The sequence below is a fragment of the Doryrhamphus excisus genome, chromosome 1, assembly GCF_030265055.1.
Source record: "Doryrhamphus excisus isolate RoL2022-K1 chromosome 1, RoL_Dexc_1.0, whole genome shotgun sequence".
Classification (NCBI taxonomy): Eukaryota; Metazoa; Chordata; class Actinopteri; order Syngnathiformes; family Syngnathidae; genus Doryrhamphus; species Doryrhamphus excisus.
Window position 1 is genome coordinate 14,030,808 of NC_080466.1, and position 144,179 is coordinate 14,174,986.

The 144,179-nt window shown below is 45.2% G+C and overlaps 2 protein-coding genes across 2 annotated transcripts; both read left to right on the forward strand.

Moving 5' to 3' along the window:
• The first annotated feature begins 15,346 nt into the window (after positions 1–15,346).
• Positions 15,347–74,241, forward strand: fat1a (FAT atypical cadherin 1a). The gene is given in 32 exon segments (XM_058063442.1): positions 15,347–15,527; positions 16,672–19,956; positions 28,512–28,826; positions 38,069–38,130; positions 42,004–42,333; positions 44,228–44,444; positions 44,663–44,731; positions 46,876–47,015; positions 51,190–51,465; positions 52,609–52,819; positions 54,179–58,252; positions 58,337–58,533; positions 58,614–58,767; positions 59,999–60,232; positions 61,804–62,190; positions 62,936–63,150; positions 63,631–63,768; positions 63,847–63,990; positions 64,228–64,425; positions 64,996–65,580; positions 65,677–65,899; positions 66,064–66,198; positions 66,328–66,485; positions 66,656–67,124; positions 67,187–67,340; positions 68,708–68,818; positions 68,930–69,579; positions 69,661–69,795; positions 71,349–71,375; positions 71,378–71,407; positions 71,649–71,684; positions 73,081–74,241. Coding segments are annotated over 31 exon segments (13,953 nt in total). The 5' UTR covers positions 15,347–15,527; positions 16,672–16,700; the 3' UTR covers positions 73,704–74,241.
• Positions 74,242–77,302: 3,061 nt separating this feature from the next.
• Positions 77,303–115,571, forward strand: mtnr1aa (melatonin receptor 1A a). Its single transcript, XM_058072202.1, has 2 exons — positions 77,303–77,822; positions 113,360–115,571. The coding sequence occupies exons 1-2, from the start codon at positions 77,627–77,629 to the stop codon at positions 114,226–114,228; spliced, it is 1,065 nt and encodes a 354-aa protein (XP_057928185.1). The 5' UTR covers positions 77,303–77,626; the 3' UTR covers positions 114,229–115,571.
• Positions 115,572–144,179: the final 28,608 nt, after the last annotated feature.

Genomic DNA, 144,179 nt, shown 5'->3' on the forward strand with positions numbered 1-144,179 from the left:
ACAATGTACTACTACGATGTAGTATGCTAGCACTATGTACAGTACAATGTACTACTACTATGTCGTATGCTAGCACTATGTACAGTACAATGTGCTAGCAGTATGTAGTGTGCTAGCACTGTGTACAGTACAATGTACTACTACTATGTGGTATGCTAGCACTATGTACAGTACAATGTGCGAGTACTATGTAGTATGCTAGCACTATGTACAGTACAATGTACTACTACTATGTAGTATGCTAGCACTATGTACAACACAATGTGTTAGTACTATGTAGTATGTTAGCACTATGTACAGTACAATGTACTACTACTATGTAGTATGTAGCACTATATACAGTGCAATGTGCTTGTACTATGTAGTATGCTAGCACTCTGTACAGTACAATGTGCTCGTACTATGTTGTATGCTAGCACTATGTACAGTATAATGTACTACTACTATGTGGTATGCTAGCACTATGTACAGTACAATGTACTACTACTATGTAGTATGCTAGCACTATGTACAGTACAATGTGCTACTAACAGTCTGCTACTACTATCTAGTATGCGAGCACTAGGTACAGTACAATGTACTACTAACAATGTGCCACTACTATGTAGTATGCTAGCACTGTGTACAATACAATGTGCTAGTACTATGTAGTATGCTAGCACTGTGTACAATACAATGTGCTAGTACTATGTAGTATGCTAGCACTGTGTACAGTACAATGTACTACTAACAATGTGCTAGTACTATGTAGTATGCTAGCACTGTGTACAATACAATGTGCTAGTACTATGTAGTATGCTAGCACTGCGTACAGTACAATGTACTGCTAACAATGTGCTAGTACTATGTAGTATGCTAGCACTATGTACAGTACAATGTACTACTACTATGTAGTGTGCTAGCACTATGTACAGTACAGTGTGTTAGTACTATGTGGTATGCTAGCACTATGTACAGTACAATGTACTACTACTATGTAGTATGCTAGCACTATGTACAGTACATTGTACTACTACTATGTAGTATGCTAGCACTGTCTACAGTACAGTGTGTTAGTACTATGTGGTATGCTAGCACTGTGTACAGTACAATGTACTACTAAGAATGTGCTACTACTGTGTAGTATGCTAACACTATGTAAGGCTCCTAAGCTCAACAGACACATTGGTATGGATTCTCCAATTCCCTTGGAATCCTTTACTGAAGAGATGCTATGCTATTCCTCTTAAACACCATCCCTAAAGAGTCTACTAAAATAGTCCCCCCCCCCCCTTCTTGCATGTTCTGCATCCACCTGAAATATACCGGCTGGAGGAGAGGAAGATGACATTCGCTTAGATTCCTTCCATGACTTTTTCCTGATGCTATTCGTCGTCAGTTGGGAATTCCGTCTCCTTCTGCGTCAGGATATTTGATTTGTTGCAATGCCAACCTTGGGATGGCCTTTCTCCGAGGACAAACGTTAATCATGAACTGCAGGCTCCACGGAACAATATGTCGGGATGCTTCCTTTTCTCCATTTCCCAGGGGAGCATACTCGGACATGATGGATTCTCTTCCCATCAGGAGAGAATATTGTCATGAAGTTTGTGGTCGGAATGGCAATAACAATGCAAACGTTATGTCATCTTCCATTTTGGGGGTGTCCAAACCTTCTCCACCGAGGGACCACCCAGGGACCAAGGAAAGATGCCACTTTGATATTTGCTAATTCCAACATGTTTTATATATTCCGAGGAAACCTGCATCTAATTCTGAGGAACAGAATGATTAGATAGAGTCTACAAAGTATTGCAGTAGACATGAATCTTTCGTTGTAGAATAAAGTAAACAATTATATAAAAGTATCATTCTAACGGTATTCCCAAATGGGTCAAAGAGCATCTTGTATCTCCAAGGATGCTGGAAGACCGAGGGCCATAAGCGCCGGGTCGCAGACCCAGATCAGCCATTTGTTGACGCCCGGTCTAAGGATTTATGGCTGACTCTAATCCTTCCAGGAAGCTGCTACCTAAGCAACCTCATCTCTCCGGATATCTGATCGCATGAGTTGATCCTCCACAAACCGAATTTCAACATTTTGCAGCTTTTTAGTAAGAACTTTCCAAAAAGCGTTGCACCAAACCAAACCCTAACCCAAAGGACTGAGTAAAAAGTGTCCAGGAACACTTGGTCCGATTTCAAATCCAGTACTCCATTGCAAAAGAACGCCATCCATCACAGCCCTGTCACCCCGATAGCGGCGTTCCCAGCGTCAGCACGGAACAGCCTGTTCCCACGTGACGCTCCTATCAGGGCTCGCACAGGACGGCAATGTTTGAACACGCTAATCCTCAACCTCGGTTTCAGCCGCACTTCAAACGGCGGCCGCTTCAACAAGCACCTCTGAAATGTTTTGCACACAAACCCGGCAGAGGCTCCGTCAGCGAGACGCGACTCGCCAGACCTTCAAAGGCCGCCCGACCCGCTTGATGATAAGAAAAACCTCCTGTTTTGACACACAAAGCGGCGGAAAGCAGGAGCGCACCAAGGTCGCCGTTTCAACGGGCATGCCGGGACGTGCGGAAAATCAGCCGGAAAGACGCATTGCACGAGTGAGCCGAGTCCATTTTGCCGTGACCTTCCAATCAATCCCAAAAGGACCGGCCTGACTTTCCAGCTTATCAGTGGAACTGAGTCTGTTGACCTTTCCGAACGGGTGAAAGATACGCTCAAGTAAAGTCAACCGTGCCGTGTTTGCCGCATTAAGGCGAGCCGTATCGATCCCTCTCCTCAGAGAAGGTCACGCACCTGCCAGGGCCATTGCAGTCAAATCGGCCAGCGGCGAGCACTTTGGTCACATGACATTTCATGAAAAGGGGCCCTGACACCATTTAGCAACTTTTCCGAGGAATTATTTTCGCCGTTGTTATATATTTGCAAAGACGCCATTTTTGATGATAATTGATGGCCATGAGGAGCTAGCTCAGCCTCATTCAGGAAGTTTTTTGTAAAAAAAAAAAAAAAAAAATCTATAAATTTTTTTTTTAAAATTTATAAAAAAAATGTAAAAATCTATAAAAAATATTAAATCATTTAGGGGGACTTAAGAACATTTTAGGGGGGCTAAAATATGCCTAATGACGCCATTGCAATTGCTATAATCTGCAGATACAGTAAATACTGCTGGGGAGGAGAAAGTATCAAACTAGAAATTTCAAATTGTAATTTTTGGAGGATTAGCGACCCCAGAGTGATTGACGTTTACTTTTCTGTGATTTGACAGCAACTAATAATCTCTGTGAAGTTCTCTAGTTCATTTTTCCTCGAAAACGGACTCAAATCCGGGCTATAGTTGCTGAGATGAGACTAAACAGCTAGCGCTAGCTCATCATCGTTTACCCTTTGCTGTCCAGAACCGAACAACGTAGAAGATAATTCCAAACAATATGGAACATACTAAAGCTGATGGATCGTCAGGAGCTCAGCTTGGACACCCTCGCTGAATCAGCAGTGAGCTAGGGTCATTAGCTAACGAGCGCCGGCGATGTTTGCTAAACGGCTAATTCGTACAATATAGACCCGATACTGCCAATACAGTCTTGGCAAACTTTTACGGCAACGTTAGAAGCAGAGGCCACCAGTTGGGGACCGTTAGCACTTGGATGAGGCTGAGCGGGGGCGGTGGGGGGGCGGCTTTGTTCAGTCCCAAAATGCCGCTGTCAGCAGATTGTGTGGAAATGTTGACATTTCTGTGTTACCGTGTTTGTCTCTTGGCTCGGCATGTCCTCGCGCTGAGAAAAAAAAAAGAAGCCAATCAAACATTGATGAATGCCAGTCTTCACCCGCCGCTCCTCATCTCTGTCCTGATTTTTGGTTCCCCAGCTCGGAGCCCCCCCCCCCCCCCCCCCCGAGACAAACAGACATGGCATTTAAATTGCGTATCTTAAAGCCAAATCGTTTGCATGAAGCGTTGGGTATTTTCGACAACACGACACAGCAAGAGACTTAGTGGCTTATTACGATGACAAAGATGGTGGAGGCTCCGGCGCCGCCCATCGTGGATTCACGGATCATATCCCGAGGGCAGATTATTTGCTGCTGATGCACTTTATTCCCCTCCGGAGACTGGGTAAAAGGAGGCGAGTCGATGCTGTGCCAACAAAAGCGGCTTCCCGACACACATCAGTTTGGAGTAAACATTGATTAAACTAACTGACGAGGCGCTGATTCAAAAACGTCTTTGGCTTTCATTGACGACGCCGTAGTTTACGGCCGCTGGAAGGGGCCATTTAGCGCCGCGCTTTATTCATTTCCCAATCGATAGGCAATTACCTAAACAACGGATCACTGATTTTTCCCAGCTGGAGCTGGTTACCGTCCGTGCAAAAAGACGTCTGCCGCCTGCAGATTCGGTTACGTCGGTGGGTTGGCGGACTTACAGTATTGGGGGCGACAGAGGGGGTGTCCAATTTCTTCAGGGAACAAATCCAGTTGCGGAATTTTTGGACCCATTTGTCATGAAATTTTTGTTTTTAATCAAGAAAAAAAAACAAAGAAATGTCCTGTTGGCTGTTTTCCCACAGAAAGAAGGAACTCAAATTGACTGATTTTTGGAATTGACCATTCCCCCTGACGATGGTGATTCCCAAAGAAGGTAAAACTGGTTGGCTAATTCCTGGTTGATGTTAAGATTATATGAAGGGATGGGCCGTACCACTGGAGGAACAGATTGTACCATTTATGTCTTAGGGACTGAAAGTACAATTCATGAAAATAGAGTTTTGGATTCTTCCTTGGCCTGTGCAACAATATTTTGGTAGACAATGTAGAGCTACTTGGGCGCTAGCCACGGAAAATCCAAACTCTTCACTTGGAATTGTTACTATCGGGGCGGGTAAGGAGGGGGAACCCGGGGCCCGACCCAATGAAGAAATCTTTCCTTGATAATACCGACCGCTATCGACCATTCCGACCGACATCACGGCATTTCAGGCGCCATAAAGGTCAAAATTAGCATCTGACAAAAACAACAAACAGGAATATTCCTGAAACTCCTACAACCTTAAAGGAAAAGTACACTTTTTGATTTAGATGTTTCTCCTTGCTGTGCGTTCTAAAGATATAAAGACGCAGCCAAGAATTCCCATAATGGGAAAGTGGGGGACTGGACCCACCCTAAGAGATAGAGTGGGGAGTTGGGCCATTTGGGTCCGGCTCCTTGACATGGTGGCTCGGCCATCTAGTCCTCCTTGGTGAGGTGTTCAGTCTGAGGTTATGTCTCACAGCTGACCTGGGAACTGGGCCTATGCATCCTCCCTGTGGGATGGGAAGAGGTGGCCGGAGATCAGGAATTCTGGACTTCCCACCTGAGACTGCTCCATTTCCATATAATGTGACCTGCATCTTTACCAAGAGACATTGTTACACCATCAAAGTACGTTACAGGCGTATTGACATCTTGTCAGGCCACGCTACCTAGTGGTTAGCTTCCACTCGCTCTCGCCGCCCGTGTGTCAGCACCGCGCTCACAATGCCTCAGGCCGTGTCTTGGAGTTTGGAATTGTCTTGGAATTAGCGCTAGATGTAGTTTTCTTTTCTATGTTGCTCACTTTGCATGAAGTATCTTGAAGTATCTTCTAGTACCTTCTAGTGACTCTAGGCATGGGGACTCATGGAGTCTCTGGACCAGAATGTTTGGAATTCCAAATATTTACAGTCAAGGATGAAGGGCCATGTATTTAAATACCGGGTGCTCCGGGTCTTGCGGCATTAACCATTGACCTCGGACTGCTTTGGTAACCAGGACCCTGAGGAAATTCCTGGGGTCCAAATGGGTTGGCGTCATGTCAGTCAATGGACTTCTGGAGTTGACCCCAATAGGTATCCTTGGTGGAGAGACAATGTTCAGATGGCGCACCTCCTGGAGAATGATTGGACTCGAAGGTAGCCCACAGACCACCCGAATGAGACATAGTCACTGGGGGGGGGGGGGCTAGCATCCTGGCACATTGATTTTGTTCACATTCCCCAATCTGTCTCTCCCTCTATCTGGTTATTACATCACTCCGTCTGCTCCAGATATTTTCCTGATAATTCAGATGGATGGCGCTCCTTTTCCCCACGCGGACAGCTTCACGGGCACATCCATCAATAGACACCCGACGAGGCGTCAATGTCTGCTTGGAGATGCTTGCTTCTCAAAATAAAGAAATTGGAGGCTTTGGAGGCTGGCTGGCTGGCTTTTTGTTCCCAGCAAAAATGGAGATTCACCAGGATACGTAGCTCCATTACGCCCGATTACTAGCACCCGCGCTGCTAACGATACAGCATGGTCACGGCGCTTGGCCGTGTCTGTTTGCCGGAGGAGGTTATTATGCAAAACGCCTGTTTGCTTCTGCTCACAAGGAACATGCATCAAACAAATAAACATCCCAGGAAAACTTTGCTCCTTTCAGGTTCTTTCATTCAATCCCGTCCCGGATCTGAGCTTTAGGAAGCAGCGTGCGGCCCGCTGGGTATTCCCTAAGATGTCTCAATCTGAGAGGCGATACGGCTGCTATTAGATAAGCAAATGTACATCCATAATACATGGCTGCATGCCGGAACACCAGGACTAGCTTGTTCCGGCACAAAGCATTCCCGCTTGTCTCGTAGAGGATGAAGAAATCTGGGCTCTGAAGTACTAAATGCTGTCTAGTTATTTGCAATTTCATTTTTTTTTTTTTTGCTCAATACAAACGTGGCCTGTATGAGACGGAAAAGCAGCATCGTTCCCGTGGGGGTTGAAAGCCCTCCAGATCCTCCGTATCGCTGCCTTAAAGGCCCATCAATGACGCCGCTGCAAACACGGCAAAGACAGACACTTCTGTTTCTGGCTGATAAATAAAAAGGCACAAGTTTTAATCACAACGGGAATGATGTGGACTCCCCGGGTGGGAGATGAGTGATGTGTGCTGGCATGAAGTGGAGCACGGTATCATGCTAATGTGTAACAGCGTGGCCACCGCAACGACAATGGTGAGCCTCTATTACAAGGATTTGCTAATCCGGCCATGAAAATCCATGTCCAAAATGTGCCTTTGTGTATAATCCCGACACAATTTATGTGGGATTAGGGTTTAGAGCAAAAGGAGAAAATACTGCATAAATGCATGGTACATCAAAAACGGAGGTAATGCTAAAAAGTTGTGCGTGTGGTGCTCAGTTTCAACCCCCACATCATGAAACGTTGGACATGAACATCAAACGCTAAACATTCGTTGAACACGTGTACACCAACTGCTAGCATTAGCCACTGGCTAGCGGCCCAAAAGCACTTACTATGCAATACTACTTGTTGTACCTGGTACTCTGGGTTCCAAACATGTTGTTCCTTCAAGTCATGAGTAAGGGGGGCTGATTTTAAAGGGAATGGACGTCTCGTTGTACATCCTCGCTATATCCAGGTTCCAATCCTGATGCCTCACTGGCACCTTTTTACAAACATGGATTATTGGAGCACAGCCCTGCAAACATGCCATGGCTGAGACGGGCATGCCATGGCTGAGACAGACATGTCATGGCTGAGACGGGCATGCCATGGCTGAGACGGACATGTCAAGAAAATGTTTAAAGGAGAGCAGAGAAGCGTTGTCAAGGGTGCATAACGTGCATAAAGGGAGCATAAAGACTGCATAATGTGCATAAAGGGTGCATAGAGGGTGCATAAAAGGTGCATAATGTGCATAAAGGGTGCAAAAGGGGTGCATAAAGGGTGCATAATGTGCATAAAGGGTGCATAAAAGGTGCATAAAGGGTGCATAAGGGGTGCATAAAGGATGCATAAAGGGAACATAATGTGCATAAGGGGTGCATAAAGGGTGCATAAAGGCTGCATGAAGGGTGCATAAAGGATGCATAAAAGCTGCATAAAGGGTACATAAAGGGTGCATAATGTGCATAAAGGGTGCATAATGTGCATACAGGGTGCATAAAGGATGCATAAAAGCTGCATAAAGTGTGCATAATGTGCATAAAGGGTACATAAAAGGTGCATAAAGGGTGCATAAGGGGTGTATAAAGGGTGCATAAGGGGTGCATAAAGGATGCATAAGGGGTGCATAATGTGCATAAGGGGTGCATAAAGGGTGCATAAAGGCTGCATGAAGGGTGCATAAAGGATGCATACAAGGTGCATAATGTCCATAAAGGGTGCATAAAGGGTGCATAAAGGATGCATAAAAGCTACATAAAGGGTGCATAAAGGGTGCATAATGTGCATAAAGGATGCATAAAAGCTGCATAAAGTGTGCATAATGTGCATAAAGGGTACATAAAAGGTGCATAAAGGGTGCATAAGGGGTGTATAAAGGGTGCATAAGGGGTGCATAAAGGATGCATAAGGGGTGCATAATGTGCATAAGGGGTGCATAAAGGGTGCATAATGTGCATAAAGGGTGCATAAAGGGTGCATACAAGGTGCATAATGTCCATAAAGGGTGCATAAAGGGTGCATAAAGGATGCATAAAAGCTACATAAAGGGTGCATAAAGGGTGCATAATGTGCATAAAGGGTGCATAATGTGCATACAGGGTGCATAATGTGCATACAGGGTGCATAAAGGATGCATAAAAGCTGCATAAAGGGTGCATAAAAGGTGCATAAAGTGTGCATAATGTGCATAAAGGGTGCATAAGGGGTGCATAAAGGGTACATAAGGGGTGCATAAAGGATGCATAAAGGGAGCATAATGTGCATAAGGGGTGCATAAAGGGTGCATAAAGGCTGCATGAAGGGTGCATAAAGGATGCATAAAAGGTGCATAATGTGCATAAAGGGTGCATAAAGGGTGCATAAAGGGTGCATAAAGGATACATAAAAGCTACATAAAGGGTGCATAATGTGCATAAAGGGTGCATAAAGGGTGCATAAAGGGTGCATAAAGGGTGCATAAAGGGTGCATAAAGGGTGCATAAAGGATGCATAACGGGTGCATAAAGGGTGCATAAACCGTGAATAAAAGATGCATAAAGGGTGCATAAAGGCTCATAAAGGGTGCATAAAGTTTGCATAATGTGAATAAAGGTTGCATAAAGGGCGCATGAAGGGCGCATAAAGGGCGCATGAAGGGCGCATGAAGGGCGCATGAAGGGCGCATGAAGGGTGCATGATGTGTATGAAAATGCATATAGCTTGGCAGGTCTGTGGGTGGCCATTATTGCTTTGGCGCTAAAATGCTAGCACGATCATATTAACATGCAGAAAGGATAAGCAGGTCATCTTCCAGCTCCAAAAGAGATGAGATAAGATAAGATAAGATACGCCTTTCTTAATCCCACAAGGGGAGATGTCATTGTCAGGAAAACATTTGTCACCTGAGTGTTTCTTCCTGACACCCGAATGGAAGATGCTTAATCCTGGAATGGAAGCTGCAAGTGCCTCTCCCCCGCTAGTGGGCTGCATGGCATACGGTCGGCAGTCGGTGTACGTCTAGCGTACTCCTTTGAAAGCCGTCATCCGCCCGAGGCAGCCTCTCCAGCATCTCCAGCCTCTCCAGCAGCCAGTCAATCAGCGCCGCCTTGTCGGCCCTCTCAGGAGGCGTCGAGGGGAGGCGATTGGAAGCAAGTTTAAAAAAGACAGAGAAAAGGGGAAAGATAAGCATATGGGATTACTCTGACAGCCTCTCCCTGGTCTCGCTGTCTTCCGTGCTAAGCTAGCAGGCTCCTCGCCGTCGGTGTTTAATTTATGAATTTGAGCGCCGCATTGATCTTCTCATCTGACTTCCAGCCGCGAAGCAAACACGAGTGACTTTCAAAGTGTCACAGAGACCCGAAACAATACCCGAGTCCTCCACCGTACTTCTTTTATCCTCCGCACTCAGGAAGGAAAAGATGTTTTGGGTGTTTTAATGAATTTATTCACGGCATTCTGCCATCAATTTCAGCGCCATCTGTGTGGCTTGCTTGGTTGCTTTATAACCACGGAGCAATTTACTTCCAGATGAGCTGTGGCATGACTGTCGGTGACGGCATTAGGCTGCTAAGTCAAACACAATAATACTGCTAATACTTCACATTTGGATGACACCTTTCTGGGCACTCAGATGCCTAAATAGGAAAAAGTAAGTATAAAAGTTGATAAAAAGATGGGTATGGGGCTCAGGTACAAACTGAAGAGCGGTTTTAAGGCTTAGGAAGGCCTACCAGGTACTACTTGTAGTACCTGGTCTGCCAGTGTTCCATGTTTGCCAAGCAGATACCGTGTGGGTGACAAACTACGGGCACTGGTGTCGCTTTTCAGGACACACGACTTGAAATGACAATAATAATGGCAAGGGGTGGTTGCAGCATCTTGCATAGAACAACGACATGAACGGAGTGAGCCCTTTTATGCTAGCATACACACAGCATGCAGAAAGGTAGAACGTAGTAGAAATTAAATTAGTATATTTATATTTATATTTATATTGCCCCTTACATCAGATGGAGTTGGACCATAAAGTGCAAGATAAACAGCAAAAAATAACATAAAATATAAATATTAAAAAGTGTCACATGCAGTTTGGAGTCTTAAGGTTTGCCTGAAACAAATGTAAGTCTGTGATGGTTCCGCAATTAAACCGGTGAGACGTTCCATAGTCTGGGACCAGCCACAGAAAAGGGCCCATCACCCCGATGTTGCTAATTGGACCGAGGGAACTCCAGCAGCTCCTGTTTGAAAGCTGACATAAATAATAGGGCGTAGAACCAGGAATTGCCTTAAAAACCAACATTCAAGTTTAAAATCTACTACTGGAGTCATAAGAGGTTAAAACGCTGCAGTGTTATTACTTTGTGGTTGCTGCCCTCAGTCTCCTCTTGGATAAAACGGGCCTCCTTGCTGAAACGTGAATACAGGAGAACCTTGATGTCCTCCTTTGTTTGGTGTCTAATTCTGACTGATAGCTTCAATAGAAGCACTGGGGTGGCACTATGAGTCAAGCCGAGCCAATCCGAGCCAAGCAAAAAATCTGGACACGGTTCTCTGGTTTGGGACTCTAAGGTATTCCCGAGTAGAAATATTCATCCCATAATGTCAATTTGGTCCCAGTGTTAGCGGAAAAGAAGAAGCGTGTAGTATCCCAGCGTAGCGTGTTGTCAGACAAGAAAGGGGAGGGGTCACTCCAGTTCCCAAGGTTCGGGCTGACTTTGCATGCAAAGATAAGTGAGCTCGTCTGTGTACGCTAGTTTACTTTGCACTTACAATGCGGCAGCACGCAAGCAATGAAAAATGCAATTATGCCAACTCTCCAAACAGGTTGGCACTGTGTATCTATTTGTCATTCCTCTGGTAATTAGGGGAGCTTCCGCCGGCGAGGGGCTTTGCTATTGTAATCTCCTGCTTTGCTGCAGGCGGCAGAAGACTTTACTTTCAGAGCACAGCTGATAGTCTGGCGCTACGGGGAGGTTTTCATTCTTTATTATTTCCTATAAATGACTTGTGTTGTTTTCTTTAAAGCGTCCTCGGCGCTCGAGTGTCACGCCGAATTATCCGACACCATGTACTTGTTCTTGTTTCTGTCAGCCAGGGTCTTCAGACGGCTTTTCAACAGGCCACTCTGGTGGGGTCAGCGCCCGCCCGCCTGCCCGCCTGCCCGCCTGCCCGCCCGCCCGGCTGGCAGGGAGGAGATATTCAATTATTCCAATGCCATTTCTACGGTTAAAGGCGGCCTGCGGAGTGGGGGTCCGTGCGGGGAGGAAACAAGAGAACTACCTTGATGCAGTAGGGCTGCGGGCGGACGACAAGTCATCCATCTTTTTCCTGAGCTCCGGTTTCAAGTTGCAGGGGAAACCTGGAGGTGAAGACATTAGTCACCGTGAAAAGGCGGGATAACTCACTCAGCGTGCCGGATGATGGCAGATCCCAGGATGTCTCAATAAAGCAAAGTTTCCAGCTAACAGAGCGGCTTGGGTTGATGGCTTTTTATTTTTCTCTTCATCGCATAGCACAATTCATGAACCCCGATCTTGTTTGTGTTTAACATGCAGCTGGGGGGGGGGGGGGGGGGACTGAGAACAGGGCAACCAGATGCCGATCACTCTGGGCTGTGGAATGGCTAGCATTATGGTACAGTCATATGGAAGCGGCACCAATACAATCTACTGCATCTGGCAACCCCAACAGACGCCGATCACTCTGGGCTATGGCATGCCGAGTGTTCGTGGAGTATCCGTGATCAGTAGAACTCGAGTGTTCATGGAGTATCAGTGATCAGTAGAACTCGAGTGTTCGTGGAGTACCCGTGAGTCAGGTAAACCTGAGTCAGATCCGTTGCTAATTGGGCAGGACTAGAGTAACATTTACACAACTAATGACACGTTCACTGGTCTCCTCTTTTGGTTTGGCTAGCCGTAGCTTGGGTAAGTCAACATTTTAACATAAACGAGTACCCTTGAGTCCTGACAACTGGTTCATGAGTCGCACTTCTCTACTGTGTTGGTGGACTTTATGGAGCACAGTAGGTGAAAAAGCCCAAATGATGGCCAAGATCCACTAAAGATGTGTTTCAGGAAGAAACAGGAACTGGAAGGAGTCAGTCGTCAAGCGATACACCCTGAATGTAAATGTTGCCGTCTTCCAAGCTTCAAGTTAATAAAGAACTCCCGCCGCTGTGGTGGTGGTGGGGGGGGGGGGGGGGGGGGGGTTAGCTCTCTAGTGCAAAGCCTGCACTTCCATCCATAAGGTCCATAAGGCAGCAGGACGTGACCCCCAGCAGCCAGGAGTGCAAACACTCGCTGGGATCAAAGTGGCGGAGGCAGCCGCGGGCATCACCTGACCTGAATTCAATTAAAGCTTTACAGGCGGATCAGAAGGGGGGGGGGGGGGGGGGGGGGCGTGCGGCGGGGGGGGGGGGGGGGGTATTGCTGGTGTTCAGCGAGAGGAAAGCTGGAATCCCTACTCCACATTGTCTCCAGCAAAGCTGAGGAGGAGAGACTGAATCAAAGATAAAACATTGTGCGACCCCCCAACTCCCCCGCCCCTCTTCTCTGCAGCGCTAGCTCAATAAGTGCAACACGCACACACGCACGAACACACACACAAAGCCCACAGGTCTTGTTGGTTTGCTCCGCCTGTAGGCAAATGTGACTTTAATGAGCTGGGGCTGAACGGACATGAGGAAAGAGATTCTCATGGTGGACCGCCGGCTTAAACACACCAGCTCTGGCATCTTTTGCTAGCCACTTCACAGCGTGGTGTCCAAACATGCCTGTGTGTGTGTGAGAGTTACAAGCTGAATGAAGACATCGGGCCCCGCTGATGCAGCACAGCGCCTGCATTCCGGTAGAAGCGGGATAGTTTCAGGGAGGCGTAAGACGAAGCATTCTGTGTGGGAATAAAATCCACGGCAAATGAATACTGCAGTAGGATGTTACGTGGTTCGCGTATATTTTGGATGAAATAAGACTCAACACTGAGTGGTACCTGCGTGGCAATGTTAAAGGAATCTGTCAAGTCGGGACGATTACTTGCAGGCAGGGACTGTCAGATCCTGAATGCTTTCAAGGGCACCTTGTTTTTTGATAAGTACTTTCAGCTACTTTCGTTCTGGACAGTATAACGGGCTTTCTTTAAGCTTCCACCCCAATTTCCCTGGAGTTCTTCAACATGATCTACAAAAATGTATGAGAAAATCAAACAGATGTGGGGGGTATATTATATATTATATATAAAAAGGGTTGAAACCAGCCATGTCTGAAAATAATGCTAATGATATCAGCATGTGTGATGACATACGTACGCCACACAGGAACAAGCCTGCTAGCTGCTAGCTTTTCTATGCCTGACTTTGCATACTACAGTGCAGTAATCCCTCGCCAATACGTGCTTCAAATTTCACTATCACGGTTTCCTGCGAAATATCATGTGAAGGGTCACCAGATGTGATTGAGAAGGCGACAGGAGTGGAGAATAAGCAACAATCACTTAACAGTTGCTGACCCAAAAACGCAGGTGTGACCTGCCACTATGAAATAATAAAGTAATAGTTAAAAACAAATATGAGTTTTAAAAAAAGAGAGCACTTTAGAGATGTATTTATAATACCGTAAAACCGTCAAGGAATCTCATGACAATTGATGAGACAATAGCCACCGCAGGAAGTACGGTACATGTGAGTCTGCGATATGTCTTTTTTGATCTTATTATCGCTACTATATTGGAGAACAGGAACGTAAAGGTGACAATAGGGGTGTTATTTCATGCCATAGCACTACAGGAAGTTACGTTACAAATAAATATAGTAGTTTACATACTATAACAAATATTATAATAATACAGATTATTCATGAATATAAATATTGTGTTTTAATTATGAACAAAGTGTATCACCATAAGCTAGCATCTTTATGTTGGCCGCCACATGGGATTCATTTGAAGGCATCACGGAGGCACCCCCCCCCCCACACACACCTGTCATTAAAGCATGACTACTTTCATTAAAATGCTTCTTTCATATTTCCTAGCATATTTTTCCACATGTAGGGTCTTTACTGTACTATTTGCTGTACTCACCTGGTAGCTTCTTTGAACACGGTAGGCAAGGTAGGCAAGGTAGGCACCGCAGTACAGGATGTGACGTCATCGTTTGAGCTCCGAGCCAGAAGAAAGTTGATGGAATGACTATAAGTACGTCTTTCTTAAACACTTGGCCATAAAAAATATGTCATCTTGGATGAATCAGATATTGGTTCATATAAATATTGAATATTTTGGACCTCCCGCTTGTTTGCTGCACCTACCTGTTAGCTTGGATCATTTTAGCTAGTTAGCTTCATTCACTGCCACAAGCGAACGTGGGAAACCGAAAGTGATGTCATAGTTTGCCAATAAAATGAATAAAAATAAACACACACATTGCCGTCAAATGGCATCATCATTACTCAGTTTGTCATGAGCCAAAATGCACAGAACGTCACTTATTTTAAATTTGCGTTGTAATTCTAATTTGTCTTTGCAACATTTCTGGATGACGGCAAAACCATTTATTACCATTATACCTTTTTACCATTGATGACTTTACTTGATTTAATTTACATTTATTTTAAGACAATACAGCCAATTTTACAATAAATACTGCAATATTATGTTTTATTGTATCTACAATAGCCAGCATAAACATAGCACGATGTAAATGTAATTGTCCTTGGAATCGAGAATCAAAGTTTTATTTCTTAAAGCGCTTGCCAGTGGGGAGGTAGTTCCGGCGCAGTGCGGAGTGATACCCAGAAAGTGTGAGTATATGGGAGAGAGAGAGTGAGTGTGGGAGAGAGAGAGAGCGATAAAGAGAGGAAAGGGGAGAGAGAAAAAAAGAGAGAGAGAGTGAATGTAGTGCGCGGCGGAAGGGAGGGCGGAAGCGAAGCGGGAGAGAGACGGCTTGGCGAGCGGAGGTAGACGGCCAGGAGGTTTCAGATGGAGGAGCAGCGGGCTGCGGGATTCACGTACCACCATGCCGACATTTGGACTCTATGAAGTACACACCAAACCCCCCAAGCTTCGAGATTAATCATCATTCCAAGGAAAAACGAAGGTACGTGACCCGGATTGTTGAAAAACCAGACGCATTTGTTTCGGTTTTGACCTTTGACGGAGTGGACAAAAAGTTGTGCTCAGAGAAAAGAAATCAGCTTTCGCCACTTTTGAGTTGAGCCTAAATCGAAAATAATACTTGTATCATTTACGAAAAAAATGTACCGAAAAAGTCAAGTTTACGCTGAGTCTTTTTTCCTGCGTTTTGAAGCGGATTCTTTGCTCCGTAGATGTGGAGAGTTGTGGGGGATGGGAATCGAGCCTGCAATCACCTAACTTCTATTCTTCAAACTTTGCCTCATGTCCTTAATAAATACATTCAAATCGACCAATCCGATTTAGTATTTGTGTTGTGTTTACATACACGACAGGAATGTTTCTCCCTGTAAAGATTCCTAAAGTTATCGGCTCTTTTTCCGACTCAACAATGGTCGCCACGAGCAGCAGATGGTTCTTTTGTACCTGCAGGCTATGCCGATTTAAGGTGAGCCACTTTGGCACCGATTTAAGATATGGTAACCCAACCTAGTTTGGGTATTTTTCACAGTAGTATAAATATTGTCTGTGTTTTATTCTTGGCTTTTGAATTAATCTTTTTATGCACGCACATGCTGTAAATCCATTGTAAAGGGATGAATCTGCACATTTTATGATTCCACGCGTGTAACTAGCTCGTTTGTGTTTGGCTCACCACCCGGCAGTTATGTCTTTATGTGGGGGGGAACCACTTTAATGGCAGCGCGGGGAAGAATCCTGACATTATTGATGAAATCCGGATAGGAAGGGATATAGATCATTCCTGCTGAATAATTGAACACGCGTTGGTGCTGCTTATGTTTGCATAACGGTGATGGGAAAGTGTACGCACGGTGCTTTATGGCCCGATTTGTTGTCTGCTCACATTAAGTGAGTGTTTGCATAAATGAGTAAATGAGTCCGTGTTTGTTGGCATGCGGCATTATGGAGACGGACGGTGGAGCAGAGCGGACTCGGATCTGGTCACCAGACTTCCTGCTCTGTTGTCACACACACACAGAACTTATTTGATGGAGTACCAGACGTTCAAAAGAGCACACGGGAGGGGAAAGACGTTTTTAACAGCAGTAGGAGTTCTGTAGTGATCTAATCCAAGTGTTGATTTTCAGGTGGTCCCGGTGAAGATCAAGGTACGACGATGGGGCGCCGCGTGCTTTCGCTTGCCGTGCTCCTCCTGCAGCTCCTCTGCGGCTACGCTGGCAACCAAAGGACGGCGAGGGATGCGCCCTTGCAGTTCACCCACCCCGTTTACAACACCACCATATCGGAGAACTCGGCTGCTAAGACTTACTTGGAGAGTCCCACAAAAATGGGGATCTACATCACGGATCCCGCCTGGGAGATACGGTACAAGATCATCTCCGGAGATAACGAGAACCTGTTCAAAGCGGAGGACTACCAGTTGGGAGATTTTAGCTTTTTGCGGATACGGACCAAAGGAGGCAGCACCGCCATTCTCAACCGCGAGGTCCGAGACCATTATGTGCTGACGGTGAAAGCGTCGGAGAGGGGCACCAACAAGGAGTGCCGCACCAGAGTCAAGGTGCAGGTGCTCGACACCAATGACCTGAGGCCCCTCTTCTCGCCGACATCGTACAGCATATCTCTGCCGGAGAACATAGCTGTACGCACCAGCGTGGCTAAAGTGACGGCGACGGACGCCGACATCGGTACGAACGGGGAGTACTACTACAGTTTCCGGGAGTGGACGGACATGTTTGCCGTGCATCCGACCAGCGGAGTGGTAACGCTGACCGGGAAGCTGGACTACTCCGAGACCAAACTGTACGAGCTGGAGATCCTGGCGGTGGACCGGGGCATGAAACTGTACGGCAGCAGCGGCTTCAGCAGCATGGCCAAGCTCACCGTGCGAGTGGAGCAGGCCAACGAGAACGCGCCGGTCATCACGGCGGTCGCTTTGGCACCGTCCGACATGGACCTCGACCCCACTTACGCCATTGTCATGGTGGAGGACAACGACCCGGGACCGAACGGGGAGATTGCGTCCCTGAGCATCGTCGCTGGTGACCCGCTTCAGCAGTTCAGGGCCGTGAGAAGCAGCCCTGGGAGCAAAGAGTATAAAATTAAAGCCGTTAAAGACGTGGACTGGGAAAGCCAGCCTTTCGGATACAATCTCACTTTGCAGGCAAAGGACAAAGGCAGCCCGCCTCAGTTTTCATCCGCTAAATTAATACATGTCACTTCTCCTCAGTTTAAAGTGGGGCCGCCCGTGTTCCAAAAAGATGTTTACAAAGTCAACCTGAGTGAATTTGCACCCCTTCATACACCTGTTGCTATGGTAACCGCACTACCAAAGTACCCTCAGGTCAAATATGCGTTTAGGCACAAATCAGACAGGTTCGCCATCAACCCCGATACCGGCTTAATCAGCACAGCGGCGCCGATCAATGCGGACGTCGCCGCCCGCTTTGAGCTGGACGTCATCACCACTGATGGACAAGCGGCGACAAAAGTCATTGTGGACGTGATTGATGTGAATAACAATGCGCCAGAATTCCAGCAGACTTCCTACAAGGCCATTGTTGATGAGAACTCCCCCGTAGGGACCAGCGTGGTGACCGTCAAAGCCACCGACCTAGACAGGGGCGAGAACGGCTACGTCACGTACAGCATCACCAACCTCAACCCGCAACCGTTTGTCATCGACTACTTTTCCGGTGTTGTCAGTACCTCGGAGTTCCTAGATTATGAACTCATGCCGAGAATTTACAGCCTCAAAGTCAGGGCCTCAGATTGGGGAACCCCGTTCAGGAGAGAAGTGGAAGCGTCAGTCACCGTGACGTTAAACAACCTGAATGATAATAAGCCGTTGTTTGAGAATGTGGACTGCCAGGTGACTGTGCCACGGGACCACGGCGTGGGGGAGCAGATCACGACGGTGTCGGCCATCGACGCCGATGAGTTGCAGCTAGTGCGGTACTACATTAAAGGTGGCAACGATCTGGATCTCTTTGATCTGAACCCAAGCTCTGGGGTGCTGTCACTCAAGCACACGCTGAGCGAAGGCGAGGCAGCTAAAATGTCCTTTCATAGTTTACGAATCGTCGCCACCGACGGCGAACACGAGACCCGACCCATGTACATGAACTTGACGGTCATCACGGCACGCAAGCCGGTGCAGGTGAAATGCGTGGAAACCGGCGTGGCCACCATGTTGGCCGAAAAGCTGCTGCAGGGCAGCAAAATCCACACGCAAATGGAGCCCGACGATAACTTCATGGACATCCACTCCATCAACCGGTACGCTCCGCAGTTTGCGGAGTCCTTCCCGAGTGTTGTCCAAGTTAGAGAGGATCTTCCCGTCGGGGGGCGGGTGGTTCATTTAGCCGCCGCTGACGCGGACAGCGGCTTCAACGGGAAGCTTGTGTACGTCATTTCCGGAGGTGACACAGAGAGCCGTTTTTTCGTGGAAATGGAAACGGGCTGGCTTTTGGTTTATTCTCCTCTTGATAGGGAAACAAAAGACCACTACACGCTCAATGTCACGGCCTACGACCTTGGCATTCCGCAGAAGTCCTCCTCACGCCTGCTGGACGTCAAGATCCTGGATGCTAACGATAATAGCCCTCAGTTTTTGCAAGAGTCCTACTCTGTGGAAATAACTGAGAGCACACCTGTTGGCACGGAAATTATCCAGGTGGATTCCACCGATAAGGATCTGGGAGAGAACGGTTTAGTGAGGTACTCCATCTTGGGAGGCACGGATCATTTTGCCATCAACGAGGAGTCTGGGGTCGTGACCGTGACCAAGCCGTTGGATCGCGAGCTCCATCCTGTTTACGTCTTGAAAATTGCAGCGCGTGATCAGGCGGAAAACGAACCCCAGCTGGTGTCCACCGTGCCGCTCAAGGTCACGCTGGAGGACATAAATGATAACCCCCCTAAATTTGTCCCGCCTAATTACCGCATTAAAGTGAGGGAAGACCTTCCCATTGGTACCGTTATAATGTGGCTAGAGGCCCACGACCCCGACATCGGCCCATCCGGTCAGATCCGCTACAGCCTGATCGATAACGGGGACGGGAATTTCGAAGTGGACAAACTGAGCGGCGCCGTGCGAATTGTGCAGAACCTGGACTACGAGGCCAAACAGGTGTACAATCTGACGGCCAAAGCCAAGGACAAAGGGAAGCCCATGTCCTTATCATCCACCTGCTTCATCGAGGTGGACGTGGTGGACGTCAACGAGAACCTCTACAGGCCGTCCTTCCGGTGGTTCGTGGAAAAGGGATTTATTAAAGAGGACGCCGTTGTGGGGACTTCGGTAATGACTGTTACAGCCGAAGACGAGGACAAAGGCAGAGATGGAGAGATTCGATACTCCATACGGGACGGATCCGGCCTGGGGATATTCGCCATTGACGAAGAAACCGGTGAGTTACTTGGCTTTTCCTCGGGTTTGTCCCCCGTGTGACGCCTGCCTTTGCATCCGCTTCGAGTGATTTGCATTAGAAAAGTTTAATGAAGTGGAGAAACGGACTTAGTTAATTCAGCGGTGTGGAACAATGAGGGAAGGGAGTGTTCCTGTAAACCTGATTCCAGGCTTCTTTTTTTCTGGGGGTGCATCGAGGGCAGGGGGAGCAGCTGTTTCTCAGACCTGAGTGGACATTCTTAGCGGTCGCTGTGGAAGGACGCCTCTCACTGGCCTGACCTCTTTTCTTATTTTCTCCTCCTCTGTGCTGCGAAGGCTTGAAATATTCCACTGCAGGACGAAAATATGTTATTTGAGCATTCTTGGCTCGCCAGAAATCATTTTAACCGTTGATTCAAAGCAGACTGGAATTCCAGGAAACTAGCAATCACCTGATGTTCTTGTTTTGGTCTTGGTCTTGGTTCCTCGCTCCCTGTGTCCCAGTCACTGTCGTTGTGTCCCAGTACAAGACACTTCACCCACCATGTTGGTTTGTGGTCAATGTGGGGGAATTTGCCATTCGCTTTCAGAAGTTGAACAGTGTCAAGGATAATTATAAATAATATCTCAGTATGTAACTCATTAACTGTTTGAAAAAGACGTGTATCGACATTAGCCACGTTTACATGGACCCAAATATTCCAATTCCATTCGGGTTATTTGCTCAATCGGAAAAAATGTAACCTTTGTATACACCTCATTCCCAAAGAAAAGTGCCAATCCCAATGAATATATAATGGGATTCCCAGGGGTGGAATATTCCTTTCCCCAATCCGATTGAGGTATCTTGTATCCGCTCAATCGGAAAGTTGTCAGGGTGCGTTCTTCTTCCTGGTGTTTTTCTTCTTCTGTTCAGCTTTGGTGTGCATTAGCGCCATCTGTGGAACAGAATCTAAACCCTTCTATACGCCATTCACAAGTCCACTTTTATTCAAAAAGAAAATACATATCTATATAAAACATGTGCTGAGCTTAATTATAAAATATTATATAAATAAATATTAATATAAGATTGAACTTTATCTTTTCCTGTTCCCGGGTACGTTCTTTCAGCGAATGCTGAGATATGACGTAACACGCAGCTCCAGACGTTCTTCCATTAAAAAAAAAAATGGAGACCAGCAATCGGCACTGGACTGCTGCGGAAAGTTTGTTTTTGATTCAAACTAAATTTCAAAACTGGAAAAATGAAAAATTCCAACAAGTGAAAGAAAAACTTGAAGTCGGTATCACGTGATATTGGTGTTTACGCTTTACTGGGCATGCCCCATTGACTATTCTGGTTGATTATAGCGGCGCATGGAATATTTCTTTCCATGTATACCATTGCTTTTGGAAAAGATCATTCGGAAAGATTCCTCATGTAGACATGGCTACTGTTTGCTTTTTTGGTGGGAGCTACAGATCAAAGTCTTCGGCATCTTGTGTGTGAATTTCAGATTTCTAGTGTTTTTGTCCCGGCAGGCGGCAACAGCTTCCATATGAAGGAGACAGAAGTTGCTGAATTGCACTCTGACAGAGGAAGTGGTTGCAAATCCAAATCCAAAAGCTCATTTTCTCAGTTTTTTGGTGAAAATCAGGTTTTGGCTGTTCTACTTTATAAAGACCCAAAAAGGCTAGAAACAAACTATCTTTTTTGTGATGAAAGAAGTGTTCCTTGACATAGTTTCAGTGTTGAAAAAAGTCGATATTCTGTGGGTCTTGGAAGTTTGCCAGTATGGAGCTCTCGTCTCTGAAGATGGCTGCCAGTCAATAAGGTTAGAAAAGTTGATGACTCCTGCCGGGGAGCTTATAAGGTGAATTAAGAATCCAGTACATTTATCTCCAAGTGCTTTCCTTTCCTCTCGGGTGGTATATTTAGCATCGGATGATGATGGTTGCGAGTAGGCTGTGTTTTTGTTTCTGTGGTGATGTGCTGATTACTGACCTTCGCACCTCCATCTCTTACCGAGTGGTTGCTGACGGCGGGACTGTATTGTAGCGTACCGATCCATACAGCCCGGTTTCATCTTCATGCTAATCCCCAATGTTCATATTCTGCCATTGATAGGATTGGGCCTCGTTGTCATGGATTATAAAAGCCAGCCAAGGTGGTAAAGCCTCTCCTGGGGTTTCACTAAGTGACGGGTGTGGTTTGTTTGGCGCTTGCGTTATTACGGCTTGAGCGCGGAAAATAAAACAAGTGGTGTGCAGCATTCTATATACGGGGCTGCAGCTGCAGCTCCAGAACATTGACCAGAATGTTTTAAAATGGTTCAAAATTAGAAAACCAAACAAAAGACATGCCAGGACCCACACACCTCCTCACGAGGGTGGGGGTTATGCTGGAGCCTATCCCAGCCGATGCCAGGGCACATATAGACAAACAACAATTCCCACCCACATTCATACCTATGGACAATTTGGAGTGGCTAATGAAGCTAGCATGTTTTTGGAATGGGGGAGGAAACTGGAGTACCCACGCACGGGGAGAACATGCCCAAGCCGAGATTCCAACCCAGGTCTTTCCGATCTCCTGAATGTGTGGCCAACATTCTCACCACTCGTCCACTCGTATTGAAAAAGTTGCACCCCCTACTCTTTTAAGGTCTTTCTTAAGTTTAGAATATATTAAATAAATGAGAGGCTAACTGGTTTGCTTGGTACTTTGCTATTGGTTAAAGCCATGGCCTTCTTGTGTCCCTGCCATGATCCCATAGCCTAGCCTGTGCATTACAGTTCAGCAATGTAGTGTAATCAAAGAATAACAGGATGTAAAGGTGAATATAGGGGTGTTATCTCATGTCTACAGGGCTCTAATAATGTTAAAGATGGTATTTAAAAAGTCAAACAGGTTTTCCATGCATTAAATATCAGAATGTTCCATTGTCTATGCCGCTTATCCTCACATGGGGGTCATGGGGGTATGCTGGAGCCTATCCCAGCTGATAACCAGCTGATGAACTTGGATTGGCAGAATATTTTTTTGTACCAAAAATGAATGAATTTCCGGTGGTGCGTCTGCTGGTGGCCCGGACATCCGGTCAGGATGCTCGGGAGGTTTTCAGGGCCCGCCTGACCAGTAAGGAGGCCTCGGAGAAGACCGAGGACCCTCCCTGAGAGACTATGTCTCTCAACTGGCCTGGGAACACTTTGAGGTCCGCCGGGAGGAGCTGGGCCAGGGGAGAGGCAAGTCCGGGCTTCCCTGCTGAGGCTAAGCGGAAGAAGATGAACTGACGGATGGGGATTGCTAAGTCGCCAATATGCGGGGTGGTTTCCACTCTAAAGGTTTGACCCCATTTCTCCCACTAATGATATTCAAGTCCCTCAATCGTCCTCCATTAGGTGATATTTTCTTTTTACTGCCACTCGCATTTGTGGCGCTTCCACTAAAGAACACCTTTTCATCCCAAACCCTGGAAACCGCCAGACTTTTCCCTTGTATTCATAATGAGCACACAAAAGGTCAGTGGAAAATAGAGTTGTGCATCTTTAATAACCAGGAATGTGTAGTTGAGATGGCTGTGTTAGATTGGAGCGCCCGGCGGTAAGAACCGGCTCGTGGAAGCATGTTGAGGACGTGTGGATTTATCTTGTGTAAAAGGTGACTAGAGCGGAATGGGAAAGAAACAGATGCTGACTGTATAATGTATGCATTGGCCTTTCTTGTCAGATAATATATGCATTGGCCTTTCACTCCACGCTGTGCGCAGAAGACGTTCTTGTGAATGCAGCACTTTGATAGAAAATCAGGCTATTGTATGTCCCATTCCTACCCCCCCCCCCCCCCCCCATATGTGGCTGTGAAACTTAGCGCGATGGAAAGACCCGAGCTTAAAAGAAGGAAAGCTTTCCCCTCTTTTAGTTTGCGTTCGCGAGATAAAAGCAAGAACGGCAAAGTGGCACCTGAATCCAATCCAAACAGTCCTCACGCTTGAGCGCCGTTACTGTGGAGACGGACGCAGGAATGTGCAACGGGACAAAGTTGATTGTCTGTCGCTAAACGAAAAGCACACTTTGGCCATTAAAGTGAGGATGCTGTGCTCCGCGCTCTCATTAAAGCCACTTGAGGAACTTAGGAAGGGTTTGTTCATTTACCTGTTGCTTGATAAGAAGTCATGCATCTAAGCTTCTCCGTACAAAGGATAAATAAACCAGATTTCTCCTTCTCGTGGGTACTCGGCCTGGGATGATAAATAACTTCATTCATCCCACAATAAGAGAAAATGAACTGCGTCATTTTTCCGGCCGTTTTTCCTCAAAGAAGAGGTTTCGCTTTGTGCATTGGTTGCAGCACATAGAACAACGGCATGAACAGAGTGAGCCCTTTTTGGCTTGGTGGCTGGGTGCGGGGCCGATAACATACACACATTGCAGAAGAGTGTAACGTAGTAGAAATTAAACAAATATATTGCAATATATTGTCCTATATAGTACTTTTCTTTAAAGCAATGTTAAAATCGTGTATCGTCTTGTCTCGTGACACGTGGGCGATAAAGTGATGCAAGCGGATGCCAGGTTTGACAAGTGAGTCGCTGTAGCTGTATCGGTAGCAGCCTCCCGGATGGCTAAGAATCAGCCATAAATCCTTAGATGAATGGATGGTTGCCGGTTTGATCACCCAGTCACTGTTGTTGTGTCCTTGAGCTTTATTATTTTACGGGATTTTTAATGGCAGGCTTTCTAAGCGGCATAGGTGTGTCCCTTTACGTTCATCAAATAGCAGTTTTATATCTTTAAATGCGGCTGCACGGCGGATGAGTGGTTAGCGCGCAGACCTCACAGCTAAGAGACCAGGGTTCAATTCCACCCTCGGCCATCTCTGTGTGGAGTTTGCATGTTCTCCCCGTGCATGCGTGGGTTTTCTCCGGGTACTCCGGTTTCCTCCCACATTCCAAAAACATGCTAGGTAAATTAGCCACTCCAAATTGTCCATAGGTATGAATGTGAGTGTGAATGGTTGTTTGTCTATATGTGCAGTCCAGGGTGGACCCCGCCTCTCGCCCGAAGACAGCTGGGATAGGCTCCAGCACCCCCGCAACCCTCGTGAGGATAAGCGGTAGAAAATGAATGAATGAATGAATGAATATCTTTAAATACACAGAAAAAAGAAAGGATTAAGATGGTGGATGACGGGCCCTTGTGCCCTTTTCCTTGAAACAAATAATAACGGGTGCACCACGACCAAAAAGCTTTTCAAGGTGTTAAACTACACGAAAAAGGAAAACCAATCTCCCACGGCCTCTGGCTGAATAGTTTAATAACAAAGCACATGTAAGATGAATCTGAGGAATTCCGTTGCCGCACCCAGTCCGCGTGTCTATCCTATCCTGTCCTGTACGGGCTGTAAAAAAGCAACAATAAAACGCTGCCCTCGGGCCACAAGAATGGAACTACCAGATTTGCTTTCTGCTTGTTTCACCTCCACCTGTGCTCCTTTCTTCACCCTTAAGGCTTTGTTACTCAACTTACTGGGAGCAGCCACCATGCTAACTGTCATGACCTGAACGTTTACTTTTTTACATGTACACACACACACACACACACAATGGGCTTATTCAAACAACCTACATACGTGTTATGTTTGCTTGGGTTAAAAGGAACTCGTATGCTCGGGGTGGTCATAAGGCGGCCTCGCCCTGTTGTGCGCCAAACAAGCGTCCTGAGGCGGTCTGGGTCGGCTTGTGAGTGGGCATGGGGCCGGTATGACATCTCCATATTTGGTGAATAATATCTGGGCACGCCTGTGTTAGCTACACCTGACATATGGCAACAGGGCACACGCCTGCGGTTTCAACACACGGACGCCCACTTCCGACTGCGCGGAACAACACGGGGTGTGACGAAGTATTTCCACGTCCTGGCCACGCCGGACCTCCACTTTCTCGGTGTGACGCAAAATTGTAGAGGTTTTGAACCCGTGACTATGAACCTTCGGAGCAGTAACCGGCCCGTGCCTCCTTGCTAGTCAACCTTCATTCATTCATTTTCTACCGCTTTTCCTCACGAGGGTCGCGGGGGTGCTGGAGCCTATCCCAGCTGTCTTCGGACGAGAGGCAAACAACCATTCACACTCACATTCATACTTATGGACAATTTGGAGTGGCTAATTAACCTAGCATGTTTTTGGAATGTGGGAGGAAACCGGAGTACCCGGAGAAAACCCACGCATGCACGGGGAGAACATGCAAACTCCACACAGAGATGGCCGAGGGTGGAATTGAACCCTGGTCTCCTAGCTGTGAGGTCTGCGCGCTAACCACTCGACCGCCGCTAGTCAACCTGTCGACTGAAATATGGCCGCCGCACAGACCGGGGTTGCAATGACAGCAAAAAGCTTGGCGAATAATAAGAATGGAAGAGAAAACTGGGCTGCACGGTGGTCTGGTGGTTAGCCTGTGGGCCACAGGAAGACCTAGGATGTTTGTTCTCCCCGTGTGTGGGGGGTTTGCTCTGGGTAGGCCGCTTTCCTCCAAAAACGTCCAAAAACATGCATGTACATTGTACTTTGGTCACAGTTAATTCCCAGTTAACTCAAAGTTAATTAGTTAGTTGATTAGTTGCCAGCCAGACAAAAACACCAACGAGGTGGCCATGTTTGGCGATCAGTACCAAACTGCTGCTGTGTGTGCAGCTTTAAGGTCGCACCAGAATGGATGGATGAGCAACTGACCCCCCCCCCCCAAAAAAAGTCCAATGTGAAACAAAAGTGCTTCCTTGTCCGGGTTGTCTTTGAACTAGCCACTGTTCTCATTCCACTCCCCGCTAGGCCGCATTCCCCAGACTTCTCAGGCCTCTCACATGCTTCCATAAACTTTCACAGCCATTCTCTTCCCTCTATTCCGCAGACCTGATGGAATGCTTCAAATTCCTCACTGGGCAAGAGCAGAGGGTCCTCGTGTTTATAAAAAAAAAAGGTTCTAACCGAATCTCCTGCGTTACTCGGCAACTTGACATAAGAGCGGCCCGAAGTTCCCAGACGTTCCGAGCCAAAGATCCGTGCTTCAAAGATATTAATCCTGTTGGGATTAACGCCTGTAATTCAAAAAGATGTGAGCTTAACAACCAAGAACGTTGTTGTTATTGCCCGAGGTATCTCGGGGGCAATCCTTTCAAATAGTTGCTATCCCAGTGCAGGAACATCTTCGGTTTGGGTGGTCAGATTCTGGTCAGATACAAGACCGTTTTGAGTGCTCGTGAGACCAGATCCACCAACGAGCTGTCATTGAGTCTCTGAACCTCCGCCATCTTGGCTGTGACGCCATTCCGGTCGTGGAGGCACAGCCGAGCGAGGAAAGAGAGAGATATCTTCTGACCTTCCAGACTGTTCTTCCGCAGTTGAAGACTTGTTTTGAGGTTGCCCCCCCCCCCCCCCCCCCCCGCCCCCAGTGTTCAAACAGCTTCTTGGTTTTGGACTTTTGTATTCCCGTCTGCGTCGCAGCTTGCGTTTTCCCTCGGCAAAAATAATAGTCAAAGTATTTGGAATACCTTCAGTGTTTAGCTTATGATATTTCTTATGATATTTCATCACACTGCAATTTATTTTCTTTGCTTCCTGCCTCCACGCTCCCCCCCCATGAATGTATACAGTATGAGTATATAGTATATATATTTGTCCACATGTCCCTGAAAGCTCTTTTGTTTGCTCAGCTGAAGGTTGCCCCCCCCTCGCAGTAAAACAACCTTCCCTCCTGGCTAATGTAAACAACACCGTTTGTTGACGTCTTTCACCTGGGATCTCCTCCCGGCTTCCGATTCTGAAAACCCCTTCCACAGTTTAAATGGTATTTTGGATGGGGGGGGGGCATGAAGCAAACCATGGGTCACATGACTAAGCCGGGGGTGTCCAGACTTTTCGTCCAGGAACGAAAGGATGCCAGGGCCACTTTGATAATCTCATCTCAGCTTTGTCGTATCCCATATTCCAGCTGTCTTTGGGGGAGAGGCGGGGCCAATCACAAGGCACATGTAGGCAAACAACCATTCACACTCACATTCATAATAATCATTGTACATTTTCTTGTAATATTTAGACTTTATTCTTATAATATAAGTTAATATAACCCACCCTAACTTTATCTGGTTTTGTTAGATTTTTTTTCAATATTGAAAATAATTGTTGAATAATTATAATAACAATAAAAAAATATATTCTGGTAAAATTGCAACTTTTTTCTTGTGAGATTCTGACTTTTTTCTTTACATATTTTCACTTTCTCTTTGTAAAATGTTTTGCTCATTTTTAATTTTGTAATTGTTTGAACTCACTCCTTCTTGTAATTATAAAAATTTATTCTTAGAATATTTTGACTTGATTTTTGTAACATTCAAACTTTTCCAAAAATACAAAAATGAGATTGATGAGTCCCCATAATATTTTATTATTCTCATAAAATCTCCACTTGTTCTGTTCTGTTGTTAAATGATATTTTTAGAAATAAAAAAACAGCAGCGGGCCACACATGCCCACCCCCTTTTGGACACCCCTAACCCTCCAAAAACTGACCCTCTCCTGACTGCGCACTCTTCTTTCCTCAGGCGTCATCCGGACCCAAGAACTGCTGGACCATGAAGCCACACCCCACTACTGGCTGACGGTCTACGCCATGGACCGCGGCGTGGTGCCGCTGTCGGCCTTCGTGGAGGTCTACATCGAAGTGCAGGACGTCAACGACAACGCGCCGCAGGCCTCCCAGCCCGTCTACTACCCCTCCGTGATGGAGAACTCCCCCAAGGATGTGTCCATCATCCAGATCGAGGCGGTGGACCCGGACGCCAGGGCCAGCGATAAACTCTCCTACAGGATCACCAGCGGGAATCCCCAGGGGTTCTTCGCCATCAACGCCAGGACAGGTAAGACCGCTGCTTGACGTCTTATTAGTTGGTGTGGCTTGGCCAGCTCCATGTTTGATTCCCAGCTTCTGAAACCTGGAGCTCATCCACGGAATAATCAGGCTCCAAAAGATGAGCTGTGAATCTGTGAAATCAATGATCCCAGGAATTAAGGAGTTCCGCTGATGACTAAGATGATAAAGTATGTCACAATACTGCAGTATTAAATGTTATCATGAGTGTACCGGTTACTGCATGCATATAGAGCCATAAACCTTGCTGGAGGTTCGTTAGCTATCTTTAATAGCGGTCATACTAGGTGTGTCCCGTCATGCTTATTGTTGCCTCTCTTTCTTCCGCTACAAAAGACGGAAAAGGCGAGTGCTCATGTTTCACATCAGGATTCCAAAGAACCACACTCCACACTCTTTATTGCTCTCTGCTTCTACCATATCTTACTTATTGTGTGGAAATATGGGATAATAACTATAAAAGCAATCTTCACTGGCTAAATGTACTGCAAAAAAGGTCAGTAAGGATAATTCATAATGCCGCCTACAGAGAACATACTAACTCCTTATTTCATTTCCAGCATTTCAGTATGTGGAATCAAACTATGGAATGGATTGAGTAAGGAAGTATTGACACTTACTATGGTACCCATTATGTCATTGTATGGTCATATCACCTTGTACTTTGGTACGTGACAAAAAAATTAAACTAAATTTTTTTAAATTAATAAAATAGTTAAAAAAACCTCAAACTATATTAGGAAAGCAAGAAGTGAACAAATGTAACAGTAAAATAAATGAATAAAATAAAAGAAAAAAGAAAAGAAAATAGAAAAAAAAAGAAAAAATAGAAATAAAAACATTTTATAAAATAAAGTTAAAAAAACAACTTAAATTATATTAAGAAAGCAGGAAGTGAACAAATGTAACAGTTAGTGATTGTAAAAGTACCAGATGGAGGGGTAGGATTTAATAAGCTTTGCTTCTTCCTACTCCTTTTGGACATGTGGAACTGGGAACTGATTATGGGATACACTCAATTGGAATCTGATGCATGTTCAAATGAAATTAAACCATTACCAAAGAACATTAGCGGAAAACAGGCAACGCTGCAAAAGTTTTGTGGTGCAGGAATTATTTGTTTTTAATGGCATCTTCCGCTACGTTGTTGTAAGAGGATATTTGACTAGCAGTGGGCTGATCCTGCTCGCTTCCCTTCCATTCCGTGTGGCACGTTGAAGATGCTGCCATGATTCATATTTCATGTGCTACTGATGAAGTTGTCCATGTTTGGCAGCGTACAAAGTCAAGCAGTCCTGGTTCCTGGTCCCTAGCAGAGCTCTGTAGTCCCGCCTATGTTGACGTTTGACAGTCCGCCAGCGTAGGCCGTAAAATCATGATGGAAAACGTGCCGTTCCTCCGACTTATCCGAGAGCACTCTCTTCCGGCTGTGCATGTGAGCTCTCATTAATGTGAAATGAGGAACGCTAAGTGAAGCGAGCGAGCAAAGCAGTTGCTCCAATTTGCCCGCCACTGATGTGTGTGGTCCTTTTTTCCCTCCCCAAGGTAGTCGACATCAACAAGCGAGGTTATTTTCGTTTAGAACTGGCGCTGTCAACTTTCTGACCAAATAAGGATTCGGCCTCGCAGTGAGCCGGCCCCCCAAAGCAAGCCTCACACAACCCGGCAGGCTGACTTCCCAAATGAATGCGGGACTTGCATCTTTTCCGTAACCTGCAAGCGTGAATATGTAAGGATGAAAGTGAATAGCGTGACGTTTGGGTGGTTACATCATGCTTCTCTCAACAAATGCTGTCGCCCTAAAGATGGCGGCCACGGCACGCAAGGCTCTGTACGGATCAGTTCGGTGATATGCATGATTATTCTATTCTTTCTCTCTTAGCGTAAAGAGCTAAAAGATGGACGACGATGATAAACGAGATGAAAAAAGGCCAAATGTGTCTCCATGTTATCAAGCCAACAGGACCCAGGACCGCATATTGCAGGCTTTGCCGAATGTTTAAATTTACTACACGCCAGCCTCTGTAATTACACCTTCCAAAACGGCGTCGGACGCACGGGCCCCCGTCTTGGCGCGTCTACAAAGCTCCACCAAAGGGTGGGAAAAAGGAAAAGAAACCAAAGCTTATGTTTTGCGAGCTAACAAGCTAGCCTTCTGCCACGCTTTCCAAAACGAAGCCCGTCAGGCTCCAAAGACGTGACGGCTTTGCTCAACGCCTCGGATGCGGTTTTATTTTCTTCTCCGGCCTCGGGCTATGGGATTTCTGCAGAGTAAACAAGGCAGGTCTGCCTCCTCTGACATAAGTTTGCCGTTAAATTGCAAGAGAAGCTCTTCTGCTGAGGGTGCTCTTTTGGAAAATCAACACCTGAGAGCTTACGACATAACGGCTGGCTTTGGGGGCGGGGGCGGGGGTTTGATTTATTTGTATTTACGGGATTTATTTGTATTTGAGATACCCCCCCCCCCCCCCCCCCCCCGGCAGATGACGTCCATGAGCGTGTGGCGTGGCCTTATAAGTAGCGATGGAGGTGCTGATCACTTCATCAATTCTAGAGATTTAACTTGCAGTCACATGTTGCCTTTGGGACATGCTGGGTTTTTTTGGTTTTGCCAAAATTTGATCCTGGTTTTGGTACATGCTATGCCAGACGTGTCCTGACCTTTCCCAGCGAGGCCACAAGGTGAAAAATGAAAGGATGCATGTTGCTGTATGTCTACTTCAATGAAGGGCATCTCAGATTTGTGATGGAAGTTATTATTTTCATCAACTTCAATTTTCCAAATATCCCAACTTTTTTATGGCTTTTTCCCATAAGGTTTTCTCCAACCTAATTTTCCTAAAAATGAGCCCTTTTCATAATATGGCATCCATCCATTTTCTATGCCGCTTATCTTCACTGGAGTGGTGGTATGCTGGATGGCCCAGGGTGGAATCGAACTCGGGTCTCCTAGCTGTGTGGCCGAGAAAGTAAAAAAAAAAAGTACACTGACAAGGAATTCTCTCAACGCTAACATGTGAGAGTCTGTATTATGTCAAATTTATGTCTTATTTTCCCTTATATCTTGGGTAATAGGAGGGTAAAGGTGACTGTAGGGGTGTTATGTCATTTATAGAGGGCTTTAATGAGTTTTAAAAGTGTATTTAGATGGTCATAAAAAGTTAAAAAAACAAGGGATTACTGTACTGTCAATTGAGTAATGAGGTGGAATTGAACTCCGGTCTCCTCGCTGTGAGGCCTGCGAGCTAACCACTCGTCCACTGTGCAGCCCCTAAAATGACATATTCCACATAATATGATGAGTTTATTCTTGTAAAATTGTGACTTTTTTTCTTGACTTTTGCCTCTTAATTTGACTTTATTTTGCAAAATGTGCTTAAAAGAAATATCCGTATTTCAAAAATATCCATATTTTGTCCAGCCTTGCTAGCATGCGATGCAACAAGAGATATTTTCACAACATCTGTTGGCGAATAGCCAGTAAAAGTACTCAATTTCAGTACAATTGTTTGTCGATTCGTTTGTGTTCATCCGAGGTCTGATCATCGAGCTCCCCTGATGCATATTTGTGGACTAGAGGATCAGAAGCTCCCAGCAGCGTGGGTTAGTTGGCTGTTTGTTGGTGATTTGTTGGTGGACGCATCCTAGCATATTTAGTCCCACACGCACTTACTGACACTTAAAGACACGCAGCCCACTCGCTGTCTGCTTTTTTCTTCCACTTCATCAAGGATTTGTTATTAAAGCTCGTGCCGCCCACCTGCGGCTGTGGGAAACTCCGTCGTGTGCTTGGACTTTGAACTGTGCGCTTGTAAATGGAACCCGAGCACGACGTCGACGCCAAACAAGGGACACGTTTCGCTTTGTCAAGTCGGGCGCCATGAAGTATAAATGAAGTATAAATGTGGTTTTTGCTAGTGAACTGGTCCAACAATGGAAGAATGTAGAAGATAATTACAATCAATCAAAATATCTGTTGATGAATCATGACAGGAAGCCTTCATATCTGAGAACTGAAGAAGTGAAGAAGCCTTTGGGATTGAAGGTAAAAGAAGAGTCCAGTTGCCTCTATTCGGCCTTTGCGGATCCCGATGACCCGGATGACTGAAACCACAAAGACGTATTACCTGCTACTGCACCCCCGCTAATCTCCATCTGATCCACTAGAATCAATAATGGCCGCTTGCAGTTGTTTAAAGCAAAGCAAATAAAGATACAACAGAGGGGATTTCATTACACTTCTTTTTTTTTTTAGAGTTCCGCATTTGGAGCCAGAAGCTCTTTGTCAGCAGTGGAAAAGAAAGGAGCCAGGAATGCTTTGCTAAGCACGGTTACTTTTAAGGCTGTTTGCTCGCCAGTCGCCCCAGGCGGCGGCGATATAAAACCAAAGCCATCTGGATCAGGAGTCTGCTTCAGACGCACGTTTATCAGGGCTACCTTGAAAACCAAAGACCCCGTCCGTTGTCACAGGAAGTGTTAGAGGAAAGGAATACTTTCAATGACTTCCTGGATCTTTTCCGGAGGACAAACGGCACTCGGAGAACAGATTATTCATTCTAGCAGGACCACAAATGAAAATGGCACGCCCCCCCCCACACAGCAGACGATCCAGATGATAGAAATGATCTCCAACAAGTCGGCGTCTTGAACAAGCTCAGGGACTTGAGCTGTCCAGCACGTTCTGGCTGGTCTGGAAGCTAAATACGAGCAGCAACCCAACCACGTCCTGAACTCTTTAACTCCCCGCAGCCTCCCTTTTGGAGCCAGCAGACCGAGTCTTGAAGGACATGCTTCACAGCTCCTTCCAGCCCCCCCCCCAATCCAAAAGCCACAGCTGTAATTACTGTCAACCCGACTCAGCCCACGCCTCTGGACGCCTTTTGTGCGAGCTCGCATCTGTGCTTCGGGGACAAAGGCCTGGTGTGTTGGAAGGGCGGACGTCCTTGGCGTCCCAACCAATCATTTGACAGAGTCTTAACTTTTCAGGCGGTGATGGACCATCGGCCGCGCTGACATGCGAAAGACTATTCCTGTTTCTCGCAAGTAGTCATTTTCAGACAAATAAAGCAATATGGAAGTCAAAGGTTTTGAGGAGGATGAGTTAAAATAGATGAAAGTATGGTCTTCAAGTAGAACGGGTGCTTAGATGTTGGGGTTGGCCGCACATCCTGTGGCAGACGATCTTATGGTGGACATGTTGGACGAAGCGAGGACACCGTGCCGTTGACATGCTTCACTCGCTGTTAGCATCTGGAAGGTTGGTAGCAGCCAAGCTAACGTTTAGCAACACTTCCGTTCCTTCAACCACCGCAGTCTGAGCTAATTCAATTCTAATGAAAAAAACCAACATTATTTTAGTAGCACAAACAAAGAAAATCAATTTTTAAAAATCATAATAATTATAATATACACATTATGAGAAACTCATTTCTGGCAAATTAGGTTTTGGGAATAACTTTTTCACTTTTTTATTTTCTATCCCCTCCTGCTGCGGTCTGGCCCCTCCAAATTTCATTAATTTTCTACCGCATATCCTCACGAGAGATGGCCGAGGGTAGGATTGAACTCTGTCTGTGCACTAACCACTCAACCACCGTGCAGCCACTTCTAAATATTATAGTTATAAAATTGTCATATTACAAAAAAATGGGTAGATTTAATTTTACGACACTAAAGTAAAATGTGAAGAGAAGAAAAAAAACAATTTTACCAGAGCAAACTTGGACTATTATGAGGAAAAATCATGTCATTTTAGTAACATTAAATTGAATTGTTCCAGATTGAAATATTCTGCTAATATCGATATGATGATATTTTATTCATTTTTCATGATGTGGCCCTCCTGGGAAAACCTTTGTGATGCTGTTCTAAGAGTGTTGTAATATAATTATAAACTTAACGTCATACATTGGCGTGTGTTCACAAGTTCTGAGGCGTTAGGGGCTGAACGGAACCAGGAACTAGGAACGCCATGCTAGGAACGCTGAATGGCGAATACGCGGCGATCCACCATATTGTTTAAGTATGTGGTGATCTCACGCTGAGATGTGCTCAGCATTCAGCAGTTGCTGCTCCACCAGAGCGTTTCTAACGTTTTGACTGGAGGTCCGTCGGTGTAACCGTGTCCTTCCTCACGGGCAGCAACCGCAGTTTGGGGGCCGGCCCATGGGCTGCGTCCAGAAAGGGAACAAACAAAAGCAAGAAAAGGCAGTAAATCAGGACCTAAAATATCTCCACTCAGTCCACACAATGTTTTTTGCAGCGCTTCTATATTTGATCATAACCAAAAAGCTTGCCTTTCATATGTTTTTCATAGTAGAAAATAACAGCATGGAGGCCGCAGCCTGAGCTGGGGTAGTAGTTTCCCATTTTTGGGCGCCTTAAAGAGAAACGGCATGTGGGCGGGGCATGGCGACTTTGATGGTCGGTCTGAGGAAGTGCCGTTTAACATTTTAAGTGGTGAAGTGAAATCTTGGTCGAAGTCGACCAACGATTTATCCATCGTTGCATGAACACATCACGCCGTTATTGACTTCAAAGAAAGTGTTATTTGACATGACACTGATATCATTTATCCCAACTAAAAGACATCACACCCTTTGAGTAGTTCACCATTTTATTTTAATATTCCGATCACATTATGTGATTGATGGGGGTCGGCCATGTTGGTTTGAGGATTAATGGTTTCTTTTTGTTGACTTTTCAATGTGACAGTCTTTCTATTTGTCAGCTAACGCAACAGTACTAGCATTAGCATGTGTAGTAGCAAAGTTCCATTGTGGCTGTATTTTGTTAGGAATTGAAAAAACAAACGCACAAAGGGGATGAACGGAGTGAGACCAGGAAGGTGTTTGCATAGTGACGCTACCACCCTAGTGGCCTTTATAGGTACTGCTAGTGATGTGTTAGCCATCCTTTAGCATGTATTTGTCTGTTTAGATTAGAATCTGTTTGGTGCAACTCACTTCCTGTTCTATGGTAGTCATCACACTTTCATGTTGCACTGTCCACAGTGTGTGTTGAGGTTTGGGATTCGTTTTCCTAGAATATAAATCAGCGGCGGTGTGTGGGATGAAAAAGAGCCAGCAGAAGAGGAGAGGAAAGCATGCTCGAGTACGCCGCCTAAGTGGCTGTCTTCTATTTCCTAATTGCAGTGCCGTTGAGCAGGACTATTTCGGGCCTCTGTAAGTTGTGGCCCTCGTCTCCTCGCTGCCGGCATGTGCACCACCGGTGGCTTTGGGGTTTCGGAAATCCTTTGCTTTTTATGCTAATCGGGCAGCCGCGTGGCGACCGGGCCGCTCTGGTGCGGTCCCAGCTTGCCCGCTCCTCTCCGTGTGCTCGATGTCCATGCGAGCCTTGCAATTATACGCTGGCAGGCGGGACGGGAAGCTGCTTATAACGCGTACGTTCGCTAACCATCCCGTGTTTATGAATGGTGAATGCCAGCGCTGCTTGTTTTCCTTAGCATTTGGTATAACCCTGTGCTTCTGCTTATGCCCCCCCCCGAAATCCAGGAAAATCTCACACTTGGAACACCCCCGTTTCTCTGATTTGGTTTCACACCAACATTTGAGCTAAACATTTTTTTTTGTTTTGCCAATCATCCACAATCTTAATGTGATACAAGAACACACGCGTCTTTCTTGTTTCTGTGCATCCTGAGCGGCGAAATGGAGGCAGCTGGGAATTCACCCATCAGCCAAAAAGCCTCAACTACCCTCTATCTGCACCACCTGAGTTGCATATTAACCACGCTACCAGGAAAGGGGGGCGAGGAGCGTGGTGATTTGGACATGAACACTACTTACACTTGAAGAGCTTATGCGGAAGTACCAAATTCCCTAAAAAGCAGTCATGGAAAAACTGATTCCAGCAGCCTTCTTTCTTCAGTGTAGTTCTTCAATGCCTGGAAGAGGGAATGGAATATTGGGATGAGTTTCAAGTGCAGTAACTACAATAATTCCTCTAATAATTGTTGACTTCAACACCACCGTCAAAAATTCCAAATTTATCCCAAAGTGCCAAATGTACTTTGCCTTGCTTTCTGCAATCGGCAGCCTGCACTCTGACAATAATTAGGCAGTTGAATGTGACTGACACATGAACAGACTAGAGTAGTAGATCCCCGCCGAGCGCCGTGGACCCCCTCCCCCCAACCCCCCACACATTAATTGGCTAATTGGCTGAAAATGTTAAAGAATCCAGGATCCAGACGGCGATCCGGATCACCCCAAAATCAAACAAACAAACAAAGTCTAACCAGGTCCAAGAGTGTTCTCTCTAACCAAGAGATCCTCTGGTGGACTGTGGTTTCCCAACCTGAAGGTTGCTGGTTCAATCCTTCTTCTTCCCTTGACCATGCGGAAGCATCTTCAGCCAAGAGGCTGATGCTCCTGATGCCGTAACGGTGTCCAAGCGGAGTCAATGCCACCATGGAGGCGTTGGCGGCAGTTTGGTGGCCGGAATGAACCATTGGCATTGTGAGGAGGGGGGGAGGTGGTTAGCATTTTCACTCCAAAGAGAAACCATAGAAACTACAGCATATGTATCCATTCTTTGTTTGTCGTTAGCCTTTTAGTTGGCAGGCTAACATTGGTATTTAGCTAGCTAACGAAAGCAACCACAGGATGTTCTTGTGTTCTTGTGCCTCGTTCTCCGACTGCGACCAGCATGGCGTGGTTTTCCATGTCGGTCTGTTGCTTCAGCTTGCATAACAGGAATGAAACGCTAGCCAAGCCGAAAGCCGAGCCGAGCTGGAAGCTATTTGGGCCTCGTCTTTGCGGGACTTTGCTAAATTTCACGTGTGCGAGCTAGCATCAGTGACCCTTCTGGCAGTTGGTGCGCCGCCCAGAAGAATGGCGAGAACTCGCCGGGAGTTATTTCCACAGTTGGCTACTAGCATCGGCACCTCAACTAATAATTGCTGTAAACCAGGGGAGCTCCAAAGTGTGGGGTGGGGGCCATTTGCGGCCCGCAGCTGTTCTTTCATTGGAAGAAGTAAAAAATAAATTTGACGGAAAAGTGGTCTCAAAAGAATGTTGACAATAATATTTCTTCATGGGCCTAGCAAGTACCGTCCATGGAGACCATCAACCATCCCTGAATGTCCTGAACTCCTGTTTACCATAGAGCTCTTTCAGGCAATATCAACATTGACCAATCCAAATCTTTGGGAATTATTTGGGAATGAACGTTTACTGAACGGAGTTTAACGCTGCTCATGTCCTGCAGGTCTGGTGACCACCACGTCCAGGAAGTTGGACAGGGAGCAGCAAGACGAGCACATTCTCGAGGTAAGCACCTGCTTTTATTTTGAAAAGGAAGCCATTTGGGATGGATGTCATGTGTTCCCGGGATGGAGAGTGAGACCTCTCCCATCCTTTTGAAGAGCAGGAACAGGAAGCCGCAATGTTTTAAACGTGTGGCTTTTAATTGACCTCCACTTGTGTTGGAGCCCCACCCTCTCGCCGCACAAGCCGGGGTTGGTAATGGGGCCTTTTTTTTTTAAATTGCCTTTCCCGGGCTTTTAATTACAGTCATTGAGTGCTCGCCAGTTAATCCCAGTACATCTGGTGCCAGAGCAGGGATACTTTTCATCACTGGATTTCATTTCGTGGCCATCATGGCATCGTGGCATCATTGTCTTGTTCCTTATCTTTTTCCAAACATATCTTTCTTCATAAATAATCTTAAATAGAGTTTTTGGTTAATATTTCAACTCTATGCTACTAAAATGACATCATGATTTTTTGTCAATGAGCTTTTTTCTCCTCATATTTTGACTTGAATCTCCTTTTCTGTTGTTTCCTTTATTCCCATAACATCTGCAACCTAATTTTCCAACTTACTTTCTTTTTCATAATATGACTTTTTAAAAAAGGTCTTGCCAGTGTTAATATTTTGACAACTAAAATGACTAATAATTATTTTTTCTATATATTTATAATATTTGTATTTTCTCTTTTCAAACTACTGCAGATGTTCCACTTCCATTTTCTTTTTTTAGTCTTGTTGTCCAATGATATCCTTAGACAGAGTGTGAGCCAATAAAAAGGCCTCCAGTAGTCCTGGCTTTGATGACAATGTGATGCTAATGTTATAGAAGTGATAGAGGTGGTAGATGTGATAGTGTGGTAGAAGTGGTAGTTTAATAGAAGTGATGTCGATGTGGTAGAAGTAATAAAAGTGGTAGAAGTAATAGACGTGGTAGAGGTGGTCAAAGTGCTAGAAGTGTGACAGAAGTGGTAGAAGTGTTATGAATGTGATCGAAGTGATGGAAGTGTGGTAGAAGTAATAAAAGTGATAGAAGTAATAGACAGACATGATAGAAGTGTGGTAGAAGTAATAAAAGTGATAGAAGTGATTTTGATGTGATAGAAGTGGTCGAAGTGGTAGAAGTAATAGATGTGATAGACGTGATAGAAGTGTGGTAGAAGTGGTAGAAGTAATAAAAGTGATAGAAGTGATGTTGAAGTGATAGAAGTGTGATAGAAGTGGTAGAGGTAATAGAAGTGGTAGAAGCGTACTCCAGGTACTGGTAGGAAGTACTGCATAACTAACAATAAGGCGTTTGTCCCAAGACTGAAAGGTTTAGTGCAGTCATGTTGCCAATCATATCACATTAGGCAACACCCTGTTACAAGGTGGTGTTGCCATGGCGATGTAAGGTGTTTTTTTGTTTTGGCATGTGATGCTTATGTGGAATCCGGAAGCTATTATCACAGTCTGCACTTTCCATGGGGGGGGGGGGCACACTCATAAAACACCCCTAGCTAGCAGTGTGTCCCGAGGGCAGCTGGCTGAAGAAGAGGAATGCTAGCATGTGCACGTGCGCGTGCACGGACGGGGTGCAATCACGGCAAAGTGCCCCCGCATTGTTTTCCCACTAAGCTAGCTAGCTGAAGATAGCCAACATGCACGTGCAGCCATTGGGACCATGTGGAGCAATTAGGGTGGGGGGGTGGGGGCATTGTTTGCACCAAATGCCATCAGGGGGTTGTCGGTGGTGGCAGGGGTCGTAGGTGGTGGGGGCTTACTGGGACCCAGGGGGCCTTCGGCTTTTACAACGAGACAGACGTCTGTGGTGGGGGTTGGGCGTGGGGGGGGGGGGGGGTGTAAGAGACGGATAGCAGAAAGGCCAGAGTGGGTTGGGGGGGGTGAATGAAGGCAATGTGGGACATGCCTGGACATGCAGAGGAATCTGGAAGAGACAGAGTGGGGGTGGGGGGTAATGTACTGTAGCATTCTTATACATTCTTAGTAATTATCTTTTTAAAAAGTTAGCATATTTTCCGCACCATAAGGCGCATGCTAAAACATGCGGCCTGAGCGTAAAGTGATCTTTATAATCTGATTGATGTTGCTGCCTCCCCCCCCCCCCCCAAAGATACATATTGCTGTGAAAAGATGTTTATATAAGATGTCTTTTTTGTCCTGTGAATAGCATCCAAAACGCATTTCTAGCGTACTTTCAGTCCAAATACTTCTTATAAAGGTGCTCCTTCATAGCAGTCACCAATTTAAATGATCACTGCAAAGACCAGACCTCCAGGTAGGCGTCCATCCGTCCCTCACACTCTGCACTTGTTTCATCAATTTTTGTGTTAAATTTTCCTCTTATGGAAAAGAAAAGAAACTTTGAGTATCACTCCGACATCATGAACATCCAGCAGCAACTCAATATTTTAGCATGGCTGCTATTTTGATTAAAAATATAGTGAACCAAGTCTACCATCTACCTGGAGAAGCGTTTGTTTTATGTGCTGTAGGTGAGAGGTGTCACCCTGGTGATGTCACTTCCGGAAATGAGACTAAGCAGCGAGAGCTAGGTCATCATAGCTAGCGCCAACTATAAATGTAACGTTTGTGAATTTACCATTGGCTTTCAAAAATGGAAGACTGATTCCAAAGAATATATAACATGTTCAAGCCAAGTTGATGAATAATTGTAAGGAAGATTCCAGCCTCTATACTAGTCGGACACGATGGCGCAGTGCTGGAAGAGGAACCAAGCCTCCTTCAGAGAGACATTTTGCTTCCCGCAGTCTAATTAACGGCACTGGTGCGTATTGTGGCGGACATCTGCAGACGTGGCAATAGAATGAAATAGTCTAAAAACACATTAGGAGCATAATTGAAATGACGCCAGCGAATGTTGCGTGACGGCTCTTCGCCGTCTTTATGGGCGGCGCTCAGCAGATGGATTTTAATGACACTGACGTTTGTTCTGCCCTTGCCACACCGGAAGCTCAAAAACGCATCACGTTTGTGGGTGTTCTTCCAACACGTTGTGCTCACGGTGTGTTCAAATGTCCAAAGAGGCTGGGAATTTTTAGGTGGCTGAATCAGTCGGGGGGTGTTCAAACTTCTTCCATCTGCATGCCGGACAATCAGAGAATGGAAAGGCTACTTTTACATTTGGTAAAAGGCATTCAACGGTCAAAAGTGATCAATTTAACTACAGCAAAGCATGCTGGGAAATGCATAATCTGCTCATTCCACAGCTTGAAGGCCAGCCTTGGTTTTGACCCTTTTAAACACGTTTTTCTTTTTCTTCTTTTCTATCCCCTCCTGCACAATTTCATTCATTCATTCATTTTCTACTGCTTATCTTCACAATGGTCGCGGGGGTGCTGGAGCCTATCCCAGCTGTCTTGGGGCGAGAGGAGGGCACATATAGACAAACAACCATTCACATTCATATCTATGGACAATCTGGAGTGGCTAATTAACCTAGCATGTTTTTGGAATGTGGGAGGAAACCGGAGTACCCGGAGAAAACCCACACATGCACGGGGAGAACATGCAAACTCCACACAGAGATGGCAGAGGGTGGAATCGAACTCGGGTCTCGTAGCTGTGTAGCCTGCGTGCTAACCACAACATCAAATATTAGTCCATATTACTATTGATATTTTTCATTTTGCAAAAAGGGCTAAAACCATTTCACTACAAAGTTACAGTACTGTTAAAAGGAAGATGACTAGAAAGTGAAAGTAAAAAATAAGGGTTACTAATAATGATATTTAATGCTAGTATTTGCTTTTTTGCAAATAAGCAGAAGTTGTGTCATGTCAACATTGAAAGTCTTTGTTGCCGCCAGATGTTGGACACCCCAGGTCTCTAACATCTCTCCACGTTCTCATCTTCCGTCTCCCCCCCTTCAGATCACCATCAGCGACCACGGCGTCCCCGCCAAGTCCACCACCGTCCGCGTCATCGTGCGCGTCCTGGACGAAAACGACAACCGTCCGCTCTTCCTGGAGAAGATCTACAAAATAAAACTACCCGAGCGTGAGCGCCCAGAGAAGGAGCGGCCCGCCAGGCGGGACCCCGTGTACCGGGTCATCGCATCCGACCGCGACGAGGGCGCCAACGCTGAGATCTCCTACAGCATCGAGGAAGGCGACGAGCACGGGAAGTTCTTCATCGAGCCCAAGACGGGCCTGGTGTCGTCTAAGAAGTTCTCGTCAGCGGGGGAATACGATATTCTCACGGTGAGTTTTTCATTTATTTTCAATCATCTGAGGAATCCTCGCTGGCCTCGCCGTGAGATTCTCTCGGGGAGCGCTAAGTCAGTCCAGCACTTGGTGGAATATTTCTATTTCTGGTTGCCGCCGTCAACAAGGAGCCATGGCGTCCTATGTGCTGCTGCTGCAGCTTCTAGTTCCTGGACTATTTCTAGGCTTTTATTTTCAATGCCCAGTTTATATGACTTTGTGGAATAGTTCTGGTCTTATTTGGGGTCATTTTTGGGATTATTTTCTTTAAGGTTGTCACGGTTACTCATTTCCAAGAGGAGCGAAAGCGTCATTAAATGTACGATACTCTGCTATCCCTACAATTTCTATGACTTTTTGGTCTATTTCTGGTATTCTTCTGGGTTATTGTGGTTATTTAGTGCAAGGTTGGCACTGATCGATCATTAAATGATGGTGTATTCTGCTATCGTTGCAATTTCTATGGCATGGTCGATTATTTGCAGTTTTTTTTTATTTGTTCTGTATCTTTTCTAAGGTTGAGGCTGTGTTCAATTCTTTCTAAATGACACGTTAAATTCTGCTGTATTGCTGCAATTTGTGGATTATTTCTAGTCTTATGCTGATCGTTTTGTGCAAGGTTGCATCAAGGTCATCAATTCCATGCGAGAGGAGCAATTGCATAATGAAATGACACATTCTTTTCTGCTACTGCTGTCATTTCCATTATTTTGTGGACTATTTTTGGTCTCACTTGGGGTCATTGTGATTTTGTGCAAGGTTGGAGCGGTCATTAGTTCCATCCATCAAGAGGAGCGATCGCATCATTAAATAACCAAATGATGGTTGTATTCTGCTGTTGCTGCAATTTCTGTGACATGGTAGAGTATTTCAAGTATTTCAAATTTGCACAATGTTGCCTGCTTAAATCTTGGCAAGAGGCGAAATTGTGTGAAATGTCACATTTTTATTGTGCACCTGAATATTGATTCATAACTTGGGCTATGACTAAGAATCTGGAAGGAGTGGAACCATTCCGTGGAATGGTGCCGCTTTCCAGATACGATTGGCCTCGTCTGGGTTGGACGGGACTCCGTATTGGGAGGGGGACCCCAGCAGGGCGGCACGGCATTACCTTTGCTTGTTGCCAGGAGGGGGGCGGCATAATGGGGACTTTTTGTAACAATGTTGTAGCGCAACCTCTTTCACAACAGTAATTGAGGGGTTAAATCCCAAAAGGGGAGGGGGCATGGGGTGCCGCACAATGGCTTTTTTGTCATTGAAAATGCCAGGTTGGAGTCTTTCATCGCATAAAGTTGAAATAGTCAAGAAAAATATCTCTTTTAAAAAAACGTAATATTATGAGGAACACAGTGGTTCAATTTAACCCTTAGATGCATAAGTGGGTCAAAAATGACCCGGTCAGGTTGTTTTCTTGAAATATCTTTGTAATGAAAATTTTTCATCATTTCATATTCCAGGTATTCCTAAAAAACATGTTTTTAATATCATGCCATTCACATTTTTAACTTACATTTGAAGAAATTGTAGTTTTTGTGTTACTACCCCAACCTTCCATAAGTGGGTCAAAAATGACCCGCATGCATTTTCTATGGAATCCGATAGGAACCTTTGATTCTTATCAACTTATCAACTCCTAAATATAATACTAAATAATCATACAAATGATTATTCCTAACCAAAATGGCAAAATTGTCATAAAAAGGCATTGATTCTAGTATGGGTGATTTTTGAGCCACTTATGGAAGAGTGTAGGGTCCAGTCACTCTGGCATCTAAGGGTTAACTTGTGATTTTAGGAGAATAAAATGTAAATATTATGAGAATAAAGTCATAATGACAGCAATAAAGACTAGCATCTCCTCACGTTCCGGCATGTTCTCTCTCCAAAGATCAAAGCCGTGGACAACGGGCGCCCCCAGAAGTCGTCCACGTGTCGCCTTCACATCGAGTGGATCCCCAAGCCCGAGGTGCCGCCCGACGCGTCCCCGCTGCTCTTTGAGGAGTCGCCCTTCTCCTTCTCGGTGATGGAGAGCGACCCCGTGGCGCACATGGTGGGCGTTGTGGCCACCGAGTCCAGCGACGTCCCCGTGTGGTTCGAGATCACAGGTACGCTCGCTGCCAAACAGGAAGCTGCTCGGCGCTAACCTCACTTTCTGGAGTCTTTTCTGCTTCTATTGATCTGACCTTGAAAATCCTTGCCTGGCTTCTCTCCCCCCACCCCCCACCCTTCTTGATCAATGACTGACACGTCTTTTTCTTCTCTCTCTCTTTGCGCTTTTTATCTTTCCCTTTCCGGCACTCTGTGTTTGCTCGGATTTGTGAAGCCGGCACAGAGGATACGGAGATGTTTTACATCCTTCAGATGGCTTGCGACCACAACTGTACAGCAGAAGGTAGCTGCTGTCAACCGCTCCCCAAAATCAATAGAAGCCTTGCTGTGTGACAGAATCATCCCCATGTGTCGCTGCCTTGATACTGGGACCCATTCCCCCCCACTTCATGTTCTTTTACGTTCCAATTATCTTCTGTGATGTACCACCTTGCCGTCACCTCGACGACAATGCAACACAAACGGGGAATTTCCGGACCAAAACCACCCAAAAGGCCGTTTGCACGCCAGGCTAGTAGTTGGCGACGTCGCATTTTCACCAAGCGCTACGCATGCGTACAGTAACACCAGCCGGAAGTCGTTCATCCCAAAGATGTTCCATACTTTTTACCCTTAAAGTCTCAATCAGGGTGTCCAAAGTGCAGCCTGGGGGTCCTTGTTGTTTTTTTACTAATTTACTGAATTAGATACATAAATACATCAGCGGTTTATGCTAGGACGTTAGCCGCCATTGTTGTTGACATGAGAAAGGCCCTTTTCCAACGTTTCCTTTCAAATTCCCAATCAAGAATTGATTATTTTTGATAACTTATTGAACTTATCCTTGAATGTTCTTAACTCCTGTTTCCATGGCAGCCTTTCAGCTCAGCAGCGCGAGCGTCACGTTTAACGCCACCTGGCTGTCAGTTATCTTCGTGTGTGTTTTAGCCGTGGGGAACACGAGTATTTCGATCTGAACGTTGCGAACTCCTGTTTCAATGCTAACTCTGCATAGCTAGCATCATGTTGACATCTTGTCAACACCTTTTGGTTTCAGTACACACGTCATCAGCGATCACTTCCACATTTTCACAGGCAACTGTTTTTGTTGAGCATTGTCATGTTTGTCATTGTCATGTAAAGAAATGTCCAAAACAACTTTTTTTTAAGTCTTTGTCAGGGAAAACATATTTTAAGCTTCTTGCTGTTTCATGGCCTGTGTGGGTGGTGTTGTTGTTGTTGTTTGTGTGGAAAGCAGGGGTGGCCCAACCTTTCATTGTTCTTCACCTTTTTTTTATCAAATATGCTAAATCCCATCTGGTGTGTGAGGAGACATGCTAAGCACTTGAGGGTATTTTAAGAACAAAACCTCCGCCGGCCAACTGGGACAGACACGCGGTAACATCCAAACACAGAAATGATCCAAAATAAAACACATAAACATCGTAAAAAAAAAACACAACAGGAACAATGCAGCAATCTGGCAAACAGGAACGCTGCAAGATCAAAACGAATCAGAAAATCACACAAAAACCCGGAAAACAAAACAGAAGTTAGCCAGGCCGACTTCTTGCTAGCCTGGCTAACCACCTGGTAGCCTGGTAGCTTGGCTAACTACCTGGTAGCTTGTTTGAGTAACTTAAGTTTTAGCTTGGCTAACCACCTGGTAGCCTAGCAACTTGGGTAACTACCTGGTAGCTTGGCTAATCACGTGGTAGCCTGGCTTACTATTTTGTAGCCTGGCAGCTTGGCAAACTGGCAGCTTGGCTAACTACCTGGTAGTCTGGCTAACCACCTGGTAGCCTCGTAGCTTGGCTAACTACCTGGTAGCATGGCTAATCACCTGGTAGCCTCGTAGCTTGGCTAACTACCTGGTAGCTAGTTTGGGTAACTAAGTGTTAGCTTGGCTGACTAGCTGGGCTAACCACCTGGTGGCCTGGCAGCTTGGGTAACTACCTGGTAGCTTGGCTAATCACGTGGTAGCCTGGCTAACTATTTTGTAGCCTGGCAGCTTGGGTAACTGGCAGCTTGGCTAACTACCTGGTAGCTAGTTTGGGTAACTAAGTGTTAGCTTGGCTAACTAGCTGGGCTAACCACCTCGTTGCCTCGTAGCTTGGCTAACTACCCGGTAGCCTGGCTGTTTGTAGCTTATGGATGTTCCATAGCGTTTGCCCCCGCTAGCCGTGGTAATAATGGTAAAGCAAATAGCTACCCTAATATTAGCTGGATTTCTGGTCATGTGCTTTTCTCATTCAGAATGAACGGCCCAATAAAAACCAAGCTGGCCGGTGTTTGGACACCCCTGTTGGACTGTCAAGCGGCCATCTTTCATGATAGAGCGCTAATGTGTTGTTTGTGTTTGTGTTGGTGTTCAAACTGCTCCACTGAGCCACGACTCCGTCACTCATCCTTTGCTCTTTGCTTCCCCAAAAACAACAAAACCCGCAGGTGGGAATTATGACAGCCGCTTTGACGTGGGCAAGGCCAGCGGGACCCTCATCGTGGCGCGGCTGCTGGACGCCGAGCAGAAATCAAATTACAACCTGACGGTGGAAGCCACGGATGGGACGCGGACCGTCAGCACCCAGGTAATTGAAACACTCGCCACGCCGTTGAGGGGGGGGGCTGATGAGGAGAGGAAGTGGGCGAGCAACGAGTGACGCCGCCTTTGGCGTCAGTTGGCGAGTGATGATGATGATGATGATGAGGCCATGGTGGTTTCGTGGCACGCCCTCAGGTGATTTGCTATGGCGGTTCATCAGCGCTGGTTTGATGACCAATTAGAAGGAGTGGGAGTGGCTGCTAATGCTAACATTTCACCTGCTCTGATTAGCGCCAAACACAAATAATCACGATGTACGAGGACGTTTGACCTTCCATTCGCCTGCCAATCTAACCTTCCAAGCCATGGAAAACCAACCAATGTCTATTCTATTATTATGTCCTATTTTCTATGATATTTATCTCTACTGTATTTGGTAACAGTAGTGTAAAGGTGACTATAGGGGTGCTATTTCATGTCCAGAAGGCTCTAATAATGTTTTAAACAGGTTTTCTGTGCCATCAGTTCAAATATGTTCTATTAATATGTGGCTGGAGGAGGTTGCCTACAGCCACAGCCAAGTTTTGAGGTATGCTAGCTTCTTTTTAGCCGTGTATGGTAGTTAATAATGTTGAAATCAGACCGTATGGGGCCGCAGTTGGACCCTGGAATTGTGTATTTTGGTATGGAAATGTACGGTTCTCCACTTTGCGTTGAAGCGCTTTGTTTCTGTTCACACGGTCACGCCTTGTCCGTGAGATTTCAGCATGTTTCTCCATGGCGGCTTTGGTCGGGTATATACGACACGACGCCGCAGCGGCTCCAAAGGTTTGCCGTCCTTTTGTCCTCAAAGGGGAGAAGAGGAGAAGGGGGAGGAGGAGGCAGCTTCGGCGGAGCGAGGCCGCGAGTGAGAATCCCATTTGTTGTCGCCGGCTATGAATGCAGCCTTTCATCATGCGGCTTGTATTCGCCGCTCCGTCCGAGCTGCGGAGAAAGAAGCGGCGGTAGCGGCAGCGCGTCCTTTCATTTGGACTTTTAAGCTATTTTCACAGCCGGGATGTTTTTTTTTCACCCTGGGAGCATTCGCCATGAACTTAAACGCTCCTGTCGTTTGAAGTCCGAGCTTTCACGCCACACTTGCGCTCACGTGTCTCTTCACTTTCCGGGTCGTTTTCAGCCTCGGTGCAGTTTTTCTCGTGGCGATGGGTTGTCTATTGACCAATGAACGGCAGCAGCACTCGTGCAGCCCCAGCCTATGCAAATGTATACATTCACTCACTGGAAAAGATACGATTCTTAATATTTTCACTAAAATTGTCTTTTTTGGTTAGAACACAACTTTTTTCTTTTGATATTTTGCCTTTGATTCTTAAATTTCTACTGTCGTTTAAAAAAAAAAAAAATTTGAATTTTTTTTTTAATTTTCTTCTTTTAATTCTGACTTTATTCTGGCAATATTTTCACTTTTTCTTCACCTTCACTTTCCAAAAATAAATGCTTTTTTTAATTGTTTTGTTTTTAATTTTTTTCTTCCAGATTTCAACTTTATGCTCCTCAAATGACATTTACTTATTTTTGTAAAAAAAGCTGTATTTTTCTTTAATATCTGAAATCTGTGCTACTAAAATTAGAGCATTTCTCTTTTTTTCTTTTTTCTCTTGATATTTTGTAAATTTCTGCTGTTGTTTAAAAAAAATTTTTTTTCAACATTTTTTTTTGCAAATTTTCTTTGTGACTTTATTTTGGCAATATTTTTATACTTTTATACTTTTTCTTCGCCTTCATTTTCCAAAATTAAATGCTTTTTTATTGTTTTGTTTTTCATTTTTTTTCTTCCAGATTTCAACTTCATGCTCCTCAAATGACATTCTCTTATTTTTGTAAAATTTGACCTTTTCTCCTTACATTACATTACAACTTATCCCTCTTTAATATTTTGTATTGATTCTTGTGAAATTACTGCAGATTTTTCTTAAATTTTTGCTGCTCCTTTTACATTTTTAAGAATGTGCTGCGGGCCCCACGTGGCCCCGGGCCACACTTTGGACACCCCTGCTGTGTCCAACCCAACACGTTCCCGTTGAGGAGAATGGAAAAGTATGGAAAAGGTGTCAAATCCAAAGGTTGTTGAAATTAGTCCCTCGTGTGGAGGTGGCTGGTGGCTGTTGATGTTCCAGGCTGTACGTTCCTCGGAGAACATGTGGAGAAGTTTTCCATGCAAGCGGGATTTACTAATCCGGAGACGAGGAGGCGAGTCGAAGCCGACGGCAAAATTGTCAGTTGTCAGACGTTGTTGTTTCCTGGGGGGGCGGTGTTGGCGTTTACCTTCTAACCATCTCGCTCGTGAAACTTTCCTCAAATGTGGAAGCTGTGCCGCAGGACGGGATGGCCTATTTTCCTTGTCGTTTGGAACGCTTGACGTTCTCTCCCCCGTTGGCTTTTAAAGACTAAATATCTCCGTGTTTGCCGAGATGATTGCGTCCGACGGGGAACTTGTGTTTGTGGTGGGGAGCGGCGCTAATCCTGTTTTGGGAACATGTGTGCTTGCTCGCTGCCATCGGGCCACAAGCTGCCACCTGGCGGGGCGGGGGGGGGGCTTCCTCTCCAACGCACGGCACCAGACCCACAAAAGGACTTCTTCTTTTCCATCAAAACCGCCTCATCACACCGACGGTTGCTTCCTGTTGGGGTGGGAAACTCGTGATATACTGTGGTACTCCTACACGTGATGTACTGTGGTACTCCTACACGTGATGTACTGTGTAACGGTGGTACTCCTGCTTACACGATATAGTACTGTGTAACGGTGGTACTCCTGCTTACACGATATAGTACTGTGTAACGGTGATACTCCTGCTTACACGATATAGTACTGTGTAACGGTGATACTCCTGCTTACACGATATAGTACTGTGTAACGGTGATACTCCTGCTTACACGATATAGTACTGTGTAACGGTGATACTCCTGCTTACACGATATCCTGTAGTACTCCTACGCATGATATACTGTGGTACTCCTGTACATGATATTCTGCGTAACAGTGGTACTTCTGTACATGACATACTGTGTAACAGTGGTACTCCTACACACAGTGTATCCTTTGTAGCAATGGAGGCTGCCATAAAAGGTGTCATAATTGTGTCAGTAGTCCTACTGTAAAGTTGGGTGAGACACACAAGCACCAGACTATTGCAGCTTGGCTCAACAATCCCTACCAGGGATTCGCCCCGCCATTGCTGACCTGCACAGTACAGCTCATCCGGCCTTGTTAAAGTATGGGTTATCTTAGCCATTTTTAATATGATCAGATGTATCATATCGGCCCCATAATTATCATGCACTCCAAATTGGCCGCCTCCAATGATTGTCCCGCCCCTCTTTGATCAAATAAACGTCCCCCAAGTAGAGCATAACCGAAATGCTACAACGTTATAGTTTAGTTTGCAATTCTGGGTCAGCGGAAGCCCGATCAGCGGGGGGGGGGGGCTGTTAGCACGCGTGTTGCATGGTGAGCATGAGGGATGCTGTCTGATGTTTGGCGAGACATGAGAAGACACGCCTGGAACGCTCATGCCATCAGGCTGCTCGGGGGAAGCAACCCCGCAACAGAGGCCCACCGCTGCTCGCCTCTTCTGGGGCTAAAGTGCCGATTAGCACCCCACAATTCAGCCGCACGTTATCGTTCTTGTCAGGTTCGGGCGTCTGCGGCTTTGGAGTGCTTGTCATCTCTAGTCCGCCCCACAAGGGATATCACCCCCTGGTGTCTGGTATTCAGGTGTCTAATCGGCCCTGATCCCTTTGTTCCCCGTATTTGGCCACGCTGGAAACACCACCAAACCACCCCCAATTCACCCCCGCTCTGGGAAGTGAGAGATGGCATTCCAACAGCTCTCCATAATCCTCTGACGGAAGTCCAGTAGACGAGTGGCTGCTGTTGATAAAACATTCTCCCGCTTGGTGATGATGTTGGAGTGTTTGTGGTTGGGGGGGGTCAGCTGCACTTTTCTGCCGATCAGAGTGAGTGGAAAGACGTTTGGAACGCAGGTTTGACTGCATCCATTCAGCAAGACAAGTGATTGGCATGATAATTGTCTTCCCTCCAGTCACGCACGAGTGCTGCCGACACCGGGGAGCTGCGGTTCACAATGAAGAGAAACAGTGAACGAGGCCAGAGAATAATTATAATTTGAACATGTCCCACCCCGTTGTCCCCGCAGGTGCTCATCCGCGTCATCGACACCAACAACCACCGCCCGCAGTTCTCCCGGGAACGCTACGACGTCAGCGTCCCCGAGGACACCCCCGTGGGGACCGAGGTGCTGCACATCGACGCCACCGACCAAGACGAGAAGAACAAGCTGACCTTCACTCTGCTGAGCAGCACCGATCCTTTCAGCCTCAAGAAGTTTAAATTGGACCCGGGGACGGGGACCCTGTACACCGCCGAGCGACTGGACCACGAGACCATGCATCGCCATATCCTCACTGTCATGGTAGGGAAGGACTCGCGTCCAATCACGTTCATCCTAGCGTTAATGTTCTACACTATCGTTGCCATTTTCTTTTCTGAGAAATAAAAAAAAACTGTTTCACAACAAATAAAACGACTTTTAGAAGGCAGCTTTCGTGCCAAATCACTCAAACCTTGGCCAGTTTTGGAGGAAAGTGTATTTCCAGACAATTTAGTTTTATGGAATTTATTTTTGACAAAATTCCTTGAGTAAATACAGTAGATGAGTTATTTATTTTCTGTCATGCCCCCACCACGGTACAAATGTTTTTACGCCATGACTGTTCAGCATATACATAGAATTTTAAATAATTTAAACAATTAATAATTATTTTTTAAATATATTAATGAAAAATAATTTAAATAATCAATAATAATTTTTATGTAAATATATTAATGAAAAATAATTTAAATAATTAATTATTATTTTTTATATATTAATGACAAATAATTTAAATAATTAATTATTTTTATGTAAATATATTAATGACAAATAATTTAAATAATTAATCATTTTAAAAATATTTTTGACTTAAATATATTAATGACTAAATAACGCTGTTTCGGGGTTGACTATTTAATGAATAAATAATAAAATAAATAAATACTTAATAAATAAATAATATTTTAAATATATTATGACAATTTAAATATTTAATCATTTGTTTTTTAAAATATATTAATGACTAAATCATGCTGTTTCGGGGTTGACTACAGCCTATTATTGGTCAAAAATATGCCCATTTAAGCAAAGCTTAATGTTTTTTTTGCCTAAATGAAGCATAAAAATGTCTAAAGGAAGCAAAATACAAAATGTACGGCATTGCACTTGTCACTCATGGCCAGTCATGATACTGTATTGTTGGCTGAGACACACAAGCACCAGACTTGTCCACCAGAACAGCAGGCACACTAACCACACCCAGCTAAAACTCAACTCTGAAACTACGAGGTCACTTCCTGTCCGTCACGTGTTCAGACATGAAGATACTCTGCAACCTTGAGGACATTTCTAAGACCTAGACAAGTATAACACCTAGTAGTCGTCACGTTGCAGCAAAGCCTGTTTTCATTGGTTCTACACATCTTGGTGCCAAACTGGATTTGGGGTGTCTTTCATTTCCAGGTACGAGACCAGGACATCCCCGTAAAGCGGAACCTGGTCCGTGTCATCGTCACTGTGGAGGACGCCAACGACAACGCGCCCTGGTTCATCGACACGGCCTACTCGGGCCGCGTGTTCGAGTCTGCGGCCGTGGGCTCGGCCGTGCTGCAGGTCAGCGCCCTGGACAAAGACAAGGGCCAGAACGCTGAGGTCCGCTACAGCATCGAGTCAGGTACTGGGGTCTCGTGTCGCCTTTACTGATGGCCTTTGACTGCGGAGGACCGCCAATGAAGTCAGCTTTCTAAAATGCATGAGTCACATTGACGTCTGCATCCTACTGGATCTTCTTCATGAATGGAATATTTGAGTCCAAGCAGGGCTTTGTCTGGACTTTCCAAATATGTCAGCCATTTCATCCACCCTCCGTCTTCTCCCCTACTAACCTTTAGACAATGAAACAAAGGCAGCCATTGTTTGGACGTCTTATTTTCCACACTAGATGATCAGACCCAAGTCATTTGTTGTCGGTATCATTATCAGTTGGTATCGGTAAGGAAGTAGCCAGTATCCATCATCTCTACTTCTATGGCGTTGTGCCTTCAGATTATGTTTACTAGGAACTATTCATTCGTTCGTTTTCTACCACTTATCCTCACGAGGGTGTTGAAGCCTATCCCAGCTGTCTTGGGGCGAGAGGCGGGGTCCACCCTGGACTGGTGGCCAGCCAATCCCAGGGCACGTATAGACAAACAACCATTCACACTCACATTCATACCTATGGACATTTTGGAGTGGCCAATTAACCTAGCATGTTTTTGGAATGTGGGAGGAAACCGGAGTACCCGGAGAAAACCCACGCATGCACGGGGAGAACATGCAAACTCCACACAGAGATGGCCGAGGGTGGAATCGAACTTGGGTCTCCTAGTTGTGTGGCCTAGAAAGTAAAAAAACACAATTACACTGACAGGGAACTCTCTCAACACTAACATGTGAGAGTCTATATTATCTTATTTATGTCTTATTTTCCCTTATTATGTCTAATATCTTGGGTAATAGGAGGGTAAAGGTAACTGTAGGGGTGTTATTTCATTCATGGAGGGCTCTAATGAGGTTAAAAAGTGTATTTAGAAGGTCATAAAAAGTAAAAAAAAAACCAAGGGATTACTGTCAATGGAGTAATGAGTAATGTAGTAACGAGTAATATAGTAATGTAGTAATGAGTAATATAGTAATGTAGTAATAAGTACTATAGTAAAGTAGTAATGAGTAATGTAGTAATAAGTAATATAGTAATGTAGTAATGAGTCATGAGGAATGTAGTTAATGTAGTAATGAGTAATGTAGTAATGACTAATACAGTAATGTTTTAATGAGTAAAGTAGTAATGTAGTAATGAGTAATGTAGTAATATAGTAATGTAACTGTCATGATGAACGTGACTTATCCAACTGTAGCCTTCCTGCGTATTTTCCATTGTCAATCTCAGCTGGGGGGGGGGGGGGTTTGGTCGTCAGGCAGGTAAAAGAGTTGAAACGTACCAGAGTGCTCCCCGTACCAAAGCTGCCACTAAACTCTGGTCTTCTTGCAGGAAATACGGCGAACTCCTTCGCCATGGACCCCGTCCTGGGGACCATCTCGGTTGCCAAGGAGTTGGATCGCAGCAGAAAGACGCAGTTTGAACTCGCCATCAAGGCGACGGATAAAGGAACGCCCCCACTGTCCACCACCGCCACCGCTCACATCCTGGTGACCGTGTCCGACAACGCCGCCCCCAGGTTCACCCAAAAGGACTTCTCCGCTGATGTCAGCGAGTCGGCCGTCCCGGGAAGTTTCGTGAGCTCGGTCACAGCCATCAGCCAGTCGTCGGTTTTCTACCAGATCAAAAGCGGCAACGTCAACAACGTGTTTGACATAAACCCCAACTCTGGCGTGGTGGTGACCCAGAAGGAGCTGGACTACGAGACCGCGGCTCAATACAGGCTCGTCATTCAAGGCACCAACATGGCCGGGCTCGCCAGCAACGCCACGCTCATGGTTCACCTGAAGGACGAAAACGACAACGCTCCCGTTTTCCTCCAGAGGGAGTTCAAAGGCGTCATCAGCGAGTCCGCCCCCGTGAACAGCATCGTCCTGACGCAAAAAAACACGCCTTTTGTCATCCGTGCCTCCGATGCTGATCACGACCACAACGCCATGCTCATCTATCAAATTGTCGAGCCTTTCGCTCTCAACTATTTCGCCATCGACTCGAGTACCGGCGCCATCAGAATCACGACCGCTTTGGATTACGAGCAAAGGAGCGTGTACCGTTTCAGCGTCCAGGTCCACGATCTGGGGATGCCACGTTTGTTCGCCGAGACAGCGGCCAACGTGACAGTTGAAGTCATCGACGTGAACGACTGTCCGCCCACGTTCAGCCAAGACCCGTACGAGACCAGCATCGTGGTACCGACGTACAAGGGGGTGCAAGTGATCAAAGTCAACGCCACGGACTTGGACTCTGGATCCAATGCCAAACTTCTGTTCTCCATCTCGGAGGGTAACATTGGCGAAAAGTTCCAAATGGACGCCAACACGGGCGTCATCTCCATCCAGAACGTCACCCAACTGAGGAGCAGATATGAACTCAAAGTGAGGGTTTCGGATGGTAGATTTGCCAGCGTCGCCACGGTCAAGATCAACTTAAAGGAGAACAAGGAGAGCAAACTCAAGTTCACCAGAGAGTCCTACAAAGCCTCGGTCCTGGAGAACTCATCCGAGAAGAAAACCCTGGAAGTCATCGCTGCCGTCGGGAACCAGGTGAACGAGCCTTTGTTCTACAAAATCTTGAATCCCGACAGGAGGTTTAAAATTGGCCAAACATCCGGCGTCGTTTCAACCACCGGGATAGCGTTCGATCGGGAAACCCAGGACACCTTTAACGTTGTTGTTGAGGTCTCCAAAGAGGACGCGTCTGAAGAAGCCGCCCACGTTCTGCTAACCGTGACTGTGGACGATGTCAATGACAACAAGCCGACTTTTGTCAACCTTCCCTATCACGGTCTGGTTCAGATGGACGCCAAGGAAGGCCAAGTCATCCGGCAGGTCACGGCGGTGGACAAGGACCAGGGTCCCAATGCGGAAATCCACTATGAGCTAAAGGGACAAGAGGAACACTTCCACATCAGTCCGTCTGGGGAAATCTCCATCAAAAGGACGTTTGAGAAAGAATCGCTCGACACAGACTTTGTCGTCGTCGTCCTGGCGAGGGACAACGGCGACCCGCCGCTGTCGGCAGAAGTCCAAGTCCCGATAAGAGTGGTGAACAAAGCCGTGCCCGTGTTTGAGAAACCTTTTTATAACATCGAAATCCCCGAGAACATTCAGGTGCACACGCCCGTCCTCCACGTGCAGGCCAGCGATTCTGAAGGACCTCGCATCGTTTACACCATCTCCGAGGGCGATCCCCTCAAACAGTTCTCCATCGATTTCAACACAGGCGTTCTCCACGTTGGCCAACCTTTGGACTTCGAGACGCATCCCGCCTACAAATTAAACGTGAGAGCCACCGACTCGCTGACTGGGGCGCACGCCGAGGTTTTTGTAGATGTCATACTGGAGGACATAAACGATAACGCCCCGGTGTTCCTGTCAAAGTCCTACCACGCCAACATTTCCGAGGCTGCCGTCATCGGAACATCGGTCCTGCGAGTGGCTGCCAAAGACATGGACACTGGGAACAATCGGGAAATATTCTTTCAGTTGGTAGAAGAAAAGGGAAAGAGCTCGGATTATTTCACTATCGACCGTCAAACCGGAATCATCTCCACAGCCCAAGTGCTTGATCACGAGGAGTTCCAGCAGCACCGTTTGAGGGTCCGCGCCACCGACGGGGGAGTCCCCGCCCTCTCCAGTGACGTTATCGTGACGGTCGATGTCACGGACCTGAACGACAACGCTCCGACGTTCGCGGAACCAACGTACCAAGCCACCATCAGCGAGTTAGCCTCACGCGGACACTTCATCACCCAAGTCCAGGCCTCCGATGCCGACAGCTCAGACGCCAACAAGCTGGAGTTTGCCATCATCGGCGGAAACGAGGATCAGAACTTTGTGATTGACAAGCAGAGGGGCGCCATTGTTATTTCCAACCACCGCCGGCCGCACATGCAGCCGCTGTACCACCTTAACGTGTCTGTGTCGGATGGCGTTTTTAGAAGCTCGGCCCTTGTTGTGGTCACGGTCACTGGTGCCAACATTCACAACCCCACCTTCTCTCAGGTGGAATACGTTGTGGAGCTGGTGGAAAACTCCCCCGCGGGTACCTTGGTGGCAGAGGCTAAAGCCACAGACGACAATGAAGGCATCTACGGCCAAATAACGTATCACATCGTCAACGACGTCGCCAAGGACAAGTTCTCAGTCAGCGAAATCGGAGAGGTGTTCACCTTGGAGAGCCTGGACCGTGAGAACTCCATCGACAAAGTCATTCCCATATCTCTAATGGCTAAAGACGGCGGTGGAAAACTGGGCTTTTGTACGGTCAATGTGGTTCTGACGGACGTCAACGACAATGCTCCGCAGTTTAGGGCAGCCGACTACAAAGTCACCATCCCGTCAGATGTCCCAAGGGGAACGTCGGTGGTTCAGATTGCCGCATCGGACATGGACGAGGGAAGCAACGCCGACATCGAGTACTCCATTGAAGCAGATGTGGAAAATGTGGCGGAAAACTTTGAAATCCATCAAACCTCGGGAGTCGTCGTGACCAAAGAGAGTCTCATCGGACTGGAAGGCGAGCTCTATGCGTTCTTTGTCAGGGCCAAGGACACGGGGAACCCACCCAAGCATTCGGTTGTCCAGGTTTACATACGCATCGTCACCCCTGAAACGCCAATTCCCAAGTTCGCCGAATCTCATTACCGCTACACCGTCGCTGAAGACCTTCCCATCGGCACTGAGATCGACGTGCTGCAGGCGGAGAGCGAGCAGCTACTCCTGTACAGCCTCGTGAACGGCAACACTCCGGAGAGCAACGAGAACGAGGTGTTTGTTGTGGACAGGGACACCGGGGCCTTGAAGCTTCAGAAGAGCCTGGACCACGAGACGACTAAATGGTACCAGCTCACCTTGCGAGCGCAGACCAAGCACGAGAGCTACGAAATCGCCGCATCTGTCAACGTGAACATCCAAGTGAAAGATCTTAACGACAACAAGCCCGTCTTTGAGTCCGACCCTTATGAGGCGGTCGTGGTTGAAAACCTCCCAAGCGGGGCGCAGGTTATCCAAGTCAAAGCCACCGACTTGGACTCCGGTGCCAACGGCCACGTGGTCTACAGCCTGGACCCCAAGCAGGACTCCCAGGAGATCTCGGAACTCTTTGCCGTGAACGCCGAAACCGGCTGGGTGACCACCTTGAAAGAGCTGGACCGTGAAAAGCAAAGCAAGTACACCGTCGTGGTCTTTGCCACCGACCAAGGCGACAAAGTCCAGCATGTGACCGACACCAGAGTGGAAGTGACGGTCGCCGACGTCAACGACAACCCGCCCCGTTTCACCGCTGAGGTCTACAAGGGCACGGTCAGCGAGGATGACCCTCCGCCCAGCGGGGTGATCGCCATCCTCAGCACCACCGATGACGACTCAGACGACATCAACAGACAAGTCAGCTACTTCATAACCGGTGGGTCTTGACTCGAATAAAAGTTAGCCTTTTGCGGTTCCCTAAGCCAAAAGATGTCGTGTTTATTTCTTCGTGTCCAAACAGCGGGGGACCCCCTGGGCCAGTTTGCCATCGAACACGTCCAGAATGAATGGAAGGTGTTGGTCAGAAAGCCCTTGGACCGCGAGACCAAGGACTACTACCTCCTGAACATCACCGCCAGCGACGGCATCTTCACCGCCAAGGCGGTGGTGGAAGTGAAGGTGCTGGACGCCAACGACAACAGCCCCGTGTGCGACAAGGTACGTCTGCGGCGTTAGCTTTAGCTTTAGCCAATCCGCCCGTGTTGTCTTTCTCACTCCACCGTCTCTCCGCCCCCAAGCTCCTCTACAGCGAGAACGTCCCCGAGGACTCCCCGGCCAGCCGACTCATCTTGCAGGTCTCGGCCACAGACGCCGACATCCGCTCAAACGCTCAGATTTTCTACGAGCTGCAGGGGGCGGGATCCGAACTCTTCTTCATGGACTCCGACACAGGTTAGCATTTGTACAATTCCCCTCGGACTACATCAGCTGTGAAGGAAATGGACATACAGTGGCGTCTTGGTTAAGGTCGCTAATCAGACTCAAACCAAGGCGGACTTTAACTTTTTCATATAATATTTCAATATTATGTTCATAATTTTAAAAACTATATTTTAGTTTTATTTTTATAGTTTTTTTCTTGTCAAATGACTCTGTTAGAAGTTTTCTTGTTAAGTGTTTTCTGACTGTGCCACGGGACGATAAAAGAACAGCTGCATTCCAAATTTGGACACCCCTGAGCTAGACACATTCTTGTTTTTTGTTTTTTTTTTGTATCAAAACCTCCAACGCTAGCCCCGCCTTTCTTTCTCTGTGGGCATTTTTTCTTTGTTTGTCTTTGAGATGTTCCACATGAGGCCAAATTAGCATCAGCTGCCGTGGAGCCAAGCACAACACCCTGGTGCCCACTTGTTTATTTACTACTTCATTCTTTTGATTTATTGATTTTTTTCTGCATGGAGCCAAGACTATTTCCCTGCAGGGCCACTAAGGGGGGCGGGGGTCGTTCGGGGGGACTGGGGCTGGCAAGGCGGCACTGAAATACAGACTTGCACACTTAGCTTGAATTTATGACGCTGTCGCTACTTGTTGCCTGCAAATAACGAGAGAGCGTCCCTAAATTGCATGCTCCACCCGGCTACTTGGAAGGGTGGAGGGGGGATTGGGGGGTGGGGGTAAAAAGAATAACAATAACAGCTCATCTCCTTCATCTGTTTGGGTTTTTGTCTGGAAATGGATGTCGGGATGTCGGTTCATTTTTTAATTAATTATTAATAATTATTTTTTATTAATGTATATTTTTTATTTATTTATTTAATTTTATTAATTATAAAAATAATTATACATTATTGAAATAAATCAATATTTAAAAAAATCCTGAAATGAATACATCAAACAATCAATACAAATGCAGTGTAATAGATCATTACAATTTAATATAAAAAATGAAATAGCAAAATTAAATCCACATGAATATAAGAAATATTAAATTCAAGTTTCAATGTGATTATTTGATATTTCACAATTAGATGAATAAATTGATAATTTCAAATGATTTCATATTTAAATAATAAAATTTTTACATTTACATTTTTTGCACATTTTTATTGGATTGATGGATATTGAAGTGAACATTTAATGTGTTGATTCCTGATCCTCCTGATTCCTGTGTCTCCCATCCCAGGTGAGCTGAAGACCTTGAAGCCGCTGGACCGCGAGGAGCAGGAGGAGCACAGGTTCAAAGTGCGGGCGGTGGACGGCGGCGGGCGCTACTGTGAGGCTGACGTCCACATCGCCGTGCGGGACGTCAACGACAACGCGCCGGAGTTCTCGGCCGACCCGTACGCCTTCAGCGTCTTCGAGAACACGGAGCCGGGGACGCTGGTGGCCAGACTGCAGGCCAGCGACGCTGACAGCGGTAAGGAGCGCTCCTCGAGACAGGAAGGAGGCGGTGAAACGCCTTCTTTTAAATCTTGAGGTTACCACAGGCCGTTAACGTCATAAGCAGGAGGGAAAGGAGCGCTTGATTTGCTTACCTGCACAGTACGGGTAGTCTTGTCTCATTTGAGCGTTTTTTTTTCTAAATGGTCAATCCTCTGAGCAATTTTTTAATGCTATGGGGTTTATCGGTATGACATCATAATTCAGTTGGGTAATTATCGTGAACCCCACATTGCCTCAACGGCGCCCCCGCTGGGCCAGTAGCGCACGCTATTCTTCCTCCATGTTGGCTGCATTCTTAGTTCTTGTCAGTTTTGTCAGTGCTTTCTTGATCCTCCACGGGTGTTTGACACACGGTCTCGGCGTGGACGACGACTCCTCGGCTCGGGCCGCTAGCGTGTTAGCCTCGTGGGCGCAGTTAGCGCCTCTGACAGACAGACAGCACGGCTGGCCTCCATCGCGGATGAAGTTCAGCGAGTCCACATTCCACGCCTTTGGCTTGGTCCTTTATCGCTCCTCGCTCGTATCCCGGGATCTGACTCGCCCTCAGCGCGGTCTGGCTCTGCTGATATCATGTTGCTGTGTCTACCATCGTGACTTAGAAATACTCTGGGGTCTTTATCCAAAGACCATCTTGTAGGCTGGCAAGGCTGGACAGCTTTCTTCATTATTTTAGTTCTGGATGTTGTTTGGCACCCGCTAGGATTCAATACTTTCTAAATATATTTTATTCATCTTTCAATGTATTTCATTTTTATTTCAGCTATTTTGTCAAAATATTTCAGTAGTAGTATATTTATTTTTATTTTATTTAATTTTTTTAACGATTTCTGTCCCAACATCTTAGTGCATCATGCGAACATCATGCGACATATTTAGTCGCAACGTCATAGTCCAATTATCTTCATTTTTGCGGTTTGGGATTTTGGGGAATTTTCACCAGATGGCGACAGTTTTCCTAAAATGTACGTTTGGGTTCATCAAAGCCTCTATATTGTCTTCATTTTGGACCAAAATTTTTGTTGCATGTCTGAAAACAAATTTCATGAGGTGTTATAACACGTTAGCATAGCGACTGTTAGCATATTAACATTTCATTGGACTTTAAAAACGATACATGGCTGCTCGGATTGATATCAAATCCCGGCTTATTCAGTCGAGTTGTTATTGCGCTATGTGTTAGCTTAGCAACGGTTAGCATGCTAGCATTTCAGATATCCCACCCAGTGCCAGTGTTCTTGAATGCATGATTAGGAGCGAAGGCGTAGCGTGTGTGATGATAATAAATGGCGGCGTAATGGCGTTTCCCAAAAGCACCTGCAGAGATGCATTATGATATATTATCGCCATCCGTCTGTGTCTCGTTGCCAGCGGGAGGACGTGAGTGATGGCGATATCGTTGCCGGGCATCACAGCTGTTGTTTGGAAGATGATGATTTCCTCATGATTGATGTTTGGGTGTAAGGGGGGGGTGGAATGGTTCAGGAATCAACGATCAATGTGCACCAGCACGTTCCGCCTTCACTCCTTTTTTTCTTTGCCTCCCAGGCGTCAACAGCGACATTGTGTACTCATTGGTCGATTCCGCCGAGGGCTTCTTCTCCATCGACGAGCTGACGGGGATCCTAAGCCTGGAGCGCCCCCTGGACCGCGAGGTGCAGGCCGTGTACCAGCTGAAGGCCCGCGCCAGCGACCAGGGCTCACCCCGCCTCTCCTCGCTGTGCCACGTGGTCGTCTCCGTCCTGGACATCAACGACAACCCGCCCGTCTTCGAGCATCGGGAATACACCGCCACCGTGTCGGAGGACATGGTTGTGGGCACCCAAGTCCTCAGGGTGCAGGCAGCCAGCCGCGACATCGAGGCGAACGGGGAGATCGCCTACAGCATCGTCAGCGGCAACGAGCACGGCGTGTTCAGCGTGGATCCTCGCACGGGTAAGATACCTCCTACCGTCTCACCTGGTCCGCAGTAAAGGCAAGTGGTCGGGAAATGGATGTTAGATGTGTTGAGGACTGAACCATCTTTGGTCTATACGAAACAGTGTGATTATTTTTACTGAAAACCTCCAATTGTTGTTTTTTTTGGACAACTCAAGTTGTCTTCTGGTTTTTACGAAAATGTACGTTAGATGTGTTGAGGACTGAACCATCTTTTGTGTTGACGCCAAAATGTGTAGTAACTTCACTAAAAGCCTGAAATGGTTGGGTTTTTTTGGACTATGGATAATTCCAAGACTTCAAGTTGTCTTCTGGTTTTTACAAAAGCATTCGTTAGATGTGTTGAGGACTGAACCATCTTCGGTTTATACAAAAGAATGTGCAATCATTTCATTGAAGACCTAAGATGGTTTGGGTTTTTTTGGACGTTTTATTTTCTGAAAGACTCCAAGTTGTATTTGGTTTTTCCCAAAACATATGTTCAATGTGTTGAGGACTGAACCATCTTTTGTGTTGATGCCAAAATGTGTGGTAACTTCATTGAAAGCCTAAAATGGTTGTTTTTTTTTTTGGACTATGGATAATTCAAAGACTCCAAGTTGTCTTTGGTTTTTACAAAAGCATACGTTAGATGTGTTGAGGACTGAACCATCTTCGGTGTATACAAAAGAATGTGAAATCATTTCATTGAAAGCCTAAAATGGTTGGGTTTTTATGGACTACGGATCTGTTTTGTCCTCAGGCGACGTCTTCGTGATCGAGCGTCTGGACTACGAGGTGTCTCACGAGTACTACATCACCATCGAGGCCACGGACGGCGGCTCCCCGCCGCTCAGCGACATGGCCACCGTCAACGTCAACCTGACGGACGTCAACGACAACAAGCCCGTCTTCAGCCAGGATGTCTACACGGCCGTCGTGGGCGAGGACGCCGAGCCGGGAAGGACGGTGCTGACGGTGAGACAGGCGTTCGCTACGTGTTGACGTGTTGGTAGCTATCGCGTCGCAGCACCTGCGCTAATCCTCATTCTCATCCTCATACTCACGCCGGCCGAGCTCTTTGAGGAGCAAAGCCGCTTCACGCTGGCTCAACCTTTTTGTTGTCTGACGCTCGTCATCACGCGGCTTCGTTAACGATGACGTGAAAGCTCGTCTTCGTGCTCCAGCAGCACAAACACTGACACAAATAGTCACAAGACCGACAAAAACAGAACAATTAGAATATCTTACATTACCTAGATCTTACATTAGAATATATATATATATACATATATGTATGTATATATATGTAATATATGATATAGCCATATCATATTTTCATCATGTCATGAATTATTCATAAACATTTGATGATTTTTTTTTGCTTTCATATTTTTGAAAGCTAAAAAGTTTCTTTTTATTCTTTGTGGAATAAAATGATGTGATTGTGACGTGAAGGTGGTGGCGGAGGACGCTGATGGGCCGTCGCACGCCAATGTGCGCTACGCCATTGTGGGCGGCAACGGCGGCAGCCCCTTCATCGTGGACCCGCTGCGGGGCGAACTGAAAGTGGGTCGGCAGTTGGACCGAGAGCAGGTGAGGGGCCGGGCCGGGCGGGGCGGCGTCAGGTAGGTTTGGACCTGGTAACAACCTTCCCCCCTCCCTCATCCTCAGACCTCGGGGTACACGCTGACGGTGATGGCCTCCGACAACGGGACGCCGCCTCTCTCCAGCAGCGCTGTCATCAACATCGACATCTCCGATGTCAACGACAACCCCCCCCTCTTCTCCCAGGCCAACTACAGCATCATCATCCAGGTGGGGAGGAGGTGGGGGGTGGAAAGGAGGGATTAGCGGGCCAAACTCTGGCCATCCTATTTGTTTACAACTGCCATTAAAGTGTAAAAAGAAGCTAAGCACTAAAAAAAGTTGTGGTTTTGTTTTTTTAGAAAAAAAATGTTATAGGAATAAAATATTCTATGCTAAAGTCCTGATTCCCAGCCTCCTCAAATGCATCATGACGCCTGTTGCCAACCACCTCTGTCTATTCCGTAGGAGAACCAAGCCGAAGGAACCAGCGTCCTCCAGCTCCTCGTCTCCGACCGGGACGCATCCCACAACGGGCCGCCGTTCGCCTTCTCCATCGCTGACGGCAACGAGGGCGAGGCTTTCCGCATCGACCAGCAGGGGGCTCTGCTGTCGGTGGGGGCGCTCAGTAAGAAAGTGAAAGAACACTACCTGCTGAGGGCGCTGGTGAGTTATACTAATAATACTGGCTGATATTGTTGAGTTATAAAATTATTAAAAATAAATAATAATAATCAATCAATAATAATGTTATTATGGGATTTTATATAATTTAAATCATAACAAAAATAGGAATGGAAATAAAATATTTTCTATTCCGCTTAATCCTCAGAAATAATCATGATAAAGAAATAATAATATATATGATTTGGATTTTCATTAAATTGCATAATTATTAAAATAGCAAAAAATGTGAAAAGAACTAATAAAGAAATAATTACAATTAATAGTATTTTTACTATTGTGTAATTATGAAAATCATGAATCGGTGTTCCAATGTGAGTGGGCGGGATCACGTGAGGACAGAGAGAGTGGACAGATTGGACGCGGGACATACCGTAGGTGTGATGTCTCCTTGTTGGACCCCCCCCCCCCCCCCCAGTAGAGCTGTTGACCATCTGTGTGAGCGTTGGAGTGGTTCCTAGTGCCGCCGTGCCAGTTATAGAATAGAATAGCAGCAGTGCCCTCTAGTGGACAAATCAGTGCAGCCTGAATGTTTGCCTTTGCTTTTTGCAGGTGTCCGACAGCGGCAAACCTCCGCTCTTTTCCAGCGCGTTCATCAGCGTCCGCATCATCGAGGAGAGCGTCTACCCTCCCGCCATTCTCCCCCTGGACGTCTTTGTTTCCACAGCCGGGGACGAGTACGCGGGCGGCGTCCTGGGTAAGATCCACGCCACCGACCAGGATGTGTACGACACGCTGACCTACAGCCTGGCCCCCGCGTCCTCCCCCGGCGAGGCCTTGTTCTCCGTTTCCGCCTCCGATGGCAAAGTCATCGCTTTGCGGCCCCTGGACGTGGGCCACTACCCGCTCAACGTGACGGTGACCGACGGCCGCTTCACCGCCGCCGCCGACGTCAACGTTCACGTCCGCCAGGCGCTGCGCCAGGCGCTGGACAACTCCATCGCCGTGCGTTTTGCCAGCATCGCCCCCGAGGAGTTCATTGGAGACTACTGGCGCAACTTCCAGAGGGCGCTGAGGAACATCGCCGGGGTGAGGAGGAGCGAGGTCCAGCTGGTCAGCCTTCAACCGTCCGAGCAAGGAGACCTGGACGTCCTGCTGGCTCTGGAAAGATCCGGAAGTCCGTACCAGTCCCAGGAGGTGAGAGCAGAGAGGACGTCTTAACATGATAATCAGGAATTGGACATGCGGTATGTTGCCTGGCTAACGTCTTTGTCCATGGTGGTCTTCCTGAAGGTGGTCTTCAGGAAGCTGAACTCTTCGGCGGCCGTCATCGAGGAGATGACGGGGGTCCGCATCGTGCGTGTGGTCCAGAAGCTGTGCGTCGGCCTGGACTGCCCGCTGCGCTTCTGCGACGAGGTGGTCTCGCTGGACAAGACGTCCATGTCCACCTACAGCACGGCCCGCCTCAGCTTCGTCACGCCGCGCCACCACAGGGACGCCAGCTGCCAGTGCGAAGGTCATGTGCCGCATCGTCGTTATTATCTGGACTTACATAACCAATTCAGTCACTTTTGTTCAAAAATGGTATGATCCAGATGTCTTACATCACCAGGAAGTAGCCTGCACATACACACTTCCTGTCTAGATATCCTCCGGTTTTGACACCTGTCCTTCCAACAGGTGGCAGATGTCCTGTCCTGAACAACGTGTGCGACAGCAGCCCCTGTCCCGAGGGGATGGCGTGCGTGGCGGACCCCCACAGAGACGCCGTCCACACGTGTGTGTGTCCCGACGGCAAAACCACCAAATGTTCCGGTAACTTCCTTTGGACTTTCTTTTAATAAGTGATCATGATGCCTTTTAGTCATCACTTTTATTGCAAATGTTGCTCTGAAATCTGAGAACGTAGTCAACATCAATCAGTTTTTAATTTCCGTGCCCCAGATGGCCACTCGCTGACGTTCAGCGGCAGCGGCTACGTGAGGTACCACCTTATGGACAATGACAACAAGGAGCTGATGAAGATGTCGCTGAGGCTTCGCACCTTCTCCAGCCACGCCACCGTCATGTTCGCCAAGGGAACCGACTACAGCATCCTGGAGGTGCGTCCACGCCGCCTTTAGCGTGCATCCACGTTTGAGGTCTCTGGTCACCAGTACCAGACCCAAGTGACTGGCTCACCAGTCTTCCCAGCGCTAATTATGCTAGCTGTCTCAGCACAGCCAATAGAGGGCGCCACGCACGCCATTGACAGTCCTCTCCTCTAAACCAGATCGTCAACGGGCGCCTGCAGTACAAGTTCGACTGCGGCAGCGGTCCCGGCCAGGTGTCGGTCCACAGCGCCCAGGTGAACGACGGTGAGTGGCACACGGTCTCCCTGGAGGTGGACGGGAACTACGCCAAGTTGGTGCTGGACCGCGTGCACGCGGCCTCGGGCACGGCGCCGGGCATGCTGCGCACGCTCAACCTGGACAACAGCGTCTACTTCGGCGGCCACGTCCGCCAGCACGCCGCCGCCCGCCACGGACGGACGCTGCCCGTCACCAACGGCTTCCGTGGCTGCATGGAGGCCATCGCCCTCAACGGCCAGGAGCTGCCACTCAACACCAAGGCGCGCCGGGCCCACGCCGTCATGGAGGACATCGAGGACGTGGCGCCAGGGTGCACGCTGGCCCCCGCCGAGAGCTGCTCCAGCAACCCCTGCACCAACGGGGGCTTGTGCACCCGCAGGCCTAATGGAGGTAGCCGCCATCTTTTGTTCATCCCCGTCCAACCAACGTGATGTGTACTTTTTACTCGGCAGGCTACTTCTGCAAATGTCCCGCCTCCTTCATGGGAGCCCACTGCGAGGTGGCCATCAGTCCCTGCGCCTCCAACCCTTGCCTGTACGGAGGGACCTGCGTCCCTCGGGGGGCCGACTTCTACTGCCAGTGCAGGGGACAGTACTCGGGACAAAGGTGAACCCCGTTATGGCCTCTTCCTGGATTGGGATCCTGGATTGGGATGGCTCTTAGTCTGACTGGCAGAGTGACTGTTTGATATTGGTCCATAGTGGTATCATGTCCAATATCGGTATGCTGCTATTAGTTAACAATACCAATATCGATTCCCTATCAGTATCAATGGTGAAGTGCTGTTTGATATTGGTCCATATCGATATCATGTCCAATATCGGTATGCTGCTATTAGTTAACAATACCAATATCGATTCCCTATCAGTATCAATGGTGAAGTGCTGTTTGATATTGGTCCATATCGATATCATGTCCAATATTGGTATGCTGGTATTGGTTAACAATACCGATATCAGTAACAATATCAATTCGCTATCGGTGGTGAAGTGCTGTTTGATATTGGTTGATATCGGTATTCTGTCCAATGTTGGTATGGCAGTATTGGTTAACAATACCAATATCGGTATCGATTCGCTATCAGTATCGGTAATGAAGTGCTGTTTGATATTGGTATTGTGTCCAATATCGGTATGCTGGCATTGGTTAACAATGCCTATCAATATCGATTCCCTATCAGTATATATGGTGAAGTGCTGTTTGATATTAGTTGATATCGATATCATGTCCAATATTGGTATGCTGGTAATGGTTAACAATATCAATATCGGTATTGATTCGCTGTCAGTATCGGTTAGGAAGTGCTGTTTGATATTGGTCAATATCGATATTATGTCCAATATCGGTATGCTGGTATTGATATCAATATTGATTCCCTATCAGTATCGGTGGTGAAGTGCTGTCTGATATTGGTTGATATCAGTGCAATATCGGTATGCTGGTATTGGTTAACAATACTGATATCGGTATTAATATTGATTCCCTATCAGTATCAATGGTGAAGTGCTGTTTGATATTGGTCAATATCGATATCATGTCCAATATCGGTATGCTGGTCATGGTTAACAATACCGATATCGGTATTGATTCCCTATCAGTATCGGTAAGGAAATGCTGTTTGATATTGGTCGATATCGATATTATGTTCAATATCGGTATGCTAGTATTGATATCAATATTGATTCCCTATCAGTATCAGTGGTGAAGTGCTGTTTGATATTGGTCGATATCTGTCCAATATCGTTATGCTGGTATTGGTTAACAATACGATACCGGTATCAATACTGATTCCCTATAAGTATCGGCGGTGAAGTGCTGTTTGATATTGGTCAATATCGGTATTGTGTCCAATGTGGGTAAACCGATACTGGTTATGACTATTGATATCGGTGTTGGTGGATATGGGTGTGTGATGTTGGTAAGAGAGGTGATACGGGGCTGCAGTAACGATGTATCCTGGTGTGGGACTGCAGGTGCCAGCTGGGACCGTACTGCACAGACAACCCGTGTAAGAACAGCGGCAAGTGTATCGACAGTCTGGACGGCCCGGTGTGCGAGTGCGACGCCGGTTTCCAAGGCGACAGGTGAGTCCCCTGGAAGTTACGCAGCTGATGATGAACAGGAAGACAGCCGAGATGGTTCTGGTGACGGGGGAGGGGTTTATTTTGGCGTGACCTTTGTCTGATGTTGTCCAGGTGCCTGAGCGACGTGGACGAGTGCGTGAGGAACCCGTGCGCCAACGGGGGGCGGTGCCAGAACACGTACGGCTCGTACAAGTGCAACTGCTCGCTGGGCTTCGCCGGCCGAGCGTGCGAGCTCCGTGCCGAGATCCCTAACGAGTTGGTCTCCACCTCCTGGAACATCGGCCTGGAGGAGGTGGTCGGCATCGTCGTCTTCGTGTCCAGCATCTTCATCCTGGTGCTCTTCTTCATCATCATCCGCAAGCGGGCATGCCGGGGCAAGTCGGGGGCGGACGAGGACGAGGAGGACAAGCGTCCCGGGAGCTCCAACTTGCCCCACGCCTTCCTGCAGAGGCCGTACTTCGACGCCAAGTTCAACAAGAACGTCTACTCGGACGTCCCGCCTCAGGTTCCCGTGCGGCCCATCTCGTACACGCCCAGCATTCCCAGCGACTCCCGCAACAATCTGGACCGGAACTCCTTCGAGGGCTCGGCCATACCGGAGCACCCGGAGTTCACCACCTTCAACCCGGACTCGGTCCACGGGCACCGCAAGACCGTGGCCGTGTGCAGCGTGGCGCCCAATCTGCCGCCCCCGCCGCCCTCCAACTCCGTGTCCGACAGCGACTCCATCCAGAAGCCCAACTGGGATTACGACTACGACGGTGAGACGGGACGCCGTGATGCCGTGATGTCACGATGGAACCCCGCTGGTGTCTCAATCAGGTGTTGTGTTGCTATCACAGCTAAGGTGGTGGACCTGGACTCCGTGGGCAAGAAGCCGGGGGAGGACGTGGCGGCCCACCCGTACAACACCAGGGGCAGCATGTCCGAGGTCCAGTCGCTCAGCTCCTTCCAGTCCGAGTCCTGCGACGACAACGGTACGCCGCTACACTGTCATACTGAAGTACCAGCAGTACTGCAGTAGAGTAGTACAATTACACATGTCAGCTAACATGAAGCTAAGCGCTAACAGTAAAATGCAGGTTTGAAGACGTGTAGCGAAGCCTGCTTCTTGATGTAACGATGATGAAGGTAACATTGGAAGAAACGTTGGTCTTTCATGTCCCGCCCACCGCGTCCACGGCCCCAAGGTGGCGTCTGTCTGGGTCACATGTTCTTTTTCTCTTTTTCCCCCCCTCCCCTTTGGCTGCGGGGGCGGGGCTCAGCTCCCATATGGATCAAATCGGTCCACAGGTCCAGAACTCGCTTTTAAACACAAACGGGTTCCAGCCGTGTAAGCAAATGTCCTCCTGAGAGAAGAAAAAAGCATGATGATGATGATGATGATGATGATGATCATGCCCCCCACCGCCACCCCCCCCATCCAGTGTTGTTGCATGCTGGTGGGTGGTTTCCATGGCAGCATGAAAAGCATTGAAGCCTTTTGTCTTTGTTTTAAGCCATGACGCCATGACACCATGACGCCATGACGCCCATACAAGAGCTCCATTCCAAAGTCAGCCTTTTTAGAAACCATGACAGAAGTCGCTCCTCGCGGTTTCAACCAAGCCATGGTTGTTGCGTTCATGCCGATGGAGGCCTAGACGACCCTTCAGCGGCTTCATGACGGCCATTCCTCAAGCTTTCACGCCGCTTTAGTGACAAGGAAGTCAAAATGGCATCCCGAGGGAGCACGGCTGCCCTGCGTTAAAAGCGGCATGGTTTTGATCCAGGTCTTGTATTGGTGTTATGGCGCCGTGCCCTTGTGCGGTTCCACCTCATCCTCCACGCCATTCGTTATCAGTGGCCACACCTCCCGTCCTCCTTGCCCCCCCCCCCCCCCCCCCCCCCCCTCCGCTTTTTGGGGTGGGATTTCATTTCTGTTGAGGTATTCCCACATCTGTACTGTCAGTAGCGCCCCCTGGTGTCTCCTGGTGTGTTGGAGGAAATGTGACGCCATTCGGGATGGCCTTTTTATACTGCAGGGAATATTCATCGTTATTATCTGTACCATTATTATTCATATTACTATCAGTATTATGATTACTATTATCAGCATTATTATCAGTATTATTATCAATACTATTGTATTATCAGTATTATTATCAATACTATTATTATTATTATTATTATCAGTACTATTATATTATTATCAGTAGTATTATTATTATTATTATCAGCATTATTATTATTATCATTATCAGTACTATTATTATTATTATTATTATTATTATTATTATCAGTACTATTATTATTATCACTGTTAATATTACTATTATCGTAATTATTATCAGTATTATTACCAGTATTATTACCAGTACTATTACATTATTATTATCGGTACTATTATTATTACAACTGCCAGAATTCACCAAAATGGCGGCCTTGCTGCCCACCTGTACCCCCCCCCCCCCCCCCCCCCCCCAACTATTGCTTGTTGTTTTCATCCTTTTGGAGCCTTGATGCTAATGCTACGTCTTTTCCATCCAAGCCTCCATAGTGACTGTCGTCCATTTTGCCACGCCGTAGTTGGCACGGTGGAAGGAGAAGGTACTTTTGTTGTTGTTGTTGTTGGTGTTGTTGTTGTTGTGGTTGTGCGGCTAGTCGAGGCGCCATTGTCTTACACCGCTAGCTGGCTAGCTAGTTAGCAAACAAGTACAAAGTGTGTAAGAAAATGGCAGCAAAGCCGTAGAAATGCTTTCCTTCCAGCCCGACATTAGCTTGGTTAGCATGGTTAGCATCCTTGTTATTTTAACCTGTTTTCTCTCTTTCTCCTCCTCCTCGTTCAAAGAGTCCTTTTTGGCTCACCATGTCAAGAACCCAAGAGGTGATTTTTATATGGTCTCCCTTTGCCTGGTGTGCCCCCCCCATAACCGCTAACTCCCCTCAAAGCTACAAGCTAACGCTAACCCATCTGTGAAGGCGGGCGGAGATCCTCCCTGCATGGTTTGATGTTGTTGTTAGCACCAGCGTGCTAACTGGTGGTCGTGTTGTTCCGCCGTCTTTCCACCGAGCGCCACCGTTCCGATGCTGGAACGGGTTCCTCCTCACCGCCCGAATGTTCGCTATAGCAGCGTAGCGAGAGACGACGCGCTTTAGCCGCGCCCGTGAAAAAGTGTCAATAGGATAGCGTTTATTTCCTCGTAAGCGTTGGAAGTTTTGACAATCAAAGTAAAAACGGGGAAAGAACGCCAAGGGAAGATGTAGCGTCATCATTTCATGTGACAACGCCGCCACATGAAGAAAGTAGAAGGACGCCATGTTGTTATGGAAAAAATCAGCGCTGGCGCTTACTTGGTTGATAGAGTAACAAAATCAGCTCCGTAATCATCCGACTTTTAAACGCCGATATTCGCTGTCCCGCTTTTGGATTGACTTTACCGACACCGTTTAGCTAACATACCTGAACCACAGTGGCATTGTTTGCAACGTAGAGGTTATTTCACTTAGGCTTGGGGTGTTAGGGTTTGGGGTTAGGTTTAGGGTTTGGGGTTAGGGCTAGGTTTGGGTTAGGGCTAGGTTTAGGGGTTTGGGGTTAGGTTTAGGGTTTGGAGTTAGGGCTTAGGTTTGGGGTTTGGGTTTGGGTTAGGGTTAGGGTTAGGGCTTTGGGTTTGGGTTAGGGTTAAGTTTGGAGTTAGGTTTGGGGTTGGCGTTTGGGGTTAGGTTTAAGGTTTGAGTTTAGGTGTAGGTTTAGGTTTGGGGCTAGGGTTTGGGGTTAGGTTTAGAGTTAGCGTTACAGTTAAGGGTTGACGTTGGGGTTAGGAGATGGGGCTTGGGTTTAGAGGTAGATCATTATTATTATTGTTATTATGATTATTATTATGTGTTGCCTGCGTAACTAAGAAGGCGCCACATTTTTGCAACAGTTGATAGAAAATGCCAAAACGCAACCAACAAATAGAAGTGCGTCATTTTTTCGAAGAATACTTATGGTTATGGACAAAGCGCCACCCGGTGGATACTTTAAAGGTTGCGTGGGTGCGTATCAGATTCTTTTGGTTCTACGTTGAAAGTTTTGTCGATAAAATGCATGCTAAAAGTAACGCTAGGTGGAAACGAGGCTTTTGTGTGTGTTTATTTGGAAGACATCGCCAGACGGCGTGTCGTTTGTTGTGGTTTATCCTCAAAGACGTTGTGTTGCATGCCGTTTGACGTTAACACAAAAGAAAGTTAGCGATTGCTGTAAAAGGCTAACACTTGTGCCCCTCCCCTTTTGGGACCAGGCTACCACTGGGACACGTCTGATTGGATGCCGAGTGTCCAGCTGCCCGGCATCAAGGAGTTCCCGCAGTACGAGGCGGTGGAATCGCCGCCCGCCACTTTGTACAGCGACCCCAGCGCCATCGACACCGACTACTACCCGGGCGGCTATGACATCGAGAGCGACTTCCCGCCGCCGCCGGAGGACTTCCCTTCCGGCGATGACCTGCCACCGCCCCCTCCGCCCGAGTACGGCGACACGCTGCGGCCGTCTGCCGAAGGCGTCCGCCAGCGCCCCGCCCTTCCTCAGCTGTACGCCCTCAACCAGTACCTGCCGCAGCACCCGTACCCAGGCGACGCGGCCAACGCCGAGCCTCAGAGCGCCGCCGACGACCCCGCCTCATCCACCTTGGCCACCGCCGGCTACCGGGGCGGCTTCCCGTCGGGTTGTGGGCGGGACTTCGAGTCCTGCGCCCTGGATGAGCTGTCGGTGTCGCTGTACGCGTCCACCGCCTCCTGCTCGGACATGTCGGCGTGCTGCGAGGAGTCGGAGGCCATGATCAGCGACTACGAGAGCGGCGATGACGGCCATTTTGAGCGGCTGTCCATCCCGGCGCTGGGCTCCCAGCAGCACACTGAAGTCTGACACTGGATCCAAAACGCAAAGTGCCTGAAGCCGCCTGAATGCATCCTCCTCCGGTCTTAGCCCCGCCCACGCCATCCCACACACGAGCACGCCAGTCGCCACACGGGAAGCGGACGACACGTTTTTCTACATTTTCAGTGTAAATGTCGATGTACAGTTTTGATTTTGAAAGGTAGGTTTTGTAGATATGCTTTTATTTTGTGTGACATCATCGGCCTTACTGTGCAAATACATGAAAAAAAAAAACATAAAAATGTTGGAAAAAATCAATAAAAGACTTTTTGGTCTGCTCATTAAAAAGGGTCTTCAGTGAACGACTCCATCGTTCGTATGTTTGGGTTTTTGTACATTTTGACTTCTTTATTTTCCACCAAATGGGACCTGATGATGATGATGATGATGATGATGATATTTATAGTCGTCATGGATACGGAGATGTGTCCGTGTTTGTTTGTGTGTCTTGTTGAGGTTTTTATTGAATACTGCCAAGCTCACCTACTGGCTTTCCTACTGGCAATAAATTATTCCTACAAAACACTTCCTGTTTTTTATTGACTTTTTAAATGTTATTTTATTTATTTATTTTAATTATTTTTTATTTTTATTATTTATTCATTCATGCAAATACATCTGACTTTATTACTTTATTACTGTAATCAGACCAATGTATTTTTCATATTGTATATATTATTTTATAGAAATTACATTTTAAAAAGTTTTTACATATAGTTTGTCATATATATAAAATATATATATAATATATATTCTTCCACTTGTTCATATTCCAAGCATATTTTAGAGAGATAATTTGAATTCTTACAATGTATGAAAGTTATATATTCATACATTTCAAACAGTTTTTATAAATGCCATTTTAAATCTCGAGGTAATTTCACGTGCCATAAATCGGCCATTGTTTATTGGCTGTTGTACTTCCAATGTGACCTCTGATTGGCTAAGACATGTTTCTTCCGGGTGTTGTTTCCTCACGATGGGCGGGGTTATGCTAATTTCTTCAATGCTACATTTCTCCTTTAAAAGAACAAAATAAGTTTTGTTTTTGAGGTAATTTTGAATATGGAGGTCAATATAAAGGTCAAGATGCCATCAAAATACATGGAGATAAGTTTCTTGATTGAATATGTAGGCAGTATCTCGGCGAGTAGAAATACGTTGAATTTGCATGGACACATACGGCTTCCGTAATGCTTCCACGAGGCTTAGATGATTGATGAGTGATTGATGAATGATTGATGAATGATTGACAGCGTCGGTAATGCAGCCGTGGGTTCGTTGCAAAGTTAATGATGGGGAGCAAGTTGTGCCGAAGCAAAGCCCCCGGGTAGGTCAGCCGTCATATTCCCGCTCGTTTCCATTGTGGTGGTACACAATTAGGCTTTTAAGCTAATGAATGAATTAACATGCATCCGCTTGATGATGTGAGCCACTTTACAAGCAATCACCTCCGCTGGAATCAATCACGCTTGACGAGGTAGCCGATCAAGGGCAGGGTGGCTGCTCACGTGCAGTACGGGCATTTAGCCACAAGATGGCAGCCCTGGACAGGCCGACGGGCCATGATAAACTGCAACATTCATACTCGTCACAATTGGGGGGAAATTAATATGCTGTGGAATTGAAATTGAAATAAAAAAACAGCAATTTTCAAATTTCAATTTAGCTAAAAAATGCTGTTTCTAATCTAAAATGAGAGATAAGAAAAAAACTAAATAAATGTTAAATGTTATTAATATTAAATGAAAAAAGTCAATAAAAATAGATAATAAATAATTAGCTAAAATAAGAAGTGTTGATATTATAAATAATATCATTAAAATTATTATATTGACATTTAATATAATGTATTATTTCGGCATGTAACTTGTAACTTGATTTAATTAGATTTATGTAAATGAAAAACATCATAATAAAACTAATAACGATGAATATGATTAAAAGCAAAAAATTGTGTTGTAATTTCATTTATAAAAAAAACAAGATATGATTGTGTACAATATCACACGCGCACACACGCCGATGAATGACCTGAATAATCCCGGCTCTCCATCTCTTTGCCGGGGCGGCGCTCCGCTGTTGTCATGGTGACTGATTCTGAGCCGTGGGGGCGGAGTTAGGATCCAGCGAGCGAGGATGGAGGACTGTAGGACTGTCCTTGCGGCCTCCTCCACGCACGCACGCTCGCCTCCTCCACTGGTCACATTGACCTTTCACCCCTAGACGCATCCACACAGCGGCTGAGGAAAGAAAAGCTTTTAGAAAAGTGATTTAACGGCGGCGTAAAGTGGCGCTCCGTGCGGCTTTGACTTATTGGAATGTGAAACACAGGCAACTTATACCCCCCCACCCCCCCCAAGAAGTGCTTTTATTTTGATAACGATGTCACCTTCCTCCTAATGCGAGGCCACGCCGTGTCTGCTCGGAGTTCAATCTTCACTGATGTCCATTTAGCTTCCAGTGGCGTCACTCGGCACGCTCTCGCCGCTAAAGCCTCCTCTTGTCTTTCCCTAAAAATAGCCCGCCGTCCTCTTATGCCGCTTCTCCGCACTTCCAACATCATCAAGCATCATCTCCGTGCATTTGTGATGGAATACTCAACAACAGTAGTAACACGCATGCACGTAGCAGATAAAACTATCATGATTGGTCCCTTAAAATGATCAAAACATGAATTCTAAAGTTATACAAACAGCTAAAAAAATAGAAAGCCTTGTGAAAATCCTCCAAAAATCCATCATGAATGTTTACGCCTAAGAACTACATCCCAGGCGTAGTGACACCTCGCCACACTGCAGCGGCTAGCAACTAGCCGGCTAGCTTGGCTCACCAAGCCAAAGCTTCCTTTCTACGTTGCCATGTGACATCCGTGCACCCAGGGAGGACATACGCCATGCTAACATGGATGCGGACAGAAACCTGGCGGGAGGTTTTTGGGAACGCTTTTAATCGCCCCCTTTCTCGTGGAATGGGTGCGTCCCATAACGTGCATTCATTAGCGGCCTCTTTTTACCTGTTTGTATACCTTTATAGGCATACTTATTTATTTGTAGGATTCTATTTTGGTATTATTATGGTATTATATGTCTTCCTAGACATATTCCTCTGGGTGGGGGGGTAGTTTAGTTAGCATCAAGTTAGTTTAGTTAGCATTGGAGGTCCTAAAAGTAGCCATGAAAACATAGCAGTCGTAATTGGCGGAAAGACCAGGCAGACTAAACGTGGGAAGGGTCGGCAGGCCTTCCACTTTCGCCTCCGACAGTCGTGGCATCAAACCGGGTGGCGGCCATCGGGGGTCAGGGCCGCTGCCGGGCCCAAGAAGGATTCGTACGGAGCGTGAGTGCTTCGAAGGGTTAAACAAACACGTGTTACCCAGAAAGGGAGCATCATCGGCGGACGAGGAGACGCTTTAGCTGCCGTCTGGTTTGGCTTTCTTCACCAAAGAGACAAAAGCATGAATGACGGCGCCATGTTGGGATGAATGGCTGTCTGGCCTAACCCGCATGAATGAGCACGTATGAATGAATGAAAAAAGCTCGCACTTCCCCCGCTCGGCCACCAGGTGTCAGTGCCGGTCACTCCCTCAAAGAGCGCAGCCTGCTCCCGGCTCGAAAGCGCGTCACCGCCCGCTGCCACCGCTTGGAAGTTGTCACACAACAACATGCGTGGACGCCGTGGAAGAGAGACACGCAGCGCGGGGAAGAGAGAGTGACGGAGGAGGAGAGAGGGGGAGGCGATGGTGGCGCCGAGAAGAAAAAGTCCACGCAGCCAAAAAAGCTGGAGGACGAGGAGGGGAGCCGCGCCAGGATACCGACCCCCGGCGCTCGCGGCATCCCGCCTCTAGCGCACCGTGCCCGGCCACACTTTGAGAGAAAAGTTGGGCGGCCGCGCGGTGCCGTTCCTGTACAATGGTCACAAATGGGTCTGAGCTGAACAGCACCGCGCCGGACCCCGACGACACCGACCCCGCCGCCGCTCTGAGCCGCCCGGCGTGGGTCACCACAACTTTGGGCTGCTTCCTCATCTTCACCATCGTGGTGGACATCCTGGGCAACCTGCTGGTCATCTTCTCCGTCTACCGCAACAAGAAGCTGCGCAACGCAGGTGGGTGCTCGACCCGGAAGACGAGCTGCGCGCGCAGTTAGGCGGCGAAAATACTAACTTTTTCTTACGACGTTTCACCGAGATAAATAACACGTTTGTCTTTTTAGTGACGTGATAATGACTCTCTTTTGTTGATTTTTTGCCATTAAGTTTCAATGAAGTCAAGTCAAAGTCCCGAGTCTTGACTTTTGATGGTAACCATAGCAAGTTAACTAGCTAATTTGTTAAGAAACAAAAAGAAACAAAATGGCGGTAATAAACATGGCTTGTGTTAGTATTAAAAATACATATAGTCATTAGTTTGGGCGCTTTACTCGGTAGTCAAATGTTTTGTCTACATTTGTCTACAATTTATGCTGTTTTGCTGATAAATCCAAGTCATTAAATGCGAGTAAGATGAAAGCTTTTTGCTGCTAATGTACAGTTTGTTTACATTGGAATGCAGTTGCCGACAGGAAATAATCCAAAAGTACTCATAAAATGTAGTTTTTTTTGGTCAAACACTGCTTGTAGAAGAATGTAAAAACAACAAATATGGTAGTATTGTTGTAGCTGTTCTGTATTTAGTGTGTGCTTTACTGGATTGTTGCGATTTGGATGAAATTAGCTCATTTTCATCTTTGAATGGTAACGTTTTTTACTGATAAATGCAAGGCATTGAGGCAAAAGCTCCGTTTCACTATGGAGTATTTGTGTTTTCAATATTTGTTTTCTTTAGTGCTGCAATTTGGTATTAAATCTGTCTTATATGATTTGTTTTTGCAGATAAATACAAGAGGTTGACGCTGGTTATGTCATATTAGTGTTTTCAAGTTCCCATTTGGGGATGTTATTGGTTCTTTTGTCGCTTGATTTGTAGCTTGAATTTGTGTGATAGTTGTCATGATTTGGCAAGAAATGATATTAGCATTACCAAGCTCTCATTTGGCTATGCTGTGGTTTTCTGCAGTTCTTGAACTCCTCACTGGATGACGTTGGTCAGGTTGGTGTCCTAACCACCAGGTTTTTGTGTGTAAATGCATGCATCAGGTAAGATATGCCTTAATTAAAACAGAGTACAAAAAGCAGACAAGAGTAGAGAAAAGTACAGAATCCAGGTCGTCCAAACGAAGACGTCGTATATGCTAGGATTTAGCAAGTAAGCCAAGCCAGCTGTCAAGTGGCTCCAACGCGATGCGGCGACTCTTCACGTGAAAAGGGAATATATTTGCGGTGTTGTTGTGGCAGCGAGGCTCACACGGAGCGGCCGCAGCCTACTTTTTCAAGCGGATGTAATTTCAGTGACCCAAAGCGAGTGAGCGTGCTTAGAGGGGAGGCGGGCGAAGAGCAACAACTGAAGCAATTATTGACAGTCGGAAGCCGAAGGGGGAAGCCCACCACCATTTCTGCTGCCGCATCCTGACATTAATGCTTTCTTTGCCGTTAAACCCCCCACCACCCCCACCCCTATTTCCACTATCAATGATACGCCCCGCTCGGGGGTGTGATTTAATGGTAGAGGCTGTTTTTGTAGGTATGTTGGTGAGGACCAGCACCTTGAATAACAGAAACCAGTTTGCCAACATCTTGCCCTGCTTTCCTGATTTCTGCAATTTTCCGGTTTGTTTTCCCCGAGTGGTATCATTCCATGGGATGGAGAGCCCAAAGTGTGCATTTTTTTTATTTAGTGCGACTGCGACATAACCTGCCATGGCGCCTAAGAAGGTTGCGAGTGCCAGCAGTTACGCTCCTCCTCCCGCTGCGCTACTCGCCGTTACCCGTTCATGTATTCATTTACGTTTCCTTGAAACCAAAATGATGCTGGTTAAAATGGATTATTACCTCAGCCAAGCATGGAGGTTACAGTATGGATTTTTGGGGAATGAGATATGGAAGAAGTGATTCAATTTTGAGGGTGATCCGGATCACCATCTGGATCTGGGAATATTTTTACAGGATTCGTTAACGTTAGGATAAGACCATTTTCGCTATTTGTGCATATAACTGCAAAAAAAACTGGTCAGAGCACTTGGGGAAAAATTATTCTCCAGGTGGGGGGGACCATGGCGCTTGGCGCAGGTCTGTACTGACCAGTTTTGTTCATATTTTTGGGTATTTATATGCCAATATTTATTTTTTCTCGTATCGTAGAAATCCGACAGAATTGTTGAAAATAAGCCACAAAGTCAAAAGTCGAAATCCAGCATTAAAATTCTGAATTGGGCTGTAGTGTGTGCTCCCTTGGGTCAGGGTTTGTTTGGTTCTGATTGTGACGCGGCCCAGCGGTGATATGATATCATGGCTGACCTCATTTAGAGACCGCCGCTCCGGTCATTCTTGCTGATGCTATCCGTTGTTAGCGATCTCAAAAATGATCACAGATCCAGATACAAGAGGTACATTTAGGGAGCGTTGAATTCGACCCATGAATGAGGCCTAATGACGTGCGAGGGGGCGGTGTAGCATGTGGCTAACTCGCATGTCCGATAATGAAATGGTCCGACAGGAAAAGTTGTGGCCGTTTGAAGGCGGGTGATGGAATAATTGTGTAAATGTGTCTAGCGGGGTCGTGGTCCCTGGACTCCGTGTCTCCGAAGTGACGCTTTCCAATTGAGGATGGGAACGTGTGCGTGTCTAACTGGCTGCTGGCACATTTGAGTGTTTGGTAATGTCAGATTCTATGCTAATTGGCGTACTGCTTCATTGACGTGGAACAAGTTCCATCTCTACTTTGGGTTGCTGGTTCTTATGTGAAGTGTTTCTAAAGAGCTGTACGGTCTACAAAGAAATTATTCAATTTCTGGTAAAAAAAAAAACATAACCCCCCCTCCATTCTTGGTCAGTGTTGGTCCCTTCTGTGATGTCATGAGTTAAAATCCAAAGGAAAAGCAAAAGATCCAGTGGAATTTCAAATCCGGGTCCTTGCGGTGTGGCATTGGAGGCGTGTTTTCTCTGAATATTTGGGCGGTGAATTAGTAGGACGTGACAGGGTCTGCATTGTGCTCACATGGTAGAGCGCTGCCGTCTTGGAGCCTTCGTTGGTCCCTTCTGTGATGTCATCAGATAAAAGCCAAAGGAAAAGCAAAAGATCCAGTGGAATTTCAAATCCGGGTCCATGCGGTGTGACATTGGAGGCGTGTTTTCCCAGAATATTTGGGTGGTGAATTAGTGACAGGATTTGCATTGTGCTCACATGGTAGAGCGCTGTCGTCTTGGAGCCTTCATTGGTCCCTTCTGTGATGTCATCAGATAAAAGCCAAAGGAAAAGCAAAATATCCAGTGGAATTTCAAATCCCGGTCCGTGCGGTGCGACATTGGAGGCGTGTTTTGAGTGTATTTTTGTATTTTTGAGAATATTTGAGTGGTGAATTAGTAGGACGTGACAGGGTCTGCATTGTGCTCACATGGTAGAGCGCTGTCGTCTTGGAGCCGCCTTTCCCACACCAGAAAATCAACTTCAATGTACCTGTTACGCTGCAGATAAGGATTCCTCACATTCAAGCGTAAAAGGGAGTGGGGGGGGGGGGGGGGCTCCAAAAGAAGCCAACATTCAGTCGTCACACCTGCCAATTTCTGGTAATGTTGTGCCCGGGGTGTGACATTAACTGTGGTATCTGTCATTTAGATGCTATCTGCGTCTGGCGACTGCACAGAAAGCATATCTGATAGCGTGGAGCTCGGCCGCCGTTCTTGTGAAAGCTTCTCCTCTGTGATTTCACTGTTTGCATCTCAAATGTCAAAGAAAAGCCAATAACTGTCAGCCTCGGGCCCTCGCTGGCCACTTCATTAGGTACAATGCATCATCCTCGGCAGGCTTTCGGAAAGACACCGGGAAAAACCACAATGGATTCGATTAACGGTCGTGTCGACAAAAGCAAACTAACCAGCAGCGGTTCAGAAAGGCTCGGCGATACCGTCTGCGGCTGTAGACGACCTCAAGCTGAAATTTTGCTTTGACCCTTAATAAAACCAAAGACGATGTTGGAGTTTGGCCTGACACCATAACTAATGTTGCTAACTGTTCAACCAAGTATTGCCGATATTATTGATATTATTGGTATTATTGATATTTATTAGTAATGCAAGTACACTGGATGGCAAGCAATGACCTTTGATTTCTCAAACGTATTTAGGCCTTTTAAACCTTAGATGCATGAGTGACTGGACCCTACACTCTTCCATAAGTGGGTCAAAAATGACCATTTTGGTAAGGAATAATGCTATAGCATACTTGACTATGCCAATGCTATAGTATTCCAGATTGACAGTATCTCAGACAGGTGTAATACCTATACTGCATATTATATTTTACAAAAACTGTGCTAGTGTTAGCTATTTATAAAGTATGCCCAACAATACATATAGTAATGTTAGCCAGCTAGTGTCACCTAGTTATAAAGTAGGCTAATTTGTTTATAATACTAACAGTCACGAAGGACTGGAAAGCTGATGGATGAAGCCATGGGGAGACGCCTGCCGTGGTGTGGCGCCACGCGGGACCTTCAGAACAGGAAATATAAATACACGCGCACTCGCTGGCGACCCCGCCTCCACCCATCGAGGTTCACTCCCTCCGTTATAGAACCAGACAGATGCCCAGAGTGAACTCTCTTGTCATCCAGCCTGTAGAGAGAAAGGATGAAAGTAAAATGATCCAGCTGTTTTTTATTGATGGTGCGCTTCATTGATTGATTGATTGATTGATAACCGTGACAGGCCTTGCTGGAGTTGATCATTGTTGTCTCCTGTTTGGCGTCTGACACGGCGGAGGTTCATTCCATTGCGTGACTTGGCAGCGTGCCGGCGGAATGTTATTTCCGGCCCTCCCCGTTCATTAAAACCTTTGACATTATTATTGCTCTCGGCGTAATGAATATTTCAAAATCCCAAATGCAGAATCAAGTGGTATTTGCCGACATCCCCATCCAAAAGGAACCTTTCTAAACATCCACCGGCTTTGTTTGGGAAGACTCTGGATGGAAATTGGATCAGCGGCATCAAGCCCCGTAAATGGATGAGTGAAAAGAAAACAAATCCCCCCGCTGATGTTCCGCGGCGAATGTGGGGCTCCCGCTTGATTTGCCGTGCGAGGAAAGCCATTTAAAAGGCGGCTTTTGTGAGGAACAGTCATCCATTACACCTGATTCTATCTGCCTTGCACACATGAATCCATTTTACACGCGTGTGATTTCTAACTGCACAACCAGCGCCTTCTTTGCTGGGGGAGCAAAGCCTGTGTTTAATTAAAAAGACTTGGGGCGGGGAGACGTCTTTTCTTGAATACCTCCACCAAGGAGGTCACGTCATGGTTTGGGGTTTGGGTCTTTGAATGGCACAAAAACTACGTAGCTCATTTTCCACGCTTGGTTTGTTTTTATTTTTACTCTGCAGCATTTTATGAAAATAACGTCAAAATATGAGGAAAAATAACATTATTTTAGTTTGATAGAGGGGTGACCACGAGGGGTGACCGCGAGGGGTGACCGCGAGGGGTGACCGTGAGGGGTGACCGCGAGGGGTGACCAGTGGGGGTGACCACGAGGGGGTGACCATGAGGGGGTGACCACGAGGGGTGACCAAACAGGGTGACCACGAGGGGGTGACCACGAGGGGTGACCACGAGGGGTGACCAAACAGGGTGACCACGAGGGGTGACCAAACGGGGTGACCATGAGGGGTGACCAAACAGGGTGACCACACGGGGTGATCACGAGAGGTGACCACACGGGGTGACCACGAGGGGTGACCATGAGGGGTGACCAAACGGGGTGACCAAACGGGGTGACCAAGAGGGGGGTGGCCACGAGGGGGGTGACCACGAGGGGGGGACCACGAGAGGTGACCATGTGTCCGTCATGGAGTTCTCCCAGCTAGCGCTGCTGTGCACGCATACAGCAAGGATTCCAAGATGGAGCACAAGGAATGCCAGTTCCCACTGTGAGGAATAGGTATTCCCACACGATGGCCGCACCTCCACTTTCTCCCCCATGGTAGCATGACGGCATGACGGACCATTTTAGGGCTTTTGAAAGCGTGGCTTTTTCATCCCTTGAAAGCGCTAACCGTCCTTTGCCTACTTCAGAGGTTCTACTGAACTCGGAATGATTTCCACGGAACGCTGAGGTGGCTTGAGGCGCCGGCCCGGGATAATCCCGTTAAATTTTGGTGGCCGTTGGTTTGCTCTCATAGCAAGATTGGGCATTTTTCCTGGAGCTGGGTGCACTTTGGATTTTCTGCCTCCTTTTTGCTCCTTTCATATCCAGTTGTGTCTCTCATCCTGGATTATTATGTCCGTGTGTCTCCCAGATGAAGGAAGCTCGTCGTGGAGTTTATTCATTTGTGTTTGGAAAGCCTGGCAGCCATTGTTCAGCCGGGCTGCACAACTGGACCAGCGCCAGCGGTGGTGGTATCTGGGGGAGGGTGGGGGGGGGGGGGGGGGTGACGGCATGACGACAAGGCCTCGCTGGCCCCCCTGAGACGTTCCTACCAGACTCGCTGGGGCAGCTTGGAGACTCGGAGCAGATCGCAAACGTTGGTCTTCCGTCTCTTAATCTGACTTTTTAATCTCTGCTGTTATGATGGGCGTGGCCATCAATTCAAACCCGGTGGCGATCCAAGTGAGGCAAAACAGACAACTGTGGGATTACGCAGGATTATTTTGGTGAATGACTTTGCTTTGAAACAGGAGTTCAGAACAGAGAACATCAATAAAAACATATTTTACAAATAATGCACTGATCATTCGTTATCCTACTATGCTGTCATGACCTTGTACCGTACCGGTCAAAAGTTTGGGGACACTTGCCCCTCCACCCGTGTTTGCCAAATATTTATTTGTGGCGGTCCAATTTATTCAGTGTCAGCCATTTTCATTCCTTCTCAGTTGAAGCCCTTTTTGATGACTTTTTGGAATAATATTGGGCTAAGTATGCTACCTGAACATAGCTAAGTTTCAGGAAAATGGCAGTTTCCAACAACAACAAAAAAAAAACAGCTTTGACGCAAAAGTAGTCGTATATACTGTATTTAGCCTGTAACAAGACGCCACAACATAAACAACACAAAATACATGAAAAAAACGTTTGTGGCGTATCAATATGGCGTGGGAGGGGGGGGCAAAGATCCACGTTGAACAAATGTATTAATCCGTCTTTGGTATTGAAGGAGTTAATTTTGCCCGCCACAGATCAATTTGGTGTGGTTCGGGATTCTTTGACCAGTCGTACGTAAGATCTGTTATTGTTCCTAAGATCCATCAGATGCTATTCCTCTTTGGTTCAAAGGTCATCAAGGTCACCTGTGCTCCTGAAAATAGCTGAATCCTCCTCTACCATCTTCTCAGCCTTTTCAAAGGCAGGCTGACCTTGACGACTGATAACCAAAATATCCACCGGATTGACTCCTGCGGTCCACTAAAAATAAATGTCGACGTAACGATGCTTGTGGAACATAACGGTGAAGATCCCGACGTCCACTGACTGCGTGTGTTGCGATCGGGAACGCTGTTAGCGAGTGGAAGTGTGAAAGCCAACACTCCTAATCAAGACATGACGATGGGAATCGTCTGGGGTTAGAAATCCCTACCAACGACTCAGACGGATACTGATCCCCACCAACATCAGAAACCCAGGAGGTCAGGAATGTCAGTCCAAGTCCAAGCGTTCATGCTAACGTTAATATTGTATCTGGTGTTTATTTATGGAGCCTTATCACATCATACTGCTCAAATAAATCCAAAGGCGGGCACCCCGCATGCCAGTCCTCGGGAAATATTGCTTCAGACTCTGACACCACTGTAGGTGTTTATCCGCACGGAGGCTAAACGGAAGGTATGCAGACGTTTATGCAAGGCTATTTAATTAAAAGTCCACATTATTCCGACGGTGTCCCATTATACATCTGCCGCTGGAAGGGCCCGCCTGGCCTGAGCGTCCATCAGAGCGGCGCGGTGCGGCGCGGTGTGGGGCGGCGCGGTGTGGGGCGGCGGCTTAATAGCAAGACAACAGACAGGAGACGCTCAGCGGGCCACAAACTCCAGACTAATTGGGGACCCGCAGGAGCCGGCGGGTCGCGACTCCGCAATTCATTTCCAGTTTTCCCTGTGGGTGAATGAATGGAGTGTGAGACGGACGATAAGGATCTCCATTCTTTTTCCCCGCGAGGCGTTTAATTCCACACTATAGATTGCTTAATAGCCGGCGCTATCGGCCCGGTCCTGATGGCCGCCGTGTCTTTGCACCTGATAATGCGGCCAAGCATGGGAAAGGTTTGCACTAATGATGTCTGCCGCTACCGAGCCTTAAGGATTAAAAGTCAAACATTCTTGATAAGGGCGAGATCTAATTAAGGTCGCTGATCTTCGGCTCTGCATTTTTCCCGCACTGCTTGGCTGCCGGTGTTTCCTCTACGGTCCCGCTGTTTGGACAACCTTGGCCCCGCAAAACCAGACTCGCAATGAAAGCCGAGACGACCACGCCGTGTTGGCGGCTCTCAAAACAGACATGCAGCGCCTACGTTGTTGTTGTTAGATCCCTTGGAGGATTCCGATGCTTATATACACATGTTGCCGTGTGTATGCTATATATTTATATACGTATATATATTCCACATATTCTTTCCGTCTGCCGAATTAAGGGCCACATTCCAAGAGCATCTACTACATTGTAAATTCATTTTCCAAAAACATTGTGGGACCGCTGACACCTATTTGTGTCAAATATGGGGGCCTTTGAGTTAAGATACAGTGGCGTTATTAGGCCTATTTAAAATAAAATAAATACAAAAAATATTTATAAATATAAAAATAAAATGTTCTTAAGCCCCCTTAAATAATTTGATATTTTTTATTGATTTTTAAAAAATATTTTCCTTTTCGTTTTTTTTTTAATAAAAAAATCTCTGACAAATTTTATATAATAGGGAAAAAGCAGGCTAATAAGCAAGCCAATAAGCAGGCTAATACTAGCCTACTACATTGTACTTACAGTGTATACTGTACCGAGTGGAGGAAGTAGGGGAGACACACAAAATGGTATCTTCCAAGCAGGGCCGATAAATTCATTTTCCAAACACATTGTGGGACCGCTGACACGTATTTGTGTCAAATATGGGGGCCTTTAAGTGGGTACAGTGGCGTTATTAGGCTTATTTAAAATAAAATAAATATAAAAAATATTTATAAATATAAAAATAAAATGTTCTTAAGCCCCCTAAATAATTGGATATTTTTTATTGATTTTTATTATTTAAATTTACATTTTATTTTATTAATATTATATAACAGGGCAAAAGCAGGCTGATTAGCAAGCCAATAAGCAGGCTAATACTAGCCTACTACTACTAGTAGTAGTGGTAGTAGTAGTAGTAGTAATAATCAGAAGAATAACAGATGATAGTAATAATAATAGGCTAATGACTAATATAATAATGATTATTATATCATTGAGTGTAGATTGTGTGTACTTGTGTACATTTAATGGTGGCCTAAATCAATTGAGTATCTCTATTAAATCTTTCCAAAAGTGGGAAAGTTATTTGTTTTTTTGATTTTTTGATTTTTTTTGAATGTCTACTACCTTCATTCATATCCTGTTCATCTCCAGGGGGTTAAGCCCCCCCTGTCCTCAGAACCTAGTGACGCCCCCGAGTGGATATACGGATAAAGAAAATCCCGCCACTGGTCGCTGGCGCGGTCGGACCGCTGTTGTCTTTCCGGGCGTTGTTTGACAGGCGGTATTTGAGTTGGCAGGTAGCACGTTGCCATGCTAGCTCCGGGCTGCTTTTCCAGGTCATCTGTGAGGGGAAACGCCGAGCCAGCACACGCTCCTATCAGCATCCCAGACCATTTGATGATTTTCTCGTATTTGCAGGATTATCTGTACACACGGCGTGCCCGCGGTAATCCCGTTTTAAGATATGGTGTGCACCCCCCACTGCCGTATTACGGGCCGTGCATTTCTTCCCTGCCAACATATTTCCTGTGAGGAAACGTCTCGTCTTTTTATGAACTGACATTCTGCTGAGAGTTTAGTAACCCCGACCCCGCCCCCAACACCTCCCGAACCTTCTCTCAAATTTGGTGCCTCGGCTTTAATTTTTCCCTTTTTCACTTGAACTTCATATTGAACTTCATATTCCGTGGCAGCCTGTCCGTTTGCATCGCCGTGATCCAACACCCCCGCTGTGGTCCGTGTTGTCAGAACGCATACCTGGGGAAGAAGCGGCGAGACGCCCATCACACAAGACCTTCGGATCGTTCCATACAGCAAGGTGCCTGCTTTTTAAGGAAAAGTGCACTTTTTGTCGGAATTCATCCACAATCCTTCCGTGAGACATGAACACAAAAGAAAGGCAGCTGGTAAAACACCTCCAAAAACCTCCAACAAGGTTTTGTACTTTTCTAACCATGTAGTAGAACATGTAGTAACAGGTACACTCATGATAACACGTAATACTTACAGTACTTTGTTCACTGGAAGCATTAGTGGAACTTATTACATAGTCGTTATATGACAAACAAAACTACAAATAATGTTGTAATTGGGGGGGGGGGAAATAATATTGTAATAATAACAAAGTTATTATTATTATTAAAATATTATCATATTTTATAATTATTAGCAAATAAAAATAAAAAAAACACCCAAAAAATAGCATATTCATTCTACGTTTTGCACTGATAACACAAAGCTTAGTTGCAGGCTGGTTTTATTTTTCTTTTTTTTTAAATGTTTTTTTGGAGGTCTCATGTGAGAGCTAAGTGAAGAATTTTACTTTTTTTAAATTTAAATATACTTTTTAAAAATATTTTTCTCTTTTTTTTCAAATAAAAAACAAATGAAACCGTCAACTTGGCGATGCATTTGAATGGCGTCGGTATATTCTAGTCTTTCTTTCCAAAGTGACAGTGCTAACTAGTGGTCATGCATATTACAATCTTGTCCTTTTACGTGTCTGTTACGCCTTGTATTTCTCTGCGATATAAATGGATGTTAACCAGAAAACGTGCTCACCAGGGCGGATGTTAACTGAGGTACCACTGTGTTTCTGATTCTGTTTATCTGTAACATGAGTTGCATTAATCATCCATCCATCTTTTATGGATCTTTTATTCTCCCAAGGGTGAGAATGACCACAACCCCCAGGGGGGGCCACAACGGTTATAAATGAGAATGGGGTGTCCTCCAAAGCTAACGTCCATTTTTGGAAAGAAGTTTGACAAAAAAGGACAGAGGACGTAAAAGTGTTGGGATGAATCCTACAGATGCTCGTTGAGCCGAGGTCTCACGAGACCCGTCGCTGACGTCTGCGGCGGCGTCACGCGTGACGGCATCATCATCCTGAGAGCGTTGTTCCGCTTTTTTTATGTTTTGCATAAATTGCTCCACAATTTCTAGCACGTAATTTGACACCAAAGATGTGTCTGGACTCGGATGTTGCGGTCATGAGATAACGAGGCCGACCCCGCTGCCCCCGTTCCCTTGTTCCCGCTCGGGCTATTTCCCGCTCATTTTTTCTGCGGCTGAGAAAATAGTGCTTTTGATTCCAAAAGATTGTCATAATGAGATGATGCATCAAAGAGATCATCCATTTAAGCATCCACACTTCCAACGAGCGCACCCACCCCCCCGCCCCAGCCCTCCTTTCCCTGCTGTACTATTTTTATATATTTACAATACTCCACAGTGAAAAGTTGCTTCTGCTTGACGGGGGCTCGGGATGACGCACACGCTGATGCTCGGGGCAGTGAGATCAAGTAAAAAGTGAATGCTCATCCGAGGGGAAGTGTGCATAACGCATGCATAGTGTAGAGCGTTAACGACTTGATTGCATGAACACGCACGACTCCGGCAGCCGCCGCGGCAGCTTGGCTCGCTTTGGGACGCCACTTTGAAATCCGCTTGAGAAAAGCCGTGGAAGCAAAGCGCCGTCCTCCTTTTGGTTTTTGTCATGTTCAAGGTGCCCTTGAATGCAGCACTTAGTCCGCGCCGCTGCTGCTCCAGTGGCGGGCAGTGGAAGACGGCGCTCGCTCTTCGGCAGCTTCCAGCTGTGAATGCGTCACATTGCATGACTGTTAAAGCCGGGGCACTCATGAAGAAGAAACAAATGCGGCCTCCTCCATCTTGGATCAGCTACTTTAGACGGCACTTCGGTCAAGGCCACGGCTGCGAATGAAGCTTACGTGCTTTTAGTTTGGGGGGAACTGGAGAACCGGGGGGGGATGCAAAGCCCCCACAGAAAGGCCCAAAAGTCTGTTTGGTTTTGATGCTCTATGGCATTGGTGTCCAAAGTGCTGCCCGGGGGCTTCTTGCGGCCCGCTGCTGTTTTTTATTGGCTCGAGCCACATTGTAAAAATATAATTTAACAAGAAAACTATCTTTAAAATAACACTACAGCGGCAAAAACATAAAAACAAATGAGAATAATGCCATATTATGAACATAAATATTGTCATTTTACTATCAATGTTGCAATTTTTCGAAAATTAGGTTGTGGAAAAAGTTTGAGTGTTACAAAAATCAAGTCCAAATTCCACAGGAATAAAGTCATAAATGATTACAGGAAGAAAGTTTACAAGAAGTGAGTTAAAACAATTAGAAAATAAATAAAAACAATGAAAATTACAAGAATAAAGTAATGGTTTTATGATAATGGTAATGGTAATGGTAATGGTTTAATTTCATTTGAACATGCATCAGATTACAATTGAGTACATCCCATAATCAGTTCCCAGTTCCACATGTCCACAAGGAGTAGTTATTAAAGTAGTTATTAAATCCTACCCCTCCATCTGGTACTTTTATAATCAGTAACTGTTACATTTGTTCACTTCCTGCTTTCCTAATATAATTGAAGTTGTTTTTTTTAACTTTATTTTATAAAATGTTTTTTTTATTTTATTCATTTATTTTACTGTTACATTTGTTCACTTCCTGCTTTCTGTAATACAGTTTTTTTTTTAATTTTTAAATTTTGTAATTTTTTGTCCTGTACCGAAGTAGGTGATATGAGCATCCAATGACATAATGGGTACTGTAGTAACTGTCAATATTGTGATATATATATATAGCACATCATAGCACATCAACTGCTTGTATTATTTCAAAATAGTCAAAATATGAATAAGAAAAAGTCCTATTCTCACGAGAAAAAGAGGCAGAACATGAGTGTGCTACCTGGCATCCACCTGCAAACATCTCTGGCGTTGAAACAGGAGCTCAGAACATTTGAACAGAGCTTCCCCCATCCCGTAGGAGAATGCGTTGATTGGTTAATGAGGTCAGAAGCCACAACTCCGCAAAGCAAGCCTATCAAGGCTTCACATTGACCTGACTGACTATTCGGTGGGAAGTCGAAGGTACGAGTTCCGTGCCTGGCCGCCGTGTCTGAGCCGTGGCGACTCGGTAATGTCATGGCCATTATTATGGCGAACACATGACTGTCATTGGATGTAGCCCCCCCCTGAACGCTGCTCCATTTTTCCCCCGTCTCTTCCGGCCTGTAGAATGGTGCTATTACGCTCTCACACAGTTAGCGCTGCATTTAGCCATGGATACGCTAAGGAAGCCAGCGGCTGGACGAGGTCAGGCTTCAGGTTGTGGAGTTAGCTTGAGCTTGAGTATGGAGGGAATGTTGTTGATAATTTGGGCCTTATTGGACATTTCATGTATCATACTTGCAGAAAAAGACAAAGATCCCTTTGGGAATCCTCAACTCCTAAGATGACTTCTACGTTAGCTTTTATGTTCTTTTTCTCCAGGCAAAGTTTGGAGAAACAGGTTGTCACTGACTGTTGGTATTTTTATTCTCCATGACTTCCTCTTGGGGATGCTGGGGCCGGGACATAAAGCCCATACTGTACTGGATCAGGGTCGCATGTGGACATCAATGTTGGAAATGTGACCTCGTGGAGGAACTTGGAGTCACATGGCGGTGACAACGTGGCTCGCTCTGCTTTTCAACATGTTCTTGTTGAGTGTTTAAGCCATGTGATGTATCCTGACATCCATCCATACATTCACTTTTCAAAACATTTGAGACGACAATATAGTCATTTCACTGTTTTTATATTACATTTATTGGCGTCAATGACATGTTTTGTAATAATACATTTCACCTTTTGGCTAATTGTTGTACATATGAAGAAATGCTAATTAATATACATCATTCCTCTTAAAGAAAGCAATAAGCAGGGCTCGACAATAACGATGTACCGATGGCCCGGGGCAAGTTAAAACAAAATTTGGGCAAGTAAATCCAATCAGTGATATTCCCGTCGGGCAAGTGCACTTTGGCATGCCGTACTGTGAAGAGTTTTTTGTTGGGTGTTGGTAAAACACGGACTGCGTAATTCCGGTGGTAATTTGCAAACCAATCCTTGCAAATCTTGAAATGCACCAATCAGAATCGTTCATTTTGACCGCGGTCCATAGTCCACAGTCCGCGTTTTACCCACACCCGTTCTTGTTCGCGATCAACCAATCAGCGATCGTTTGACTACGAAAACATCTATCATGGCGTCCCTGCCAACATGGTCTAATTCTTCAACAACTTCTGAAAACACCAAAAACTGATGAAACAGTGCCTCCCAAACAAGTATTTTATTATCGGCAGCAAATCAAATGATGGCACAGGTGAGTGAATCACATTGCTGTGACAATTTGAAGTGGTCACAATGAAACACCACCGATTAGATCCAATACCAAGTGCTGATTTTGCACAACCTACAAAATCTAGCGCTTCCATTTCTCTGTGTATTTTTCTCACCTTTGCTTCACAAATTATTGTTTGACCATTTTTTTCTGGATTAAAAACACTTTACTAGTACACAAATGTGTCTATTCAATAATGTTTCATTGTGGTGCACAACTTATAAATATCACTGCTTACTAAAAATTTGATGATATCATTATGGCAGTCTTTTCATTTTACATGGGACAAGTTCGGGCAAGTAGTTCTCACCTTAAGGATTCCCCACGGGCAAGTTATTTTTGTTTTTAATGTAGAGCCCTGAATAAGTAAGGAAAGATAAACTATATTAACTGACTTGGTTAGCGAGTGGTTAGCACGCAGGCCCCACAGCTAGGAGACCCGAGTTCAATTCCAACCTCGGCAATAATAATAATAATAATAATAACAATAATAATAATAAAAAATGATAATTATTATTATTATTTAAATATAAAAAATAAATCAATCAATTTAATGATAATAATAAATATAATAATTAAATAATTTAAAATGATTATTATTAATTATTATTTTTTAAATAATTTTTAAAATAAATCAATTTAATAATAATAATAATAACAACAGGCTGCACAGCGGTCGAGTGGTTAGCGCGAAGACCTCACAGCTAGGAGACAAGGGTTCAATTCCACCCTCGGCCATAGTAATAATAATATAATAATTAAAATGTATTATTATTAATTATTATTTTTTTAAAATATTTTTTTAAATAAATCAATCAATTTAATAATAATAATAATAACAACAACAACAGGCTGCGCGGCGGTCGAGTGGTTAGCGCGCAGACCTCACAGCTAGGAGACCAGGGTTCAATTCCACCCTCGGGAATCTCTGTGTGGAGTTTGCATGTTCTCCCCGTGCATGCGTGGGTTTTCTCCGGGTACTCCGGTTTCCTCCCACATTCCAAAAACATGCTAGGTTAATTGGCCATTGACAGTAACATGACTGACACCTTGTGGCCAGGTTAGAATACTACATCATCACAACGTCTTAGAATGAGTCTCCTCCAAGCCAAACTCATCTGTTCAAGGTTGCATACTGACTTTGACCTGTCTGTCGTTTTTATCGTTTGTGTTTTCATTTGTGTCGTCTGCCGAGTCCTTGGGTTTTTACAAAGGAGCTTCTCAATGAAATGAATTATTATTATGATTATTACTGCTAATAATAAATGCTAATCATAAAATGTCTGGAATCATGTCTGACTGTTCGAGTTGCTCTATTCAACCGTTTGATGTCCTGTCTTGATTACACGCCACTCGTTAAAAACAATCATGTCCATATTTGATGGTTTTGTCTCTCTCACCTTGAGTTGATTGTGCCGCCATCCTCTCTTGTTTGTGTTGTCTCGCATCTCACCGTGCGGAGGCGTGTGCACACGATGATGACACAATCATGTTTGCAGAATATGCAAAATAACGGGACGAGTCCTCGGCGTCTACCTGCCACCCCTGGGGGTGTCATGGTACCTTCTTGCCTGTTTGTGGCTTTGATGGGAGTGAGTGTAAAAATGAAGCATTCATGCGATTGGCTGCTGGGACCCCCGATAGGGAAAAGCCAAATCCGAATGCGGCTTGGTGACCTTCTCTCAGCTTCACTTTCTCCAAGAACATAAAAAGCAACAGCGTGACATGCATTCTATTTTTGGGGAGGAAAATTAATAATAAGGAGAACGTCATTAGATATGATATCAGTGATGCTGCAGGAAGTTCTTTGCTGACTCGGCGTCTGCCAGTTCCTTTGAAATTTCCACCCAGCAGACCGAACGTCGCATCAAACGGTGGCGGAAGTCGGCCGAGATAAGCACATGGACGTGAAAGCCGCGAAATGGAAAGCGTTGCGACTTTGCAAGCGACCGGCGGTGCCGCCGTGTGGGCCGACGCCGCATCTGACTCGGGGGATATTTTATGGAATATCGTTAGGAGTCAGTCAGCTTTATTTAACCCTTAGATGCATGAGTGGGTCAAAAATGACCCGGTCAGGTTGTTTTCTTGAAATATCTTTGTAATGAAAATTTTTCATAATTTCATATTCCAGGTATTCCTAACAAAACATGTTTTGGATATCATACCATTCACATTTTTAACTTACCTTTTATACATTTTAAGAAATTGTAGTTTTTGTGTTACTACCCCAACCTTCCATAAGTGGGTCAAAAATGACCCGGTCAGGTTGTTTTCTTGAAATATCTTAGTAATGACATTTTTTATTCATTTCATATTCCAGGTATTCCTAAAAAAAACATGTGGCGACCTCGCCACAACATAGTAAGAACTTCCATATTCAGTATCTTTTAAGACCGTATCCAGATATATTTTATAGAAGGTTTTATGGAAGTCTACAATATGAGGTCACATCGGAGGAAGAGACGGGAATCTCTCCAGCTGGGAAACTTTCCATGATCTTTTTGTGTTTTGCTGCTCGTTTAGCGACTTAGCCCGAGGGGGTGGGCGGTAGATGCTGCCATGATGCTGCCAGAGGAAGTGAACGGCTCTCCCGCTGACAGTAAACAATGTCTGGCTGAGCCTCATTTTGTTGTGAAAGCAAAAAAAATAAATAAACGGCAAAAAATGAGCTAATACATCCGGCGCTTCTTGTGGAAAATGAATTCAATTAGTTTATGTAAGCACTGCCGCACGACTGTTGCTTATTATGTGCAACTGAGATGATTGGATCGCAAATGAATTCAGGTTTTTTTGAAGCTCCACGGGAGGGGGTGGGGAGGCAATTACCTCCACGTTCCTGAGGCTGTAAAAATGGAATATCCCTGCAGTTCATACCTTTCCACGGAGTCACAAATGGAGGATTTTTGGAATGGATGCCAAATGAAATGATGCGTATGATACAGTAGCACGTTTCTGTCTGGTTACGCTGCACAGGACCGCCATACCAAGAAGACCAGGCGTCACGGCTGAGCTGGAATTGCGAGGCCATTTTTCCCGCATATTTGACCGGCATGAAGCGGTACATGGATGTAGCAGTAAATATTCCATCAGTACATCCTTACATGTATTGGTGTAACACCCAATGGACATTATTTCAATGGACAACAAGGGGTGTGGTTTGGCTAGCCGTCATTTTTATTGTTACTGTTATTATTATTATTATTATTAAATTGATTGATTTTTTATTATTTAAAAAAATAATAATAGATTTCTAGATTTATGATAAGATTTATTTTTTTAAAATAATTGTTTAAATTATTATTTTAATTATTAAAAAAATAATAGATTTATTGATAAGATTTATTATTTTTTTAAAATAATCTATTATTTAAAAAATAATAGATTTATAGATGAGATTTATTATTTTTTAGTAATTAAAAAAATAAATCTATCAATTTAATAATAATAAAACATTTTAATTATTTAAATATTATATATATTTTCACATTATTAAATTATTATATTATTATTAAATTACGCACTCAGCATGAAATTGTGACCCAAGTGCCCTTAAGCAACGGATGCCGCTTATTTCCACGCTTTAGAGGAGCAGACGTCTGCGTAAGACCACTGCAAGGTTTATCTGTGAAAAGTGCTAACGATACAGCAGCATCATGCTAGGTTAGCCTGTTTGCTATTTTAAGCGATAAAATGATCAAACTGGTCGCTGGTTCCTTTTTGACATCCTGTTTGTGCCCCTCTACTCCTACAAAATAAAGCAGAGGAGTGAGGGTGATGACAGATGTGTACTATGTGGGTATTTGGTACTCACAAACGGGCTCACGCGTGACTCGAAGGATGTGATCGAAGGAGTGGCGGTTTGATGTCTGCAAGACACAAACGCACCATTGCATGCTAACAGTCGCTAAACTGGAGCGCAAGACCACCGCAAGGTTTATTTGTGAAAAGTGCTAACAATACAGCAGCATCATGCTACGTTAGCCTGTTTGCTATTTTAAGCGATAAAATAATAAACTTGTAGCTGGTGTCACGTCCACGAGGAAGGAAGTTGTTCATCCATGTGCCCCTCTACTCCTACAAAATAAAGCAAAGTATGGAGCGAGATGATAGATGTGTACTATGTGGGTAGCAGTACAAGCAGCGTGCTTGTACTCACGTTCTACGTGCGTCCTGCGTCCGAGCCCATGTTCGATCCTGCTATTAGAGTAACGACAGGAACGGTGGTTGCCGTTGCAAGATGTCCGAATGCAGAAAATGCCCCCGATCCCTAAAAGTGATAGCGGCTTTTTAATAAAAGGGATTATGGAGGAATATGACATCGTTCATACGCTTTCTGCAACTTTTGAGGCCAAGCAGTTACTGCAGTAAATAGGAAATTAGACGCGTGGCCAAAGCCTGCGATCCGAGACATTGTGGGGTAGGGTGGGGGGGGGATCATGTAAGATTAAGACGACGATAAGCGGCGCAATAACATGGCGGCTCATCCGTGGGAGGCCTTGAAGATAATGGTATGTACGGCGGGAAAGACAGCAGAAAGACGTTGAAAACACGTGGAACTTTGGCGTAAGAAGATTACGTTGAGCTCTTGGGGGGTCAATTGGGGTGAAAAAGCTGCAGAGAATAATCGTACTCCACGCCGCCCAACTCTGCTCATGCTGACCTCGATTTACGCAGCGTGACGACGACGCGTCAACGTATACAACAGATTGTTGCGGGAGGTCGACGACCTGATTGGTTCCATCGTGCTGCCATTCTTAAAGCTGTCCTGCTGTTTCTTACTTTGGGGTAAAAGTACTCACGTGTGGACTGGAACACCAAGTGTTTCCTTGTGCCGTACTACAAAGTACATAGTATAAAGTATAATGTATACACACCAGGCTGTACAGTCCAATTTACCTTGCTGCACTGTGTGTGTATGCTATAGGCCCCGCCTCCCCCCGCAGAGACATTACTGACAAGAGGTCTCACTCCAGCACTACAAATAGCACTACAGAGCCCCGTCACCACCGTTATTAATATTAATAGACAAATTCTAAAATTCCACTTCAAAATAAAAGCATGAGATCAAAACACTGAAGTAAAAGCGTTCTTGTAACTTCTGATAAAGCTTGTCTTGTGTCGGGTGTAATCATGGTATGAATCAATCAAACCCAAAAGACGCACGGTGAAGTAGTGGTTAGCATGTTGACCACGCAGATATGGGTTTGAATCTCGATGTGGAGTTTGTGTGGGTTCTTTCCAGGGAGTCCGGTTTCCTATACCTATTCCACAAACATGTTCGGTATGAACATGCGAATGATCTGTAGTTGGCTGGAGACCAGACCAGGGTGGACCCCGCCTCCCGGTCATAGTCAGCTGGGATAGGCTCCAGCATACCCTGAGTGAGGACAAGCAGAAAGTAGAAAATAAAACAAATATAAACAAATGAGGCTGCACAGCGGTCTAGTGGTTAGCACAGGCTAACCACTAGTCAATAGTCAGCTGGGATAGGCTCCAGCATACCCCGAGTGAGGACAAGCAGAAAGTAGAAAAATAAAACAAATATAAACAAATGAGGCTGCACGGCGGTCTAGTGGTTAGCACAGGCTAACAACTAGTCACTAGTCAATAGTCAGCTGGTATAGGCTCCAGCATACCCCGAGTGAGGACAAGCAGAAAGTAGAAAAATAAAACAAATATAAACAAATGAGGCTGCACGGCGGTCTAGTGGTTAGCACAGGCTAACAACTAGTCACTAGTCAATAGTGTGCTGGGATAGGCTCCAGCATACCCTGAATGAGGACAAGCAGAAAGTAGAAAAATAAAACAAATATAAACAAATGAGGCTGCACGGCGGTCTAGTGGTTAGCACAGGCTAACCACTAGTCAATAGTCAGCTGGGATAGGCTCCAGCATACCCCGAGTGAGGACAAGCAGAAAGTTGAAAAATAAAACAAATATAAACAAATGAGGCTGCACAGCGGTCTAGTGGTTAGCCTGTCAATAGTTAGCTGGGATAGGCTCCAGCATACCCCGAGTGAGGACAAGCGGTATGGAAAAATAAATCATATATAAACAAATGAACAGTCTGGTCTGCTGGGCCAAAGCTGAGTATGTGCCGCTCATCACACATACATGATGGCGTGTTATCAAGCCCCCCCCGACCCCCCTGGCAGACAGATGGCTGAAAACGCTGGATTCGTGTTTGCTGATAGCGCTTGCAAATATTTCACCTAAAACAGGATGGGTGAGGTTGCACAGCATCTGTCACCAGAAAGTGGGGCAAAACAAACACACCCTTGGCATCAGCTGTGCAGCGGTGCGGCCGCCCTGGCCGCCACCCACCCGCCCAAACCCCCTCCACCATACGCTAGGCAGATACACGCACAGTAACCTCCGCTCTACCCACTCACCCCCCGCGTATGCTCAGTTAGCACGCTTCGTAGGTATTATGGGATGTTGATGGCTGGGGACTTAGCTAGTTGTTTAAGTCGGGGGTGACCACAGGCTTTTCCCATGTAACACGTTCCCATTTTTGCGGATTCGCACTCGCTTTTCTTAGAGTTGTGACTTGGCAGAGCAGCGAGGTTTGTGGGCGTGGCCTATTAACCTCCATCACCTTGAAACATGATGAGTGTGCTGCTTCCTTAATGAGTGGCAGTTGCTCCTCATTAGACGCCCCCCCTCCCTGGGACCTAAATGACATAAATGTGAAGCTTCCCATCTTCCGACGGGATCAAGCTGCCTGCTAATTGCAAATGGGATCCAAGACAGACATTTATTGGGAGGACGTGTGCGTGATGGAGGGAATGGCGTACGCTCCTGGATTCCGTCTCCTTCCATCTCCCTGCTCGTCCATCTTCAGCTGCAGCGGAGTGATGGACGCTGTGATACACCACTGATCTTCCGTGGACATGTCATTGTCATTCCGATACGTATTCCATAAGTTGACTTCCTTTTGTTGTGTTCTTCCACCTGAATGACCCCATACCCTTTTCAACAATTCACCGCTTGATTAAAGATGCTGGCGTCGCTTGCCAGCTGGGGCGTCGCTGCGTCCTGGCAACGGCGTTGGATCCCAAGGGAAGTGAGAATCGAACACTGCGACTGGAGAAATTTTGGAGACAACCCCCCAAGTACATGATGAAGAGCGCTAGCTAGGTAGTTAGCATAACAATCTTCAATGTTGAATATTCATTTAGCTCATTCAATCCCAGCCCCTTTTTCCAAAGACAACCCCTTCAGTAGCGGCCATTTTTGTTGTGTTCTATGGCTACGTATATAAACATGGAACCTACCAAAGGAAACATTACACTCTTGTCTTTCATCAGCTAACACCGCCAATGTGAATGACATGATGTCATTGTGAGGAGAAGGAACATTCATGTGGGGAAGTATTTCTACGACGGACCGCTCAGTTTCATTCCGAACTTAACTCCGGCAAAAGCTGTCTTGAAACCTAGCTTAGTGTAGCCTGCTCGTGTGTTTAATGCCAGTCGGCGTTGATATCATGCAAGTTCGTAGTGAAAAACGACCAGAGGCACATTTGTTCTTGCAGCTAGCTCGTCTTGACCGTCCAACGTTCTCAACACACACAACAGACTTTCAAAATAAGACAACAGCTAGCCACATGTCGTCTAATTGTGTAAACAAAATAAGGGTGTCCTAGAATGTCTCGGTTTCCGGAGTGTACAGTATTAAATTATACCAGTTTGTTTCTTCCTCTGTTCCTGTAAAGGGCAAAAAGCCTTGACTGCCCTATCAGAATAAAACGTCCTTTATCATTTTGCTGGCTTGCATGAATTCCAGCAGAACCATCGAGGGTGAATCCATTCCCAGAATGACTGTGTAATCATGTGATCGGCATGCTGTCACGGCTCCTTTCTCCAGCCGAGGATTCAACCCGGCGCCACGTCGGAAGCGTTGTTGTTGTTTGAACTGTGAGGTCGGAGGGCAGCCGCTGCTTTTTGGCCTTTGCGTGTGTTAAAAGATGGAAACAGCGGTCACAACACTACACGCTACACGCTACACGCTCCTAACTGGGTCAACCTGTCAGCCCCCCTGCCGGGCTCGGCCTTTCACGCAGCCACGCTACCGCCGGCCCGCCAAATAGCGAGGCAGAGCGGAAAAGGGATAAAAGTGGTTTTGATTGGGGCAGGTGGCGCTGAAGACCAGCAAGTCTGTTTCCAGCAGATAATTTTACTGCATTGTCTTTGTGTTGCCTTATTTCACTGTGTGCGTTTGTGTGTGTGTGTGTTGGACACACAAACACCAATTCATACCCTCCTCTTCATTATTTTTGGCAATTTTGTGTGCGGCATGCAGCAGGTTTGTTTTTGCGAAGCCTGATGTTTTTGTCTGCAGTCTGTGGAAAAGCGTGACAAAGTATTTGCCTCAGCGTGGAGCAGAACGGAGTGGCCGTGTGATGTCTGCAAGACACAAACGCACCATTGCATGCTAACAGTTGCTAAACTGGAGTGTAAGACCACCGCAAGGTTTATCTGTGAAAAGTGCTAACGATACAGCATCATCATCCTCTAAGTTAGCCTGTTTGCTATTTTAAGCGATAAAATAATAAACTTGTGGATGTGACACCAGCTACAAGGAAGGAAGTTGTTCCTTTTTGACATCCTGTTTGTGCCCCTCTACTCCTACAAAATAAAGCAGAGGAGTGAGGGAGATGATAGATGTGTACTATGTGGGTATTTGGTACTCACGCGTGACTCTAAGGACGTGATCTAAGGAGTGGAGGTGTGATGTTTGCAAGACACAAACGCACCATTGCATGCTAACAGTCGCTAAACTGGAGCGTAAGACCACCGCAAGGTTTATCTGTGAAAAGTGCTAACAATACAGCACCATGCTAGGTTAGCCTGTTTGCTATTTTAAGCAATAAAATAATAAACTTGTAGCTGGTGTCACGTCCACAAGGAAGGAATTCGTTCATCCTGTTTGTGCCCCTCTACTCCTACAAAATAAAACAAAGTAGGGAGCGAGATGATAGATGTGTACTACGTGTGTATTTGGTACTCACAAACGGGCTCACGCGCGACTCTAAGGACGTGATTTAAAAAGAGTGGACCTTGAACTGGACAGCTGTTTGTCTTACGGAAGGCAATAACGCTAAGTAAAGCACACGGCGTGTTCGCGGGGACGAAGAGGTTAAAAAGCCAGCGCGTCCGCGAGCGTCAGCAAAATAAGCGACTGCCATATTAGCCAGACTTTGACAGAGCGACAACTCAGCAGAAAAGCCGCGTCCCACTCCAGATGAAGTCCCGCCATTGTCCCACTTAGAGACCATGACTAATCCGCGCTCCGACGCTGCTAGTGATGCTTTCTGGGGAGCAGCTGGATGACTGGAAATGTTTGCAGCACCAGTAGCTACAGGAGCCACATGGTTCGCCCCCATCCCCCTCCCTCGGTCCTCGGGCGCTGCAAGTACAGTGTCCCCCTCACCCGTGACCGGGACCAGTGTGATGGAAACCACTACTCCCCGCACAGTAGGGTCTTTCTTTCTCGATTGTTTTGTCCCTGCTTGACGGCACATCGGAAGCGTGTAAGCAGATTGACAACATGACATCAGACAAGTCGTCCGGGGGGGGGCTTTGTCTGGAAGACGTGACTGGACCTGTCAGGCTGTGTCAGACCACCAGCTGTGGAGGTCTGGCTGCGATCCAGTGTGACACCACCCGTGGTGTTTTGTCATGTCGGGGGCCGTAGCGGAGGGGCTAAGCGTGTCGGACAGGTATTTTAACACGACACAATCGCCAACAGCGCTGGGGAAATTTGAGCCGTGGATTTTCAGGTGGAGTGATGGTAACCTACCGTCTTCGCCCTCTTTCTGTCTTCTGTGATGGTCCACCATCCTCCTCCTGGATCCCGACCAATCAGCTCCCGGCCTGTCCTCATGTCCTACCACCTGATCCTTGTCCTTTGTACAGTTTTGCAAGTACAATAGTCAACGCTAATGATTAGCTTTTGCATTGTGGAGTAGTACGCTAGTAGTACGCTAGTAGTATGCTGGTAGAGTGGATGATGCTCCACTTCACAGGAAAGTGCACTTTTTGCCATTTTTTATATTTGGAGTTTGGGAGTTGAAACACAGCATTTCAGACCTGTTAGCTTGCTTTGTTATTAGCGTACTAAGCAAAGTCAAGCTTTAATGGTAAGTCGTTTATTATCGTTTGTCCGCTTCGATATTTTCTTAAAAGTAATGTTCAAATCTTGTCTTGTCTTGTGAGTTGAGTGTATCATGACACCCCCACTTTATGTCTTATTTATCTTATCTCTGATCGTGTCTGCTATATTGGCTAATAGGAGTATAAAGGTAACTATAGGGGGGTTATGTCATGTATAGAGGGCTCTAATCATGTTAAAAACACATTTAGAAGGTTATAAACAGATTTTCTATGCCTGATTTTTCTTATCATGTCTACTATATTGGGTAATAAGAGTGCAAAGTGACTGTGGGGGTGTTATTTCATGTCTAGACTGCTCTAATCATGTTTAAAAAATACATTTAGAAGGATGTAAACAGATTTTCTACGCTTAATGTGTCTCAATTTCTCTTACTAGGTCTACTATATTGGTTAATAGGAGTGTAAAAGTGACTATAGGGGTGTTATTTCATGTCCAGAGGGCTCTAATAATGTTTAAAAAATAAATTTAGAAGGTTGTAAACAGATTTGCTACGTCAATGTGTTTTATTTTCTCTTACTCTGTCTACTATATTGGGTAGTAGGAGTGTAAAAGTGACTATAGGAGTGTTATTTCATGTCTAGGGGGCTCTAATAATGTTAAAAAACACATTTAGATTCATTCCATTTAGACTCACCCTTCTTTTGTAAATCCACTGGCGCCTGATTCATGTTTTTATTCTGGCCTTACCAAATAACCGGATATTACATTACCATTATGTAACTGTCACAGACTATCACCAAAAGTGGTAAAAACATAACATTTCTCACCTTCATTCATTCCCGTCTCAAAGCAAACAGTGTCGCTTATTCCCGCCAATGCCGACTTCATCGTCTCTTCGCACTCGCACAAGAAAAGGAAGACATTTAAAAGCGGCGTTGACTTCCTGCATGTTTTGACAGTACCCAGGTTTGAAATGTGGCGGCAGGTAATGGAAGGCGCCGAGCTGTCAGATGATGAGCCGCGGGCGATGGGCGTCGCGCCTGTCAGCCAGGTGACTCCTCTCTCGCTGTACCCCGCTGATCCGCATCAAGGCTGGAACGCACGCTTGTGGAAAAGCGGCATCTTAGCGAGCTCCTACCAAAGGAATCTGCCTCCATGCCGATATTGTGGAATGGGAATCTGGTGCGTCCTGGCGTGTTACGATAAAGCAGAGCCGTGAGATGCCGCCGTCTTCTGTTCCAGGAGGATTTACGTGTCGGGGGATTTGGCAAGTAGCGCTTCATTGGATCCAGACGGCCATAAAAACATTCTCAAGATAAGATTCAATGTTCATAAAGGGAATATTTCAAAGAAAACGTACATGTCAATCCTCGCAATAACGTTGTGTTTTCAGCACAACGTCGATTGAAATGTTAGAATGCTAACAGTAGCTAAGCTACCATATAGCGAGATAATTACTCGACTAGAACTACAGACTTTCAAACTTAAGCCAAAAACTTACCACTTCCACACAGAATGGGAGGATGTCTTTTTTCCACTCTATGAGGGGAGACTTGCCATGGCTGACTTCATGACTACATGCAGTGACTGTAGGGGCGCTATATCATGTCTACAGGGCTCTAATAATGTTAAAAATCATATTTAGTTCTTACAGTTCTTCTATGCTCGAATTGCAAAAAAATATTATTATATAATATTATATAAATATTAATATTAAATGTATTAATATTTAAATATTAATATGAATTCATCAACATTGAATCCTACTTTGCAGGAATTCACTTATCGTAGCGTCTGGAACCGGGTATGGTTTTAAGTATGGCCATAATATGGTTTATAATATGGTAATAATATGCTTTATAATATGGCAATAGTATGGTTTATGTGTGATGACAATGATATCCTGCTGTGATGAAGAATATGGTGGATAATCTTTGCTGCTGCTTGCAGCTTTAAGCAAACTCCACGAGGTACAGGTATAGCCCCCTAATGGAGGTCAAATTTTAATTTAAAGGAGGGATGTGCCCACCGGGAGTCCCCACCCTGGAGGCTGGCAGGCTCCGCTACGTTCCCATTATTTCTCCATGTAGTGCAGCCTCTCTACTGTTAAAGGTCTCCCATTATGCCCAAGTGACTTTTTAATGACGTTCTAACTGTAATACGTCTTCATGAGCGCCAAACAGGATCCCAGCTCATCACCTGGCTTCACTTTTCAGAGGCCAGATGCTCCAAGTTGCATCTTTTCATGACGTCGTGAAGGAAAAGCCTCCCTCCATCACCTCTGACCCGCCCCTCGCTAGATGGATGTGCTTAGGATCGGGTAACGTTTATATATGATCCCAAACCGGTGCCAAATCGGTACAGTGGCGCTTTTTGTATATTTTCTGGTTGCAAAAAATGTTTGCCTCGGTTCAAGTACATTTCCCGGTTAGCGTCTTCTCGTGTTATTAATACCGACCTGGAGTCCGGCTTTGTTGCTAACATTTTTCATCGCGTCCCTGTTAGCATGCTGGAAACAAAGTCCACCAACATGACGGTTGACTGTGGTTATTTGCTAATTACACCGTCACACCACAAGTGGTCATGGAGCCAAAATGGAACCAAAATGGAGCCAAGATGGAGCCAAAATGGAGTTAAAATTGAGCCAAAATGGAGCTAAAATTTTGTCAAAATGGAGCCAAAATAAGCCAAAACGGAGCCAAGATGGAGCCAAAGTGGAGTCAAAAATGGAACCAAAATGGAGCCAAAATGGAACCAAAATGGAGCCAAAATGAAGCCAAAATTGAGTCAAGATGGAGCCAAAACGGAGCCAAGATGGAGCCAAAATGGAACCAAAATGGAGCCAAGATGGAACCAAAATGAAGTCAAAAGGGAGCCAAAGAAAGTTTCAAGTGGCAGCATTTCCGTAGTGAAGGTGAGGAACGCCATTGAATTCAGGAAATTTCTCCGAGCACGTTCCAGTATTTCCTATGGGGAAAAAGGATTTGGTTAGAGTATGTTTTGGTTTGAGTCAGACCTTCTGGAAAGGATTAATGATGCTAATCAGGGTTAAACTGTGCGTATATACATTGTAAAAAAAATAATCCACATCCTGAAATAATCCAGCTATCCCATGTGGGAGCTGTGAGTTTGATGGATGAGTTTTTTGCCAGCGACTATGCTAAGCTAGCATGATGTTGCTGTCCTCGAGCACCTCGATTGCCAACTAATATTTCAATATAGAAGAGCAGACGTTGTCGGATGTCCATAGTCGGGGCGTAGTGAGAACAGAATAAGAATAAGAATACCGTGGAGGTCATCACTCCAAAACAACACAGCCCCCCCGACCCCCCAGGTACTCCCCAGTGTTGCCTTCACACGGTACTTCCCAATCGGGGGGGCGGTTCAGGTCAGCCGGTAAATCCCCTTCTCCACGGGATGGGCTTCCACCTAAATCCACATCCTTTTCCCTAAGTGGAGTAATGGAGATGCTATGGACAGATGTGGTCTTTTATTATTAATATGCTGTATGTTGGCTCTGGAAATAGATTTCTTATAAGGGGGGGGAGGAGACCAACCCAGGCTTCATTCATAAAGATAACATCTCTCCATCCACTCGTGAGAAGCATCCTCTTCTCTCTTCCATGGGCGCCGCTGTTTGGTCTCGATCCTTTTTTCCTCCGCTCTCCTACTTTTCTGGCTGGCAGATATTTTTAGGGAATTCCACGGGACCTCATTAAATGGCTGTCGTCCTTGGACGTGTGGACGGGATTTCAAATTGGCTCCTTCCAAATTTGGACTCTGCCTGCGCTGTAGGCGGTAGAAACGTTTCTTTCAGGGGTTGGATATCGTTTGTCCGCTTCGATATTTTCTCTAATTTTCAAATCTTGTCTCGTTCTCGTGAACCCAATATCATGTACAGTCTAGTCTTGTGAGTTGAGTGTATCATGACACCCTCACTTATTTATGTCTTATTTATCTTATTATCTCTGATCATGTCTACTACGTATATTGCTAATAGGAGTGTAAATGTGACTATAGGGGGGTTATTTCATGTCTAGTAAGCTCTTATGTTGAAAAGTGTATTTAGAAGATGATAAACACGTTTTCTATGTCTTATTTTGTCTTACTATGTCTACTATATTGGGTAATAAGAGTACAAACGTGACTATGGGGGTGTTATTTCATGTCTAGAGGGCTCTAATCATGTTAACAAACACATTTAGAAGGTTGTAAACAGCTTTTCTACGCTTAATGTTTTATTTTCTTACCATGTCTACTATATTGGGTAATAGGAATGTCAACGTGACTATAGGGATGTTACTTAATGTCTAGAGGTCTCTAATCATTACAAAAACACATTTAGAAGGTTGTAAACAAATGTTCTTAATGTGTCTTAATTTCTCTTACTATGTCTACTATATTGGGTAATAGGAGTGTAAAAGTGACTATAGGGGTGTTATTTAATGTCTAGAGGTCTCTAATAATGTAAAGAAACACATTTAGAAGGTTGTAAACAGATTTTCTACGCTTAATGTGTCTCAATTTCTCTTACTAGGTCTACTATATTGGGTAATAGGAGTGTAAAAGTGACTATAGGGGTGTTATGTCATGTCTAGAGGGCTCTAATCATGTTAACAAACATATTTAGAAGGTTGTAAACAGATATTCTACCCTTAATGCGCCTTAATTTCTCTTACTATGTCTACTATATTTGGTAATAGGAGTGTCAAAATGACTATAGGGGTGTTATTTCATGTCTTGACTGCTCTAATCATGTTAAAAAACACATGTTGAAGGTTGTAATAAGATTTTCTATGCTTAATGTGTTTTATTTTCTCTTACTATGTCTACTATATTGGGTAATAATGTCTAGAGGGCTCTAATAATGTTAAAAAAACACATTTAGAAAGTTGTAAACAGGTATTCTATGCTTTAAGTCGGAAAATATTCCTTGTAGAACTTGTAAAAGCACCACGATGAAAGAAAGCTCCTTTTCACCAGAAGAAAGTATTGTCATAAATTGTGAATTGAATGCAAAGCGCAGCAAGGCATGAGACCAAGAAGCCATCAAACCATCGTCCCGCCATGATCACAAGAATACTCAACGCCGCTGACCTCAGTGGCGGTTGAAAAACATAAATAAATCACCAAAAGCGCCTTAGACTCGCTTCTTCACGTCAGCAGTCTATCAGCGGCGGCGTGTCTGCAGACGCTTGTGACAAGGCTGATGATGTATGGAACGCGTGTGGCTGCTCGTGACATTTAGGCGGGGCCATGATGATGATAATCGCCGCCATTACTCACGCCACAGTTTGTCTCGTAGTATTCCACCGCCGCTGATGCGTGAATCCCGTCATTGAGGTTTGGAACATGCTGAGAAACCTTTGGGACGTCCCGACGGGAACATTTTATCTTGCTTCATTTTTATTCTTTGTCTTATCTTTATTGTTATCATCATATGAAATCATATAATAAATACTATTAGAGCCTGCATTGGAAAGATGGTCCTTCAGCATCGTCCTTCAGGACCGTCAGCATCTTCAATCAATAAGTGGCAGAAGATGTGCAACGAGCGTGAAAAAGAATATAAATGCTTGCTTTTCTGCATCCATGAATTCTTTATTTTGCTTTTCAGGCGTTCAAAGAAGAAATAAGTTTGCCGCTCATCAGACCAGCAGCATCCAAGGAAGCACTGGAACCGCCACGCTGTTTGGAATGGAACATGTTCCCTCTTCTTTGAACGAGACATGTTGATAGCAGACGGAAGATGTTCCATTCCTAATAATATGCTAGTTAGATATATACACATATTTCAAGAAAAAAAGTTCCTGCACAGCAGCTTTGTTATCGGCGACAACACGTGTTATTAATATTAATAACTAAGGCTGCACGCTCATTTGACCACTGATAATTACCCGGCTGATATGAGGGAATGCTAATGCTAATGCTAATGGTACGCTCCCAGAGAGGTAGTCATACGTTTTATACGTCTTTTACTGTGACGCGCAACTGCAGACCAAAAGAAGTCAGTTTTCTAGAAGTTTGAGGCTATCAAAGGCCACCAGGTGGCAGGAGTGCAGAGACATGATTCATGGATCATGGATCATGGAATGATGGATCATGATTCATGGATCATGGAATGATGGATCATGATTCATGGAATGGTGGATCATGGAATGATGGATGATGGATCATGATTCATGGATGATTGATGATGGATCATGGATGATGGAATGATGGATCATGATTCATGGATGATGGATCATGATTCATGGATGATGGATCATGGATGATGGATCATGGAATGATGGATCATGGATGATGGATCATGATTCATGGATGATGGAATGATGGATCATGGATGATGGAATGATGGATGATGGAATGATGGATGATGGATGATGGATCATGGATCATGGAATGATGGATGATGGATCATGGATGATGGATCATGATTCATGGATGATGGAATGATGGATCATGGATGATGGAATGATGGATGATGGATCATGGATGATGAATGATGGATGATGGAATGATGGATGATGGATCATGGAATGATGAATGATGGAATGATGGATGATGGCTGATGGATCATGATTCATGGATGATGGATCATGTATGGTGGATGATGGATCATAGATGATGGATGATCATTCATGGTTGATTGATGACGGATTATGGATTATGGATCATGGATGATACTGTAGTTGTTTTCTCCCCTCTCTAGTGGGGAACTGATATTTCCCAGAAACGTAGCTAGTATGTTCTACTGCTGATCACTGAAGAGCAGAACAATGTAGAACATGTTTTCTGATGAAAGAAGAGAGTCCAGTATTTCTTTATCTTATGTCGCCATAGAACACAATATCGTGTGTGCCTTGAAAGATCAGGTTGTGCCTAAAGAAGATTTTGGAAGATGCCAATCCTAAACCTGCCAAGGCGGATGTCCGGCAGCCTCTTTGCAGCGGAGCTCATGAATTGCGTCCTAAGCGTATGAATTTCACGTAAGAGCGTACTTTGCTGCTTTTTCCATCCTCGGCTTGGTAGATGTTGACCTAACCAGAAATGAGCAGCGAAAGGTCAAAGGTGGCAGCGCTCAGAGGAACCTGCCACAATCATGAAAGTCACGGCGGCGTAAAAACAGCACGACTCCGAGCGCAAAACATTGGCCTAACGATGTTGTGATGCGACGCAGTCCAGCGGAAGGAGACAGCTCAGCACCGGTCTAACAACATCCCCGCCGAGACGCATGAAGGTGGGCGTCACGTGCGCGCTGCCGTGCAAAAAAACCAAGGAAAGGATAAGAATAACGGAAGCTGAGGTTGCTTACAGCCACGGTGCTCACGGACGAATGAGATGGTCATGAAGGAGATTGTGTTTTGGCTTCTGCTTAGTTTGGACCTCATGTCTAATTACGGTCTCCTGAGAGGAGTCATTAGAGGTATGGGGGGGGGGGGGGCACCCCTATATTGACCCCCCCCCATATTGACCAACGTCAATAAAGACCGAACACGGATGAAGCAAATAGCTATCATGTTCCCTAAAGCCGTGCCTACACTGCTGAAGCCTCAATGGGCTGGGGTAGGCAAGCTGTGGCTCTGGAGCCCAATGCCGCTCTCTTCACCTGCAGCGGGCATCTAAGCTAACAGTGCTAACAAAAAATAAACAGTTTATTATACTTTAATCAAAGTACAATAAAATATATATGTATAACAATTTCATTCTCAGCTGCACGGCGGACGAGTGGTTAGCGCACAGACCTCACAGCTAGGAGACACGGGTTCAATTCCACCCTCGGCCATCTCTGTGTGGAGTTTGCATGTTCTCCCCGTGCATGCGTGGGTTTTTTCTGGGTACTCCGGTTTTCTCCCACATTCCAAAAACATGCTAGGTTAATTAGCCACTCCAAATTGTCCATAGGTATGAATGTGAGTGTGAATGGTTGTTTGTCTATATGTGCCCTGTGATTGGCTGTCCACCAGTCCAGGGTGGACCCCGCCTCTCGCCCCAAGACAGCTGGGATAGGCTCCAGCACCCCCTCATGAGAATAAGCGGTAGAAAATGAATGAATGAATTTCATTCTACGTTCTGCACTCTGTGTGCATGCTAGCGGCCCCGCCTTCACCCACTGAGACAAAGAGACTCACTCCATTCATGCCGTTGTTGTACGGACCAAACGTACCAAGGTGCTGATGTTTGTTTTCATTTATCATGTCATTCATTTATTGATTGATTGTCATCCCGGGCCTGGTGCCTTTTATGATATTCTATTTATTACATTGGTCTTTTCATTTCCCCACTTGGACTTGTGTATGATTGATGATTGATGAACTGAATACTTGGATTCTCTTGTTTTAGTGGGGAAAATAAAGGAAAGACTTGTGTTACATTTGCGGCTCCAGGCTATTTTTCTTGAGTATAAGAGAAGCTTAAATGCGTCTTTTGATGCTAAAGGTTGCTCTAAATCCTCCTCGGGCGCAGGTAGTCGCATCGCGCGACCTGGTGGGATTCCTTTCTTCCTGTCTTTCTTCCAGGAAGAAATGTTAGCGTGTTGATTTTAGCTTGTTAAAGCGGCATGCATGAATGGATAGATTCTTACATAAACATGTTGTGTTAGCCATGTTTACCTTTTAGTGTTCGGACTTCCTTGTGTTTGGGTTACATGCAGTATGTGAATGGACAGACGTTGACTTGATGTTTAGCATGTGTGTGTTTTACATCGATGTCGATGACATGGGTATGCGAATGGAGAGCTTAATGTTGGATGTGAACGGACAGACATGTTTGCATTATTAAGAACGTGAATGGACAGGCTCATCTGTTTTTAGTAGCATTAGTTGCAGTGTGTGTGAATGGACAGACGCATGCAGTGTGTGTGAATGGACAGACACGTTTATGTTACCTGTGTATTGACAGACAAATTTGATGATTGGATGGATATACGAATGGATGGACATGTTTGCATAATGTGTGCGTGTTTACATTGGGTACGTGAATGAACATCCAGCTGTTTCTGGTATGTACAGTGTGTGTGTGAATGGACAAACATGTTTCATTGTGTCTGAACAAATGTCTGTGTGTCCGATTGGCCAGGCATGTTGGTTCTGCACAGTGTGTACGCGAATGGATAGACATGTTTGTTGTATATAGTGTGAATGCGAATGGATAGACATGTAAACCAGAGACGTGTTTACATAATGCGGGTATGTGAATGGATAGACACCTTGTTCTGCTAACTACAGTATTTGCGTGAATGGACTAACACATTTACATTGGACAGACGGGTTTGAAGATTTGCTGAGTGTGTGTGTGTGAATGGACAGACATGTTTGTTCTTTAGGGTGTGTATGCGAGTGGATTGACGTTTGAATGGACAGACGGATACCAACTGAAAGTGAAATAGCCTACACACACACGCACGTTGCAACGGCTTTTCAGCCTCCCCCAACCCCCCTGGCTCACATGACTGACAGCAGCGACAAAAGCCTCTCCCGGCGGCCTGGCGACACGCGACAAACGGCGCCCACGCCAGGAGATAATGACACGTTTTGCAGACGCATGGCGGGCTCGGTTTGCCAACATGTAAGACGTGCGGTCCAACCATCCGTGTTTTTATGTTGCGGCGTTTTTACATCCAAGACGGGGAAACCGCCTTTCTTTCATCTTTACCGTAAAGATCAGAAAAGAGGCGCACTTACTTTTATTGTACTTCTGTCCTGTCAGCATTTTAGCCGATAATTGGAGCGTGGAAGCGGCAATGGGGGGGTTATTTAACTTCCTGATGGTGGAATGGATGCTTAGCTATCACTTTGGGTAGGGGAGGGGTCGACTTATGATCCCTCTGTTTTAAATTAGAGCCACAAAAATGGCCACCTTCTGTTTACCTTTTGTTTTTGTTCTTATTGTTTTGTGATTTTTTTTTAAAATGAGTTTTTGTTTTTGGAAGAGTGGTGTACTGCGGGGTTGGTAAAAAAAAAAAAAAAAAAAGGATAATTCCCCAAAATGTAAATACTAGTTGTTTTACATTCGAAGCGTCTTCTATTTGAGTAAAGCATACCTGAACTGTATGTAAAAAAAAAAAAAAAAAAAGAGTGGCATTAGGTTAGCGTACTGTATTGAAGCAAATGTAAGATGGTCGATTTTTGTCTTGGAAAAAAAAATCAGAAAATGCCAAGTTGTCTTATATTCTTACACTAAAACATGTCCTGTTTTGCTTATCAACAATCCACAACAGTGTTAGTGGTTTTTACTTTTTCTTAGCGTGGTACACATTGAGAGCGGTCACCAGCCCTTGTCTAATTTTGCACTCTGTGTATTTGTAGCGTCTTATATTTGGGTGAGTACAGCATATTTCAACTGTCAAACTGTCTGTTTAACATAATGGAATGTCATCAGGTTTGTGTACAGTATTCAACCAAATGGAAGATGATAGTTTTCCTTCAGAAAATGACTAGTTGTCTTATATTCTGGGTGTCTTATATTTGGGTGAGTCTTGCATATCTGTCTGTTAAGACTGTAGATCCGTCTGTCAGGATTGGGTACCGTATTGAACCAAATGGAAGATGGAAGATGTCTCCCTTGACAAAATGTGGCAAAATGGCTGGGTGTCTTATATTCTTTGAACACAACGCGTCCTGTTTATATACAATTGAATACAATTTCAGTGGTTGTGAAAAGGGTGACTTTTTCAATGCACATTTGCGTCGTAATCCGGCGTTGTTTCGGCGAGTAACGGCATGGCACGAGCATCTCGGGGTTGTTGGTCTCACCTGACCCGCGTTGCGTCTGTGCGTGTCCCCGCAGGCAACATCTTCGTGGTGAGCCTGGCGGTGGCGGACCTGGTGGTGGCCATCTACCCGTACCCGCTGGTCCTCACCTCCATCTTCCACAACGGCTGGAACCTGGGCTACGTCCACTGCCAGATCAGCGGCTTCCTGATGGGCGTCAGCGTCATCGGCTCCATCTTCAACATCACGGGCATCGCCATCAACCGCTACTGCTACATCTGCCACAGCCTCAAGTACGACAAGCTGTACAGCGACAAGAACTCGGTGTGCTACGTGCTGCTCATCTGGGCTCTGACGGTGGTGGCCATTGTGCCCAACCTGTTCGTGGGCTCGCTGCAGTACGACCCGCGCGTCTACTCCTGCACCTTCGAGCAGTCGGCCAGCTCAGCGTACACCATCGCCGTGGTCTTCTTCCACTTCATCCTGCCCATCATGATTGTCACCTACTGCTACCTGCGCATCTGGATCCTGGTCATCCAGGTACGGCGGCGCGTCAAGCCCGACAACCGGCCCAAGCTGACGCCGCACGACGTGCGCAACTTTGTCACCATGTTCGTAGTCTTCGTGCTCTTCGCCGTGTGCTGGGCGCCGCTCAACCTCATCGGGCTGGCGGTGGCCATCCGGCCCGAGGTGGTGGTGCCGCTCATCCCCGAGTGGTTGTTCGTGGCCAGCTACTTCATGGCCTACTTCAACAGCTGCCTTAACGCCATCGTCTACGGCGTCCTCAACCAGAACTTCCGCCGCGAGTACAAGCGCATCGTCGTGTCCGTGTGCACGGCGCGCATCTTCTTCCAGGACAGCTCCAACGACGCCGGCGAGAGGCTCAAGAGCAAGCCGTCGCCGCTCATGACCAACAATAACCAGGTCAAGGTGGACTCGGTCTGAGCGGCCATTAAGAGACCGAGAGGAAAAGCAAACCAAATACGAAGAAAAGAAGCCTCAACTGTCCGCAGACTGTGACACGGTGCTAACGGAGCTCTCACAATCACTACAGCAGGGCTGCACAGACCACTTTGGACCACTTTGGACCACTTTGGACCACTTTGGAGCTGTGGTCCAGTTCCAGTGACTACATGATGTCCCCGTGTTCGGGTTTACGGTGATGATATCAATGTATCCTTATTATTCTATTATCATCATCATCAATGTATCCACTTTTCTATCCAACAACGTAGATGTATTAGTAAAGGGAAATACTATATCAGGTTCCAGCTAAGCCAAGCCAGACGAGGCCTACAAGACCAGACTTTGGGAAAACTCTGCAACAGGCGGTCCTCCGCTTGCGCGTCACTTCCGTTCCCGGGCTGCCACGGAAGTCCACTTTTAGTCGAAGTCGCGAAATCCGTATCTCGCGTCCTCCCAGACCTCCTGGTTACAGCCCTTAGAATCCACGACCCCCCCGCTTGGGATGTCTTTCCTTTTCATTGGCGCACTTCCGCCAGGGCAAAATAAAAAATAAAATTCAACAGGAAAATCGCAGTCATTTTAGGAGAATATGAGCTACAATCATCCAAAAGAATGTTGTTTCATAGTCACGTCAAATTATGACGTGGGGGGGGAGTCTATTCCCAAATATTTAGGGATAAAGCCGTGAGGAAAAAAAACATGGAGTGTAAGAAGAAAAATTCCCAACTAAAGATCCACTTTTCTAACATTGGTTGCGATACAAAATGTACAACACCACAGTGGCCCCCACCTTTGATTTTTCAGTATCGGTGGCCCCCCTGCACTCGGGGGGACATCATGAAGAGTGTTAAAAACCGCATAGCAACGTGGTAAACATATTTTGTTTGCCTAATGTATCTTATTTTGTCTTATTACTTCATCTATATTGGCTAATGGAGTGTAAAGTTTACTATAGGGGTGTTATTTCACGTCTGGAGGGCTCTAATATTAAAAAGTGTATGTAGAAGGTGGTTATATATATTTTCTATCCAATCCTACTTTGTAGAAATTCCCTCATCACAGCCATAAAGGAGGGATTACCACGGAATTTTATGTCCCACAAAACGTGGGAACTCGGAATACGGTAAAGCGAGGGACCGCCTGTAAGCGCAGATGACGTCTTATGACTAACCCCCCGCCCCCCTCCCAGCCCCTGCATTAAGTGGAGTATATCTTTTAGTAAGGGGGGGGTCCCCTCTATGCCCCCCCCTCGCTGCCATCCTGTGATCCCGTTCTATAGCGTATGCATGGATATCAGGAATTGCTAAATAAAAAGTGGACATTTGAAGGAGAATGTGGTCGCTTTATTTTTTTTTTCCTCTGATTGTGTGATGATAACCCTAGAACTGGGTCTGACAGGATGAATGATGTGACGCTACGATTGGAGCTGCCGCCACTGCTGCAGTCTTGAGGTTCGGTGTGGCGTTCCGTTCTATGTTGTTACGTGACATCGATGCACCCGGGAAGAAGTAGCAATGTAGCTGTTGCTACATGCTAACAGCATGGATGGGGACCGCCCGCTCATTTTTCCTCCAGTGTCGTTTTCCTGAGTGAAGTTGACCCCCCACCTCACTCCAAACTGCTCATTTTTTTGTGCTAGGTGTGAATAAAATGTAGATAGAATTAATATAACGTTAGTTATCACCCTTATATCTATTTGCTTAGATAATAGAAAATGTTTGAATGTGCTGAAGAAGAAATGTTCCTGTGACCCTGATCAGAGACCCCCAGCGACCCCCAGGTCCTGGAGGTGCCAAACATGCAGATGTTCATGTTAATCCTGCAAGAATGTGTCAAGATAAGAACTCATAAAACAATAAAAGTAATGACTCTCACATATACACACACACATAGACAAACAAATACAGCTCATGCAACTGCCTTCCCCTCCGCCCCTTAGAGTTGCACGACCATGTAGTCGGGACCCCCAAAAGAGAATGGGTATGTGGTTTCACTCTCCTCGCTGTGAGTAACTTTGAATATTGTCTGTCTCTTCTGTATTTCTGTATTGAAGTGTTTTTAAAAGTGTCACAGGAGTTTGAACCTGACGCCTGGTTAGGCAACTTCACTCAGGTAAAAAGGGTCCGTCGTCGTCACGGTCGATGAAGACGAGCCAGCTAAGAATGGCAAAGTGCGCCTTCAAACGGGGGCTGTACTTCTACAGAAGGTGTTATTTTTAGAAGGTACACACTACTGGTATTCATTATGAAGGGGGGGGGGGGCGTTCATGGCGTGACTGTGTATCGTACAACAAATGGCCTCCGGTACACGCTGATATTTTACACGTTTGCAGCTTGTTTGCAAACAAACTTTAGTGTCGGAGGCACGACTGTGTGTCCTTGTGAAGAAAAGGCTATGTGTGTACATCGTGTGTGTACATTGTGTGTGTGTGTGTGTGCTGGTTAGTGGGACAACACCATCCTGCATCCCACAGCCTCATCCTGATGACTTACGTAACAAATGATGACCATCATCCTCAAAGCACAAATGCATAAAAACACTGCTCCCACAGGACACCCCCCCCCCGCCCGCCCCCGCCCCGTCCCCCTCGCGCTTTAATCCCAGAAGCAATACGCGTGCACGTGCGTGTGTGCGTGTTAGGAAGGGGAAAAGCTTGAATGGGCATCAGCAAATGGGAAACATCCCGGGGATTTACACGCTAATCTGTGGGCCAAAGATTGCTTTTATTCTAGCAAATGTTGTTTTCCTCCTTAAACGTATGTATTTGTACTACATATATATATACTTTTGACACTTTTATTCATTTTATTCGTGTATGGATTTTTAGGACCTTTCCTCAATACTGATTTCCTCCTTTCTGCATATTTATTCATTTGTTTAATTCTAGCTTTTATTTTTTTCTCGCTACACATTTATTGATGTACTTAGATATTTATGTACATATTTTATATATTCATTTATTCTTTTCTTTGCAAATGGATTTATTTGGTATTATTTTTTTCTTTTTGTCACATTTCATTATTCATTCAAGGGTGTCATTTATTTTGTTCTTCTTTACACATTTATTTCATTATTTTTTCAATTTTAAATGTATTATTCATTTTCTTATGGACACTTTTATGACTGGAAGGCGTGGCCGAAGGAAATGATCTGTTCCAGGGTTAAGCTGTGTCCCGAAGATAAGCAAGCATCCTTCAATCCTTGTGTGTGTGTGTGTGTGTGTGTGTGTGTGTGTGTGTGTGTGTGTGTGTGTGTGTGTGTGTGTGTGTGTGTGTGTGTGTGTGTGTGTGTGTGTGCGTGTCCATGAAAGAGGGTGAGTCACATTTCAATGAACTTTCAAGTATCACTCGAACCATAAAATGTTCCTCATGCTTTTTATTACTCAGGGATTGGACACGCTACACTACACTACATACACTACACTACACTACACTACACCACATGCTGCACTACATACACTACACTACACTACATTACACCACACACTACACTACACTACACTATACCACACACTACACTACACCACACTTCATTACACCACACACTACACTACACTACACTATACCACACACTACACTACACTACAGTACATACACTACACTACACCACACACTACACGACATGACACTACACGACACTGCACTACACTACATGACACACTACACTACACTACACCACAAGCTACACTACACTACACCACAGGCTACACTACACTACACTGCACTACATGACAGGACACTGCACTACACGACAGGACACTACACTACACCACACGTTACACTACATGACACGCTACACTACACTACATGACACACTACACTACACTACACCACATGCTACACTACACTACACTACACTGCACTACACAACACTACACTACACTACATGACACACTACACTACACTACACCACAGACTACACTACACTGCACTACATGACAGGACACTGCACTACACGACAGGACACTACACTACACCACACGTCACACTACACGACACTGCCCTACACTACATGACACGCTACACTACACTACACTACATGACACGCTACACTACACTACACTACACCACATGCTACACTACACTACACTACACTGCACTACACAACACTACACTACACTACATTACACTACACTACACTACAGGACACTACACCACACGCAACACTACACTACACACTACACCATACACACTGCATGAGATGAGGCAGTTTTCATACGTGATTGTGAGTAAGGTCACTACCTTACTAGGGGGGGTCCTACTGCTATCTACCTAGGTAGGTTGGCATGTATCCATACAAAGTCAGCTCAACCACACACACTGAGAGAGGGATAGATGGATAGAGAGACAGCGATAGAAAGGTAGAGCTAGAGAGATAGAGAGAAGGTCTTAATTGCTTTGGGCGTCTGCGTCATTAAAGCAAACTTTTCTATGAGTAAAAGAAGGCAGACGTCTGGCAGCTGTTTGCATTGCAGCTTTTCTTCTTCTCTCTCTCTCTCTCTCTCTCTCGTCTTTTCCCTCATTGTGCTTCTTCTTCTCATGGACATGACACCGTAATGTACACAGTAGTACATACACAGTACACTAGTCCCTCCTTGTGGCCGTTCATCTCTACCAGACCCCACCCTGATTACTCCATTCACGCTAAGTAGCATTCCTGATTTACAAATACTATCTTTTGCTGGTTAGACTAATGAAAACCCATTTAGCACCTCCTAAATGCACTTTAACATGATTAGAGCCCTCTGGACTTGATATAGCACCCCCATAGTCACACCTACACTCCTATTAATCAACATAATTGACATAATAAGCAAAAATAAGACATCAAAAACTCGTTTAGCACCTTCTCAATACACTTAAACATGATTAGAGCCCTCTAGACATGAAATAGCGCCCCAATAGTCACCTTTACACTCCTATTACCCAATATAGTAGACATCATAAGAGAAAACAAGATCTCTAAGACATAGAAAACCTATTTACCCCCTTCTAAATACACTTTTCAACATTACAAGAGATCTCTAAATGTGAAATAACACCCCAATAGTCACAGTTACACTCCTATTACCCAATATAGAAGACATAATAAGAGAAAATAAGACATAGAAAACATCTTTAGGACCTTGTAAATACAATTTTTAACATCATAAGAGACCCCCAGACATGAAATAACAGCCCTATAGTCAGCTTTTCACTCTTATTACCCAATATAGTAAACATAATAAGAGAACATAAGACATAGAAAACCTGTTTACCATCTTCTACATATGTTTTGTTACATTATTAGAGCCTTCTAGACATGAAATAACACCCCTATAGTCAGCTTTTCACTCCTATTACCCAATACAGTAGACATAATAAGAGAAAATAAGACGTATAAAACCTGTTTACCATCTTCAATATACACTTTTTAACATTATTAGAGCCCTCTAAGTGTGAAATAACACCCCTATAGTAACATTCCCAGTCCTGTTATCCAATATAGTAGACATATTAATAGAATGGGTTCAAGTCACCTAGCTTGACTTCCACGTCATTCAACACCAATAAAAGAGAGTGAAAGGTCAAATGTGTGGATTTTTTGCTGGCGTGTTGCATAAACGGAGCAACGCAGCACGGCGGGATGCCAAACAACACTTGAGCGCTTCCAGGTTGGACTGGAAGCGGACTTCCAAGTTTTTGTCCATTTTTGTGTGTGAGGACGTGCAAATAAATAATAAGTCAGCGCTGCGAGTGGAGGGGCTTGTCTGCGTCTCTGCATTATTTACACTCTGATTTCATTTGGTCTACATGACTAACTTGACAAAAACACAAGCGGCACAGACACGCAAGCTGTGGAAGCAAATACTACAAATACTACAAGTACTACAGGATCTACCCCGACAACATCTGCTTTTCTTCATTCCAAGGTTATTGTTGTCATGCCGAGGCATAATAAACCAACACGATCATATTCATCAGAGAATAAAACTACAATCTTACCAGGAAGAAAGACGTAATATTACCAAAATAAAGTCTCACAATTAGGAGAATAAAGTCCTCAATTCCAAAGAAAATAAAGCTGTCATTTTACGAGAATAAAGTCAATAAATGACGACGTATTTATTGTGTTTGAATTGATGTATCAGGTTTGTATTCCTATGATTCCACACCAAACAACCCTTTGCATGGATTTCATGTACTCATGTACTTCATGTACTGCATTTGTAGTGTTTCCGTCATTTTTATCTTTTCTATTGCTAGTATTTTTGTGTCAGTTTTTTGGGTGTATTTGTTTTTTACTTCCACTGTATTTATTTATCACATTTTTAGTTTGTCAACTGTAATTATTGAAGTTATTTATGTTTTTATTATTTATTTTTTTATGTGTCATTTAAAAAATATATTTGTATTTGTAATTTTGTAGTTTATTTATATTTATTTATCATGTTTTTTGGCTCTATGTGTAGTATTTTTCTCAAGTTTTATATATATTTTTATATTTATATTTTATTCTCTTCTTTTATTCAGATATTTTTTCCTCAAGTTTTTTTTATTCGAATCATTTTTATTATTTGTATATGTACTTTTTACAATTATTTTTAAAGTTTTCTTTAATACTAAGGGATTTGGAATACTTTTAATTATATTTTTTAACTGTGCTGTGTACCCCCCCCCAGCGCTGCGGCTGCAGCCAGGGCTCGCGTGTGATCTTCCGGGCGTGTGGTCTGGACGTTTGTGCCACGTCGGAGCACGTTAACCTCCAGGAAAATCCAAAGAAAGGAGAGACAGCAGCATGGCCACAGTACCAACACAAGGAAAGACAAACAAACACAGCAGTTCTAAAAATAGACACCAGCCTTCTGCTCCCACACTGCTGGGACTCCAATACTTCATTTGGAAGAAATCCATTGTCTTGTTCTGATAAAACTGCTTCTACGTTAGCGCTCATGGAAAGGAAAATACATTAGAAAAATCATTACCGTCATTTCCAAACTATAGAAAGATTTAAGAAGGCCAGACCAACATGTTGGTCCATAGATACTGGAACTTTTACTGGTCTACAAGTTGCAGGCCTCCACGTTGGGATGAAACAAATGCTAACAAATACAACAAACACTAATAACTTACTTTTTTCTGTGGCTCGTTATTGTCTTTTTTGTAGCATCTTTTTCCAAAATGCGTTTATAGCATACTCTTTAGCCAAATGGTGTTCCTTCATAGCAGTCATCGGTGAAATGATCACCCAAAGAACAGAACTCCAGGTGGGCATCCACGTGGCTATTCTTCTCTGCACTTGTGGCATACATTTTTGCTGAAACTTTCCTCTTTTGGAAAAGAAAACAAACTTATGTATGACTGGGATACTGTGAACATCCAGCAGCAACACAACATTTTGGCATGGCTACTGTTTGTACTGAGAATAGAAATATATTACAAGGAAAAAAAATTAAAGAGGGACATTTTTTATTTTACATGTTGTTATGTGGGCGGCACGGTGGTCTAGGGGTTAGCGCGCAGACCTCACAGTTCAATCCCACCCTCGGGCATCTCTGTGTGGAGTTTGCATGTTCTCCCCGTGCATGCGTGGGTTTTCTCTGGGTACTCCGGTTTCCTCCCACATTCCAAAAACATGCTAAGGTTAATTGGCGACTCCAAATTGTCCATAGGTATGAATGTGAGTGCGAATGGTTGTTTGTCTATATGTGCCCTGTGATTGGCTGGCGACCAGTCTAGGGTGTACCCCGCCTTACGCCCGAAGACAGCTGGGATAGGCTCCAGCACCCCCCGCGACCCTCGTGAGGAAAAAGCGGTAGAAAATGAATGAATGAATGAATGAATGTTGTTATGTTATATATATCGGCATCGGCTGATATCGGAACTTGAGGGTTGAACAATATCGGCATATTTGGACATGCCTTGTCCCAATAACTTCAATGTAATGAGAATAAAAACATACTACAAGAAAACATAAAGATAACGAGAATAGCTAAGCAAATGTTATGAAGAACTAATACATAAACGACACAATAAAGGAAGCAACAAAATAATGAAATAGGACTATTTTTCGATGTATGAATATAGAAATAATATCCACAGCATGTAGGTGATGCGGGGTCGCCGTGGCAACAATGCCGATGCTGTCCTCCTCATTCCAAGCCAGAGTGTCAGCACGATTGGCTTTTTTTTGCAGGTCACATGATGACATAGCGTGGCTCCGTATGCGTCATACTTCACGACAGTCCCTCGGAGCACGTTGGTGAGAAACGAGACGCCGAGCAGCAAGAAGGATGTTTGGGAAGCCTGGAAACAAAGCTTGTCAGTCAGCAGAGGCGGCGCGGAATAGTTAATCTCATGCATATTTAATGTAGGGGATATTAAAAACGTGTTTACGCCGCTATTTTTAGAGCCCCTCCTCGGCCGGCACGTGAAGCCGGCGAATGTCACCAGACGGCCGCAAATAATAACGGCAGGCAAAGCGGGAAATGTCAGCGATGACCGAGGAGCCGGCAGAATTTCCCTCCGAATGTTGTCAGCATGATTAGCGTCAGACGCGGAGGTGAGACGTCGGCCTTTCGCCTCCGAGGCAGAAGAAGGAGACGCTGGCTTATTTAGCGTCAACGTTCCCGTTCCTGCGGTGTGAGGATGACTGGAAGAATGCTGCCGCTATTTTTAGGACACCGGAGTCAACAGACATGAAAACATAACTCCTCGACAAGACGTTAGCTGCTGTTTTATGGGGAGTTTATTGAAATTCAACCCAAAAAGTCGTTCAACATGATCCGGGCTAGATAAAATGCAGTAAATTACTTTTTCACAACAACATTTATATAAAATCCCGCTAAATTCTCATAAAAACAATTTTCGGAAGATCTACTTTTGCCTTTGACTGCCCCCAGTGGACAAACGTATTCATTACACACCTTTTACCCATCAGCTAAACTGCATAATCAATACAATAAATGACTTGATGTGCAATATAATGCAATTAAATAAAAGTTAGCACGAGCAGAATACTGCTATTTGTGTAAAATCTGATTAAATTGAGATGCAAACAGTCCTACAATACATTGTAAACAATGCTGCTTTTGACCTTGACTGCCCCCAGCGGACAGACCAAGTCATTACAAACCTTTTTCTAAATACTGTATATTCTTTTTACTGTATATTGTTTTTTTTTTGTTCTAAATGCAACTAAATTAGTTTTTAACTGTCAGTATGCACTTGTATGAAATTCTGTTAAATTATACAATGGACAATTGTACATAGGACATATATAGTGGTAAGTAAATAGCGCTTAGTACTACTTTTACTTTGAAATCTATTTGATTTGTGACATAAACAGATTTAAATGTGACGTGTATTTGGGACAAAGACTGCGGTTTCACAAGATGTGTGGGTTAAAGGTTTAAATAAGTTGCTATTTGTTCAATAAATAGTGAAGAATGTATGGTAAAAATAGTGAAATAGCTATGGGTAAAAAGTTAACAAAGTGGGATATTCTCGCTGCGAATAATCTTTTTTAATGACAGCACAGTGAGTGCTCTTCTCGCTATTAGACAATCTTTGACATTTCCTCTCTGCTGTCCCCGTCAGGCTGCTAGCAAGAACAGAAACAGGTCTGAAAAACCCTATCGACACATCGTATTTGCTGTAAAACATTTCAGCCTTGGGGTAACTGTACACCAGCACCTAAATAGACGTCTCAATAGACGTCCCAAATGGACCCGAATCGTTACTCGTACTCGTTAATCGTAAGTCGACGCCGTGCTAGTTGCCGTTACTCCTGTTTTGGCTAGGTGCTTGTGATTAGCATGGAAATGTACATTTACATAGAGTAATTGTATTTTTTGTATGTTACAGGGACCGCAGGCACACATGTATGTCAAAGAAAGCTTCACTGAAGTAAGAAAGAAAGAAAGAAAGAAAGTAAGTAAGTAAGCCTTGTGTAGAAAGTTTCCTGTTTGCCTAACAACGTAAAATGGATTCCTATTGGACAATTTCAAAAAACATATCCACGCTTTACTGCCCCCAGTGGACAAACGAACTCATTACAGACCCTCAAATAATATGACAACCTTCAAAAACGTTGTGAAAACAGTTCTAAAAGAGTTTGCCAAAATGTATTCTGAACACACTAAAGTGTACTCTGTATCAAGTTATGCTCCTACATAGTAGTCAGCACATACTATTATGTGTGAAATCCAACTAAAATATGATCCAATCAAATGTCAGTACTTCAGTGGACAAAATAATTCAGATTCCAAGTTGTCCAAATTGTACTGGAATTTCACTAAACTGGAATGGAATTTTGCTTGGAATTTTGCATCTTCACTCTTATCATATTATGGTCTTCAGTGGCCAAATCTGATTCTTGGGACATGGAATGTCACTTCTCTGGTGAGGGGTGAGGAGCCTGGACTTGTGCAAGAGCTTGAGACATTCCAACTAGGTATAGTCAGACTCACCTTGACCCAGAGTGTGGGTTCTGGAACCAAACTCCTCGAGAGGGGCTGGACCTTGTCCTACTCTGGAGTTGCTGCCGGTTCGGGGGCCTTAAGATCTCTGCTATTTGCGGATGATAAGGTCCTGATGACCTCTTTGGGCTGTGACCTCCAGCGTTTACTGGGTGTGAAGTGTGAATCTTCCTGGGATGAGACTCAGCACCTCCAAATCCGAGGCCGTGGTTCTCAGCTGAGGGTGGAGTGCTGCCTCCGGGTTGGGAATGAGGTACTTTCCCTTATTTTCTCTGATTATGTCTACTATGTTGGATAATAAGAGTGAAAAGGTGACTATAGGGCTGCTATTTCATGTGTGGAGGGTTCCAATAATGTTAAATCCATATTAAGAAGGTTGTAAATGATGAAATGTTTCCATTTATAAATAAGGACCCTGCCCTGTGTCAATTCCCTTGTAGGACTAATGAACTGCAATAATAAGCGAGGGATGACTGTACAACTTTGTGAAGGAAATTCTACTGAATTGCAATGTAAGCAGTTTTAAAAAGAGTCCTAAAGGACAATAAAAAAAAACAGTTAATGCTTTTTGCCCTTGACTGGCCCCGTTGGGGAAACCAATTAATTACAAACCGTGGCGGCCGAAATGTATTCTTAAAACAGTAAATATATATATATATATATATTTTCCAAAATGCTACACAATGACATGGTGCTAATATAATATCATGTAGTACTTTTAGTTTGAAATCCTTGTCAAGTGTAATGTGATGTAAATAAGTTGGAATAGAGTCCTGGAGGAGAGTATAAACACATGTAAATGCTTTTGCCCTTGACTGCCCCCGGTGGACTGAAGCAATTTGCCGTGTCGCTGCGTTGTAGCGTGTCACCTTGCGTTTCCAGCTAATGCTGACTTGGTCCCCCTACCCCCATCCCCACGCTCTCTGGTGGTCGCTGCTGATGATGTAGTCAAAAAAATAAAAGCACGTATGTCTTGTTGGTACACATGCTCCTCAAACATCCCGCCGACAGGAAGCACGTATTCCCGCTGAGCGGCGAGACGTCAGCGCTAACGATTAGTGATAGGGCTGTTGTGCTGCTTCCGACTTGACTGACTGGATTGAAGCTCCCAGCTCAGATTAGATTAAGAGCTAAAGCGTGAGCGACGGCAGTCAGATGACCCCAATATTTGGAGGGCGTTATCATCTTCTCAAAGTTACAGTATTGTATATGTTCTTCCATATTTGTCCTAAAATCCATCCAGCTCCGTCTGCCTCGTCTCTCTGTGAGAGATATATACATTTTATTTTTCAGTCCTGTCAGTCTTATCGCGGCGCCCTTGGCTTTCATTTCTGCAGGGCGTCGATGGGCGCCGCGATGGAGAGATGATGGACAGGCCGAGTTGATCCTCACACACTAATCATCGTGGCATCGCCGCTCGGCACAACAGGCTGATTGCAAAGGGAGGGGAGGAAAAACAGCCACCCACCCTCCGCCCTCTTTGCTCCCGCTCCCATATGCTGTTTAGGAATGATGCAACTCTCACATACTTACATAACATCACGCATGGAAGTAACACATTCTCCTGCAGGACTCAGTAAGTTCAAATTCTTATCAAATACAATTCCAACCTGAATCTGCCCTTGATAGGTTGCCATTAGTACAGTAGTACAGCTAGTAAGTGGATTGTCATTAGTACAGTTAATATGGTGGATTGATCATATTAGTAAATTTAATTTTGTAGTTTAATTTTGTTCAAAATAAAGTACGAAAAATAATTGTATACATATGGAAAATAATTAATATTCCCAATAATATTTATTTATAATAATAAGTAATCTTTTTTATAATAATAAATAAAAATATTATAATAAATAATACATTTTATAATAATAAATAATATTTTTGTTTAAATTTAATTTTGTAGTTTAATTTTGTTAAAAATAAAGTACAAAAATAATTTTATAAATATGGAAAAATAATTATCATCCCCAATAATATTTATTCATAATAATAAATAATATTTTTTATAATAATAAATAATTATTTAGTAATAAAAATAATTTTTAAAACGTCTTCTAATGTTAAGAAAAGTATGTAAAATAAAACATTATTTTATTAAAAAGTAAAATATTATTGAAAATTGAAAACATGCCGTTTCAGACACATGAAAGATCTGAAATGAAGTTAGGAAATATACGAGAGAATTTGACTTCCAGTGGTTTGAGAAAGTGTTTACCCCCTTCCTGAAGTATTTATTTTTGCATGTTTGTCAAACTTAAATACTAATGACGCCACAACTGAACACAAAATGCAGTTTTTATATGAAACCTTTTATTATTAAGAAAGAAAATCAGAACGATACCACCCTGAAATCAGCCGATACCACCCCAAGTTTGACTCTGTATCGGCCGGGAAAGGAAGCCAGCGCTACAGCACGTCACTAAGCACAGCCCTGCACGGGGAGTCATGCTCCAATATGGACGCTTGTCTTTTGCCAGGCAGGCACCGTGTGCCCGCGTGTGTGTGCGTGAAAGTGCTCCACTTGTCGCCTCGCCGTCGACTGCGAGGCTGCAGTTGGCAGAGTCGGCAGCTCGCTCGTGTTGCAGCCCGCCTTTCATCGGAAGGGCATTTGAAGGGCTCGGCGCCTCTGTTTGTTGCATGTTTGGACGGTTATGAACAATTATTCCGTGACGGATCCTGCGGCTTTCACGTTGCTCATTTGAACAGATACCACTATAAAACAACCGCTTCCAATATACGAATATGAATATGGCTGATTTTTAGCCGCATTCAACAGCTGCCAGTGTCTGTCTGTTAAACAACAACAAACAAGTCAGAAGGACATGTTGGGGATTGTTTGGCCTTGACAGAGGGCTGAGTCTTCCAGAGTTCTACTCTACTTGAAGATTACGTGACTTGTGGCACTTAGCGCCTGTGTTATTTTAGCGTGATGAGAGCATATCATCTCTTTGACACTCAAGGCTGCCCACTCAACAACAAAGGGGATTATACTGTTTGTGTGTGGCCTACTTTAAAGCGTCTTCCAGCAGCAATCCACCACACACACGTGCGCCTCCTGTTCTGTTTCCCCAGTGGCCGCCGGGTAGGATTGGACCGCGATCAGCCCACCTGGCCGGGCCCGGGATCCATTCCCCGACGCCACTGAAGAGGCGGACGCGGAGGCGGGGCGGGATTAGCGGAGACAGGTGGGCGAGGAGATGCCACCGGGAGGGCTCGCCGACGCCCGCGTGACTGACACTAATGGCCGCGCGGTCACGCTCGGATTGCCCACCAGGTGAGCTCGGAAGGGCTGTGCTCGGCGCCGTCATGCTTCCAAAATAGCCAAATAACCTTTAAAGTATTCTGTGTGTTGATGTGAAATGCCAATACTGCTACTGTATATACAGGAGCTCCCTAAAGGCTACCACTATTTCATGTATTCCATGTATTCTTTATGTACTAACAACCATTTTCTTTTCCTATTAACGATTAGGTTTATTTTACCATGTTAGTCACTTGTTGCTAGGCAGAACTCAGGATGCACTCATTTTACTGTTATTTTGTTGTGACTTTTGCACCTTGTGACTACATTTTAGGGATTAGACCGATTCCAATACCGATCAACCATGAGTGAAATCGGCCATACTGATTACATGGATGAATTATTCATTTTTCTATTTGCGTATGATAAATACTATTGGCGATGGGTGGGTGGACAATTCCAAGGTGCCCTAAAATGAATTATTAATTAATTAAAATTGGGCCCCAGTATTCCTGGCTGCCCCCTTGCTATTGGCTTAAGGATATGAAAAAAGGACTTTCATTTGAATTTTTCAACAACATACATCACAGGTGAAAGTCGCAGAGGGTGAGACGCCTTCTTTAACGCATTCAATTCCAGCCATTTTTCAAAAGACATCCTTCAGCATCGCTCAGTTTGATGATTTTGACTTTCCAGGACGCGCAGAATATTGTGTTGTGGGGCTACGTTTACAAACACGGTATATGCCAAAAGAAAGGGTAGACTCCATCTTTCATCAGAAAACAGGTTTGTTTGTATATCAACATTAGTAACCAGCAGATGAACATAGGTACGTTTCAGGAAAATATCAGTTCCTGACTAAAAAGTTGATATATTTTTGTGAAAATATACATTTCAACTTTCACTTTGACACAAATTTAGCCAAAATATCTAAACAACTATGCCAAAACATAAAGAACACAAAATAAAAATGATGTGTAGCTCCTTTTAGATGAGAAAATGCATGCCGAGTGCTTCTAAAAATGGACGTCTGCCACCTTGTGGCCGTTTTGGCATCTTCAAAATGGACTAAACATGATCTCTTTTAGCGTGCACTTACATCATCACCTCGTTTTGCATCAAAGATGTATAACTACATCTTTGGGATTGGCTTTCAGGTTGAAAAAACGTATACGTGCCTACATTGGTGGCGCTCTAACATGACTTCAAGGTAAGCACATAGCTCCTCTCGTCCAATGAATTGGATGAACCCGATGAATGAGCTTATCCTTCCGGCTGTCAATCATATATGGGTTGTGGTCATTATTATTGAATTCACAGTTGTGTTTTCATGAAATGTAACTTTGCCTAGCAACCTTGTCCAAATGTGCATACTTTGACCTGCGGTATCTGACCTGGCATCTGAACTATCTGGACTTTTGAGTGAAGATGACATTTCAGCAGCTAAGGTGACCAAATGACAAGCCCAGCTGACTGTATCGATTTGATTCATGTGACTGTGGAAAGAGGATTTTTCATGATCAGTTCAATTTGCTGCCAAAAAGCACAAAAGGGATCAGATCCGGCTTATTTTTGTTTTTTGCACGGCATCTTGTGGCACTGCCTACACATTTAGATAAGTTGTATACATTATTTTTTTAAAATAGGCTTGTTTTTAAAATCACATTTGAATGAGAAGATCCTTATAAGAATACCTTGCATCCGTGTTAAAATATCAAAAAGTACAAACACACACGCATAAATCAGCCCACGCTGAGGCAGAGAGTCGTACCTTGGCAGAGGTAATAACCGGCTTCCTGCTTCGCCCCTCCGCTGCCAACATCAGTCCTTCCGAGCCAACTTGGAGGATTATTGGATTTTTTTTGTGGTGTTTCTATTTGTATTTGTCTTTCAGAGGATATTTTCAGCCGGTTGATGCACGTGAGCCTCATTGGTCCTCATTTGGGGATTCCATTCTCATAATGTGGCACTTTGTAGTCATCCAAAGTCTTATACTGTCCAGTCCTCCACCTTGGTAGTCCTCATAGATCAGGTCCACTTTAGATGGCTGAGAAGGTCAACACACAAATGTGTGTATGTGAATGGACAGACATATCGACATGATGTATGTGAATGGACAGACATATCGACATGATGTATGTGATTGGACAGACATCTACTTCATGAATGTGAAGGGACAGACATTTTTAGATGATGTACGTGAATGGACAGACATCTACATCATGTATGTGAATGGATAGACATATCTACATGAAGTATGTGAATGGACAGAGATATCTACATGAAGTACGTGAATGGATAGACATATCGACATGATGTACGTGAATGGACAGACATCTACATCATGAATGTGAAGGGACAGACATTTTTAGATGATGTACGTGAATGGACAGACATACCTCAATGATGTATGTGAATGGACAGACATATCTACATGATGTACTTGAATGGACAGACACCTCTACATGATGTACGTGGGAAGGCATGCATGAGATATCCACTGACGTGAAATGAGGAGTTGGGTGGATGTTGAGAAGCTTTTCGTTTCCTTGTATCATATCTGTGACATCACTTCTGGTTTTGTCGGTGAGGGCAAGATGTATGTATCTTTACGTGGAGCATCAATATTTGAAAAACAACACCATCCCACCCCCCTCCCCGGAGCGCCACGCAAGCTAACTTTAGCACACTTGTTTTCCAAAAATAGCAGCACGTCTGCAAACAATGAATAATTCCATCACGTATTTAAAAGGCACACATGTGCGTGTTTTAGCCAATCAGGATCCAAATGTGGGCCACATCCGGAGGCGGACATGATAAACACGTTGCCGGTGGACCTCCGTGTTCTTTCCGGGATCTTTCTGCACCTCTTCCTCAGCAGTCAAAGGACTGACAAGTCAAATTATTGCCACCTCCAGTTCTAGAAAACGTCTTTCTATAGAAGCCCGGACCTCGCAACGTGCATACTTTGTTTTCCTGATGGACACATGCACCAGGCGTGCGTCACTTTTTCAGCGTGCAAACTACTTTTAAAACAACCAAGTCCTCCTACAATGAGTATATATATTTGCTATATTTATAAATATAATTATTTATGTACTTTGAGCATTGATATCAGGGGTGCACCCACTTTTTCAGCAGTCGACATGATCTATTTATACTGTAAACATACGTATAACATGTATAAAACATAACTATACTAAATACACAGTTTTAAGGTTTACAGGTCAAAGTAGTCATTCACATATAATTTACAATCCAATTCAATATTGCAATACAGATCATTACACACCATTCCTCAATATCTGAGTACCGGTAATACAGTATGTCAATCAAAATAGCTATGTAGTGTTCATTGGGACACCCCCTTCATGGATTACGTCCGGCCAGCATTACAGCCATAGCAGAAAATTCGGATATAGACAGCTTACCAGTGACATTATTTGTAATCGGAATAATAATAAAGCTTCACGTCAGCCGGCTGATGTCATGTGACATCTACAAAGTGACCAAACGAACTTTGCCATCGAGCGGTACCTCTCAATGGACGTAATGGGCACCCCAGTCTACAGGAAAACACAGTTCTTGTACAGTTTGTATTTGATTGATCGTCCTGTGGGAAAGCTCTTTGGACGAAATTTGTCAGACAAGCACGAACAAACGAAGGACAAACCAAATTTGTTCCGTGACAAATGCTTCCCGTGAGGTGGCAGCCCTGCTGTGTTTGACATTGCGTCTCCAGCTTCTCTTTTTGCTCCTTTCACCTTTGTACCTTGAAGAAGATCCTCTCTCCCTGGTGGACACAGAAGTAGTAGTAGTAGTAGTAGTAGAAGTAGTCGCCGCCCCTCCACAGCACGTTGCAGCCATTTGTTAGCAGAAAACGAAACCAATGCATGCACTTTGTCTCCAGTTGACAACCACCTCAGGTTCTCCGGCCTGGAGCCAATAAAAAATGGGATCAATCATAGTTGTCCTTGGAGGAGGTTGTCAGGCTATGAGGGGAATAACGCACTACCACAACTACCACGATGGACCGACTTTCACAAGGATGATATCTGAAAGGTTACGTTTTGGGGGGGCGCCAGTCAAGTTCCTCCTCAAGGTGGTCATTGGGACACTAAAAAATCTATTAAAAAGTTATAAGGTGCGGCCTTTCCTCGTTTAACCGACATAGAAATAATCTGTTCCAGGGTCAAACTGCTGCCATCATAAACTATTTAAGTGTCTGGAGTCACATTGTAACTGTCATAAAAGTGTAAAAAGAAGTTACGTTTAAAAAAGGCTCTGTATTTCAAAGACAAGTATATGTTTCTTGATGCGCGGCCATGCTAGCTCGGACTCCCTAATGGGTTTTCAAACGAGCCAGCTAAACAAATGGACACACAGTTGCCAGTCCTGTGGGGACCTTGGCAGCCGTGAAGGTGAGAACATATGTGCCACGCCGTCACCATTCCTTCCTCGTCATCTGGTCGGCGCCGCTCAGGCGCATGCGGCCCAGCTGCTCTCATGGTGGACCACAAAAGGCATCTTTTTCCTAAAAAGAACGTCCGGAGCGGCAGCGATCTGATGTGTTCGCCCATCTGCGCGTCCCACTTGGCTCGGTTGATCTCCGCCTCCTCCCGAGACCTCCGCCCGTCGGAGCATCCGTGTGCAGGACTTCGCGCGGCTAATTAAATGCTTAGTTAGCTTCCGCGGCGTTGCCGTGGAAGTGGCAGCTTGCACAGGACATCCAGTTTGTTTTTCATGTCCAAAAGCGTGGCGGTTGGATCGTTTCCTTGTTGATGGATACAGCTTTGTTGTTTTCGTTTTAGCATACGTATGCTGAGTAAAATCCCACCAAATGTAAGAATAAAATTTTGGTGAGGAGACCTTTTTTTTTTTATAAACTCAAAATTTAGGCACAGGGCAGACACCAATTTTGTGTCCAGTGTAAAAATGTAATTAAGACACAAATGATACATCAAATATGGCTGTCAAAGTTGTTACGGCGTTAATGGAAGGTTCCTTTAATGGCACAATTTTTTTATCTGAATTGTCACGGAGTATGTCTGCGGGAGAGAAACGAGAAGTTACTGTATAAAATGTCATTTATGCAGTAGTACCTTAGCATATGAGCGTCCCAACTAACAAATGGTTTCCCCGGGGAAAATGTTCCCGCCTTCTTTCCGAAACGCGACGCCGGCGCCGAACGCATCCGCCCACAACGCCGCATCCAACCCAAACAAATAATGAAGAATACAAGATAATGACAGTTAGTAATCGGTGAGGAAAGAAATGGAGCAATGACTCAACATTTATTCCAAACGAGAACAACAACGCATGCTCGCTCATCAAACGGGAGGCAAATATGCTGACAGGACAAAAGCGAGCCACCGTGCAGGCTAATACGCTAAATGTTGCTGATCATTTATCGGCCTTAAAGCGTAGACGTGCTGTTTTTACTCTGATGTACAACCCAAGTATTGATCCGGTGTTCTTTTACACCATTGGATTTCCTATTAAGCATCCAAAGAAGGGTCATTAAAGAAGGCTAATCGGAATGTCATCTAATCAAGGACTTTAACGCTCACCTGTTACCCAATGCTTTGTTGGCTTTGTCCCGCTCAGAGCGTCGGCAACCCTTGACGTTACCAGCTTTTGATCGCTGTTGACCGCAGAGAACAGATTGCATGAGTGGGCTGCGACAGCATCTCCGCAACTGTTCCTCCCCATGCCTGAAGGAAAATATCCAATAACTTAATTATTAATTAAGATAAGATATGCCTTTATCAGACCCACAAGGGGAAATTCCAGAATCATAGCAACTACATCAGTAGACATGAAACGTCATTGGTAATGGCAATGGTTTTATTTCATTTGAACATGCATCAGATTCCAATTGAGTGCATCCCATAATCAGTTCCCAGTTCCACATGTCCAAAAGGAGGAGGAAGAAGCAAAGCTTATTAAATCCTACCCCTCCATCTGGTACTTTTACAATCACTAACTCTTACATTTGTTCACTTCCTGCTTTCCATAATACAGTTTAAGGTTTTTTGTTTTTTTTAAATAATGTACCTGTATGTATGTAATGTAGGTGATATGAGCATCCAATGCCATAATGGGTACCATAGTAAGTGTCAATATAGTGATATATATAGCACATCATGACTGGTTCAAGACTCTTCATCCTTGTATTTAGCAAACATCAACTGCTTGTATTGTTTCTTGAATTGGCTCATCGTTGTGCATTGTTTGATTTCCTTACTCAATCCATTCCATAGTTTGATTCCACATACTGAAATGCTATGGCTAGCATAACGTAGTCCTAGCATAGAAGTGTTTCAAATGTACTTCTTCCCTGACATCCTGTTTCTCCTCTCTTGTACTGGATGACATTTTTAGCTAATTGGTTGTTTTTAGCCTTATGCATTATTTTAGCTGTTTGAAGATGAACTATATCAGCAAGTTGAAGTATTTGTGATTTTAGTAATTGCATCCCCTGTTTGATAAGTAGAAATGAAAAATGTCCAAAAGACGAAGCAATGAAGGACGCTTTGTTGATGGATTCCTTGAAAATGTCCTCAGCGAATAAAGCTGGTGGATTTATCTTCAATCACGAGTCTTCCCAAGCCATTGCCCTCCTGCCGCTGAAAGACAAACTGACAATGAGAGCAAAAATAACCCACGTGCTGGTATGTGTACCTCTTATGTACCATTCCGCTAATCCTGCACCAAGTTTTTGTAGTAGTTGACATAGCATTGGGACCACTTCGTTGACTGAACATCTTAGATTGCTAAAGATCGGATTTACGATATGAGAGCCAGTTGAGAGACACGGTCTGGTCCTGGGTCTTCGCCGAGGCCGTACCTTGAACGCCTCCCCAGGGAGGCATCCGGGAGGCATCCTGACCAGATGCCCCAGCCTCCTCATCCGGCTCCTCTCTGGATGAAGGAGCAGCACTCGTACTCCCGGATGACTTGTCACCTTATCTGGAAGGGGGAGTCCAGCCACCCAACTCACTTTTGTCCTTCTCTAAACTTTTGGCCACGACTGTACATGTCTTAGTGGGGGAGGGGGGCGGGACGTAGCAACTAATTGGCCATGAGTCATTGATTTTTGTCACGTGGCTGCACTATTAGAATATATCAAGTGGGAAAAATATCGACAGAATATTGAATAATGTTAATCTGAGTGTCCCGAAGGTGACAGATGACCAAAGCCAATCAGATTATTCCCATCATAGCTCCGACGTGGAGGAAAAAGCGGTCTGATCCGCCGCGTCTATTCCGTCCTTCGCCCAGCCAGCTTCTATTTATGGCCGTGCTATTTTTAGCTGCAGAGAAATTGACAAATTTAAAAGCGGTGCACGTGACACACTTAGCTCGTGCACTTTCTTCGCTCCCCCCGCCCCCCCGCCCCTCCGCCTCCTCCGCTTCTTTTTGCCTGGACGTCGTCTCGGGCTCATTTTTTTTCATTCACATTGTTACTTCCTCTGTCTCGCTATGCGCCCACACCCCCCCGCCTGCCACAACATCCACCATCATGCCGCCTCCAGCTCGCTTCATTCAGCGGCACTAGCGACTTCACAGTCACGTTTTGCTTCATACTTCCGCCGAGCCCCGAAGGCAAGCCATTTCGGGATATTTCACAGCACGGCACAGCAGCACACCAAGGCTGTCACTCTAATAGATGTGTCCACGTGCGCCAACACACACTTCCCTCGTGTGCTGCCTTATCCTCGCCACTTCCAGCTTTAAAGGCAAAACCAGGCAATGCTGTTCTTTCCTTTGGACATGCTTAGCAAACTTAGTTCCATTAAAGAAGGTCACATGATGACACCATTCAACACAAGGACCAGGAACAGATCATTCAATGTTACCATTATTTAATCGGAAGAGGAAAGAATAGAGATTTGGTCAGAATAAATGGATGCGGGTGTCCAAAGTATGGGCCGGGGCTTTTTGGGACCACATCTTGCTTTTTAGTGGCCCCAAAAATTAAATGAAACAAGACAAGAAAACGAGAATGAGTTGGCACTAAGAAAAAAACTAAGGAATTATTAGCATGACAAAAGTTATACTAATAGTAATAATAATTAGAATACTCCCATATCCTTTGTTTTGTTCAACTATTAATTAAAAAAATATTTTAATTTAAAAGAAAAATAGATAAATCAGAAATTACAATTATTTTATTTTTTTGTAGGTGTTATTTTAGCTGTATTAGATCAGGGGAGTCCAAAGTGCTGCCCGGGGACCATTTGTGGGCCACACCTTGTTTTTTAATGGGCCACATCCAAAAATACAATTTAAAAAGAAAGACAAACATGGAAAAATCAGCAGAAATTTTACAAGGATAAAGTCAAAATATGAATAGGAAAAAGTCATATTGCAAGAATAACATAATATGAGGAATGATAATACCATTTTAGTAGCGTATCGTTTAAATATTAAAGACAAAAGATGCTATTTTGTATTTATTACTTTTTTTTGTAGTTGTAATATTATGAAAAACAAACAACCAAAGTTGTAAAAAGTTGGAACATTATGGGAACAAAGTCCTAATGTTCCAAGAAGATAATTGACAAAGATTATTTACGAAGAAAGTTCACCAGACTGAGATGTATTTTTTCTTGAAATATATACAGTATAAAGTCTTAGCATAGTCCTTACAAAATATGTAAAATGGTGGTCTTTCCTTGTGGAAAAAGTTTGGACTCGCCTGTATTGGATGGAGGATAAATGAGTGGACAGAAGAAATGTAACCCTTAAATCGACATTAAACATGGTTGTCAGCCATGCGCCGTGGGAACACCATATGCTTTATCCCCTATTACCATTCACGCCATACCATAATTTAGCTTCGTGCAGACGTTTTAGTTTGGGAACAAAGCTTGGCATAGCAACGTACGTATGGATTCATAAATGCATGAATGCAGCCCTGCTAAAAATATGTCTATTTATTTATTTACCTTATTTTACACCCTCTGACCGCCGACCCCCCTCCCCGAGCCCGCCACCGCCATAATCATTCAGCTCATGCGCCTGCCTACCTGCCTGCCTGCCTCCTCTCAGAAGAAAGCTGCTATAAATAGAGGTGTTTCCCGTGCACGTTTCAGCGTTCGCATGGTTGCCCTCCTCCTCCATGCTTCCTAGCCCTGCATTCTCCCCCCTTACTACTTTCTCCATGTAAACATGGCGCCAGCTACTACTGCCTTTAATGCATTCACTCAACACACCCAAAACACACACTTGGTTGTGGGCGACAATGCATTTATTGCGTGTGCGCTTCACTGACAGTGCTGCCTTTATTGCAGAAGATTTTCTATCATCACCTGTGTATGAGAATAGACTGACTCAAGGTTGTAAGCCTTGTGTGTCTGTACGGACAGACAGCCGGTGTGCGTAAGAGGCACACTCGACGCGACAAACAAATTGGATGCAATCCACACACAGACAGCTGCTGTATGTAATGTTATGTGAACAGACAAACAGATGTTTATGTGTCAATAGACTGATGGAGGTTTGCACGAATGCGCACACAGGAGTTCCGTTATGTGTGTATGTGAATGGACAAATAGAGGTTACATGATGTGTTTATGTAAATGGATAAACAGAGGTTACACTGTGTATGTGAATGGATAAACCGGTTACATGATGTGTATGTGAATGGATTAAACAGGTTACATTGTGTGTTTATGTGAATGGATACATGATGTGTTTGTGAATGGATAAACAGGTTCCATGATGTGTTTATGTGAATTGATTAACAAGTTACATGATGTGTTTATGTCAATGGATTAGCAGAGTTTACATGATGTGTATGTGAATGGATAAACAGGTTAAAAGATGTGTATGTGAATGGATAAACAGGTTACATGATGTGTTTATGTGAATGGATAAACAGGTTAAATGACGTATATGTAAATGGTTAAACAGAGGTTACACTATGTGTATGTGAATGGATAAACAGGTTACATGATGTGTATGTGAATGGATAAACAGGTTACATGACGTGTTTGTGAATGGATAAAGAGTGGTCACATGATGTGTTTATGTGAATGGATAAACAGGTTAAATGATGTGTATGTGAATGGATAAACAGAGGTTACATGATGTGTTTATGTGAATGGACAAACGGAGGTTACATGATGTGTTTATAGGACTGGATTAACAGTGGTTACATAATGCGTTTATGTAAATGATTAACAGAGGTTACACCGTGTGTGTGGGTCAATGGACAAACATCATGCTTATGGAAATTGGCCAATTAAGTGCACCCTAAATTGTGTGTATGTGAATGGACAAACACAGGCTACACTGTGCTTATGTGAATAGACAAACAGGTTACAATACGCTCTTACGGGCATTGGCCGACCAGGTTTACAGCACATTGTGTGTATGTAAGTGGATAAACTGCGGTTATATGAGCTTTGTATGTTTAAGGATAACCAGAGGTGACATGGAAATTGGTATAGCATACATTTAGTGTATGTGAATGGAGAAACACGCTATACATACACAGTACATATTGATACATGGGGTTATATATGTGAAATACAGCAGACAGGCGTACTATGTATCCCCCTTATGTATGTTGTACGGTGTATGCTGATCGCCTCTTCTTCCCCCTAAAAGCACTTTTTGAGGGCGTTAAACGTATCAAGGCTCAGTCATGTCCTCTCTTCCCCTCAGCTTTCATCTCGGGAGACGGCGCTGCCAAACTGCATTAGAATAATCCCCATTTATGAAAAAGGTTTCATCCTTTTGTCTGCCTACTGTTTTTTTTATGTTGTTGCTTCACTCAACAAAACCCAGCCTGTGTCCTTGAGCCTCGGCAGGTTCGCCAGCATTCAACCGTCATTTCAAGCAACGTTATTGCTTTTTCAGCTGTGTGGTTAACTTTAAACACTGTTTTAGCGGTCGGTTGATGGGGTTGTCTGACCACGACAAACCTTCTTTGTACATCATTTCCTGTTTGGGAGAATACTTTGGATTGGGAATTTTGGATGTGGGTAAGCAGGAATTTGAATCATAAAAGCACAGGTTAGCTTTCAGCTAGTTTTCAAAGTAGTCACAAACACGGTGTTAGCTCATGCTAACTCTGTTCGGTGGTTGCTTTGAATTTGCTTTGAATTTGCTTTGACTGTGACTGTTTCTAGCGTACGTTTAAGCCAACTACTGCTCCTGGTGAAGGTATTCCTCCATAGCAGTCATCAGTGAAATGATCACTGCAAAGAACCGACCTCCAGGTGGGCGTCCATCTGGCTCTCCTTCTCCTCCACTTGCTTCGTCTATTGTTGTCTTTTGGAAAAGAAGCCAAACTTACAGTATGACCAGGATACGGAACATCTGAACATCAGCTCTACTTACAAGTTCCTCAACAGCTAACAATGCTAAATGTACATTATTGACATTTTTCAACCGCTTTTAACATTTTGATTCGGAGTCCATTTTGTTTGGTAAAGTCACGCGTGACTTTGCGACAACATCAGTTCCAAGTGGACTCATTACGCTCTTTGAGGTGGGTGGAATGATTCCACTCCCACACTTGACGGAGTAAAAGCTTCCCCTTTGGACCGCCGTCCTTGTGTGACACCACCAACAACAAGAATTCCAGCAGTGGTTGATGGTAAAATCCCTGATTATGGATGAAATATGTGATTGCGTTTGGGTCAGCGTGCGTGTTGATGTACTTGCTGACACGGGTCCTCATTAGAAGACGCTGGCGTTTAAAAACAAGCCTGGGCTCGTTGTCCCCCTTCTTCTTCTTTCGTCCTCCTTTTCCCGCGCGCCGTTGGTTCAACATCAAAGGAGGAAATTAGCATGAAGCAAGATGGGGGGGGGGGAAGAGTGCCAACCTTGTTGTTTTTTTAGCCTCTCCACGTTCTGCCTGGGCTTAATGGCGACTGATACATGAAAGGCAGAGCGAACGCTTGAGTTGGAAAGGTAAAGTAAACCACGAGGTCCATCGCTTCCATTTACGTCCTGCGATGAGCTCCTGGTTGTTGTCTGTGATGACCCGGTACACGAGTGCCACCTCCATTACTGTCATTTAGCACTTAGATGGCGGTTCCACATCAAGTGGTGCTTGCTTTAGCGGTCATACATAAACATGAGGCCGATCAACATCCATCTGTCACTCTCCTTTGCGCAGAACTTGGCCAACGCTCAGCCTGTCCTTCCGACTCACGACTTTGAAGCGTGGTGATACCCCACGTGATGTTCCACTCCAGTCCTGTAGGTGGAAGTAGGTAGACGCTAGATCTGGTAGAACAAAATCATTGGTATAGAAAATGGATCTTGAACTGGGATGTTGAGACTTTTGCCACCTCAAACACTTTGATACATTTTGAACATTAACGATGATGGATATATTTTTAAATATCAATATTTCTTTTCAGCATGATATCAAAAACAAGCATATGGTTCATCGATATGAATATGGATTTGATGGCTGGATTTGATAAGTTCATTCATTCATGGCTCCATTGTTTACACTCGGGACCAGATAACCTTGAGTCACACGCCCATTTGTTACGCCAAAAGCCCAGAGATTCCCGCGCAGATACGCACGAAGAGAGGCTTTATAGCGGGAATGAACAGCAGAAAAGATGGTATACAGGTTGCTGTATCGCTGTATGCTGGCATCGCTGGTCTCCAGGCAGTACAGCAGCACTGTTTGTGGCTGTGTGGTCCTATACGAGAGTGGCACTCACGGTTGCAGCGTCTGCGGATGTCAGTGCTTGGTCGTGGTGTCTTCCGAGTCATTTTTTTCAGCTCATATCTCCAGCGGTTTTGGTCGTTTGCAGTTTCCTCCCAGTTGAAGACGTCCAAACCTAGCGCTTTTATGTCTATTTTGCATAGATCTTTGAAATGGAGGTGGGACAAGCTCTCCGTAGAGGATATCTTTTGGTAGTCTTCCATCCGGCATCCGATGGTCGTCCCAACCAGCGTAGATGACTCTGGTTGGAGCAGGTTGAGCTAGGTCGCTGTATGAAGACGGTATACACCTGTTTTGCGACTGTCACCATGTCAACCAAAAAGAGCTAACAGCACTAAACCGGAGGCTGAGAGACTATCGTGATTGCAGCCTCATTAAGATTGTCTAAAAATATTGGGATATGTATTGATATTCAACCTAAATATATGGCGATATGGGTTCTGGTCCATATGGTCCAGCACTATTGAAGATGATAAAGGTAATCCATGGTCTTGCATGACGAATGACACAAAGACGTATGTTGGAAAGCCCCCACGCCCACACACACACACACACGTGACCCAGAGCAAGATAAGTGCAATAGAAAATAGTCAAGTGTCTGGAGTATGTATCTGCGGACAAGAAGTACAATGTACTGTCGTAGTTTTATCTGGCTGATACTTGATTTACAGTCCGCCTACGGGGACCAAGCTGGTCTAGCGCTCTCACTGACTTTGAGTGGCTCTCCTCCCCCCGGCCCACCTCTGTGGATTTGGACTGAACCAAAGCACTTTGCTCAGCCTATTACTGAATGCCCCCCCCCCCACGGCGGGGGTGTCACCTGTGAACACTGGGAGCAGACCACCATTATTACGTATTTGACAGCCGTCAGCGTGTCATCGCTGGCAGATAGTTAACTGGAATTGTGTCGGGGGTGGGGTAGGGTGGGGGATTACCGGCGTTGATTTCCTTGACCTTCATCACGGCCCCCACCCCCCCCCCCCCCCCCCACACACACACATACACAGGAAACAGTAAAGGCGAGCACAACCGGTGCTGGCATGTGTGCACCGGCAGACATGTGACTCTTCCCACAAGGAGGTCCGCCAATGCACCTCGCTGCCTCCTCATCCTACTCAGGTTATTTCTGAACTTTTGCTCGATTTCATTCACCAATGCTGCATGCCTCACGTGAGGACGGGTTGCCTGGCAACTGGAGCCAACAGCTCACAAACCACAAGCTTTGGTGTTTTCCCTGCAATGAAGCACGGGGGGCTTCTCAGAGCAGCATACGCCCGATATAAATAAAATCATAAATACATATACATAGTTGGCTTCTGCAGTTGTACTTTTTTAAAGCCTTTCCCGAACACATGAAGTACAACCTGCAAGGCCAAGAAGTCATGCATGAAAGTGTCATGTTCCGTTGTTATGTGTAGGGTAAAGTAACGCTGTCATCGGTCCGTTCGTTGGCTCTTTTTCTGTCTTTTTCATGAACTTGTGGTTAGGGACCCCTGATCTTTTTTTTTTTTTTCAATCCTTGCCAACCCCTCCAGTTGTGGCCATTTTAGATCATTTGGACTGATCTTTCAAGGCACACAGAATATATTATGTTCTGTTTATGTTTATAAACTCATAGTATTTATTGGAGTTGCACTGTATCTCACTCATCCCTACAATCACGTGCAACAACACGGCCGGCGTCTCGGTAATGTGGATGTACTTCAAATTCAGAGCATCCAAAAAAAATTTTCACCACCTTAAAACTTGGCACTAACCTACCATTATGAGGAACGTAGGAAGCTGCACGCTAGCCTCTCGGACAACGTCCACATTGTTGGGATCAGGCATTCGGTTTTATGAAAAGTGTAAATACGTCTTTGGTATTGAGTTAAGAGCTAATACAAAACTAGCTAATCAAAGATCCTTTATATGACAAGCGAGCTGCTGACTACTGGACTGTTGTTTCCTGAAACGTTCCAAATGTGTCAGCTAGCAAGGGCCCGTCCCGTGCACGGCCCACTTTTTGGTTTGGTGTGTCCAGGCCGTGATCGAATTCAACAATCCCGTGACTAATCCCTGCTAATCTCGATCAGGTAATGGCTAGGTTGGGAAAACAAAACCTTTAGTAGCGCGTCACATTGGCATCAGAGACAGAGAGAGACAAGCCGGGACTTCTTTCTGTCCTTCCCGTGTGATTCCAGCGTCAGCGTTCACACCTGCTGTCAAAGTACGACAGACGACCAGTGGCTCACATTTTGAATCAGCTTTGTCGTCACGCGATCTCCTCTGCAACTTGACGGCTCGCCGGCAGACGCAGATGCTGAGTTTCGCGTTGCTATTCGCCGACCATCTGGGCTCCACCAGACGAGGATGACCTCTGAACTTCTCCTCAAGCAGACGCACGGGCTTGTGCGGGCGGATCGCAGTCTGTTCTATCGCAGATCCGCTCGGACTTCGAAAAGGAACCAGAAACTTGTTGGCGGCCTAAAAAAAAGTTCAGGAGTTGGACTTCAAAGTCCATGTTGTCTCTCTCAAAGACCAAAAGCCAGTTTAGAAGAAGACCGCAACCTATACAGTATGTAGCCATAAACGTGATACATCACACCACACCGGATTATTTATTGATGTTTTCAAAGTAAGTCATAAAAATATGTGCGTCATCCATGAAGTGCACAACATTTGGTGCAAATCCTCGCTGAAATGCCGTGTGTGTCCAGGCTCAAGTCATCGATCCGTCCATCCATCAATTTTTTTCCATAGCGTTGTCCTCGCAGGTATTCTTCGGGCGAGAGGCGGGGTACACGCTATCCAATCACAGCGCACCTATCCGCAACCAATCACACGCTCGAGTTTGGTTACCCTGAAAATGACAACATCACATTATTCATCGAAGATGGCGGACGAGAGTGTGATTACCACGTTGAGCATGCGCTGAAAGAACTCACCCTGACAACTTTCCGATTGAGCGGCTACAAGATACCTCAATCGGATTGGGGAAAGGAATATTCCACCCTGTGAATCCAATTATAAATTCATATATCGGATTGGCACTTTTCTTTCGGAAATGAGGTGTATACAAAGGTTAGATTCTTTCCGTTTGAGCAAATATCCCGAATCGAATTGGAATATTTGGGTCCATGTAAACGTGACTATTGACAGCACGAGCCACTGCTCTAAGGAACAGAGTGGACTTTGATGAAGACTCACTTTTGTGCCGATGTCCTTTTCCACAGGAAAAGTCTGATCCGAGGTCACTTTGTGCGGATATCACCTCCGGTATCAATTGCTTGAATGACCTTTTCAAAGAAATAGAAATAAATTGAATGTAAAAAGAGATTCATAAGACTGGAATTGTGCAGCAGTTAGCAGAAAAAAAAAGGACACGGCTGCATGTCGACGACCACGCCCCGTCCCAAAGCGCCGGTAGCACTTTGGGTGCGGTGTTGCTATTAGCCGTCCGATTGTAGGACATTTACCGCTTAAATGGTCAGCGCTCGCCAGGGGGATTTCAACTACATCGGCCTTCCAAGCGGACATGT

Excerpts from the sequence above, each read along its gene's own strand:
- mtnr1aa (XM_058072202.1), top strand. The coding sequence starts at position 77,627 with ATGGTCACAAATGGGTCTGAGCTGAACAGCACCGCGCCGGACCCCGAC. Across the intron at positions 77,823-113,359 it reads CAAGAAGCTGCGCAACGCAG|GCAACATCTTCGTGGTGAGC; the intron begins GTGGGTGCTCGA and ends GTGTCCCCGCAG.